The 144,179-nt window shown below is 36.3% G+C and overlaps 1 protein-coding gene across 1 annotated transcript; it reads right to left on the bottom strand.

The window, feature by feature from the left end:
• Positions 1–23,060: 23,060 nt before the first annotated feature.
• On the bottom strand, positions 23,061–137,761 carry LOC136150715 (uncharacterized). The gene is made up of 6 exons (XM_065911410.1): positions 137,595–137,761; positions 67,861–68,044; positions 62,466–62,858; positions 59,959–60,180; positions 59,053–59,115; positions 23,061–23,366 (listed from the first exon to the last, which is right to left on the bottom strand). Exons 1-6 carry the CDS (start codon positions 137,759–137,761, stop codon positions 23,061–23,063), a joined length of 1,335 nt encoding a protein of 444 aa, XP_065767482.1.
• Positions 137,762–144,179: the final 6,418 nt, after the last annotated feature.

The following is a 144,179-nucleotide window of genomic DNA, read 5'->3' as shown; positions in this document are numbered from 1 at the left end:
AACTGAAGCAACTTAGCATGTATGCATGCTTGCATGCGCACACGGATAGATTCAGAGATCAGAAAAGGTCAATAATGCTGAAAATAATTTTGTTTTTCTTGACAGAAGGTTTGCAGAGATGATAGAACATTGAATGATTAATAATGGAATAATTATATATACATGCCTGTTGGATTTTTTTTTTTTTTTTTCACATTTTGTAGACTAGAGTATGGAAAGCCTATCTGGAAACTCATTAATAAGATCTATTATATCATGGGATTAACTAAGCATGTAATGGAATAATATTTTAAGAGATATATAGGCATATAGGCTACTCTATTGGACAGCACAGATATAAACAATATGCTCAGTGCATTTAGACTAAAACATGACTTACATTTGTAGAAGGACTAGGAATCATCAATATATTCAAAGTTTTACCATTAGACTAGACATCAATAATTCTAGTGGCAAAAACATTCCTGGGTGCAGTTAAATCAAATGAACTATTTGAAGAAAAATATTGACTCATGAGACACTAGACACCGGGAAACCAGAGGCTTTATTTCGAATGTTGTAAAGTATAAGTTCTAAGAATCCTGAGCAACGTCTGACATCATTGTTTATCTGTACCCTTTCTCGTGAGTGCCAGAATTTGACAATCCATGCCCCAAATCCATTTTTATTATCAGTTCTAAAAGTTAGACCTGGGGCTCTCCAAAATGTTTTGATTTATTAGGTTTATGCTTTTGTGATGCAGTAAGAAGTTTATTGTAAGTTTAACATTTTATAGTGTCCTAGAAAGATTCTTCAGTGTTTGATTTCATATCCTGCTATATCAGCCTTGCCAAGGACTCATGTTTGTTTGCTTTTTCTTTCCCCACACTTTAGTGTATCATAGAAACTAACAGGATGAGACCCATATTCTGAATTTCATCCATTTGTGTAATCAAAATGAGGAAGGGTTTTCATTATTCTTGATTTCTTAAAATAATTATTCATAAGAGACAGTCTTATTATGCAGAATATTGCATATTATTGGTGAGGAAGTAATAGGCTAGTGCAAAATTTGGACAATAAATTATAATTTAACATAATATATCCCTGTTCTTACAGATTGGACACAACTGCTACTAGTAACTTGTTTCTGGCTAACTAGTTTGACCAGCGCTCTGATCTTACCATCAGTGAAAAAAAAAAAAAAAGAGCTTGTAGTACTTTTTTAAAGAAATGACAAGAAAATGAGAGTGTGGTAAACAATTAGGTAAGATATTTGAGTTTATTAGTGCCAGATATTTGGCAGTCTTATAAACCATGGAAAATGTATACATCCAAGCTCTCCAATACAGGAAGTGCAGGAGGTTTGAGAGGGCAACAAATGTGAGAGATAATGGATAAAGTAAGATTGGATACAGAATGAGATAGAATAAGAGGAATAAATGGTGATTTCTGAGATTTTTACAAAAAATCAACTGGATTAATGATGGTACCATTTGATGAAAGGAGGGAGATTGAAAGAGTGGTAGGTTTGGTAGGGAGAAAAAATAGTTTTGCCTGTAAAGAGTAAGGTGCCATTTAGATATCCATGTGGAAATACTGGGTAGACTATTCGGTATAGGAATTTGAATCCCAAAGAAGTGGTCTAAGCTGAATATACATTTTTGTAAGTTATAGCATATCATATTATCACATTTAAAGCCACAGGATTGTGCAGAATCAATCAAGGGATAAGTGTAGATGAAGAATTAACTCTTGGAATAATTTAATATTCAAAGTCTTGCACTAAGGTAAGAGGGAAACCGGTAGAGTTTGGTATTTAAGAAACCAAGTGTACTAGTTGGGGTTCTCCAGGAAAATAGAACCTTCAGCATATAGATATAGCATATATCAAGCACAAAATGCATTTTAAGAAGGAGGAGGTAATCAGTACTGACAAATTGCTGTGACAGGCTAATTGCTTTTGTGAGAAGACTCTGTTTCTTAAACTTACCCAAAAAATTTCTTTTAGGACTTTCTTCTAAACTGAATTATTTTCAAAGTTTCAGGAAATAAATTTAGATTTTCACCTTGGGCCCGCATTATTAAATACAGAAAAGCACATTAAGTTACTCTGAAAAATCTATATTTATTAAGTTATCAACTTTCAAAACCACAGGGAAAAGCCTTAGACTTTTACCATTTAATCCTCCCCTTTCTTTCCTCTAGACTTTGGATGTAGAAGGAGTTATATAAAATTTATCCCAGAAAAATTATACCACTCTATTCAGAAGATGGAAAGGGCCATAATAAAATGTTTTTGACTATTTAAAAACAAAACGAAGCAAAACAAAAACTTTTTTTCACTCTTAGTGCCTCATTCCATGACAAAAGATTTTAGACTGAATGCAAGACTGGGAACAAGCATGCCCCCTAGCTGTTCGGGGTTTTGTAGGTATCCAGTGTATACTGACTATACTTCCTTCCCTCGCAGTCACATATGTTGCTGCAGAGACTCAGGCGTGAAGGCTTTGAAACTGACTAGTGCCCAATTACCGGGACAACTTATTTCCACGTTTTTTTTTGTTGTTGCTGTTCTTCCTCTCCATTACGAATGAACGATGATAAATTCCTTTCTAGCTTCTTTAACCCTAAAATTGCTCCAAACCAAAGGATCTTAGCTTTTGTCATTAGCAAACATTTTGTGGCTTCTGATATTCCTCAGATAAATAATAATTTCTTCAGGACACTTATATGATGGGAGCCCTTCCAGATAGCATGGGAGAAAAACAGTCTTTTTCTCTCATCACTGTTATAGTTCTCTTTCCTCTGTACTGGTTTCCTTTCTCTTAACCCTTAGTGTTTCAGACACCCTTTATTTAGACAAACTCTGTTTGCTACTTTCTGTGTCAAACTTTATGTGAGTGACAAGGTATATAAATCACGTTTATTTAATAGCACTTTACTTTTAATGTAAAAATATGCATTAGTTCAGAAACAGCTTCATGAATGCAAGAGCATCTTGAATATTTTAGGAAAGCTATCTTTCCAAAATTTCAAGACACTTCATTTTGTCCCAGGAAGAAGTAGTGATTTTTACACATCAGTCACATAGATTAGAGCACTGTGACTATGTGTGTGTTACTAGCATTAATTTCCCATGGGGCCCTGAAATCCACAGAAATTCACAGAGTGCTCCAGTGGAGGAGAGCTGGGGTTGACTGTGAGACAGGGCTCCTTCCACTTATACCCTCCCTTCAACAAAACCGAGAGGCAGAATCTGTTTAAAAGTGTTTTATAATGCATTTCCAGTGGAAAAAAGAGAGCTTGTTTAATGGCTTATTTAACATGCAATAAGACTTCTCACATCCTGAGGTTTTAGAAATTTCTATAGTCTTCACTTAGTTCTTAAGATAAACTAAGTTTAACCATTGAACATAAAATATATTAAATGGTTTTAAAATATTACTGCAGAGTATCTTTTATACAGTTATAAGTATATACCCATCTCTGATAATGTTGCTCATCAGGGGCAGAGTGAGAAGTGCCTATAGCCAGTTAAAGAGGATGGAACATCAGGCTTCAGAGGATGTTCCACAGGGATATCGCAGAAAACTGGGAGGCAGAAAGTGCATCAAGGAGACTCTGAGAAACTCACACACTTACCCAGGGGAAGACAAGCATTGAAACTCTTAGCTGACAAAGAGCACCTCTGTTCTTTAGGGTTGTTTAGAGGAACTTTAAGAAAGTTACAACTACACTGTAAGAATTTTGCAGGGCTTAGCCAGTTTCCCTCTTTCTCCCCAGTTCAATACACAGGAGGAACTAGAACTTGAAGTTAAAAAAGTGGACAAATATCTCAGAGCCAGCCCATACCTCTCCTTTATTCCATACAGTCTAGAATTCCCCCCTCTCCTATGAGGGCAAAGGCAGCAATGAAGTTTAAATCTGTGTTGAAATGGAAACTTTAAATTTTATTTAAAAATACAAAGAACCTCAAAGCTTAAAGAATCTGCACATGATATAATTGGAGAGAAAAGAAAAAAGAAAATTTAAAACAGCACTTATTGATCCTTAATCAGTGAATATTTGTAGCAGAGTTTGCTCTCACTGTTGAGGATACACATATGAACAAAACAAACAAAAATGTCTGCCCTTGTGAAACTAAATTTTAAATTCTATTGAGAGCCCTTTTAAGACAGTAACTAGAGAAAAATTAAAGCAATTCCTGTTTTGACTTCACCAAGTTAAAATACATCACTAAAGTTGTTAAAACCAGTATGAGAGCCTCTTGAAATAAAAATGTAAGCTGTTTTCCCCCCAATATATATATGGTTGCAGTTTATTGTAATCTATGAGCTTGCCTGTGGTGCTACACTCTGTAAATTGCTCAGTCTTCCACATTGTCCTTGGCTGTATCTGAAGGGGCCGTCAGGGAATGGGTGGAGGATGGTATTTTCAGTTTCCTTCCTGCCCCTGGTCTATTACGGGTCTAAAGATAATTTTAAGTCTTAAATAGTAAACTTTCTCTCTCTCTCTCTTTTTTTTTTCCCCATATCAGTGAATCAATTAGCAGTACATCTCATATAAATACTTAGTGAACTCCATTGCTAATTAGCAAGCCCACAGATCTTTTGGGGACATAATTTCCAGCAGCAGTATATTTCTTGGTTTTTACATCCTTATCTTTGTTTCTACTTACACACTTGTGTTTGCATATCCTTTGAGCTTATCTGACTTTGGTGGGACTGTCAGTATTCCTGTTTTCCTTCCCTGAGTCATTTTGTCTGAAAGGATTTGATTGTTCCTAGATCCTCGGTTGATCTTTATCAGACTCTATTATAATTTCTGGGTTTTAACAAAATAAGTGATATCATGCCCCTAAATCAGTCCATTTTTTTCCCTCAAAAATGTCCATATCTTCTTTTCTTATTGTTCGGAGTTTAACATTGGTTGACTTTTCCCATACTGCAAAGCCGTGGATTTCTGACGTTTTTCAAAAATCTTGCTATCTTGCTTGCAAATGGACAAATTCTTTCTGAGCTCTTCTCTCTCTCATAAAAGAGAGGTGTTTATAAATAGGCAACCACTAATAGCATTGTGTCATATCTCCTCCCCTCATTCTACAAGTTTATTTCCTGTATCATCTGCCTCCAAATGTGGTTGGTGACGCATCACTCTTTGCCACTATGTGAAGCTGATTGCCATCTTTCAAGCAGACAAGATAGTGTTCCTACTATTCACTCTTTGGCCTTCAATCAAATGCTCACAGATCATTTTTTTCTTCCTTTCTTTCTTTTCTTTTTGAGACATATTTTTTTTTCTCTTACAATGAATGTCAGGAAGAGAATGGGAAGCACATTTAATCTGCATGTAAAAGAGCTATGAGGGCTTTTTTGGGGAAGAGACCTATTGGTTGGAAACTGAGAAAGAAAAATTTAAGATGGAGAAAATAGGCTCTACAAGAAAGCTGAGTGCTGTAGAATAGATGCTTTTGAACTGTGGCACTGGAGAAGACTCCTGAGGGTTCCTTGGACTGCAAGGAGATCCAACCAGTGAATCCTAAAGGAAATCAGTCTGGAAAATCACTGGAAGGACTGATGCTGAAGTTCCAATACTTTGGACACCTGATGTGAAGAACTGACTCATTTGAAAAGACTCTGGTGCTGGGAAAGATTGAAGGCAGGAGGAGAAGGGGATGACAGAGGATGAGATCACCTGATGGATGGCATCACCGACTCAATGGACATGAGTTTGTGTAAACTCTGGGAGTTGGTGATGGACAAGGAGGCCTGGCATGCTGCAGTCCATGGGGTCTCAAAGAATCGGACATGACTGAGCGAGTGAGCTGAACTGAACTATAGGCTGGATAAAATGAATCCAATCCTATAGAGGAATGTTGGGGTTTAGGTATTTCCCTGATGTATTTTGAGTGATAGATGTAAAGAACATTTTCCTTTATACTAAATGATTGGCTCTCAAACTTTGTTATAGATGCAAAATTCTTCAGGTCTTCAACACTGGATCATAATTTCAAAAAAGTTTACATGTAAATTACATCATTCTCTTTTTCTGCTTAAAAGGTCATTGTCATAATTTATGGATGTAACAATACTGATAAATCTAATACAGAGATGGTTTATTTTGTTTTACTATAATCTCTGATTATATGTGTATAAGATTTGCTATGCAGATTTTAAGGAACTATTTTCTCTTTTATTACAAAGTATCAATAGATTCCTATGTATTTTTAATGTCAAAGATAGTTTTGAAGTTTAACTGAGAAAATTCAATAAAGAAAATTTAGTTATTGTATTTTTTTCTTTCAACCCAAAGTCAGTACAAAGCCACAAAAATTATATTCTGTTTCTTTCATACCTATCATTTTGATTCACAGTTACCTTAATTTTCTCTACTTTTCTCCAAAGCAAAAATACAAATGGATGGCTCAGAATAGGCAAATAGGGAGCAGTTAAAAGTGATTATATGTTTTATGAGTTTTATGAGTTTCCTTCCTGCCCCTGGTCTATTACGGGTCTAAAGATAATTTTAAGTCTTAAATAGTAAACTTTCTCTCTCTCTCTTTTTTTTTTCCCCATATCAGTGAATCAATTAGCAGTACATCTCATATAAATTAAATTGAGAGATATATGCTAAATATTTGTTTTTGAACTTTTATCTTACTGAATTTTTTCACCACATTTACCTTTGGATGTGTAAAGCACAAGGAATAATGGAAACTAAAATTTGGAACTTGAATCTAATAGATTATTCTTAATGTGTTATGTATTAAGTGCATGTATACTAAGTACAAGGGATAAGAAATGACACAGTAATCAAAAAAGTTGAGTTTTACATTTTTTTATTTTTTATTTTTTGAATTTTATTTTATTTTTTCCCCATTTATTTTTATTAGTTGGAGGCTAATTACTTTACAATATTGTAGTGGTTTTTGCCATACATTGACATGAATCAGCCATGGAATTACATGTGTTCCCCATCCCGATCCCCACTCCCACCTCTCTCTCCACCCCATCCCTCTGGGTCTGCCCAGTGCACCAGCCCCGAGCACTTGTCTCATGCATCCAGCCTGGGCTGGTGATCTGTTTCACCCTTGATAGTATACATGTTTCGATGCTGTTCTCTCAAAACATCCCACCCTCGCCTTCTCCCAGAGTCCCAAAGTCTGTTCTGTACATCTGTGTCTCTTTTTTCTGTTTTGCATATAGGGTTATCGTTACCATCTTTCTAAATTCCATATATATGTGTTAGTATACTGTATTGGTCTTTATCTTTCTGGCTTACTTCACTCTGTATAATGGGCTCCAGTTTCATCCATCTCATTAGAACTGATTCAAATGCATTCTTTTTAACGGCTGAGTAATATTCCATGGTGTATATGTACCACAGCTTCCTTATCCATTCGTCTGCTGATGGGCATCTAGGTTACTTCCATGTCCTGGCTATTGTAAACAGTGCTGCGATGAACATTGGGGTGCACGTGTCTCTTTCAGATCTGGTTTCCTCGGTGTGTATGCCCAGAAGTGGGATTGCTGGGTCATATGGCAGTTCTATTTCCAGCTTTTTAAGGAATCTCCACACTGTTCTTCATAGCGGCTGTACTAGTTTGCATTCCCACCGACAGTGTAAGAGGGTTCCCTTTTCTCCACACCCTCTCCAGCATTTATTGCTTGTAGACTTTTGGATAGCAGCCATCCTGACTGGCGTGTAATGGTACCTCATTGTGGTTTTGATTTTCATTTCTCTGATAATGAGTGATGTTGAGCATCTTTTCATGTGTTTGTTAGCCATCTGTATGTCTTCTTTGGAGAAATGTCTGTTTAGTTCTTTGGCCCATTTTTTGATTGGGTCTTTTATTTTCCTGGAATTGAGCAGCAGGAGCTGCTTGTATATTTTTGAAATTAATCCTTTGTCTGTTGCTTCATTTGCTATTATTTTCTCCCATTCTGAAGGCTATCTTTTAAGATTTCACACTAACTATACTGCTTCTGATACTAACTATATGGAATTATAGCAAGTTGCTTAGCTATCCAGGCCTTAACTTTCATATCTTAATATGAAAATTGCTGATCTTACTAATTTCTGTCTTCTAAAATGGTGTTGCAAAATGAAATTTACATATAAAAAATATTTTTGTTTTGCAGTTAATGAAGTCCAAAACACATGAGCTCATTATTTTAATTTTCCCCAAGTAAAAGGAATATTTGAACCTGAGTGTTCATTCAAGCATGTATTCTCTTGGATGAGCTGACATCTCCAAGTTTTCTATCCCAATTTTATTATCAGCAAATAAGGATAATAATATTATGCATATAGTCATGAAGACAATATAATGAAATATAGACACAGAGACTATAAGGCAAAAGTTACTCACTTTTAAATAACATATGTAATGAAAATACTATGGCTGTTCAATATTTGCTTTTCCTAAAATAGGTAGAACTAGAATTACATGTTAAACAAAGAACTCACACTAGGAAAAAAAACAGAAACATCATCTGTAAGGTCATAATGTAGCTGATTTAAAAACCAAGGGGGAGTAGAAAATAATAATGACCCTAAAATGTTTACATTAGTTGGCGTTTTGAGGACGTGAGAGTACAATAATGGAAAGGGATGATAAAAAAGCTCTTCATAAAAAATTTCCTTTTCTTAATATTTCTACTAACACTAAGAGGGTATTTAAAAAGATTAAAAAACAATAATTTTCTGATAACTTTTATAATACAACAATGATTGGATATTTTAAGAATTCTAGACACCTTGACCAAATTTACAAACATACAACATAGATTCTTACAATACTTTTTTTAATGTAGTATATAGAATACACAGAAGAACTATACAAAAGAGATCTTAATGACCCAGGTGACCATGACGGTGTGATCACTCACCTAGAGTCAGACACCCTGGAGTCCAAAGTCAAGTGGGCCTTAGGAAACATCACTATGAACAAAGCTAGTGGAGGTGATGGAATTCCAGCTGAGCTATTTCAAAGATGATGCTGTCCAAGTGCTGCACTCAATATGCCAGCAAACTTGGAAAACTCAGCAGTGGCCACAGGTTGGATAAGGTCAGTTTTCATTCCAATCCCAAATAAAGGCAATGCCAAAGCATGTTCAAACTCTAATACAATTGTGCTCATTTCACACCCAAGCAAAGTAATGCTGAAATTTCTCCAAGTCAGGCTTCAACAGAACGTGAACAGAGAACTTCCAGATGTTCAAGCTGGATTTAGAAAAGGCAGAAGAACCAGAGATCAAATTGCCAACATCCGTTGGGTCATAGAAAAAGCAAGAAAATTCCAGAAAAAATAGCTATTTCTGTTTCATCAAAAATGCTAATGCCTTTTATTGTGTGTATCACAACAAACTTTGGAAAATTCTTCAAGAGATGGAAATATCAGATCACCTTACCTGCCTCTTGCAAAACCTGTATGCAGGTCAAGAAGCAACAGTTAGAACCAAACACTGAACAATGGACTGACTGGTTCCAAATTGGGAAATGAGTACGTCACGGCTGTATATGGTCATCCTGCTTATTTAACTTATATGCAGAGTACATCAAACAAAGTGCCAGCCTGTATGAAGCACAAGCCAGATTGCTGGGAGAAATATGAATAACCTCAAATATGCAGATGACAGCACACTTATGGCAGAAAGAAAAGAGAAACTAGAGAGCCTCTTAATCAAAATGAAAGAGGACAGCAAAAAAGCTGGCTGAAACCTCAACATTCAGAAAACTAAGACCATGGCATTCAGTCCCATCACTTCATGCCAAATAAAAGGGGAAGCAATGGAAACAGTGGGAGACTTTATTTTCTTGGGCTGCAAAACCACCGCAGATGGTGACTGTAGATTTGAAGTTAAAAGATGCTTTCCCTGTGGAAGAAAAGCTATGACAAACCTAGACAGCATATTAAAAAGCAGTCACCTTACTTTACCAACAAAGGTTTATCTAGTCAAAGCTGTGATTTTTCCAGTAGTTTTGTATGGATGTGAGTGTGGGGCCATAAAGAAGGCTGAGTGCTGTAGAGTGGATTCTTTTGAACTGTGGTGTTGGAGAAGACTCTTGAGAGTCCCTTGGACTGCAAGGAGATCAAACCAGTCAATCCTAAAGGAAATCAGTCCTCAATATTCATAGAAGGACTGAAGCTGAAGCTCCAATACATTGGCCACCTGATGCGAAGAGCCGACTTATTAGAAAAGGCTCTGATGCTTGGAAAGGTTGAAGGCAGGAGGAGAAGGGGACAGCAGAGGATGAGATGGGTGGATGGCATCACAGACTCAATGGACATGAGTTTGAGCAAGCTCTGGCAGATGGTGAAGGACAAGGAAGCCTGGCATGCTGCAGGTCATAAGGTCACAAAGAGTCGGACATGACTGATGGACTGAACAACAACATATTGTTTCAGTAAAATAGAGATAATTATTAAATTTTTTGATTGAAAGAATTTAAAAGTGCAATTGTTCTAAATTTTATGATTTGGAAAGAAATATTGAAATGGAAACATCATTCTGAATGTTCTATTTTTCACAAATATTGAGGTATTTTAAAGATTCTGAATCTTTTATAAGGCAAGCTAGGAATTTTTTTTCCTTTCTTTGTTGGCCAGTATGAATTTTATAGTGAAACATGACCCCACTTAAACAGAGCTTAAAAACTCTTTCCAATGCTCATTAAACTCTTAACAGCTCAAATCACCATTTCATGTATTTAGATGCTTTTTCTGTTTAATGCCTTTGCGTTTATTGTTCTGCCCATATGTCCTTTCAGGGTAATAGATAATTCTCTCACAATCTGACTTTTGTTTTCATTATGGTGCCTGAGACAAATAAAGTGAGATAGGATGAGATCTTCCTTTATTTGCCTCTTGACTTTGTATGCTGTACTTCATTTGGTTTCAAGTCCTAAAAATTTCATTATATATTCAATTCAGAGAATAAGTCAGAAATCTCTACAAGTTAATTCAGTGGGAATTGCTGTAATCAAATTTTACCAGATTCTTTAGACAATTATGGTTTTATGGAATATTTCTTAGAAGAAAAGACTATTGATAGATTCTGGAGGACAACTTTAAAGTAGTGATTTTTTAATTACAAAATTTGTAAAGCTAAGTATGTAAAAATAAATTGCAAGTATCTTCATGAAAATTCATTATCAGTGCTATTATTTTATTTAATCCTTTGGTTTTTAAATCAGTGCTAACATATATCATGATGATTCTTAATTTTAAAAACACTTATTGCACCAAACCAAAACATTCCAAATAATGTAAAAATTATATAGTTTAAATTTTGAAAACCAAAATGGCAGAGAGATTTTAAATTGTCTCATCTTTCTACTCCATTTAAATGTATCTCCAATAAAGCAAAATGATACTATCTTTACTGCCAATGAAAAGTTTAATATTTCTCCTTACTTTATTTTGTCTTGAATGAATGTTCTTTAAAGTGTTTCATATGTTTTTAACTAAATGGACTTATTAAATAGTTAAATATGTTAATTAATAAAAAGTAGCCACTTTTGAACTCTAAGATTATAAAAAGAATGTTTAATAAGGTATATCACACAGTATTATCAATTTATGAAAGACAATGAAATTGCAATAAGTAAGAAATTATTTATATTATGGCAATAACTGATTTGAAGTGAAGAGAAGGCCAAAGGGTATAAAATGGCTATTCAATGTTGGAGTTAAATCGTGGTCCATTTCATTTTATGCTCTGGAATTCCTAGTGTAATCTTTTTGAAAGTCTTCCTGAAATAGTTGAAGTAATTACCATCTCATGCTTCTTGGTTTATCTTCCCATAAATCCTTCTCTCAAGCTTTGAATATTGGTTGTAATCCCATTTGGTAATCAAATTTTTTTCAACAAATAATGTTAGACTGCTCAATTATCAGTTGTTAAATATCTAAAGAATATCCTTTGTCTGGCCAGCTGCTAAAATGTCCAGTTGCTGGGTTTATTTAGTCTCAAATGCATAGGCCGACTTCCAGTAGCATCCATCTCAGCACCCTTCATCCCGACTTGTTATCATCCTTTCAGTGGCCAGCTGTTGGATTTGTAGTTAAACTGTTGCCAAACCAAAGGTCACAAAAAACAATGCCTTGCCTTTGGTGTGTTTTTTTTTGGAACTTTTATCTTGCCCGAGCTTCATCATCAGTGTCATACTGCTGTGAGCTAGCGCCAGCATCCCACAGATCTCCAGAAACCTGTTAGGACATATTTTGTATTCATGATAGATGGCAAATAATTGAAGCAATCCACCTGCTCTGGGGCTTGTCTGTCAATTTTGATAAGGTTGTGGCATGAGTGACACTTATTTGTTGTTGTAAATTTAGAACTGTTTTTTCGGACAAATGAAAAATCTATGTTTTATGATAAATCGCTATAGGTCCTTCAGCTCCTGAAAAGTGCAATTAAAAGTTACAGTTTTTGGTATTCATAACTGCATTGCTATTTTACCTATGATCTCATTTTAAATATGAAAATAAATTGAATTCTGCCTGTAAAATAAGTAATGACTAAGTGTATAAAATAGTCATTACAGTGTATAAAGGAATAAATTATCTATATCCCTGACATTAAAATAACCACTTTTGATATTAGATTTTAATTCTAGTCTTCTGAAAATTGTATATAAATGTGTATGGATGCCTAGAGGAGTAGGATATGGCAACCTAGGCCAATATTCTTGCCTGGAAAATTCCATGGACAGAAGAACTTGTCAGCCTACAGTATGGGGTTGCAAAGAGTCAGACATGACTGAACACGCACACATACATTCCTGCCTGTATGAATTAAAATCATTAGGTTATCTGTTACCTCAAACACAAATTTGGAATGCTATTATTCTGACGAATCAATACGACTTTAAAAGTACTACATAATAATTGAGAAATTAGCAAAAAAAAAAAGTTGAAAAGAAAGAAAATTAATGATTAATGTTTTGTGACAAAATGCTCCATATTTTCCTATTCAAGCATATTTTTGCATATATTCATAGTAGTCTAAAATTTTGGATAACTATTTATTTTCTTGAATACATGCTTACAACAAGCAGTATACATTATGTATATAAAAGAAAAGTTAATCATTTTCTTTTTCTTCATTCAATGCAGTGTTTCACAAAATAAATGAACAATATTTATTGTTACCTTTCCAAACATATTTCTATGTTTTTACAAATCAAAATAAAAAGATAGATAAAATATTCAGTTCAGTTCATTTCTGTCACTTAGTCATTGTCAATTCTTTGTGAACCCATTGACTGAAGCACACCAGCTTCCCTGTCCATCACCAACTCAGGAGTTTTTTTTATTAAATATCATATTATATCCATTATTCTATAGCTTGCAGTTTTCATTTAACAAATGTACACACCATTTTGCTCAGTGATTTTTTCATGTATAAAGTTAATAGCAGTTTCCCACATTAGTATATACATTTTAAAACTTAATTCCAAAGGAAGATGAAGTTCCACCATCTTTCTGAACACTCTTTCTTTGATTGCTAAATTTATTCAAATTTATAACTTATAAACACAGTTGCAATTAGCAACATGATTTATGTGTGTTTTAATTGGGTTTTGATTATTTATTAGGATAGGTTTCTAGAACTGAAATTAATTGTTATTTTAATATAAAACTAAAATATCTATCTTGATTCATATTTTCTCTTGCTTACCAGGAAGAAAAATTGTCCTCCAACAGTTTCAAATAGAATAATATATTCATCTTGATAGAGATTATTTTGCTATTTTTATGTTTGTGTACAATCCTTGGGGCACATTTGATTTTGTCTAAAAATATCATAATGCATGGGGTCCATAAGACTTTTGGTCCACATCAAAAGAACCTTGGTATTTTGTTCTGGACAAAACCTTTTGGTACTGGTTTGAAAGCACTCATTTCCATCAAGTTGTCTTCCGTTAATTTCTCTGGCATGGTGTTTATTACCTCTGGGATTTCTCCACTATCTATGTCTTGAAACACGTCAGCCCTCACATTTAAAAATTTTTATTTTACATTGGAGTAGAGACGATTATCAATGCTGTGTTAGTTCCAGGTGTCCAGCAAAGTGACTCAGTTATACACGTGCATGCGTCTATGCTTTTTCAAGTTATTTTCCCATTTTTGATTCTTACAGACTATTGAGTACAGTTCCCTGTGCTATGCAGTAGATCCTTGTGGCTTATCTGTTTTAAATATAGCAGTAATTTCATGTCAACCCCAACTCCAAATCTATCTCTTTCCTTTTGCTGTAGTCAAAACCGCATGATTTTCTTGATTGGATCTGCTGTACCTGCTGTGAACTGATGCACATCTGGACAGTTTTCTCCAGCAGGAACTTACTATTTCAGGTTTGATGGTTTTCGTGGCTTATTCTGAAGCATCAGTGCTATATTCAGTGTTGTAATCCTTCTCAATTTCTATGATGCCCTATTGGAGCTCTCTTCTATACCATTGACAAATCTTTCCATAGAGTTACTGTGTGAAATGGGCCTTAAATTTCCTGTGACCCCCTTGTTCTAGAGGCTAAATTAGAGACATTGTGTTTAAGGGCAGGTAGACCACTCTTCAGTCCTTTTGATGTTGAACTCATTGGGCTCTGGGTGGGCCAGGAACATTGTCCAATATCAAAGATCTTTTAAAAGTCCCTTACTGGAAAGGTGCTTCAGGGACAAAGCATCAGTGGAACCAATTGAGGAAAACTTTTCTCAATGTCCAAGGCTTCTTGTTGCACAAGCGGAAGACAGTCAACTGGTGTTTATCTTTTCTATTCAAGGCTTGGAGGTTAACAGCTTTATAGAGAAGAACAATCTTTATCATAAACCTCACTACATTTGCACAAAACAGTAGAGTTAGTCTATTCTTTTGTGCTTTAAATCCTGGCACTTGCTTCTCTCCTTTACTTGTTAGTATGACTTTTTTTTTACCCAGAATAAGACACTTTCATCTGTATTAAATAACAATTCAGGCAGATAGCCTTTCTTCGCAATGATTTTCTTAAAGGCATCTGGGAACTTGGCTTCCTCTTCATCAGCAGAAGCTGCTTCTCCTGTTATCTTGACATTTTTAAAGACAAATCACTTTCTAAAATTATTGAACCATCCTTTACTGACATTAAATTCTCCAGCTTTAGATTCTTCACTCTCCTTGTTTTAAGTTGTCATATAATGGCTTCAATTTTCATTGGAATCACATGAAAAGTCTATGGGTGGTAGGATTTTCTTATAGCAATTCTACACACATAAAGGACAAAAATCTTGTAATTGTGTTTTCCATATGAGATAAAAAGATATTTTGCCAAAAGAGCAAGGTTCTAGCTTCTGCGGGCAGCAATGATTTCATGAATTTTCTTTTCTTTTTCTTTCTCACTCTCTTTTTTTAAAAAAGTGGTATTTAGATTCGTTTATCATAAAATGGCAGACAACCACCGCTGCAGACCTCAATCTAAAGTACTTATCAAGCAATTCAAGTTTTCTAGCAATATTCTGACTTTTCTCTGCTTCTTAGGAGCATTCTCAGCATCTCTAGTGGCATGTTGTAGGGGTCCTATGATGTTAATTTAGGGTTTAAAGTATTAAAGTAAACATGACGGTAATTAGCACCACTAAATGTTTGAAGCAGATACTCCCAACACTTGAACACACTGCAATAGAAACAGAAGATGGATGCAAAATTATTACAGAAGTACAATATATACTATAGCTAATTTTATGCACTTATAACTTGCCTCCTTTTTTAAGTTTCTCTCGACTGAAAATGTTTCCATATATGGTCAGCAAGTGTTTGTGTGCATAGCTTTAATAAATGTTAACTTTGTGTAATAGATGTATGTACATTTTATGGTAGCAAGTGATAAAATAGACTAGTATCTATGTATATTTAATATATTTATGATATCCCTGACTTTTTCTTATTTTTTAAGTATTTCTAGGTTATGCAGTTCATCTGAAAATTGGCACAGATCTCCAAATATTTTTCCAATATATTTATTAAATAAAATCTCCATTTAAGTGGATGTTAACTCGTGTTAGTCAAGGATTGACTATATACTTTAAAATCACTTCTATAATCAACTAGAAAACAGTAACCAGTAAAACAATTAATATAATAAATAAAGGGCATTAGGGAAATTCATTGATGTTTTGATATTTAAATACGTATGCTTCTTTATGAGCAGAATTTAATTACAATTAAATATTTAAATATAAATCAGTCAAAATCTGAAAGAATTAAAAGTAATTAATTTTATGATTTTTTTTGCAGAAAAGTGTATTTTCTTAAGCAAGATATACAAATAGTAAAGGGAAGTAGTGATATGTGCAACTACAGAAATGTTAAAAATTTAGATATAATGAAAAATTTCACTAAAAATAATAAAAGTATTAAAATGAGTTATTGGAAAGGTTATGGGAAAAGCATATTCATCGCTATGAGAGTACAAATTATTATAACTAGTTTGGAGTAGAATATGATAGTGTCTAGTACAAATTGCAAGGCATATACTCTAAGACCTAATTAAGATTTCTACTAATTCCAAGAATTCCACTTTAAATATCTGTTTTATAAAACCACCCACATGTGTACCTGTAGAGTTATAGAACATTAGACTAGCATTTTGTATAAACAAATGATAGGAATATGTATGATGAAAAGCATGAATCATGAGATAGTAAAGAAATTTTGTTTTCATCTCTCAGTGCTCCTTTATCTTTATTCAATGAAGTTAGTTATTTTACTTTGAATATTTTACAGGATTTATAATTATTTCCTGAATATTCTGAGTCATAAAATATGATCTTAATTTAAAAAATAAACAGCAAAAATAGAAAGCTCAGTCTTATAAAATGATAATTAAAAAAACAAAGAACCCTGGTTGCATTAATTTCCAAATCTGAATTCTACTCTGTGGTGAGTGAGGAGTCTCTACCCTGAGGACAAAAATCTTCTCAGATTATTGCTTCTTTCCTCTCCTCTATATTAACATTTTGTTAGAAAATGGCAACCTGCTCAGGTACTTTTGCCTGAAAAATTCCAAGGACAGAGGAGCCTGGTGGGCTACAGTCCACTGGGATGCAAAGAGTAGGACAGGACTGAGCAAATGAGCACACACACAGCACTTTATCCTGCTGACTTAGAAGGTGTTAAAAGCAGGCCCCTCTCCTGGAGTGATATTGCGTTTATCAGACCAGTTCTCCAACTCTTGTGTTCTTCCTGTGGATCATGCTCTTTTTCTCTCTGCCTCCAACAAGTAATCTGTTGGCCTCCCCAGTTTCAGCCTGCTGAAGTCCATTTTCTTTGCCAGGTGCATCATGGAAAGGAAAGTGCATGACACCCTCCTTGCACTCTCAGCCTCCAACTGGTCTATGGAAAACACTAATATATTCATCCTTTATCCCAGATAAAATTTAGTTCAAGCAGATCTCACTGAGGCAGAAAGATCTACTTTGACTTATCAGTTAGTAGCTAGCGAGCCCATCTCTAGACATGTAGATGGCCTAGAGTTGTCAAGCAGAAATTTGACATCTGTCCGTTGTATCCTAGAGGAAATGCATCTGAACCTTCCCACATGGGCCCTTTGAATCCCTGTCATTTGACTAGAGGTGATCATCAGACACATCCTATGAACTCAAAGAAAATCAATAGCTATCTCAAGCAATCCTCCTCTATGACTTACCCCCTATTAATCTCCAAATGATGTGTTTATTCTTAGTATGGGGTTATAACATATAAGAGCAGTTAGAAATAAATGTAGTGTATTCTTCCATTACGTGTGTGTAAGAAGTAAATTAAATTGCTTAATTTAAAACAATTGATAAAGATAGGTGCCAAAACCTAATTGTTTATGAAAATAATACCTTAAAATATTTTTGCAATGATATAATTTATAATTAAAATAAAAATAACAATAAATCTTCTCTACGGATAGATATAACTATATGAATTTATAAAATGAATTAGAGGAAAATGCAGTGATAGCTACATTTTAGTGACTATCACAGGGAATGAAAGAAAGTAAGGTGGTAATCAAGTGTATGCATATATATTTTTCTCATTTTTCTTTAATTGTAAAGTTAAAATTTTGTTACATATGTTAAGATTTTGTTTAAAATATGTTTGCAAAATTATACTTGTCTGTATTTAATTATATTCCTGTTTTATTGTTTTCTTTAAAGATATTTTTAAGAAAAAAAACCTGTAGAGATGGCGAAGAGAAATTAAACTGAAGGATGAGCCCTGAAAACAAGGAAGAGAATAAGATCCATGCCAAAATTGAGGAAGTCATTTTTTCCTTTGTCATGAGGAGGGACAACTTCATCTTTATGTGTGTCTAACCTAGGAGAGATGGATGGAAATATTATCTGTTGTAGGTATGCAATTAAGAAGAATGCTGATTCAGTAGTACCTTTTTCTCCTCTTCATGCATTTCTTTGGCAATTCTCAGTGCAATTTATCTGTTTCAGGTCACTAGGGAAGAGCAATTTAAGTAGTAGCAGAGAATATCTCTGTGAAAAACAATGAACATACTCTGCTGGTGAACTAAAGGTAAGTGGATGACTTCCAAATACTTGATGATATTACTCATATCTGGAATTGAAGAAATGCAACAAACTAGTGAATATTTAAAGAGAAATGTAGACTCACAGATAAAGAGAACATATTAGTGGTTACCAGCGGGGGAAGGGAAGTGTGGGGTATGAGTAAGATAGGGGTAGGGGACTAAGAGACATAAATTAATTTGTATTAAATTAAAAGGATATATTGTACAACATAGGGAATATAGCCAATATTTTATAATAACTATAAGTGATGTATAACTGTTAAAAATTGTGAATCACTATGGTAAACTTATAAGTTACATAGTACTGTACATCAACTACTTTAATTTTAAAAAAGACACTCTCCCCAAAAAAGTGAATGTCTTTTAGGGAAGTTTCATTACCCAGAATGAAATTAAAATTAAAATTAAAAGGTGAAATTAAAATTCACCTTTCTTGACACTTTGGAGAAGAAACGGTAATTATCATACTCTGTGGTCAGTGTTTTGCCAGGTTAGTGGGATAAAAATCGGTTGCCACAGTCTTGATAATGTGTGAGCTCAAATACTATGCAATAACATTTGCTCATTCATTTTGTTTATCTTGCACAAAAATCTGTGTGTTCCTGTCACCAAATTTCATGCTTTGTTTTTCCCTAAATTTTATAGCAGTGTCTTAAGTTTTATCCCAAAATCTGAGGAACCTTTTCCTTGTTCATTTCAGACAGTCAGAGAAACTTGTATGGAGAAATGTTTATATGCAAGCACTTTAATGTAACTTATTTACTACTCGTCATACATTAACACACTGTTTCATACAATTTTTACTTGCAATCTCATTGTATCCACATTATACTTGTTTGTTTTTTACTATTTCTTAGTGTACTTTGAAAATTTAATCTCTCTGTGGATTTAAGAAATCAATATTCCCAGTCCATTTAAATTAGCTTATTCTTTATTTATTCTTAAAGATCTCAAGTTTTATATATTTCTTAGGCATGTGGATGATTACATGAGAACTTTTTTAGTGTTATAAAAACCCTGATGGATTTCCTTTTCCATAAGCATTTTGAAGGCAATAAAATTTGAATTAGATATTGAATGTGAGGAGCTGACTTCATTAGTAGACCTTAGATAATCAACCTGTCTACTTTTATTTCCTCTGATCATAAAGTTAAAAAACATATGAATAAACTCAAAGAAATGTGGTAAATATTGATAGAACAGTGTTCAAAAGAATGTGAGATTTTTGTGTGTGTGTGTGTGTAAGCAGAAAATATTCTTATTCCTGAAAGGAGATGTAATTTATCAAACATAATTTGAATATTTCTTGATGGGACATATAAGGGAAATTATAATATTTGCTTTGTTATGACTGAGCAATTCAGTTACCAAGTCATGTCAGACTACATGTGACCCCATGAACTGCAGCCCACCAAGCTTCCCTGTCCTTCACTATCTCCCTAAGTTTGCTCAAACCCATGTCCACTGAGTCAGTGATGCCATCCAACCATCTTATCCTTCGTCAGCCTCTTCTCTTGCCCTCAATTTTTCCTAGCATCAGGGTCTTTTCCGGTGAATTGGCTCTTCACATCTGGTGGCCAAGGATTGGAGCTTCAGCTTCATTATCGGTCCTTGCAATGACTATTCAGGGTTGATATCCTTTAGGATTGACTGGCTTGATCTCCTTGCTGTCTAAGGAACTCTCAAGAGTCTTCTCCAGCACCACTGTTGGAAAGCATCAATTCTTTGGCACTCAGCCTTCTTTATGGTCCAACTCTTATATCCAGATGTGACTAATGGAAAAACCACAGCTTTGACTCTATGAACCTTAGTCAGCAAAGTGATGTCTCTGCTTTTTAATACCATGTCTAGCTTTGTCAGAGCTTTTCTTTCAAGGAGCAAGCGTCTTTTAATTTTATGGCTACAGTCACTGGCTGCAGTGATTTTGCAGACCAAGAAAATAAAATCTGTCACTGTTTCCACTTTTTCCCCTTCTATTTGCCATTGTGTGTTGGAACTGGATGCCATTATCTTAGTTTTTGGAATACTGATTAAAAAAAAAAAAAAAAAAAGGAATACTGAATTTTAAACCAGAATTTTTTGCTTTACTATTTTACCCTCATCAAGAGACTCTTGAGTTCCTCTTCACTGTCTGTCATTTAAATGGTATCATATGCATATGGAGGTTGTTGATATTTCTCCAAGCAATCTTGATACCAGCTTATGATTCATCCAGCCAGGTATTCCTCATGATGTACTCTGCATATAAGTTAAATAAGCAGGGTGACAATATACAGCACTGACATACTCTTTTCTCAATTTTGTTTGTTTGTTTGTTTTTTCTTTTCCCAATTTTGAAGCAGTCCATAGTTCCATGTCCACTACTAAATGTTGCTTCTTGTCCTGCATACAAGTTTTTCAAGAGGGAGGTAAGGTGGTTGGCTAGGCCTATCTCTTAAGAACTTTCCACAGTTTCTTGTGATCCACACAGTCAAAGGCTTTAGTATAGTCAATGAAGCAGAATTAGATGCTTTTTTGGAATTTCCTTGCTTTTTCTATGATCCAGCAGATGTTGGTAATTTAATCTCTGGTTTCTCTGTCTTGTCTAAATCCAGCTTGTAGATCTGGAAGTTCTTGGTTCATGCACTGCTGGAGTATAGTTTGAAGGATTTTGAACATAATTTTGCTAACGTGTGAAATTAGCACAGTTGTATTATAGTTTGAACATTCTTTGGCATTGTCTTTTCTTTGAGATTGGAAAGAAAACTGACCTTTACCAGACCTGTGTCCACTGCTGAGTTTTCCAATTTGTTGGCATATTGAGCGCAGAACTTTAACTACATCATCTTTTAGGATTTGAAATAGTTTGGCTGGAATCCTATCACATCTACTAGCTTTGTTCCTAGTAGTGCTTCCTAAGACCCACTTGACTTCATACTTCAGGATATCTCACTATAGGTGAGTGGTCACATTATCATGGTTATCCAAGTCATTAAAAACTTTTTTGTACAGTTCTTCTATGTATTCTTGCCACCTATTCTTAATCTCTTCTGCTTCTGTTAGGTCTTTGCCATTACTGCCATTACTGTCCTTTACTGTACTCATCTTTTTATGAAATGTTCCCTTGGAATCTCTAATTTCTTGGAGAGATCTCTACTCTTACCCATTCTATTGTTTTTCTCTGTTTCTTTGTCCCTTTCACGTAAAAACTCTTTCTTATTTCTTCTTGCTTTTCTCTGAAACTCTGCATTCAGTTGCATGTATCGCTCCCTTTCTCCTTTGCCTTTCACTTCTTTTCCCAGCTATTTGTAAGGCCTCCTCAGACAGTCACTTTGCCTTCTTGCATTTCTTTTTCTTTGGGATGTTTCTGGTCACCTTCTCCTGTACAGTATTACAAACCTCCATCCATAGTTCTGCGGGCATTCTATCTACCAGATCTAAGCCCTTGAATCTATTCATTATCTCCATTGTAAAATCATAAGGGATTTGATTTAGATCATACTTGAATGGTTTAGTGGTTTTCCCTGCTTTCTTCAGTTTGAACCTGAATTTTGCAATAAGGACCTGATGGTCTGAGCCACAGTCAGCTCCTGATCTTGTTTTCATTGACTGTACAGAGCTTCTCCATCATTGGCTGCAAAGAATATACTCAATCTGATTTTGATATTGACCATCTGGTGATGTCCATGTGTAGAGTCTTCTCTTGTGTTGTTGCAAGAGGGTTTTTGCTATGAACAGTGTGTTCTCTTGGCCAAACTCTGTTAGCTTTTGTCTTGCTTCATGTTGTACTCCAAGGCCAAACTTGCCTGTTACTCCAGGTATCTCTTGACTTCCTACTTTTGCATTCCAGTCCCCTATGATGAAAAAGACATTCCTTTTTGGTGTTAGTTCTAGAAGATCTTGCAAGTTTTCATAAAACCATTCAACTTTAGCTTTTTTAGCATTAGTGGTTGTGGTATAGACTTGGATTACTGTGATATTGAATGGTTTGCCTTGGAAATGAACCAAATCATTCTGTCATTTTGAGATTGCACCCAAGTATTGCATTTCAGACTCTTCTGTTGCCTATGAGGGCTACTTCATTTCTTCTAAGGGATTCTTGCCCACAGAAGTGGATATAATGGTCATCTGTGTTAAATGTGTCCATTCCAGTCCATTTTAGCTCACTGATTCCTAAAATGTATGGGTTCACCCTTGCCATCTCCCGTTTGACTACGTCCAGTTTACCCTGATTAATGGACCCAGCACTCTGGGGTCCTATGCAGTGCTGCTCTTTACAGCGCTGGAATTTATTTCACCACAAGGCATATCCACAACTGGGTGTCCTTTCTGCTTTGGCTCAACCACTTCATTCTTCATTCAACTATTTCTCTGCTCTTCCTCAGTAGCGTACTGGACACCTACAGACACGGGAGGCTCATCTTTCAGTGTCAGGTCTTTTTGCCTTTTCATACTGTTCCAACTTTCATGAGGTCTCAAGGCAAGAATACTGAAGTGGTTTGCCATTCCCTTCTCCAATCGGCCACATTATGTCAAGCCCTGACTAGCAGGGGCATGCCTTTCAGCGGCTTCATGTAGCCAGAGAACATCCTGGCACCCTGGTTTTCCTCTGATGGTCCCCTTGAGTGTGTAAACCTTCACGGGCTGCTGGGTGTTCGTCAGTGTGCCATCCAGGGGCCTGGGCAAAGGCCCTGCTGGAATTGTTGGCTGGAGCCGATTGATGTCAGAGGATGCCTCGTAGTGAAGGACTCCGTGACCTCTCTGCTGCCTCTGGCCACCCTGGGGCCAATCCACTGCCCAGGAGCCACTCCCCAGCCTCACCATCGCTGCTAGCTGTAAAACAATTTAAATATTAAAATATTTAAGTACTGAGTAATTTTTTAGGTTACATTTTATTTCATGGCTTTACTATGTCATTTTGTTACTGAATGGGTTGTTCTCTGAAGAAACATTTTTTAAAATTGGAAAAAAAAAAACCACCTTAAAAATAGAACCTTAGGATGCCCTGCCCAGCTATAACCACTAATTCATCGTGTTTATTGTTAAGCACTACCTGATTTCACCAAATTGACTGCCTTTAAATGTACCTCTTGAAAATAATTTTATTGCATTTATAAAAAAAATTAATAAAATGTATTGATGACACTAATTTCAGGTTAAGACCTTACAACCAGCTCTAAGGCAAAATTGAGAGAGTATGGTGGGTGATAGTGGAGGAAAGGAGGGAGAGAGACAGAGAGAATAAAAGAGCAACAGAAAAAGGGGAAGGGGAGAAGGAAGGCAGCCGGGAAGAAAGGCAGGAAGAAGGAAAGAGAAAGACAGAAACTTTTTAACACAGCCAGGAACTGACAATGCTATTTAGGAAAGGTATGTTCTATAGCATCACTGATTCAGTATGCAGCATTTGAAATTAGACAGTATCCTAAAGCCATTGAAAGCCTTAGTGATTCTTGAGTTTATAATAAAGAATACTAAACATTATCTGAGCCCACCTCTTAAAGCATCAAGTTTCAGTGCTCTGAAGTCATTTGGTGTGTTTTTATTGATTTATAGACCCTGGAAATAATGACAGGAAGAAAGAGATTCTGCAGAGATTTGAATACATTTATCGTGGCTCTTGACAGTCATCTGATAACTTGACTATCAAGTGGGGCCTGGGGGCCTGTTAGTGGCAAAACTGTGGAAAAAAGCAAAGTCTCTTTATTTTAAACGACTGGAAACTTTAATAGTGTCAGGCTGCTGATGCGTCAACTTGTCTGTACCACAAATTTTTACTCTATTAAACAAGAAGAAGATAGTGTGAATTCATGTAAGATCAAAATAATAAATCCAAGTGATTCTTTTTTCAGTGGCTCTGGGGAGTTATTTTGCACAGAAGAGAATTCCTAAGAAGCTGCAATCCAGGGAGACTTTTAATGAAAAACTGAGCTTTACAGCCAGTTCAAATTGAATATTAAGTTAATTTTGTCTTAAAATAACAAGAACAAATGCTCCATGTGAGCACTGTAATGATATAAATAGTAATTTTAGCAGATCTCATGTTTACAGGGTCATTGTAAATATACTATACAAAATGTTTTATGTATATTTTCTCACATTTTCCACACAACTCTACAAGGTAGGTTCAGCCATTATCTTCCTCCATAGATTATAAAACTCAGCCATCAAAAGATTAAGAACACATTAGATTCTATAAGCAGATCTAATAACCAGCAGATCTGGGATCTGAACCCAGAGAATTTAACTATATAGCCTATTTGAACAGTTTCTCCAAATTCTGGTTAATTTAAATTAAATGAGGCACAGATTAATGCAGAGACATTCCATTGGACATTATCAAGAGGAAGGATTACATTTTGGAAGCATTCTTTGCTTCCATTTCCTGGATCCTAATGTTCCCTCTTCTTCTTATCATGTATAACTTTTACTTTCAAGTCAGTAGTGGTTAACTGTTACTCTGCTACTTCTCAAACCAGTCCTGAACCAAGAAATATTTTACTTTGTCATCTTTAGGTTGTTAACAAAAATTTTAGAAACAAATACCTGATTGAAATAAAAAGGTGTCTGTTTGGAGTGCGTTAGGGCTAAATCCTGGGAGACACAGATTCAAGATACTCTTGATTTATGTTCCACTGGACTACAAAACGAGGGAGACTTATAAAGGCAAAAAGCTGCAAGGTTATATTTATTTACATGCGTTGCTTATCAAGAATTAAAACTGGAGCTGGCAAGAAGTAATGATGCTTTTTAAGAAAGGGCTGATTTGGATTCAAAATCGTTGCATAGTAGAAGGAGACACCTTGAGACCATAAGCTTGTAAGTGGCAGGCGGTGTCCTTGGGCCTGGTGCACTTCAGAGAAAATTCAAATTCTCAGTGAGGCAGAGACATGCCTGACTCTTTTTGATCCCATGGACTGTAGCCTGCCAAGCTCCTCTGTCCGTGGGATTTCCAAGACAAGAATACTGAGTGGGTTGTCATTTCCTCCTCCAGGAGATCTTTCCCACCCGGGTGTTGAACCCACATCTCCCATTTTAGGGGGTGGATTCTTTACCATTGAGCCACCTGGGAAGCCCCTGAAATATGATTACCCCATTATAATTTTAACTTTTCATCAAAATTAACTGGCTGACTGAAGCAATGGAATACAAAATGTTTGTATTATGTGATACAATATTCAATACAAATAGAATTTGTAATAGTCACAAAGAGATTAGTGTCTTGGAAAAATTAGGCTCAGCGGACAGGCATGATGGCACATATTATATATCTTCTTCATGGCATTGCAGGAAATTCAACAAGTAACACTGTGTTCATGATTAAAACTGAGATCCAATGGAAAGATAGAAAGGGAAGACAAAGGGACAGAGATGGGAATGAGTCCTATTGTTGTTGCTGTTGATTTGTTCAGTAGTGTCTGGCTTTTTTGTGACCGCATGGACTGAAGCCCACCAGGCTCCTCTGATCGTGGGATTTTCCAGGCAAGATTCCTGGAGTGGGTTTTCAGTTCCTCTTCAAGGGGATATTCCCGACCAAGGGCTCGAATCTGCATCTCCGTGTCTCCTGCATTGCAGGTGGGTCCTTTACCACTGAGCCACCGGGGAGCCCGTGAGTCCTATTACTGGTTGGTTAAACAGTTTGCTGAGACTTCTGGTGACTACAGTGACGTGTTCATGCTCCATCCATAGATACGGGTCCGTTCTTTGCACAGACTTTGGCAGAATTATAAGCCTACCGGCCTTGTGCCCAGCTCAGGGCTTGCTGATCCCTAGCACTCGCTGCATGGCTGTGGGGACGTGGGCGTCAGATTGGAAGGTAGGAAATACCAAATAGGAACAGGGAGGCAAGGGCCCGAGGGACACCTTCCCTGTGGCTTCTTTAGAAGAAGACTATGATATACTGTTTCCCTGGAGGAATATGGAGTGTGTGTGTGTGTGTGTGTGTGTGTGTGTATGTGTGTCTGTGTGTGATTCAGCAGAAGGTTCCAGTAGAGTAGGACAAAAGTCTACTACTGACATTCTCATCTGAAACAACAAGCATTAGGAAATTATATCCCCCATATCATTATTTGTTTCTTAGTGTGGACAGTAGTCTAATATAATCATGCAAAAATTCTCATTTTATAATATTTAAAATGTAAGCAGAAAGTTGAAAACAAAGTATGTCTATGATGTTTTATTTTACTCCTATAATATCTCTATATTTTTATTTTATCATCTTAACAGAAAAGTACTTTCCTTCATGTCATCTTAATTTTTTCTCATTTTAAAAAATCAAATTATGTATGCCCTGTTATTCAGATTATCTTCTCTCTCTCAATCTCTCATACATATACAAACACACATCATGACAATCTTTTAATGATATTATATCATCCTCTCCAGGGCTTCTTCACTGCTGCATTCACAAACAATCACACACGTTTTACTTAAACCCCTTTACAAGGACATTTGATTTCTTTCTTTTTTTTAATTTCTATCCTCACTCATTGGAACTATCTGTCTTGTTTAACTTTGAGCATATGGTTGATTAAGTAGCTTTCCATAAGTCATTGGATTTCCTTTTTAGGCAATACCTGTTCAAATTTCTCATTTGCCGGGTTGGGGGAGGAGGAGGCGGAGTTTCTGCCGTTTTTATGAAATTCTATTTCTTTATATAATTCCAATATGAATGTTTTGTCTTACTTTCTGTGAATCTAAAGCTTCCATTCTTTATCTCATGTCATTTATTAATAGACAACTTGAAAGGATTTTAATGTAGTCCAGTTGAGCAATCTTTAATCCCTTAATGATTGTTTTTAGGCAATGATTGTTTATTTCCATTGTTTACTTCCATTGTTTATTTCCATTAAGGTATTCTCTTATGTTTTCTTCCAGAAGTTTTACTGTTTTGCTACTCCTGAAAGTTGCCTAGAATTATTTTCTGTATACACTCTAAGAATTGTTTATTTATCATTATTATGACTATTTGTCCATATGTATATCCAATTGATCTAACACCGATTAATAAAAAGACGGCACTTTCTCACTGTCTTAAGGCACCTTGGTCACAAGCCAGTGCTAAATGCTATTTCTGAATTCCTCAGCTGATCTTTTTCTGCCCTTTCCCCCCAGTTAGTAGAGTTTTAGTATGAATCTTGATGTTAGATGATGAGTTCTTTCCACATTGCTCTAATTCTTCCAGTATATATGAGGTATAATTGACCCTTTGCACTGCTAATGAATTTTGGAATTTTTATTTCAACTGCCACCACAAAACATTTGAGATTTTTAGTGGAATTTAATTAAATATTTTGGGAGTACTAACATCATTAAAGCATTAAGATAACTATGTCATAATATAATATATTGCTGCATTTTCTTTATTAATGTTTTTGGCAATGTTTTAAATTTTATTTGAAGCTTTTTTGTACATTGTTTATTCATTGATTTCTCTTCATTTTTTAATTTTTAAAAAAATATTTGAGTACATCTGACTTACAATGTTGTATTATTTTCTGGTGTGCAGTAGTGTGAATCAGTTTTACATATACATATATCCACTCTTTTTTAGATTCTTTTCTCATTGCAGAGTGTTGGGTAGGGTTTCCTATGCTATACAGTAGGTCATTATTAGTTATCTATTTTATATATAGTTGTGTATATATACGTCAATCCCAGTGTCCCAATTTATTTCTCCCCTCTTTCTCTTGATTTTATATTTTCAAATTTTATGCTATTAAAAATTTCTTTTCTGTTTAGTTTCTAATTGCCTACTGCCTGTTTATAGAAATATAGTTTATTTTTGTATATTGACCCTGTATTCATCAATCTTTGCTGACATACTTATTTAATATCTTTGATAGGTTTGTATGTTTAATTTTTCACAATTAAAAAAACAGTAATAGTTTTATTTCTTCATTTTCAGCCACTCATTGTATTATTTTATTGTATTTTTTCACTAGCTATACCTTCTAATACATAAAAATGATGATAATCAGCATTCTTAAATCAATTCCAATCTAGAAAAAAATATTTTAACATTTTACTATTAAATGTGATGGCAGTTGTGTAATGCCATCTATTTATCTACCCACACACTTTCAGTTTGATAAATAAATGTTCTTCCTAGTCTGCTAAATTTATCACAACAAACTTAAAATAATCTTGATGTAATCATGTAAATTGTTTTCTTTATTCTGTTAATGTAGAAAGTTCATTGATTTAAAAATGTTAAATGAAAGTCATAATTCTGGAAAAAACAACTTTGATTATATTGCCTTATTCTCTTTATATACCATAATCAGTTTGCTAATATGTTTGACTGTGTTTTTAATATGGACTGTTCAAATTGTTGATATTCTTACTAAGCTTTGTTGTTCCATAAGTTTCTATAAGAGTGTTAACATTTTCCAGTTAGATTTTGAATTTTCTCTCTCTCATTTTTGCTTTATACCTTTGAGGGTACATTGCTATAATGGACAATGTTAGTACTGCTGTATTTCCCTGGTAAATTTCACTTTTTTATTATAAAAATTTTCTTTTTATCTCTAGTAACATTTTGTCATGACACTGCATTTCCAAATTCCAAATATTATTGGTTCAGTCATTTGCTAAGACCCTTCAACAAATGTGAATGATTAAGACTGCAAGATCTTTGTAAGATTAACATAAAAATCCTTTAAAGTTTCCATGCAATTAAGGATAAATTCGATCACATAGCATTCAAAGATCTTCCACGACTTTTCATAAAATTAGCTAACTTTCAGCTCAGCTCTTAACAAATATACTTCAACTTTTCATTTGCTTCCTCCTCTTGCAGTTAAAGTGACTAGAATGTACAACCCCTAAATTTTCCAGTCAACAAGGTTCATCTTTTAAGATTCATTTCAAATGCCAACTCACCTACAGAGATTTCACACATTCCCATTGACTACACTTTCATGTTAGCTTTAAGTGAAGTGAAATTTGCTCAGTCATGTCCAGCTGTTTGTGACCCCATGAACTGCAGAGTTCATGGAATTCTCCAGGCCAGAATACTGCAGTGGGTAGCCTTTCCCTTCTCTAGGCGATCTTCCCAACCCAGGGATCAAACCCAGGTCTCCCCCATTGCAGGCAGATTTCTTACCAACTGAGCTATCAGGGAAGCCATGTTAGCTTTATTAACTTATATTATGTATATAGTATATAATGTAATTATGAATGGTGTAGTATAATATATAAGATATATAGAGATTATATACTCTACTATAATATATTATAAAATTGTTGCTGTTCAGTCACTAACTCATGCCTGATTCTGTGACTCCATAAAGTGCAGCACACCAGGCTTCCCTGTCCTTCACTATCTTCTGAAGTTTGCTCAAATTCAAGTTCATTGAGTCAGTGATGCCATCCAACCATCTCATCCTCTGTCATCCCCTTCTCCTCCTGCCCTCAATCTTTCCCAGCATCAGGGTCTTTCCTAGTGAGTCAGCTCTTTGTATCAGGTAGCCAAAGGATTGCAGTTTCAGCTTCAGCATCAGTCCTTCCAATTAATTGGATTGATTTGTTTTAGGATTGACTGTTTTCATTTCCTTGCTGTCCATGGAACTCTCAAGTGTCTTCTCTGGCCCCACAATTTGAAAGCATTAATTCTTCGGCACTCAGCCTTCTTTATGGTCCAACTCTCACATCCATACATGACTACAGAATTGACTATATGGACATTTGTCGACAAAGGGATATCTCTGCTTTTTAATACACTGTCTAGGTTTGTCATAACTTTTTTCCCAAGGAGCAAGCATTTTTTAATTTCATGACTGCAGTCACTGTCCACAGTGATTTTGGAGCCAAAGATAATAAAATCTGTCACTGTTTTAATTTTTTCCCCATCTATCTGCCATGAAGTGATGGGACTGGATGCCTGATCTTAATTTTTTGAATGATAATTTCTAAGTGAGTTTTTTCACTATTCTCTTTCACCCTCATCAAGAGGCTCTTTAGTTCCTCTTCTATTTCTACCATTAAGGTAGTATCACCTGCATATCTGAGGTTGTTGACATTGCTCCTGGCATTCTTGGTTCCAGTTTGTGCTTCACCTAACCTGGCATTTCACATGATGTACTCTGCGTATAAGTTAAATAAGCAGGGTGACAATATACAGCCTTGATGTACTGCTTTCCCAACTTTGAACTAGTTCGTTGTTCCATGTCCAGTTCTAACTGTTGCTTCTTGTCCTGCATACAGGTTTCTCAAGAGGCAGGTCAGGTGGTCTGGCATTCCCATCTCTTTAAGAATTTTCCACAGTTTGTTGTGATCCACACAGTCAAAGGCTTTAGTGTAGTCAATGAAGCAGAAATAGATATTTTTGCAATTGTCTTGCTGTTTGTACGATCCAACAGATGTTGGCAATTTAATCTCTGGTTCCTCTGCCTTTTCTAAATCCAACTTGTACATCTGGAAGTTCTTGGTTCATGTATTGTTGAAGCCTAGTTTGAAGGATTTTGAATATTACCTTGCTAGCATGTGTAATGAGCACAACTGTTTTGTAGTTTGAACATTTGTGGGCATCTTCTTTGGGATTGGAATGAAAATGGACCTTTTCTAGTTCTGTGGCCACTGCTGAGTTTTCCAAATTTGCTGACATGTTGAGGATAGCACTTCACCAGCCTCAATTTTTAAGATGTGAAATAGTGTAGCTGGAATTCCATCACCTCACTAGCTTTGTTTGTAATAATGCTTCCTAAGACCCACTAGACTTCACACTTCAGGATGTCTTGCTATAGGTGAGTGATAACCACACTACCATGGTTATCTGGTTGATTAAGACCTTTTTTGTGTGTGTAATTCTTCTATGTATTCTTGCCACCTCTTCTTAATTGCTTCTGTGAAAGTGAAAGTCACTAAGTCATGTCCAACTCTTTGTGAACCCATAGACTATACAGTCCCTGGAATTCTCCAGGCCAGGATATGGAGTGGGCAGCCATTCCCTTCTCCAGGGGATCTTCCAAACCCAGGGACTGAACCCAGGTCTTCTGTATTGCAGATGGGTTCACCACCAGCTGAGCACCAGGGAAGCCCCTGCCCCTGTTAGGTTCCCGTCATTTCTGTCCTTTATTATGCCCATCTTTGTATGAAATGTTCCCTTGCTATCTGTAATTTTCTGGAAGAGGTAGCTAATCTTCACCCATTCTATTGTTTTCCTCTATTTCTTTGCATTGTTCCTTTAATGGCTTTCTTATTTTTCCTGGCTATTCTTTGGAACTCTGCATTCATTTGGTTATATGTCCCTTTTTCCTTTGCCTTTCGCTTCTCTTCTTTTCCCAGTTATTTGTAAGGCTTCCTCAGACAGCCACTTTGCCTTCTTGCATTTATTTTTCTTGGGAAAAGAAAATTCTTTTTCTGCCTCCTGTACAAGATTATAAACCTCCATCCACAGTTTTCAGGCATTCTGTCTATCAGATCCAATCCCTTGAATATATTTGTCACTTCAAGTGTATAATCATAAGGAATTTGATTTAGGTCATACCTGAGTGGTCTAGTGGTTTTCCCTACTTTCTTCAATTCAAGTCTGGATGTTGCAATAAGGAGCTCATGATCTGAGCCATGGTCAGCTCCTTCTTGTTTTGTCTGACTGTATAGAGCTTCTCCATCCTCGGCTGCAAAGAATATTATCAGTTTGATTTTGATATTGACCATCTGGTGCTGTGCATATGTTATTATACATCAGCTTCCACGATGGCTCAGGGGTAAAGAATTTGCCTGCAGTGGGGGAGACACAGAAGATGCAGATTTGATCCCTGGGTTGGGAAGACCCTCTAGAGATGAGAATGGCAACCCACTCTAATAGTCTTGCCTGGATAATTCCATGAACAGAGGAGTCTGTCAGGCTACAGTTCATGGGGTTGCAAAGAGTCAGACACAATTGAGCTACTAACACACACTTATTATAGAAGAAGTATATATAATTTACATATTTAGTAATATTTACATTGCAATAATAAAAAATAAGTAATATATTTAATTGCTATATTAATATTTTTTATAATAACTAGTATATATTTACAGTGTAACCTTCTAAGTTGCATATATGTGTAGTCCCATTACACAGTGGCAAATAGTGTCTGATGCAAAGCAAACAGTCTTCAAATGTTGAAAAATTGAATGAAAAATGCTCAAAATGAATTAAAAATAAATATCATAATCTAGGGCATTAAAATATGTTTTATGTTTTATTTAGTGTTAATTTAAGAGAAAAGGACTTTATTGTATAACTTTTATTTTGAGGTAACTAAAAATAAATGAGTAAAGATCCTCCTTTTTTAGTATATGTATATTTTAGCTAATTAGATTATTCTTTGACAGAGTAGTTTCAAGTGAAATTTGTAATATATGTGGAAGTAGCCATTTAAAATATAATATTACAATCATAGAAATGAATTTAAATGAAGATAAATTTTTAAACTTTTTTTCTCTAAACAAATTTATAAAAATTCCTTCCTAGGATGGATGATAACTAAATCTGGTAAATATTGATTACTGTGATGTTTAGCTTGCATCACAGAAGTTATGCGTGCATTCACTTATGTCGTACACACACACATGCACTCATATTTTTGTATTCTGACTTTACCCAACTGGAAACTTTGAGGAAAAAAAAATGAGAGAAATAGTTTTTTCTTTTCCAGAAAAGACTTCCAACAAAAGCAGATGTATTCTTGTTTCAGTGTTAATACATCCGATTGTGATTCCATTTTAAAACAATGATAGTACACATTTAAGGACTATACCATTGGCTGAAGACGGTGAAGAGAGTTCAAAGTCAAACCATAAATAATCCTTCTAGACTTCTCGTCATGTAAGATAAACATTTATATCATATAAATATTTGAAATTTCTGTAATTTACATCCAAAATCATCTTGTCAGGCAGATTATTCAGTAGTTTAAAAGAAAAGATCTCTGAATTTAGCAAAGAAGTGGTATTGGCTTTGCCATCATAAACCCTATACTTGCAAGGGTGTTGAGCAGGTGAATAAGAGAACTAACATAATCATTACTATGTAGGGCATTAGCTAATTACGCTGATTATGTATTTCTCCATCTTGCTTCTAATACATGTAGATTCCTGTCTTGAATCCTCAATCCGAAGAGTCTTTCTTAGAAAGAATGGCAAAGGAATCCCATTCCCACTACCATCTTCTCCAAAATGTCTGTTACCTATGACTTCCTATATTTTGGTGTATTCCTCAAGCTATCCCACTGTTATCTTCTAGAAATTCTTGTAAGTTTCTAGTCACTTATGTCTATACCTCCTATTCTCAGTGCCATTGTGAATCTCTCCTTTTTGATACCCTTTCATGCTCATTTTAATAAAATTAAGGGATTGAGGGAGGGAAGTATGTGAAAGCAGTTAACTTAGTTAACTCTTATCAGAAAAAGTTGCACTGGACTTGCTAGATAAGCAATATTTGGACTTAAGAGATGCAATAATGCTTAGACTCAACTCCTCTAAAACAAAAGGAGGGATGAGAACAAAAGGTGAGCTAGCAGAAAAATTACTAGAAGACATGAATGAGAAGTCGGTCATTGTGATTAGTCCATCTGTGCTTTCTAACTGATGCTTTATCTGAGTTAGGTTTCCACCATCCAACAGGGACTGGGATATAGGGACCCAACTTTCTTGATGATTGCATTCAAGGGAATGTCTCCCTGGTCCTTGAGAAGGACATATCTGAGTTATAAAAGATTCACATCACATGGGGAAAGAGAAATAATTTATAATTGTAAGTTTTCTAAAATAAATCCTCTTGGAAAAGGGAGGTGAAGTGCCCATAGTCAGGAAAAACACCTATCTAAACTTTCATCAAGCTGAGAAGAGGTTTAAGCCATCATAATCACCATTTTTATCAGATTCTCAGAAATAATCTAGAGGTAGATGAAGTGGAAGTGTTGTCCCTCAGCCATATCCGACTCTTTGTGACTTCATGGAACTGTAGCCTGCCAGTCTCCTCTGTCCATGAGATTCTCCAGGCAGGAATACTGGACTAGGTTGCCATTTCCTCCTCCAGGAGATCTTCCTGACCCAGGGATCGAACCTGGGTCTCCTGCATTGCAGGCAGATTCTTTACCGTCTGATCCACCAGAGAAGTCACTCAGAATTAATATTTCTTAAACCTTCCCAACTAATTGTTATGCAAGGCCAGTTTAGGTACAACAACATAACAGTAATTACAAATGTTTAATTCATTCAAACTCATTACTAAAGTAAAATTAAAGAGGACATTTTGCCCTCTTTGTATAAAATAAATTCATTTTGCTTTTACCCCACCCACAAATAGTTCCATTAATTATTTTTAACAATTATTTTATGCTTGTTATTTATGACATTGTGGATTTAGACCAGATAATTACATTTTAAAGTTACAAAAATCAATAATATAGTCATATCAAAAAGCTGCATATGTCACAGCAGTGGTAATGCTAATCTGGGCTTGGTTAATGTAAAATTAAAACATCTTGTCATGGTTGGGTCATTAATTTGGGGCTTAAACTTTAAGCAAATAAGGATATAGTAGAAGCTTCTAATACTTCTGAGGATTATAATAGTGAGCCCTAAGTGTCTCAATAGTGACAATATTAGTGTCTCAAGAGCCCTAATAGTGTCTAAGGCCCTTTCCATTTCTCCAAAGTAATGGCCTTCCCAGAGATTACTAGTCACTGCAGTCTAGTGAGACTGGGGTTTAGATGAAGCATGTGTTTCTCCCATTTAAGCAGAGGTAGAAGGCCACTGGCAGCTATTTTACAGCCACTACTGTTCTCCAAGGGATCTCCTGGTCACTGTCAGTTGAACATTCTGAAGACTCTCCTTTGTGGACACTTCAGCCCCGGCCTTTACTGCTGCATTGCAAACGCTGGCCATCACCACACTTCTCAGTTTAGGGACCCTTTCCCCTGCCCCTGGCCCTTCAGCTAAGTGAACTTCATCTGCTTCCGCAGTGCTCTGGAGGCTTCTCAAAAGGATTTGATCCAATTTCACAAGGAACCTTGAACCTCTATTACTAGTCAGATGGCTATTATCAAATATGGATGATTTGAGCATACTTCACTGAGATCAAATTTCCTAATGCAAGCATAAAAATGTAGCTGATGGCATTTGTTCACCAACTGTTAACAGATCTGGACTTTGGTTGTATCTCTACAGGACACAGTCAACTGGTGATAAAGTTTCATAGGTCAAAATTAAGCCAGTTGATATTGAAATGTGATTTTTTTCATGTTAAATGAGCTAATACTGTCTCTTCTCAGAATGTATTAAAAGAATTTTAAAATTTAGCAATTTTGATTTTATTAATGAAATCATTTTTATCATGATGCTTACACTGTCTCATATTTCTTGAATGGTACTAAATATTTTGCCTGTTTAAAATTCTGTTCTCAAATATATGTTGATTTTGTACAAAAAGTACAGAAACAATTTTATCCATAGTGTATTTCTTCTCTTCAAAATTAAAATATAATACTAGCATCACACTGATACTATTTTTAATATCTTGTGGAAATATATATTTTGTATGAGTTAATTTCTTATAAAAATTACTACTTTGGCTTAAAAGAGAGGTTAAAATTGATCAATATAATATAACATGCCAATGATAGGTTAAAAAATCCAGTACTGAATACTTAGTAGAGTATTAAGTAGCCATCTATGACTATTGAGCATTTGAAATATAGTTAGTCCAAACTGAAAGTTTGTAAGCATAAAATACATAGCAAATTTCAAAGACTTGGTTAAAAAAAATAAGTAAAATGGTTCATAATTTTGTATTGATTGCATTGTTTTGTGTTTTGTACATATTGCATTAAATGTAATTTATTATTCAAATCAATTACCTTTTTACTTTTTTAATACAGATACTAAAAATTTATATTTATGCATATGATTCATATACTTAATTAGATGATGTTGCTCTAATGCCTTGAAAAATTGAATTTTGCCTTTACTGTCAATGTACTGGTTTGTTGGACTCTGGATACCTAAACTGAAACCCAGGTTGCAAAGAGTAGAAAAACCAGTCTCAGAATCACTTCACATGATGAAAATCAACAGACATTTTACTAAATTTCCAATATACAACTACTTTTGTATTATAAAAACAGCTAGATCAATGTTTCCATCCTTCATATTTTCCTTTGATTTAGAAGTTTATTAGCGTTTTCTTGTGATATCAAATGACCATGATCATTTCTTTCTTAACTCATAGCTTCCAATCTAATTCTTCTTTATCAATGCCCAAAATTCTAATTTTCATAAGTAAATCTCTTATGACAATATGTTGGCTGGGTCAGAACCTATGTAAATTTATTTTGAGAAATTATGGGAAAATGCCTGTGTGATTTTCTGTGGGTTCTCTGAAACCTACTCTCATGAATAATAGAGAGTTTATGGCTTGTCTTAATAGTCTCAGAATATTAGGGGTATTGAAACATGCACAGTGATGCCCTTTATTTTAATGGGAAGAGGAGTTAATCTTAATTCACTATTAGAGTTCTAATTAGAATGAATTTGCTAAATAGGCTGGATGTCCAAGAAGATGGAAGTAGAGAGAGGTCACAAGAACTAAGAGGGAAAAGCCACAGGAGTGAGGTAGTGTGACTGCGAACGCAAAGGAAGACAGGGACTGGGTGTAAAGTTAAGTCGTATTTCTTACTATGCTGTGCATCTATGTCCAACTGCTCTTTGATCCGACTACCCTTCAAGCAGTGTTATAAATGAAGGACGTGTACCACTGCTGGCCAAAGTACTCTGCTATGGAAAACGTCTCTAAAAGAGTTGAGAATGGCAAGGAAGGAAGGAGTTTCCTTGCTGGAGGTGGGGAGAGAAAAGACCACAGATGTTGACAGATTGAACAACCCAAGTTGGGACAGAGCCATTGACAGTGAACAGAGTAGGATGCTAGGAAACCAAGTGAACATAAGAGCAGAGGATTTTTTTTTTTTAAGTTACAAACAACATGTCTGATTATAAATGACAATTCCCCAGTCTCAGAGGTGGCTAGAGAAACTCTTTAGGGAAAAGACGTAGAATTGCACAAACAGCCTGAATTTTGAAAGAATTGTAGAAACATCTTTTGTTTCAGCAAGTCAAGAGTAACAGAGCTTTGGGATATTATTGTAAATGTGGAAAAATCTTGCTGTCCGGTGCTTCAGATGAGAATGCAGACAGAAAATATATATATATTATATATAAAGTTTCCATCCTTATTCACCTCTTCCTGCACACATATTTACATTATCTCCTGAAAAATATATCTCATGATGTCTGTATTTTAAGGTTGAAATATCCTGGCCAAATTTAGGGCACATCAAAGACTCCTTTGATTATAATATGTATGGAAGATATCCATAGATTTTCAGTAATGGATATTTTCTTTTTTCCTGTAAACTTCAGGCTTTCTCAAGTCTATGATGTGTGTAAAGACAGTTTCTGTTATATACTTAGATTATAATATGATTCGTCTGTTATAGTCCAATGTCAGTGTTGGAAAATTCAACTTAGCTCAGTTGTTAATACCTGTTTCCTAAGGGTTTCAAGTGACTCACTCTAATTCCTTCAAGCAAGTCTGTGATAAAACAGCAAAGTAGGACCCCTCAGTGAAGAAATTGTATCAGGTAAGAAATTCTACAGAAATTATTCTTAAGCTTGATATCCTGGCTTGTTTGCCTTCCTACACACACATCCATACACATGTGCAGATCCTTTCCTCTCTTTGATGACCTGAATGAGCCCTTATTCTTTCCCACATTCTGCTATATGTTGTAGTGGAGTGACGAACCGAATTTTATGTGCGTTAAAATAATTGTCAGTTCCCATAGTAATTAGTAGTGAACCTTTGTTTGGTAATATGTAAATTATATGGAAAATTCAGCAGTGGGCACAGCACTGGAAAAGGTCAGTTTTCATTCCAATCCCAAAGAAAGGCAATGTCAAAGAATGTTCGATTGTACTATACAATTGTGCTAATTTCACATGCTGGCAAGGTCATGCTCAAAATCCTTCAAATTAGGTTTCAACAGTATGTGAACTGAGAACTTCCAGATATACAAGCTGCATTTAGAAAAGGCAGAGGAACCAGAAACTAAACTGCCAACATCTGTTGGATCATAGAAAAAGTAAGGGAATTCCAGAAAACATCTACTTTAGCTTCATTGACAAAGCCTTTGACTGTGTATATCACAATAAACTGTCAAAAAATTCTTAAAGAGATGGGATTACCACACCACCTTACTTGTCTCCTGAGAAACCTGTATGCAGGTCAAGAAGCAACAGTTAGAACCGGACATGGAGCAATGGATTGGTTCCAAATTGGGAAAGGAGTACTCCAAGCCTGCATATTGTCACCCTGCTTATTTAACTTCTGCAGAAAGTAGTATGCCAAAGCTGCATAGTGTCATCTGCTTATTTAACTTCTATGCAGAGTATATCTTTTGAAATTCTTGGCTGGATGAATCACAAGCTGGAATCAAGACTGCCAGGAGATTCCTGAGACATACAGCAAATTCCCATATGGCAATGTAAGTTTCTATGTTACTCTTTCCATACATCACACCCTCTCCTCCCCTCTCCCCATGTCCATAAATCTATTCACAAACAGGGGCAATGTATCAACCTAGAGGGGTGGGATGGGGAGGGAGCTGGGAGGGAGCTTCAAAAGGGAGGGGATATATATATATACCTATGACTGATTCATGTTGAGGTTTGACAGAAAACAGCAAAATTCTGTAAAGCAGTTATCCTTCAATAAAAATAAATCAACTTAAAAAAAGATTGCCAGGAGAAATATCAATAACCTCAGATATGCAGATAATACCACCCTTATGGCAGAAAGTGAAGAGGAACTAAAGAGCCTCTTGGTGAGGGTGAAAGAAGAGAGTGGAAAAAGCTAGCTTAAAACTCAACATACAAAAAACTAAGATCATAGCATCCAGTCCTGTCACTTCATGTCAAATAAATGGTGAAGCAGTAGAAGCACTGACAGATTTTATTTTCTTGGGCTCCAAAATCACTGTGGATGGTGAGTACAGCGATGAAATTAAAATACACTTTCTCCTTGGAAGAAAAGCTATGACACACCTAGGCAGCATATTAAAAAGCAGAGATATCACCTTGGCAACAAAGGTCCATCTAGTCAAAGCTGTGGTTTTTCCAGTAATCATGTATGGATGTGAGAGTTGGACCATAAAGAAGGCTGCATGCCAAAGAATTGATGCTTTCAAATTGTGGTGTGGGAGAAAACACCTGAGAGTTGCTTGGACAGCAAAGAGATGAAAACAGTCATTTCTAAAGGAAGTTAACCCTTAATATTCACTGGAAGGACCATGCTGAAGGTGAATTCCACTACCCTGGCCACCTGATGCGAAGAGCCTACTCACTGGAAAAGACCCTATGCTGGGAAAGATTAAAGGCATGAGGAGAAGATGGTGACAGAGGATGAGATGGTTGGCTAGCATCACCAACTCAAAGGACATGAATTTAAATAAACTCTGGGAGATACTGAAAGACAGGGAAGCCTGGCTCGATGAAGTCCATGGTGTGGCAAAGAATCAGACACAACTTAGCGACTGAACAACAACAAATGAAAATTAAAAATATAGCCACTTTTAGTGCCTCAATTTTCCTAGATCATGTGGCCAAATTCCAATTTCCAATGACTATAGGTCCAGATCATGTGACACCTTGATATTCATGTCTAGCTAAGAAATGCAAAGCTAGGAGTTGTTTCTCTTCAATTCTCTCCCTGTTTTTCATTGATAATGGCTAATTTGAAAATTCCTGTTAAAAAAACAAAACAAATATCTACTCATTCTTTCATTCAGTAAACAAAAACTGAGGAGCGTGATCTTGAATTTTATAGTCATTAACAGTAACTATGACATATCTGGGTTTTGCAGGTGGCTCAGCTGTAAAGAATCTGCCTTCCATTGTTAGGAACACAGGAGACGTGGGTTAGATCCCTGGGTTGGGAAGATCTCCTGGAGAAGGGCATGGCAACATACTCCAATATTCTTACCTGGGAAATTCCATGGACAGAGGAACCTGGAGGGCTATAGTTCATAGGGTTGCAAAGAGTCGAACATGACTAAAGTGATTTAGCAATCAAACAAACACGGCATATCTAGTTAAAAGGCCAACTTTACCCCTTTTTTCATTCAAAAAATAAATTATATTGTTATGAGTCTCTTAACATCTTTCACATTTATAATCCCCTATATTAATAATGCCAAGAATGCATCAGGTCAGTTCAGTCACTCAGTTGTTTCCCACTCTGCGACCCATGAACTGCAGCACGCCAGGCTTACCTGTCCATCACCATCTCCCAGAGCTTGCTCAAACTCATGTCCATCTACTTGGTGATGCCATCCAATCATCTCATCCTCTGTCATCCCCTTCTCCTCCTGCCTTCAATCTTTCCCAGCATCAGGGTCTTTTTGAGACAGTTCTTCACATTAGGTGACCAAAGTATTGGAGCTTCAGTTTCAACATCAGTCCTTTCAATGAATATTCAGGACTGATCTCCTTTAGGATTGACTGCTTTGTTCTCCTTCCTGTCCAAGGGACTCTCAAGAGTCTTCTCTAACACCACAGTTCAAAAGAATCAATTCTTCAATGCTCAGCTTTCTTTATGGTCCAACTATCATATCCATACATGACTACTGAAAAAAACATAGCTTTGACTAGAGGAACCTTTGTCAGCAAACTAATGTCTCTGCTTTTTAATACACTGTCTAGGTTGATCATAGGCATTCTTCCAAGGAGCAAGTGTCTTTTAATTTCATGACTGCAGTCACCATCAGCAGTGATTTTGGAGCCCAAGAAAATAAAGTCTGCCACTGTTTCCCCATCTATTTGCCATGAAGTGATGGGACCAGATGCCATGATCTTAGTTTTTTGAATGCTGAGTTTTAAGCTAGCTTTTTCACTCTCCTCTTTCACTTTCGCCAAGAGACTCTTTAGTTCTTCTTCGTTTTCTGACATAAGGGTGGTGTCATCTGGGTGCCTGAGGTTATTGATATTTCTCCTGGTAATCTAAACTAGAATGCATAGTCCTTGGCTAATTTGCTTTCTCCTGGGTACTGAAATCTTTACTTTAGAAATATCACTGCAACAGTGTGGTGAGAAGGAGATTAAACATCAAGAAAATCTAAATTAAGTGAGGAGGCAGTCAATTCATGGCAGTGATAGAGGAGGTGAGGAAGGGGGGGAAATATTTAGAACATAGGATTAGAAGGATTCTTTTTTTCAAAGAATATTTAGGATGAGAAGAAAGTCTAGGAATCTAGGATGGCTTGTTTAATATGTAAGCGCTTTGCAAATATTTTTCATTGCTTGTTTTTTTTTTTTTTTCTAAGTGTTTTCTTTTGTATGGGCATTTGTGAAATGCCACTGGATTGGCTGCAAGTATGTGAGATTTTTCAGAAGGATAGGAATCAAAAGAAACAGCACAAGTATTGATTGAAGGAATGAAATAGTTGGGGAAGAAATAACTAAATGTACAGATACATTAATTTTTGAAATTTGAACTAGTGGTGATTAATATTTATTATGCAATGCCAGATGTCTCTTTTAAATGTTTTTCTTGTAATACATAAACTGATGTTCGTAATAGCTCTGTAAATTAAGCACTGTTGTTTTTCAAATTTAACAAATGAAGAAACTAAAGTCTGAATTATTTAGTGTCTTCTCCAATTCTGTAGCTTGACAGGATGAGGATTAAAACAAATTTAAGTCTACATACTTATAGACTTGCCTAGTAATATCTATACTCTATTGTCCCCATAATTTAAACTTCTGAAGTGCTCTTTAAGGGAAAGTACTGTATCATCTTGTTTTTGAAGGCAAAAAAATAGTACACATTGAAATTCATTCTTTATATCTACTCAAAAATAGGGCTACTTATGACTTTGATAATCATCACATCATAATTTCATGTATAGGATTCTTACAGCTTAACCCTATCCATATCAACAGATTATTTTTCTATTTCTCTGTGTGGGAATTGCTCATAAATTGATATTCCTCACTAATAAAACATATTTAATGGAAGTTGATAATTCCTACTAGAACTTGCCTAAACTTTTGATTTTTTGATAACTTCATATCAAGCTGATTAGAAGAGTTTGAAGAATAATTACCTTAAAGCATTTATTTCCAGTTGTTTTTAAACTATATCATGATGTGATCAGCTTACAGATTCCAGAAAAGAGGCAATCTGGGGACAGAAAATGTAGTAGCATATAATTCTTCTCAAACAATTTTTTTAGTGATAGGAAACATAATAATATTATAATGAACATAACTAACCAACCATTTTCAAGTATTTCTTCATTAATACATTGAACTTCAGAAAACTTAAAATGAAGATTAATGTAGACCTCCGTAATATCTGGAGAAATTGCACATTTTACAAACATGTTATGGAAGCTCTTTTGATTTTAATATCAAATAAGTCTTCTGGAATAGGGCTTTTCAACTTTAACCTACATGAGAATCATCTGAAAGGCTTGTTAAAATTCCAATTACTGGACCCCAAGCCCAGGGATTCTTATTCAGTGTTTAGAAGTGGGCCCACGACTTTGTTTTAGTGACCAGCCTCCAGGTTATGCTGATGTTGCTGCTTCATGACTCATATTTCAAGGGCCATAGGCATAGTGCACACTTAAAAGACTATTGAGTTATTTTGAAAAAAAAAAAAATAAAGCAATCAAATGAAAAAAGAGATAGATCTGTTCTCAGCTTAAATTCTTCTTGTTTTGTATATTTGTTTATTTTTGAGATCTAATTTGTTTATTTTTGAAGCTGAATGTCTACCTATAAAATAAAAAGAAACAAAAAACCCCCAAACTTTCACTAGCATAGTTTCTATATGGCAGAAGACAAACTCCACATGTTTCTGTACTGATGAATACATCCTGTCAGCCTCTGGATATAAACCAATCTGACCTGTGTGATTTACCTGTTAATCTTCATCTGTTCTGGCCATCCCATTCTCATTAGATCCAAGACACACTAATCATGTATACTAAAATTAGAAGCTTCAATAGAAAATTAGCAAAGGAAGGCCATGAAAACCAGCAATCTTAGAATTGTAATTTACATTCCAGTGGGAGCCATCTATGAAAAGACTTATTTTAATTTAATCCTCAGTGAGGGGTCCTGTTTTAAGAGCAGAAAAGAAACTGAAATTGGCTCTCTATGAACAATGCATAGTTTTAATATAGTTAGATTATAAGGTAATAACATTTTGCAAGTTTCTCAAAACTGATGCTCCCACACAGGCTTAATTGCTACAAGCCATTAGTGGAGAACATTTTCCTGAGAAATATATACTCAACAAAAAAGGTGAATGGAAAGCAACTGTTTCAATATCTTAAACACTGAAACTTCATGTTAAATGTTTTTCTTCTTAAAAAAAAAAAAAGATTATGCTCTAATATAACTTTAGCAGTTCTCAAATTGCTCATTAAAAAAAATACATCATTGGGAAAAACTTGTCTTGTAAATAAAAAGAGATCTCCTTTATCCAAATTTCCTTTTTCTGTGTTATTTTAGGAGATTGAGTTAATCTAAATAGTACAGTAAAATTTCAAAACAAACCAGTCTGGTAAGTATGCTTTTTCTCAGTTTACCCTACCCCAGTTCCATTCTCCACCCTTTTCTATATTGCTCTCAGTCCAGGACGCTGACCCTTGGACATTGTATTTCTAAGATTCCTTTGAGGTGATACCTCATTGCAAATTTAATTTGCATTATTCTAATAATTAGTGATGTTCAACAACTTTTCATGTGCTTTTTGGCCATCTGTATGTCTTTGGAGTCAACCCAATTTTTGATTGGGTTGTTTGTTTTTTGAGCTGCATGAGCTGTTTGTTTATAGCTTATATGTGCAATCTAAAAAGTTGGTACAAAGTAACTTATTTACAGAACAGAAACAGAGTTAGAGATGTAGAAATAGTGATATGGTTACCAGGGGGAAATGGGAGCTTGGGGTTGACGTATACAGGCTACTACATATAAAACAGTGTATTAGTAGGTCCCAGGGCTGTTCAAGCATTTCCCTCCCTGCTTACTAACCGTAAGGTAAGGCTACATTTCTCTATCCCACTGAAGTTAGGTCTAGTCACAGGACTCTCTTTACTCAAACAAATATGTGCAGAAGCAGTTTCTTTCTGTTCTTTTTGGAACTGATGTTCTGTAACTGGCTCTCATATTTAAACACAAGGATAGTGAGTATCGGCCAGTCTCACATGTAATGATAAATAACATACATCATCACTTAGTCACAATGCCTACTGAGTTCATTAGTTTAGTAAAGTTTATCTTTTATGTCTGTCCTAAAATTTCAAGTTTTTAAAAACAAAGTTAGTCTCTTGTTAAATCATCATTCATGATGAAGGTGGAAATAAAACACTGCATACAATTATAAACAGATTAGATTTGATATTATATTAATTCACAGGGAAATATATTTAATCACTTAAATGAAAAGATAATATCAGTATCATGTAACTCTTAGTACTTTAAGAAGGGTAAACTATTTTGCAATTAATTCTCTCTAAAATCATAAAATAATTATTAGCTCATCTACTCTCAACTCTTGAGAATTATGGAAATTGAAAATCGGCTAACTGTAGCATATCTGAATTGAAACTCATCTTTTAAATCCTCATCTAGTGATTTTTCTACTGTACTCTTTTTTCCTTTCCTATGCCACTATTTTCTAGATCATATGGTGTGATAAACCAATGTGGAGCACCACATAATATAATCCATTAATTTTTAGATCTCAGTATTATCAGCAAATGTAGACCACAACATAATGTGTTCTGTGGCTGGTAGAATTAATAAAAGCAATACACTAATATTTAAGTGTGTGTACAAGGTGCTGGCAGCCGTGAAGGGGGGCATTCCAAATGCAAGTTCATTTGATCTTCACAGCTATGCTGGAAGTGTCTATTGACATTGTTTGTGCGATACTTACAAGACAGATGAACAACTCAATTATATTACTTTATTTTTCAAATTACAACTCTAGTATGTAAGCAGAAGCTGCTCTTAAAGTAGCTTTTCCTTCACTGAAAGACTATTGAAGTAGCAAAAACCAGTCTCTTGAAATAGTTATCAGAATTTAGGAAGCAGTTAGCTAGCAAAGGGGCTTCCCTCATGGTTCAGTGGTGAATAATTCACCTGCAGTGCAGAAGGCACAGCAGACACAGGTTCCACCGTGGGTCAGGAAGATCCCCTGGAGGAGGTCATAACTACTCACTCCAGTATTCTTGCCTGGACAATCCCCGAGGACAGAAGAGCCTGGCGGGCTGCAGTCCATAGGATTGCAGAGTCAGGCATGACTGAAATGACTTAGCATGCGTGCACTCAGAGACACATGGCTTACAAACGTGTAGACAACTCCTCCGCGGTGTCTCAGTGGTAAGGAATCTGCCTGCCATGGCAGAAGAAATGGGATCAATCCCTAATCCGGGAAGGTTTCCCGTCTTGGAGCAACTAAACCTGTGCACCACCATAACAACTTGGCTAGCAACAAAGAAAGGATTAGGTTGTCTCTTGGCCATAGCTTTTCAAGATCAAGGACATTTATGTATAATGCCAATCAGTCTGGCTCTAGTTTAGTGAGTCTTCATTGTGTTTGCCTATGATTGGAAGGGAGAATGATTGTATGCTTCTATTTACAGTAGAATATAAACTCTATGAAAGAAGTTTGCAGCTGTAGAATATGCTTGGATAAATTTGAATTTGTTTTGTTCAATGCTGCATCCCCAGAATATTGGCTACAGTTTAACATATAGTAGATATTTCACAAATTTTTGCATTTCTGAAGACATCAATAAATAATCAGAGCATCATTTGGATAATAAAATGAGGATTTGAAACATAAAATCAGAGGAAATATAGTGAAAGATAAAGTTTTTATTATTATGAACTTACTTGAATAGTAGCCTAGAGTTTTGTCTAGTAAACATTATTTTCATAGCATTCCCATAAAGATGATAGCCTAAGGACTTAATGTGCATTTAGTGAGAGAAATATGTACAGGTCTATTTTAGATTCTATTGTATCGTAATACTGCTGTCTTTGTATAAAATGTACATTTTAATAATAACTATGATGCCAATTTCCAAGCTAGCAGCAGTACAGAGGTCCTGTTGTGAATACAGTCTAGTTTTAGCACACCAAAGCTCAGAATATTAGGTTTCTAGAATGTGGTTTGTGAATCTCACTTCTTTCCTTATTTGTGTATTGTGTGTGTGTGTGTGTGTGTATAATTACACCAGACGCTAAAGTCTTTTTAAACTTCAAAATGGACATTTGGCTTATTATTATTGTTTCTCTTCTGAGCCTTACTATTTATACTCATCTGAATTGTTATATCATGTTAGCAAGTTTGAAAATTAGCCAGAATTGGGGAAGGATCTTGCTTATTTTTGAAAATTAATTAATATGTTTCACTTTCACTACTGTTTTTACTCTTCAACCTCCCTCACCCCTTTCCTCAAATGACTTCCGTCACAAACAAGTCTTTTAAAATACTCTGCAACACTATAGGAAAATAGCCTGGTGGGTGGAGAGCTAGGAGCAGTACCAGAAAGCATTAAACCTTGTACAAATTATGCCAGTAAGGTTTACCACAGCGGCCGTGGTGAACTCAATTACAAGTAATAGCACAGCTACAAGTGCATGCCCTGGGCTTTCAGCTGATTAAATATCATAACTACACAGGCCCTAGTATAGAGGGATAAAAGAAAGATTCCTAGTTTTACCTAGAAACTGAAACTCTATCACTTAAGTGTTAATTGGTGTTACATTGAATAACTGAAAAGGCAAGACAAGGGCTCCCTGCTGAAATGTTCAAATGGTATGCATCTATTCTCAGCTCCCTAAATTACCACGTGTGTGCACACCACCTCATCTAGTTGAAATAATGCAAGAGAACAGTAGGGGGTGAATGGGGCAAACCTGCAAATTGATAAATAGATTCAGTTCAGGGATATCTGAATTATATCTTACTCTCACACATCCTAAATCATATAAATGATTAAAAATGAAGCTACTAAATGAAATTTGGTCATGTATTTTAGAAGTAATACCATGTAGATGTATTTGTAATTAAAATGCATATGTGATATTTTATACTATGCACATAAATACACACATAAATGCAAACATTTAATGTTGTTAATGTTTATATTGAGTTGTGATGTCAGAACCCTGGGATCTGTTCTGAGCAAAGCTACAGAAAGCTTATAATCCTTGAAATATGTATGGTTTCTCTGCACTATCAACTGCACAAATATGTATGTGCCTCCAATTTACATGGAAGGTAAATGGCACTGAAAGCATTGATGCACAATCAGCCAAGATGGCCATTTCTAATTCCTAATTTTGATCTCCTTCTTCTGGACTATAAAGTTATTCATAGATCTGTCAAAATTGTGTGCTATGATTAAAAAAAAAAAAGTTTTTCTCTTTATTTCAAGTATCACATTTTGCTAATTCATATAACAGAAAAAGGTCCCTTAAAACCTTAGGGAGTCCTGGGATCTCTTAATACAGGAATAATAAACAAAAATATCTGGTTGTTGAACTTTTATATAATCCATATTTCTTAAGAAATATATTTAATTTTTTGGTAGTTGTTAGTGCTTTTAGATATAGACATGGAAGATTGTTGTACATGCTTGATAAATTCTTAGTTGTGAATTAACTCTTCACGTAATGGGTGACTAAGAACTTTATACTATTTTCTTTATATGTATCTCAGTGTATACTGGAGCAATTTGTGGTAAATTAGATTTTTTAAATTGAAAATAGGGAGTCTATGCTTAGATTTAATAAATTCTACAATTGTGCTAATATGGTAGTCACTAGCTTGATGTGGCTGCTCAAATTTAAGTAAAATTCAGTATAGTTTAAAATTCACTTCCTCAGTGACACTAGCCATATTTCACCTGCTTTCTTGGTATAAGTGGCTAGTAGCTACCAAACTAAGAACTTTCAATGTTGCAGAAATCTTATTTGACATGGCATTTAAAAACAGAGAGTTGTATACATTTGAGTTTAGTTTTTCATGTCAATTGCATAAGAAATACTGAATATAAAATAATATTCATTTAAAATATATACTATGTGTGACACAGATGTTGAAGGTATTACACAGGACCATTAAAACAAATATAGTTAACATGCTAAACAATTAAATGGTAAAAACAAAAAGCATTTAAGATGTACACGAGAAATTCCTTTGATAGGCTACTGGAAGTAAGAATGAAGCTGAGCAATGAAACAGTGAATTTACAGATAGGTCCTTAGGAGTTATTCAAACTGAAGTAAAGGAGGAAAAAAGAATGAAAATTATCATCAATCACTATCATACTCATCAATCACTAGCAATCTAATATATGTATTTGGAATTCTAGAAGGAGAAGAGAATGAATCAGCAGAAATATTTGAAGAAATGGCTGAGAATGTCCAAAAGTAATAAAACAACAATCCATAGTTTCAAAGATGTCTAGGAGGCAAGCAAAATGAATATACAAATAAATAGAGCAGGACACAGCTTTGCAAGAAAAAACTCTGGAGGTCTACAGAGGAAACTCCCTCAGTATTCAGAAGAATACTGAACAATGTATGCATTTGTTTCCCAAGGCTAGGGAAACAATCATCTGAAGATTTAAAGACTAAAGAGCACAATATTTGCAAAGGACTGGAAATGGTGCCTGTTCTCACTACTGAAAAAAATGTCCCAATTCATAGGTAATGAGCAGAGTATATAGAAAGCTTTTCTATCAGTAGCAGGACATATCTCATCTTAAACATTGCATCAATTCTGATGAACCTTTAAAACAAGACATGAAAGGAATAGGTTCTTCAAAATAAATTAACTACATTAGATAGAGAATATTCAGCATCCAAAAGCATAAAATTCACGATGTATGCTGACCAACAAAAAATTACCATGCACAGAAGGAAAGGAGTAAATAAGACCTATGAATAGGAGAGAAAAAAATCGACCAAATCTACCCATGACTGATATAGATGTCAGGAAAAAAGACATTAAAACTATATTCCATATGTTCAAAGAGCTACATAGAAATAGAAATGCGGACGGTGACTGCAGTCACTAAATTAAAAGATTCCTTGGAAGAATAGCTATGACAAACCTAGACTGCATATTAAAAGCAGAGACATCAATTTGCCAATAAAGGTCTGTATAGTCAAAGCTATGATTTTTCCAATAGTCATGTATGGATGTGAGAGTTGTAACAAAGATGGCTGAGTGCCGAAGAATTGATGCTTTTAAATTGTGTTGTTGAAGACTCTTGAGAGTCCCTTGGACTGCAAAGTGATCAAACCAGTCAATCCTAAAGGATATTTACCCTCACTATTCATTGGAAGGATTGATAATGAAGCTGAAGCTCCAATACTTTGGTCACCTGATCCAAAAAACTGATTCACTGGAAAAGACCCTGATAAATGGAGATAGTGATGGACAAAGAAGCCTGGCTTGCTGCAGTTCATGGGGTCACAGAGTTGAACACGACTTAGTGATTCAACAACAACAACAAACAACAGAAATGTGAAAAAGATACACACACACACACACACACACACACACACACACACATAGAAAACTTCTAGAAGTGACTGCAATATCTGAGATGAAACATAGACTAGTTTAGACATTGCAGGAAGAAAAATTAGAAAACCTGAATACTTAGTCATAGAAATTCTTCAAAATAAAACATATAAGTTATTAAGGTAAAGCACAGAATAAAAAGTAATGAAAAGTGAAACAGTGAGCTATGAGACAACTTGAAGTGTGCTAATTAATATATGTGTAACTGAACTTTGCAAAGTGGGGAAGCCAGAAAAATATCTGAAAAATAATGACTGAAAGTTTTCCAGTTATGAAGGTACCCAGATCCAAGATATTCAGTGATTTCCAAGTATAAGAATTGTGAAGAAAATGACATCAAAACATGCTATAATCCAACCATTCAAAACTGATAAAGGAAAAATCTCAAAAACTAGAAAACAGACTACATACACGGGGAAAACAAAAATGCAAGATTAGCAGTAGATTGGTGAAAGATACTGAGCAAAACACTACTCAGAATTCCATATCAAATGAAAACATCCATGAAAAATATGCAATGTAAAGACTTCTTCAGATATGTAAAGGCTGAAAAAAAGTTCTTCCCCAACAAAACAGTCTTACAAAAATTTGTTAAATAAAATCTTCAGGAAGAATCAAAATGATAGTGAACAGAAACTTGGACCTACAGAAAGAGCCAAAGTACACCACAAAAGGTAACAATATGCAAACATAAACCTTGCTCCATGCTTTACACCACATGAAAAAAAAAAAAAACAAACTTGATATGGGTCAGTGATTTGAGTGAAGAGTAAAATGATAAGGCCTCGTGGAAGAAAATATTTATATCAAGAACTTTAACAAGGTAGTACTGGATATGACACCAAATAAAACATAAACACTCGAGGTCTATTAAAATTTTTCTAAAGCTCTGAAAAGGAGCTAAGAGGAGAATAATGATAATAATGTCTAATAAAAATTTTCAAATACCATATCTAATAAGAAAAGTTTGTGTGTAATGAGAAAACCTCTTACAAATCAAAATAAGACAAACTCAGTGGTGGAGGAGAAGGCAATGGGGTAGGATTTCTAGTTTCAATTCCAACATATAAAGACCTTTGAAGTTAGCACTCCCATACTTATGATAAGAAAATGAATGAATTTTCTTAGATGTTTCAGATAGCTAATATTTCAGAAAAAACCACCAACCTGAAATCTGTAGAGACAACTGCAGCCTCAGAGTCACAGCTTAGAATCTGTTTCCCAGTAGAAGAAGTCTCTGGAGCCATAAACTGATAACACTTAAAAGGTAATTTCAATGAATAGCTGGACACTGTCTGTGGAATAGTGTAATAATGAGAAGCTCCTGAGGTTTAAATTCTCAGAGAGGCCACATACCTTTGGGACTTAAATGCCAGGAACCCCACCATGTTCTTAAATTGAAGAGCTAAGTAAGAAGACATCATGGTTCTAGCAGGGTGTGGGGAAGAGTAGTCATTATTTCCCATATATATTGCCAGAGACTTCACACACACACAAATAGACAACCTCCTACTCCCCTACTACTCTTTGCCTTAGACTTATCTCAGTTGGGTGAAGATCATTCCCCCCAAATCATTCCAACCCTTCTGATGTTTCGGTCTTACCTAAGAGGAACAGAGTAAATATAATTAACAGGAATCAGGGTTTCAATGAAATAGGTTGGGGGAATCCTCAGACAGGGAAGAGATGAAAAGGTAGAGGAAAAAGGCACACTTGTAAAGAACATGACCCAAAGACACAGATTCACTAAAAGCTAAGATGTTATCTTAAGATTATAGAACATTCTCCCTCTTCTCCATTTCACAAGCATGCCAATAGTGAAGTATAACAGTAGATTTCAGCTGAAAAAACCTATAAGAACATTCTCTTTCTCTAGAAATACTCATAGTAGATTAAAATCAAGAAGGATAACACAAATAAGAATATCAGAGGAACTTCAAACTTCTGAAACATACTACAAAGAATAATTTGCAACTACAACCAACATCAAACACATCCCCAAAATACATATAACCATATTATGTTCAAATTACAGAAAACCAAGGTAAGAAAAATCTTGAATCAAGAAGGAAGAAATACACCTTGCCTATAGATGAATATGGGCTTCCTATGTGGAGCTCGTGAAAAAGAACCTGCCTACATATGCAGGAGATGTAAGAGTTCAATTCAGTTCAGTTCAGTCTCTCAGTCATGTCGGACTTTGTGACCCCATGGACTCCAGTATGCCAGACCTCCCTGTTCATTGCTAACACCCAGAGTTTACTCAAACTCATGTCCATTGAGTCAGTGATGACATCCAACCATCTTATCCTCTGTGACCCCCTCCTCCTCCCACCTTCAATCTTTCCCAGCATCAGGTGGACAAAGTATTGGAGTTTCAGCTTCAACCTCAGTCCTTCCCATGAATATTCAGGACTGATTTCCTTTAGGATGAACTGGTTGGATCTCCTTGCAGTCCAAGGGACTCTCAAGAATCTTCTCCAAAAGCATCAATTCTGGGGCGCTCAGCTTTCTTTATAGTCCAACTCTGACATTCATACCTGACTACTGAAAAACCATAGCCTTGACTAGACGGACCTTTGTTGGCAAAGTAATGTCTCTGCTTTTTAATATGCTTTCTAGGTTGGCCATAAATTTTCTTCCAAGGAGTAAGCAACCTTTAATTTCACGGCTGCAGTCACCATCTGCAGTGAGTTTGGAGTCCAAAGAAATAAAGTCTCTCACTATTTCCTCAACTATTTGCCATGAAGTGATGGGACCAGATGCCATGATCTTACTTTTCTGAATGTTGAGCCTTAAACCAACTTTTTCACTCTCCTCTTTCACTTTCATCAAGAGGCTCTTTAGTTCTTCACTTTCTGTAATAAGGGTGGTGTGATCTGCCTACATGAAGTTATTGATATTTCTCCTGGCAATCTTGATTCCAGCTTGTGCTTCATCCAGCCCAACATTTTTCATGATATACTCTGCATATATGTTAAATAAGCAGGGTGACAATATACAACCTTGGCATACTCCTTTCTCTATTTGGAACAAGTCTGTTTTTCCATGTCTAGTTCTAAGCGTTGTTTCCTGACGTGCATACAGATTTCTCAAGAGGCAGGTCAGATGGTCTGGTATTCCCATCTTTTGAAGTATTTTCCACAGTTTATTGTGATCCACACAGGCAAAGGCTTTGGCATAGTCAATAAAGCAGAAATAGATGTTTTTCTCGAACTCTCTTGCTTTTTCAATACTCCAGTGGATGTTGGCAATTTGATATCTGGTTTCTCCGCCTTTTCTAAAATACTTCTGGAAATTCATGGTTCACGTACTGCTGAAGCTTGTAGATTTTGAGGATTACTTTGCTAGTGTGAGATGAGTGCAATTGTGCAGTAGTTTGAGCATCTTTGGTATTCCCTTTCTTTGGTATTGGAATGAAAACTGAACTTTTCCAGTTTTCCAGTCCTGTGGCCACTGCTGAGTTTTCCAAATGTGATGGCATATTGAGTACAGCACTTTCACAGCATCATCTTTTAGGATCTGAAATAGCTCAACTGGAATTACATAACCTCCACTGGCTTTGTTGATAGTGATGTTTCCTAAGGCCCACTTGACTTCTCACCCCAGGATGTCTGGCTCTAGATGAGTTGATCACACCATTGTGATTATCATGAAGATCTTTTTTGTATCGTTCTTCTGTGTATTCTTGCCACCTCTTCTTAACGTCTTCTGCTTCCATACCATTTCTGTCCTTATTGACTCTAGACATGTGTAGAGAAGACACATGGACATCACCAGATGGTCAATACTGAAATCAGATTGATTATATGATTGTAACCAAAGATGGAGAAGCTCTATATACAGTAAGCAAAAACAAGATCGAGAGCTGACTATGGCTCAGATCATGAACTCCTTATTGCCAATTTCAGTCCTACATCGAAGAAAGTAGAGAAAGCCACTAGACCATTCATGTATGACCTAAATAAAATCTCCTATGATTATACAGTGGAAATGAGAAATATATCCAAAGATTAGATCTGATAGACTGCCTGATGAACTATGTATGGAGATTTGTAACATTGTACAGGAGACAGGGATCAAGACTATCCCCAAGAAAAAGAAATGCAAAAAGGCAAAATGGCTGTCTGAGGAGGGCTTAGAAATAGCTGTGAAAAGAAGAGAAGTGAAAAGAAAAGGAGAAAAGGAAAGATACACCCATTTGAATGCAGATGTAAGAGATGTGGCTTCAATTCCTGGGTCAGAAAGATCCTCTGGAGAAGGAAACGACCACTCCCTCCAGTATTCTTAGCTGGAGAATCCCATGGACAGAGGAGTCTGGTGTGCTACTTTCTCTGGAGTCACAAAGAGTTGGACATAACTGAAGCAATTTAGCATGCATACATGTATGCATAGATGAATGCAGACAAGAATTGGAATGGATTGATCAGAATCCAGATGAGCAGGAATAGAGTAAAATGAAATATTTGAAAGGATGAAAGAGGAGTGCCAACCTAGAACTCCATTCCCAGCAATATCATACTTCAAAATTGAACAAATTGTTTCTCAAAGAGATAAAAACTGAGAAATTATCAACAGTATACCTACCTTGCAAAAAAATGTTAGAAGTCTAGGCAAAAGAAATTTGAGTTTAGGTCATAAACTTGGTTCTACATAAAAAAGAAATGAAGCATTTGAAAAAATACATATGAGTAAATTAAATTTTTTTTATTATTTTTCTTGTATTTGAGTAATCTAAATTATAATAATTTGTTTAAAATATTAATCTAATTACAGCATATGGATAAGTTAACTGAATAAGAACAATGACACAAGTGATATGAGAGAAAGTTGGAAATACACTTCATAGGTACTTATACTACCTGTGATATTATATGTATTATTTGATGGAAGATGGAAAATGTATATAGGAAACTTTAAGGCAACCACTAAAAACATTTTTAAGAGCCTTCATATATCTATGATTACAGTAAGATACAACTTAAAAAATGAAAAAGAATGCAAAGCATGCAAAGCATATTCTCAGAACCACAGTGAAATTAAACTAGAAATCAATAGCAAAAGTATATCTAGAAACCTCCCAAACATTTAGAAATTAAGCAACACACTTCTAAATAATTTGAGTCATATTAGGAGTCTCAAGAGAATTTAAGGAATATGTTGAACTTAATAAAAATGAAATACCTCTTTTGGAAACATGTGGGTATGGTGAAAGCAGCATTTAGAGGGAAATTTTTAGCATTAAAAACTTATGTTAGAGAGGAAGAATATCTAAAATATGTAACATAAGCTTACACATTTATAAACTACCTTTAAAACTAGAACAATTTAAGTCTCATGCAAGCGAAAGAAAATAAATAATTAAAAATTAGAGTGGAAATCAATGAAATTTAAATTAGGTCAGCAATAAGAGGAATAATCAATGAAATCAAAAGGGAGTTTCTTCTAGAAATTAATAAAATTGATAAATCTTTAGGTCCACAAAGTGATATCATAAGTGAAACAGACAAAGTCATTGAAAGACATAAGCATTATTATATAGAAAATGCAGGCTATCTACATAGCAAGTACTAGAACTAATAGACAAATATACCAAAGTGGCAAGGATACAAGGTCAATATGTAAAAGTCAAATGCATTCCTATATCCCAGTAATGAATGATTAAATTTGAAATTTAAAACTATATCAGTTATAGTTATATACCCTACCCCCAAAAAAGTTTTAGGTGTAAACCTAAAAATAATATGTATTTGGTCTATATGCAGATAACTACAAAAGCTGATGAAGACAATAGAAGATAATATAAATAGAGAAATATTTCATGAGCATGGATTGGAAGATTTAATATGTTTAAGCTGTTAGTTCTTCCTGACTTGATCTATAGATTCAATGAAATCCCAATCAAAATCTCAGGAAGCTACTTACCCAGTTATTTTGAACAATTCTGTAAACATGGAACCTATATATAAATATATAAAAGTTTTAAAAATTCACAAGTGCCCAAAACTGGAGGTAATCAAGAAACCTTTCTATTAATTAGTTATTCAGTTCAGGTGCTCATTTGTGTCTGACTCTTTGTGACCCTGTGGACTACAGCACACCAGGCCTCACTGTCCATCGCCAACTCCCGGAGTTTACTCAAACTCATGTCCATTGAGTCGGTGATGACATCCAACCATCTCATCTTCTGTTGTCCCCTTTTCCTCCCACCTTCAATCTTTCCCAGCATCAAGGCCTTTTCCAATGAGTCAGTTCTTCGCATCAGGTGACCAAAGTATTGGAGTTTCAGCTTCACCCTCAGTCTTTCCAATGAATATTCAGGACTGATCTCCTTTAGGATGGACTGGTTGGATCTCCTTGCAGTCCAAGGGACTCTCAAGAGTCTTCTCCAACACCACAGTTCAAAAACATCAATTTTGGGGTGCTCAGCTTTCTTTATAGTCCAACTCTCACATCCATACATGACTATTGGAAAAAAAACATAGCCTTGACTAGACGGACCTTTGTTGGCAGAGTAATGTCTGCACTTTTTAATATGTTGTCTAGGTTGGTCATAGATGAATGATTAAACAAACTTAGGTCCATCTATATAATAGAACATTCATTGATCAGCAACAATTAAGCCATGCAAAGGCATGTAAGAATTTTAAATGCTTATTGCAAAATGAAAAAAGTCAGAAAGGGCTGTGTTCCATTTTTTTGGAAAAGGCAAACCTAGAGACTGAATGGATTTGAGGATATATGTAAGAGTTGAATAGCTGATGCACAAGAAATATTTTAGGGCAAACCAAGGTTTTCTTAAGATATATGAAGCATTTGTCAAAACATAGACATTTATAACAGAATGACATTAGCACAGACAAATTTTAAAATAAGTCAGTTAGATTTGGAAAACTCAGCAGTGGTCACAGGATTGGAAAAGGTCAGCTTTCATTCCAATCCTAAAGAGTAATGCCAAAGAATGTCCAAACTACCATAAAATTGTGCTCATTTCTCATGCTAGTAAGGTTGCTTTAAGCTAGGCTTCAGTAGTATGTAAAGGGAGAATTTCCAGATGTACAGGTTAGGTTTAGAAAAGGCAGAGGAAGGAGATATAAAATTGTCAACATTTGTTGAATCATAGAGAAAGCAAGGGAATTCCAGAAAAAAAAATATTCTTTTGTTTGATTGACTATACTTTAAAGCTTTTGACTGTGTGGATCACAACAAAATGTGGAAAATTCTTAAAGAGATGGAAATTTAGAAACGTGTATGTGGATCAAGAAGCAACAATTGGAACATGGAACAATGGACTGGTTTACAATTGAGAAAGAAGTATATTGCCACCTTGCCTATTTAACTTCTGTGCATAGTATATCATGCAAAATGCCAGAATGGGTGAATCACAAGCTGGAATCAAGATTGCTGGGAGAAATATCAACAAGCATGATACCTCTCTAATGACAGAAAGTGAAGAAGAAGAAAAGAGTCTCTTGAAGGTGAAAGAGGAGAGTGAAAAATCTGGCTTAAGGCTCAACATTCAACAGCTAAGGTCATGGCATCCGGTCCCATCACTTCATGACAAATAGAAGGGGAAAAAGTGGAACAAGTATCAGATTTTTTGGGGGGGGGGGGCTCCAAAATCACTGTGGATGGTGACTGTAGCCATGAAATTAAAAGATGCTTTCCCCTGGAACAAAAGCTATGACAAAACTAAACTGCATATTAAAAAGCAAAGATATCATTCTGCCAACAAAGGTCCATATAGTCCATAAGGTCCATATAGTCAAAGCTGATTTTTCCAGTAGTCATATATGGGTGTGAGAGTTGGATCATAAAGAAGGTTGAGCACCAAAGAGTTCTAGTCCAGCAATTCTCCTTAGTATTTAGTCAATAGAAATAATAATATGTGATCACACGAAAAACTTTATATAAATATATCCCCAAAGTCCATAATAGATTAATTCATAACTGCAAAATACTGGAAGTAAATAAACCATTCATCTCATAATTAGATATGTAATATTTGTTGCATCTATACATATAATGGAATACTATTCAGAGATAAAAGGGAATGAATTAATGGTGCATTTAACAACATGGATGAAATACAATTGCATTGTATTATGTGAAATATTGATAAATAAGACAGCTACATATTGAATGTTGTTTATATAGCTTTCCGTAGAATTATAATTATGGCAGAAAACAGATCAGTGATTACCTTCATTTAGCAATTTTTATGATGGTTCTATGATGTGAGCATGATTAAATGAGTAAATCATTTGCCATTTGTGACTGAACTCAATTTCAGCCCCTGTCTCCTCCTTGAAGGTCTGGGGTGGGGTGGGGTGGAGGTCTGAGGGTTCTCTAATCACATGGCTGGTTCCTTGAGTCGTCAGCTCCCATGCTGAAACCATCTAAGGAACCACCAAGAGTCATTTCTCTAGCATAAGTTCAGATATGGTCTTGAATGGTTCATATATTCCGTTTCCACTTCCATGTTACATAACTTTGTGCAACAATCAAAAGAGATGATGCTTAAATGGAGAGGGTAGCATAGAAACATATACACTACCATATGTAAAATAAATAGCCAATACAAATTTGCTCTATGACTCAGGGTACTGAAACTGGGGCTCTATGCCCACCTTGAGGGATGGGGTGGAGTGGGAGGTGGGAGGGAAGTTCAAGAGGGAGACGACATATGTATACCTATGCTGATTCATCTTGATGTATGGCAGAAAGCAACACAATATTGTATAGGAATTATCCTTCAATTAGAAATAATTACATTAAAAAAAAAGAGAACGATGACGTTTGTATACAGTCAGGATGTACCTGGGACACAGTGCTCCAATGTATAACACATACTGTAGCTTTCTTGACCGCTACCACCAGTATTTCTGCTGCTGCAGTTAAGTCTGCCACAAACATCTGTAAAACAGTATACATGATTAAACTTCATAGCAGCCTCAAGGCTTAAAGACTTTTTAAATATAAAGAGTGAAAATATTAATATGTAAAATGTAAGGTAGTTTGAAGAATTTGGGAAGAAGCAGGTCAGGACGAGATTATGGATTTGAACAAGACAAATGTCTTCGCTAATTTCCATGAGAGTCTTTAATATGTGCTTCTATGCCATTTTATATTTAACTCCTTTAAACCATTTAATACTCATTGGGGATTTTCACATCTGAGTCTGTGTTTAGACTATCAATGATTTATAGAAAGAAAAAGTGTTTGGTTTTCTTTATTGTTTACATTCATAGAGTAAACCCAAATTCTACTACTTAGTTGGTTCTCAAGAAAAACAAGTTGAGCAAATAAAAATCCATTTCTAAGTTTTTTTTTTTAAGCTATGTGGCTGTTTAAATAAATTTTGACAATGTTACTAAGACACAACAATACTCTGTGTAGGTATTGTTAGAAAACGCCGCGGGAAGAAAGAGCCACCTCTAAGGACCGGTGGTGAAGGCCTTTATTGGGCGGTCGCTCTCGGGCAGAACTCCCGGGGAGGGGCGGGTGAGTGAGGAGACAAAGGGAGTCTGCGAGGAAGGAGAGGTGGGGAGAGGTTTTATATCAAGGCCAGGCGTCCAGGTCAGGTCCTTCTATATAAGGAAGAAAGCGCGGGCTACAGCGGCGGTGGGTGTCCAAGGGCTCTGTGTCCGTTCCTGGTAGTACCAGGCTGAAGGGGAGGGGGGGTCGGTTGGTCCCCGGAAGTTTAGCCAGCCTCCGGAACCTGTCTGCGGCACTTTTTCAGGGCAGGACTCAACACACCCGACCTTTCATCCCGGCCTTTTTGCTATAGGACAAGGGGCGCCGGTTCTCTCTGGCTTCTTCCTGCTGAACGGGGGCGTCGAGGGGTAGGGTGTGGCCGGGATGGCAGGGAGCGTCTGCCGCTAATTTTGTCACGGAATGTTTGTTGGAAGCCCTTGGTACTGCTGTCGCAACACCATCAGCTGGACCGTGTTGAGCCGTTGTTTGATAAAGGCCAAGAGCCTATTTAAGAGACAGGGCCCGAAAGTTAAGAGCAACAAGAGGATTATAAGTGGTCCCATTAAGGTCGAGAGCAGGGTGGACAGCCAGGGGGAGTTTTGGAACCATGATCCGAACCAACCTTGCTGGGCTTCCCGTTCCCTCTTTCTGCGCTCTAGTCCTTCTCTTACCTTGGCCATGGATTCTCTTACTACCCCTGTATGGTCTGCGTAAAAGCAACATTCTTCCTTGAGGGCTGCACAGAGGCCCCCTTGTTGTAAAAAGATCAGGTCTAGGCCTCGTCTGTTTTGTAACACCACTTCTGACAAAGAGGTTAGGGATTTTTCTAAGGCCATCATAGACTTTTCTATTCGTGCAATGTCTTCATCAATGGCGACTCTCAGGGTGATCAGGCCCTGATGTTGCGTGGTGAGGGAAGCAATGCCCGTACCCGTTCCGGCTGCCCCCAGGGCGAAAAGCGTTGCTAGGGTAATAGCCGTAACGGGCTCCCTCTTATGCCTAGGAGCTGGGGTGTCTCGGTCCCAAAAGTTGTAGAGGACCTCTTCTGGGTGGTATGTAATTTTGGGTACTGCCACTACCATGACACAGAATTCCCTGCTCTGGTCAAAGACAGCCAAATGGAGACAGGGCGTCAGCCCAGTCTGTGAGCATACCCACCACCCCCCGATTTCGGGTATGACGTATGTCTTATTGATGAAACTGGTGTCATTGTCAGTCTGGGTGCATAGGGTTTGTTTATCCGTAGGAATCGTGCCCAAGCAGGTCCCCGAACCCCATACTTCTTTTATGGTAAGGCCCACCTTGCGATCTCCCCAAGAACACTGCGGTGGGTTGGAGAGAGAGGATAAGTTGTAGGTGGCATTTAAGCCCATGGCCTCGTAGTAAGGTGGGTGTGAGGTGTAACAAAGCCAGGAGGATTGGGTTGCATTAGGATTGGAGTGGTTGAGGGCCCCGTAGGTTTCTTTGATCAAGTCCCACAGGGGTTCTTGGGTTTCCAGTGGGTCTGTCCGGGTTAGCTGAAGAGAGGGGGTAGGGGCAGGCGAGGTCACAGCCTTCGTGGCATCTGTCTCTTGTGGTGAGGGGCTGGGGGGTGAAATAACTTGGTTGGGCCCCACAGCAGGGGTCTGGGCGGGTTGCAGGACTTGCTGGATATACAACGTTGCGTTATTGCTTCCCGTGCCATAGGTATCATATATCATTACCCCCCAGGACAGCCCGGAAATCCATCTATTTTCAGTCCGTCCCTGCTGTGTAAATGATAGTCGGACCTGGTCGCTACATTGCCCTTGGTTGGAGGGTTGCCCCTGCCAACCTGATTTCAGGAGAGGGCCCGTGAAGGACATATTGATCAGATCTGGCTTGGTCACCGACCACTTCCAGTACCCATCGTTGGAAGTGACACAGCCCCAGGATTTACAGTAGCGGCTCACCATTCCCCCACAGGTCTTTATGTCTCCCCGCTGGTGTCCCGGGCAGGCATAAAACCCGAGGGACCTGACCCCACACTTGGAGTATCCTGATTGTTCGATTAACTTTGTAAGGTTAAAGTATAGGTCCGGCCACCACTTATCTTTTGGTTGGGTGGCTGTGGTCTGGTTTAGCTCTTCGTAGGTCTCTCCATTTTTTAAGATCCAGGTGACTTGAAAAGGCTGGTGGGGGTTTTGGTTGGTGTGCCCCCCTTTTTGTAGGACCCCCAATACCCCCAGAGTAACCCAGAGCAGAGAGCCCCGCATTGTTTTGAGGTAGGGGTGAAGGGGTATGGCGGACACTCAACCTTGTGAGTCTTGTATGGATGGAGTTGGTAACCAGGTCAGGGTGTCCCAAGGGAATAGCACCCCAGGAGTAGGAAGCAGATGGCTAGATATGTGAGGGCCAGGGACAGTCGAAGAGTGGAGGACCAATCGCGGGGGGCCGCGGCCGCTAATCCAATGGCAAAAATTATGGCCAGAGTTGTGACTGTTAGCAGCCACAGGGGGTGATGCCAGGTCAGCATCGGATATCGGGAGGTGGTCTCTCAATTATTTTGGGATCGATGACAGAGGGGTTTGGGTGATAGTCAGTTTGGTCGGCCCCGTGAGGGTGGAGCGGTAGGAGTAATTGGGAGGAGGGGCCTGGGCTGCGGCCACCCCTGTCTCCGGGAGACCCGGGGGAGCTCGTTTGAGCCGGGTTAGGTGATACCAGGGCTCGTGTCCCAGAAGTTTGGCTGCCGTGGGGGTGGTGAGGATTACAGTATGGGGCCCCGTCCAGCGAGGTTGTAGCAGGCGGGGATTTAAGGCTTTTAGCAGTACCTGATCTCCCGGGGCCAGAGGCTGAGCCGACCCTTCGTCGTCCGTCGGTTGTGGCAGGACCCGGTCTGCGTGTTCTCTCAGCAAGGATCGTAAGAGGTAGAAGAGGGGGAGGTACCCCGCGAGTGGGGGAGCCTCTCCCTCTGGGAGGTGAGTCAGGAGGTAGGGCCTGCCGTAGAGCAGTTCAAAAGGGGTCAAACCTGTTTTGGAGTGTGGTGTGGTGCGAATGCGAGTGAGCGCCAGAGGGAGGAGGTCGACCCAAGACAGCCGCAGTTCTGAGGCGAGCTTGGTCAGGTGCGTCTTGATGATGCCGTTTACCCGCTCTACCTTGCCTGACGATTGGGGCCGATAGGGAATGTGGAGATGCCAGTCGATGCCCAGGGCCGTAGCCACATGCTGGGAGATTTGTGAGATGAATGCAGGCCCATTGTCTGACTGGAGAGAGTTTGGCAACCCAAATCTGGGAATGAGATGGGTCGTCAAGACCTCTGCCACCGCCGCTGCCGTCTCTCGGGCCGTGGGGAAGGCCTCGACCCATCCTGAAAAGGTGTCTACTAAGACCAGCAGATAGCGGTAGGTTCGATGTCTGGGCATGTGGGTGAAGTCTATCTGCCAATCTTGCCCGGGCATATGTCCCCTTAGCTGGTGAGTCTCTTGTGGGGGTCGGAGTCCTCCTTGAGGAGAAGTGGAAGCACATGTTAGGCAGGAGCGGTGGACAGCATATATGGTCTGTCTGAGATGTAGGGGAGAAAAGACAGGGCTGAGAAAGGAAAAGAGAGCCCTTGGTCCGATGTGGAGGGTATTATGGATTTGGGATATTATGGCCTTAGCCTGGCGCTCGGGAAGCACCGGTTTATTATGGAGTAATATCCATCCCAACGGGTGCCTCTGAGACCCTTCCTGTGCCAGCAAGGCTCTGGCTTCTTTGCTGGAATAATCTGGGTTGAGGGTGGATCTCAAAGTCAGCAAGGGCTCGGGGGCTTGTTGTAAGGTGATTTGTCGAGCCACTTGGTCTGCCATATTATTACCCAGAGCGACAGCATCTTGAGTATTTCGGTGTCCCTTGCAGTGTATGATAGCGACCTCTTTGGGCAGGGATAAGGCATCTAACAGTCGAGTAATGTGGGGGGCATTACAGATGGGGGATCCTTTAGTGGTCAGGAAGCCCCGCTCTTTCCAGATTGCCGCGTGAGAATGGGCAATCAAGAAGGCATATTTGGAGTCTGTGTAAATATTGACCCTTTTTCCTTTTGCTAGATGTAAGGCTCTAGTTAGGGCTGTTAGTTCAGCCTTCTGAGAGGTCGTCCCGGCTGGCAGGGGCTGAGCCTCCAGGACTTCTCGGGTGGTTACCACAGCATAAGCCGCCCTTCGGTTCCCGTCGGGATCTCTCTTTGAGCTCCCATCGACGAACAAAGTTAGCTCTGGATCTGGTAGAGGTTCGGAAAACAGGTTGTGAGGTGGTTGCATAAGGGACTCAAGGACCTCTGGGCATGAGTGGGCTGGGGGTTTTGAGGAAAGGGGGAGGGAGGGCAATGAGGAAAGCGGGTTTAATTGTGGAGAGCGACCCACGGAAACTTGCGGATTGTCCAAAAATACCAGGTGAAACTGCTGGAGCCTGGATTCGCTGAGGTCAGATAGAAATCTAGAGGCTAGAAGATCACCAAGGCGATGAGGTGAGAAGATGGTCAGGGGCTGACCATGAATCAGCTTTTTAGCATCAGCGTACAATGTTGTCGCTGCTGCTAGTGCCCGCAGGCAGGGGAACCATCCCCTGGCTGTGGGGTCAAGTTGTTTGGATATGTAAGCAATAGGCAGCAGTTCAGGGCCAATTGGCTACACCAAGGCTCCAAAGGCTATCCTTCCCTTTTCATCAGTGTATAAATGGTGGGGATAGTTGGGATTGGGAAAAAAGAGAGGGGGTGCAGCCAATAGGGTTGAGCGTAAAGCGTGGAAGGCCTGAGCCACTTCGGTGGGGGAAGACAGCGGTCCCGTGGGAGTCTCTTTAGCGGCGGCATATAGGGGTTTGGCCAGAGTGGCGTAATTTGGGACCCAGTGTCGGAAGAATCCCGTCAGTCCCAAGAAGGACAATATCTGGTCTCCGTTGGCCGGAGGGCAGAGGGACCTGAGGAGGCTACACCGATCTGCTGTCAGGGCCTTAGTGGTAGGGGTGATTTGGAGGCCTAGATAGACAACAGAAGTCTGAGTCAGTTGAGCTTTGGATTGTGAGGCTCTGTAGCCCTGAGAACCGAGGAAATTAAGAAGAGTTGCAGAATGTCGTCGGGAGGTCTCTTCTGAGGGGCTGCAGAGGAGCAAGTCGTCTACGTATTGGAGAAGGGTGCTAGGACGGAGCGAGCATTTGGCCAGGTCCCAGGACAGAGCCTGCCCGAAGTAATGGGGACTGTCTCTGAACCCCTGAGGGAGTACGGTCCATGTGAGTTGTGTGGTTAACTGGGTGTCGGGGTCAGTCCAGGTGAAAGCAAAGAGGAATTGACAGTCGGGGTGGAGTGGGATGGTAAAAAAGGCATCTTTGAGGTAAATAACGGTGAAGTGAGAGGTTTCGGGAGGTATGGAAGAAAGGAGGGTGTAGGGGTTAGGAACAAGTGGATGGGCAGGGACCACCGCCGCATTGATCAGGCGGAGATCCTGCACTAGCCGGTAGTCTCCTGAAGCCTTTCGAACAGGGAGGATGGGCGTGTTACAGGGGGAGGTCGTGGGGATCAGGAGACCCTGTCCCATGAGGCGGTCGATGATGGGCTTTAGCCCCCTGAGGTTATGGGTAGACAGAGGAAACTGGGGCCGGGCTGGGAAACAGGTGGGGTCCCTTAGCCGGATGAGGACTGGAGGGTGGTGCCGGGCCACCACCGGGACTCGGGTGTCCCAGACCTCAGGATTAACAGAAGAGGTTGGAGGGTCAACAAGTAGCATCAGGAAGGCCCCTGACGTGGGAGCCGATTCTGGAGTTAGGTGAAGAGTGGCCTTTAGCTTAGCGAGAATATCTCTCCCCAAGAGAGGAGTAGGGCAGGAGGGGATGACCAGAAAGGAATGGGTAAATAGGCAGGAATCTAATTGACAGGATAGTGGTTGGGTCTGGAGCGGACACGAGGGTTGGCCGTCAATGCCCATAACTGAAACCTGGGAAGGACGTAAAGTGCCCCCGAAAGAGGGAAGGACCGAATAGGTAGCCCCCGTATCAACTAGAAAGTTGATAGACTTACCCGCTCCCTGGAGCGTTACCCTGGGCTCGGCTTGGGTTATCGGGGTTCCCGAGTCTGGGCGGCGTCAGTCATCGTCGAAGCTCAGCAGCTCTAAGGCCGGAGGAGGGCAGGAAGTCTCCCTGGGGCGCTCTGGTCTCCGGCCCCTAGAGGTCGGGGCCCGAGAGGCCTGGGGACAGTCGCTAGCCCAGTGTCCTCGCTGTTTGCACAAAGGGCACGGCTTGGAAGGAGGCCGCGGATTGGGGCACATCTTGGCCCAGTGTCCTTCTTGGCTGCACTTGAAGCAGGCCCCCGGAGGGGGGTTTCGGGGCCCCGAGCCCGCCGCCGGCCGCAGGGCTGCTACCAAGGCCTGGGTTTGCTGGTTTAGGAGGCTCGCCTGAAATTCGGCCTTTTGCTTGAGCCTTGCTTTTCGACTGGCCTCAGCAGTTTCTTCACGAGCATTGTAAACCTTAAAGGCCATTTTTACCAGGTCTCGAATAGGGGTCTGAGGGCCGTCCTCAGCCTTGGCCAGCTTTTTTCGGATGTCAGGTGCGGATTGGGAGATAAAACGATTGGCCAAGGTAGCTGCCCCAATGGGGGACTCAGGGGACAGTCTAGTGTATTGAACAAGGGCCTCAGTCAGCCGATTAAGAAACATGGCTGGGTTTTCGTCGGGCCCCTGAGTCACCTCATCTAGTCTGAGGAGGTTTACAACCTTATGAGAGGACGTTTCCATCCCATCGAGAATGCACTCTATCATATAGCATACCCGCAGCTGGCCGCCACCCCCTTCCTGGTAGTTCCAATTAGGGTAGGTGTCAGGAACTGCCTGAGCTCCCGGGGGACACTCGGGGGAGGGGCTGGCGCAGTGACGCTGATCAGCCTGCGCCCTGGCTGCCGTCCAAATGGCCTGCCTCTCTTCGGGGGTGGTGGTAGACCCCAGGATGACATATACGTCCTGCCATGTTAAGGCGTAGGCGCGGGTCAGACTAGTAAACTGCTTAATGTACTGAGTGGGGTTGGAGGAAAAGGATCGCAGCTTGGCCTCAATCTGGGCTAAGTCTTGGAGAGAGAAGGGGACGTGAACCTGGGCCAGGCCGTCGGCTCCCGCTACTTGCCACAGAGGGAGTAGCGGGGCTGGGGGAGGGGGAGGGGAGGCTCTTGGAGGGTTGCTATGGGAACCATCGTCTGCTACCAGATAGCCCTTGGAGCGAGTGTGGGAGCTAACCGGAGAAGCGGAGGGAGTGACGGGGGAAAGGGGAGGGTACAAGATAGGGTAAGGGGCCGGAGGGTCTGGGGCTGGCAGTGGAATCTCGCGGGCGGGAGCAGGGACAAAAGGGGCCGGAGCGGAGGGGGAGGGGGCGGGAACTGGAGAGGAAGGGGTGGGGACAGCCGGAGAGGAAGGGGTGGGGACAGCCGGAGAGGAAGGGGTGGGGACAGCCGGAGAGGCATAGGGAGGAGGGGCCACCAGATCTTCCGGGGGAACGGAGAAAGCAGAGGACTCAGAGGCGGGGGTAGTTGGGTTGGCGGGGGCCATGGTGAGTAGGATCTGGCTAGGAGCGCAGGTGGTGCACAGGGTGGGGCGAGAGCGCAACGTCCAAAAGGCCTGGACATAGGGGACCTCAGACCATTTTCCCGTTCTCCGGCAGTAATTATCTAAATCACGGAGGACGTCAAAGTCTAATGTCTCTGCGGCTGGCCATTGTGAGCCATTATCTAGGGAATACTGAGGCCAGGCCTGTGAACACAGAAAGGTGAGCTGCTTGGGGCGGATATATCCTTTTAGTCTTAGGGTCCGCAGGTTAGCCAGCAGGCACTCTAAGGGGGTGGAGTATTGGGGATCGGGTTTGGAGGCTGTCAATCCCATGGCGACCACGGGGCGTGGAGGCAACCCCCGCCGTCCGAACGTCTTCGGACGAGTCAAGGGGAGCCGGAGGTCCGTGTAGTCGTGGAGAACGTCTTCTTCACGACTGCAGGGGCCCGGGAAGGCCGAAGCCGGAGGTCTACTCAGTTGTTTAGGACGTCTCCCTCACGAACTGGTGACCGGAGAAGGCAGAAGCCGGAGGCCGAAGCCGGAGGTCTACTCAGCCGCTGAGGACGTCTCCCCACCAGCTGGTGACCGGGAGGGCCCAGTAAGTGCGCACCCATTACGGGGCCCTAGGAGGTGGTCGCCAGGGAGGGCAGGCCCCAAAGCCGAAGGGACTTACCCCGTATCCTGCCGTCCGGGGGGTTGGTCTGTCGCCTGGGTCCGGGGCTACCGCGGCGGTGGAGCTCGAGGGGGCCTCAACGGCGAGTGCCGGAGGGCTCTCACCTCGAGCCCCACGTTGGGCGCCAGATGTTAGAAAACGCCGCGGGAAGAAAGAGCCACCTCTAAGGACCGGTGGTGAAGGCCTTTATTGGGCGGTCGCTCTCGGGCAGAACTCCCGGGGAGGGGCGGGTGAGTGAGGAGACAAAGGGAGTCTGCGAGGAAGGAGAGGTGGGGAGAGGTTTTATATCAAGGCCAGGCGTCCAGGTCAGGTCCTTCTATATAAGGAAGAAAGCGCGGGCTACAGCGGCGGTGGGTGTCCAAGGGCTCTGTGTCCGTTCCTGGTAGTACCAGGCTGAAGGGGAGGGGGGGTAGGTCGGTCCCCGGAAGTTTAGCCAGCCTCCGGAACCTGTCTGCGGCACTTTTTCAGGGCAGGACTCAACACACCCGACCTTTCAGGTATCTAAAAGTGTATTTAATCTTGCTAAGATATAATAACACAAACCACAACAGAAATTCAATGCACAAATGTATGGGCTAGAAAATCCGTATTTCTTTTATTCTTCATATTTATATTTTATATAAATATTCCTCTCCAATATTGTTGATTTGTGAATGTTAATGTTTTTAAAATTTATTTTGCTATATACAAAATATTTATTAAGTTGTTTTAATATCTGATATAATTTTTAAATGTAGTATATTTCTTATTTGTTATTTTCCAATTAACCTTTTTCCAGAAAGTTAATTTTCTTGGCAACTGATTATAACAGACAGTCATTATATGTATAATGGCAGTCATAATCAATAAGTCATAACCTAAAATAATACTCTCACATTAGTAAAGTATGTATTAGTTGATAAATCAAAATTAATTACATGTTGATGTTGAAAACAATTTAGAAAATAAAATGAATTACATATTGTAACAAAAGAAAGATACTTCAAAAATATTTAAGCTATACAGCCTATACATATTCCTGTTACCCTTAGAGTACGTCCTAAGTGTCTCTGTTTAAAAGCTATATTTCTATTAATCCACTTTAAAGATTACAAATGAAGTATGTTTAGTGAAGAGATAATATTTATAAATAAAAATATGGGAGGGGAGATAGGCTGTAATTCCATGTCCCTCCTTTAACCACTGCTAACATATTATACTGCTTTCCAGTATAATATATATATTTGTAAAAAGAAAAGTGGACTCTCCAAAAATGCAATAAGCAAAATGCTGTCATTAAATGAGGAAAATCAAACCTTTGTGCCTATTCACATAGAGAACTTCCCAAGCACCTGAGTACTTTACCTTTAGTTCACTAGGCATCAGCTTGTTGCCGTATCTTAGCCGCTATTTTACATTATAATGGCATGGTAAAGAAGAGACAAAACTGTTGTTTCCCTGCTGACGATGTAATCAATACACACCTGTTTTCTGCTGGGAAAACTGCAGCAGTAGATGTGGTGGCATTTTAACCTGTAAGACGGTGACAAAATGGCATGCTGGAAACACATGAATTTGACAAACTTTCACATACTGTTTGCAAATTGAACACAAGCAGTGGGATGCTGGCATATGTTACAATTTCCATGATGACAGATTATGAGGCTTCAGGTAAAAGAATCATTCATGGAAAAAAAGAGGAAACCCAGTCATGAGACAAAGCTATAAGATGTATATATACTTCATGTTTTCTATATCTTCCAAATATGTTTATTTTAATATGAAGTTTCTTCTAAAAGCAAAAAAGTTGTCTTTTATTGTATCTTTTATAATATCTATAAAAATATCCATTAAAGTCTTTTATAATATCTATAAAAGTGGGGGATGAAAAATGCATTATACTTTTTCTTGAATTCTTGGTAAAATATATTACAAAATTAAAAGGTCTAAATATGATATTTTGAATAATTGTTTTAATTTTTTAAAAAAAATAGTTATTTAAGCAATGCATATGTAAAGAGATGCTGTATCTGAATGTAGTTACACCATCAGTTACTCTTCCTGCAAATTAGGGTTATTATCTACATTGTTAGTCTATTTCACACAAAATTGAACAAATTGGCCACATATTCAAATAGTTTCTTATTTAGAATAAAAAGAGATTATTATTGAGTTTTTGCTCAATTATTCTTTGTCATTTGCTGAGTATATGTTTAAAGAATGTTATCATTTTAATTTTATGATGAAGGGAAGTCCAATAGCATTTTAGAAGCTATTAAAAATTATTATTTGTATTGCCAATTTTTGTAAATATTCTTCTTCTTTAATAATAACAAATAAAGTTTCAATTTTTGTATATTTGTAATACATTTATTGATTTATTAGTCAGTAACTTTTCTTCATATATTATCATACAAAAATAATGTCTCTTTGTTTTCTAGCTCTAATTAAGTTGATCTGAAGACAATCTCCAACCAAAACTATGGTATTTTAAAAGAATTACCTTGGTACTGGGAATCATATAAAATTATGACTTTAACCTTATTTTTTTTCTGGAAAAAGAGCACAGATTTTATAGTTACTTTTTGTTATCTTGTAGGTTATATTACAATATTTAATTTAGTTTTTATTTATACAGTTTGTATAATGCCATTTTCTCCAGTATTAAATAATAAAGTGGTTTAGAATGTGAAGCTAAAACTTCTAATTGCACATGATTCTGTTTACAGCAGGGAGTCATCAGTGCTTCTGTAAGAAAAAAGAGAAGGAAAACCTGAGATAACAAAAAACATTTTTAGCTTTCCCTTTTGAAAGTTTGTTTTGTGTATAATAAAAACAACCAATCACCCAAGTGGAGATGACAGAAGATAGAGCCCCAAACATTTCTCTCATTCCAATTAGCCAACTGACCTGTCCATCATTTACAATTTATATTCTGCTATTTATTGAGAGGCTAGATAATAATGCTGTTGAGTTTTCACATATGTCTCATAAATCTAGCTCCTTGGATGATGCCTTCCCTGACTCATTCCTATTTTTCAAGTATTTTGCTCACATGAAATTGTTCCTGTTCATTATTTGCCCTTGGTTTTGTCGCACTTGTCTGACTTCCTAAAATAGAATGTAAAAATTCTTAAAGCAAGTACCCTTTTCTGTCTGTGCATGAGTGCCACAGTCCATGGGGTCACAAAGACTTGGACACGACTGAGCTGGTCCAAAGAGTTGGTACTGGACTGAACTGAATGTTAAAAATTTAAAACGTATTTTAGAACTTGACCCACATTGTCTGTACTATGTAACTTTATTTTGACCAACCTGTGGCCATTTAATGTAACACTCTGTCAATAAGAATACTATCAAAATCCAGGCTAAATCTATAGGACCACTAAGAGTTCTAGTCAATTTTGTTGACAAGACTAATATCTATCTTCTCTATCAGTTTTCCCCACTGTGCTTATATAGAGATGAAGAATAAAGCCATAATTTGAGACTTGGATATTTATCTATTTGTGTTTATGCTTACTTTCCTTGAATACCCTGTAGTAAAAGAATTTAGAGTAGAAATTCTAGATTCTTAATACTGTATGGAAGGAAAATATCATCTAAAGAAAATTATTCTTGAAAAAACTTTATGAATCCATAAGATTGCACTCTTACATATCATCCTACAAATCCAAACCATCTAGTTTTCCTTCCAGTTTGAAAAAGACTACTGTTTCTTCAGTTAAGAGTTAGAAGATACAGTTGGTTTGTGTTTAAGGGCGATTTTGGTTAAAATATGAATATTAAACACGAGAATTGCACTTACTATTTTATCATACACTACCAGAGGGCATATCCGTATTCATGACAGCCTCAAGTCTTACTTCTAGGTGCGTACGTCAATTGAGTGGAAAAGTGGAAATAAATGCTTAAACACTAAACTGATTGTCTCTCAGGAGTAGAATTCAGCTTCACTCTAATATATCAGGGTCCTTTAAGACTTGACCAAAAAAGAAGAGATAATATACTTTTCTTGCCTTGAATCAGGTAATTACGAGATTGAACAAAGCAGTAATAGCAGCTTACACAGAACTACCCTTAGTGGCCCTCGTCTGTGTTCATTTTGATGCGTTCAGCTGGCCAGCTTATATCTGACTTGTGTTCAGTCCATCTCTGCATTCTTAAATCCAACTGTCTTGGGATCTAACTCTGCCAAGCCTTGGTCTACACCATCTGCTCTGACTGACTGCCAGGATTCCCGGCTGCCCCAACAAGCCTGCAGAGACATTCTGGTCTTTATGTCTTCTGAGAATATTTGAGGTTTCCAAGTAGATGACTCTCAGATAAGTGAAGTATTGCAGTGTCCCAATTATAGAACATAATACTTCTCTTCCATTGATTATGATGTGATCTCTAACTATAAAAATCTGTCACCTAAAGTATGTCACTTTGTTTTATGTGACAAAATTGACAATAAACATTGACAAACCGCAGCATATATAGAGTAGACCAGCAGAGCAATGCTAATTCTTGTAACTATAAGAAAAGGTGTCTAAGGAAACTGACATGCGGGGCCTGGAAAACAGAATATCAGTGAATAATAGACCATAATAATAACAATAGAAAGTGACTCCATCTTCAAATGAAAAACACAGTTCAAAGAATGAGGGAATTCTTTTCAAGAGTCTACACCCTTACTGAGTGTCCATCGATGAAAAACTGTAACTGTTGTCAGTTCAGTTTAACAAGTGCTTTCAAATCTTCAAACACTTCACGGTTTTATGTACTGGAGTTTCTTCTTGCTAAAACAAGGTTGGGAGAGGGGAAGTGAGAGATCCAAAGACAAAACTACAAAAAGGAATCTCAAACATATTAAGAATATTACAAGAAGACAATCAAAATACAATATTTATTAGAGCACATACAGCAAACTAGGTTTCATACTCTGCAGTGATTATGTAAGGGAAAAGAATTATGGTTAAAAAAAGAGAAATATGATAGTTGGAATTCATAATATACTAATCATTAATAACTAGTGAATTTCTGAGTATTTTTCTGCACCAAATAAAGGATGGTTTAATGCTTTTCATGTAAATATATTTAAAACAAATTGTAACTCTCTAAATAAAAGATTATTATTAATAACAATAATAAAGAACACTACATACCTTAAACATAACACAATTGATTTCAGTCTTTTGTCTCCTAACTTCTTTCATGAAAGATTTTATCTACATCATCAGAGAGATATTCTGTCGCTAAAAGTTTAAATCTAATTTATCCAGTTTCTAAAAGTGCTATAAATTATCACTTAAAAATAAATATTTAATTAGAGAAGCCTGCTATTTATTTTTAAAAACCTGATTCTTAGCCAGTATACACTCCAAAGATGGTATAAAATTTTTCCTCCTGTCCCAACAAAACCAAAAATCCTCAGTATATTTTTCTACTTAGATACTTTATTTATTCTCCAAATATATATTAATTAAGCATGAATTTTGAGACAGACTCAATCATCTGTAAGTATGATATGCTATGAATGCTTGCTTAATGGAAATCAAGTGAGGATCAGTTGTCTCCATTTCTGTAGAAAGAAGATTGATTATTGCTCAGAATTAGTGAATGTGAGGCACTTTCATTTTCCACTTTAATTACTCAGAGTTTTTTGAGGTTATTCTCATCTCCTATTATGGAATGTGTGTGTTATGAGGAGATAAATGGGACTTTAGATTCTGGATTGCAAATATGAGGAGGCACATTTATATCTGATATCACAGTCTACCAAGCACCAGATGTAAAAGACAATGTGCATTATTGAGTAACAAGATATGACCTTGTACTTGTCCCACTTTGGGAGGAGTGAATGCAACTAATATGGCATTGATTTAAGCAGTTAATAAATGATATTTTACATCTTCCTTTGCAGGGAAGATGAGTAAATGAATGAAAGGAAGACTGAGTGAACTAGTTATTTAAGAGGGATTATCAAAGTTGAGAGATTATTTTTGCCTTTTACATACAATGCTTATTATTTTTCTTTTATAGACAATCCTTATTTTCCCTTAAAACATGTGATCTGATGCTGAAAATGGAAACTAAGGAAGGCAGATAAGAGGTTGAAAAACAAACTAACAGCAAATAACAGGAAGATGTTGGATCTTGATATCACTGGAGCTTCCATTAACATCCTCAGTTTTCAACCTCCAGAATCCTTTTAGACAAGAGAAACTAAATCTGTATCTTGAAATTTTCACTATTATTTTGTATTTTAAAAAGCATATATTCTAAATGATTGAGTATCAGAAGGACAGCAAGACTAAAGAAACAGTTTGTGTTAACATTTTTAAAGGAAAAATTAAGAATTTTTCCCTTAAAAATTTTAAGGGAATTTTTAAACAAGGACAGATATTAATTAATAGTGGTATACTTTTGGGGGAGTTAATTTTTATAGAAAAATGATAAATAATTGGTGGATACACATTTTCTATCATTTTAGATTCTTTAAGAAAAGCAATTTTTTCTGTTATTTTGATAAAATTTAGCACAAAGGTAATTTAGAAAAAAGTGACTGAATCACCACAGATACAAAGTAGTACCAAATAATAGTCTTAGTAAGACCCTGGTTCTTTTACTATAGAAGAAGAATGTAACATGTCAAGTTGGTTGACATAAATTGTTGTACTGAAAACACAGTCTATCTGAGTCTGAATGCAGAGTTCCAAAGAATAACAGGAATTAAGAAATAGAGGAAAACAATAGAATGAGAAAGACTAGAGATCTCTTCAAGAAAATTAGAGATACCAAGGGAATATTTCCTGCAAAGATGGCCACAATAAAGGACAGAAACATTAAGAACCTAACAGAAGTAGAAGAGATTAAGAAGAGGTGGCAAGTATATACAGAAGAACTGTACAAAAAAAGGTTTTAATGACCCAGATAACCACAATGGTGTGATCACTCACCTAGAGCCAGACATCTGGAGTGTGAAGTCAAGTGGGCCTTAGCATCTTCGGAAGCATTATTACAATCAAAGCCAGTGTAGGTGATATAATTAGAGTTGAACTATTCCAAATATAATAATAATAATGATAAACCTATGCTGTTAAAATGCTGTACTCAATATGCCAGCAAATTTGGAAACTCAGCAATGGCCACAGATCTGGAAAAGATGTGCTTTCATTCCAATTGCCAAGAAGGGCAATGCCAAAGGATGTTCAAACTACCAGACAATTGTGGTCATTTCACAAACTAGTAAGGTAATGCTCAAAATCCTTCAAGCTAGACTTCAGCAGCCTGTGAACCAAGAACTTCCAGATATTCAAGCTGGATTTAGAAAAGGCAGAGGAACCAGAGGCCAACTGGTCAACATCCATTGGATCACAGAAAAAGCAAGGGAATTAAAGTAAATAAAAACATCTAATTCTGCTTCACTGACTATACTAAAGCTTTTGACTGTGGGCTGCAACAAACTGTGAAAACTTCTTCAAGAGATGGGAATACTGGACCACCTTACCAGCCTCCTGAGAAACCTGTATCCAGGTCAAGAAGCAACAGTTAAAACCAGAAACAACAGACTGGTTGTTAGTTAGAACATGAAACTGGTTAGTTAGTTAGAACATGAAACAACAGATTGGTTCAAAATTGTGAAAGCAATGTGTCAAATTTCTGTTACCCTGCTTATTTAATTTATATGAAGAGTACATCATGTGAATTGCTGGGATGGATGAATCATAAACTGAAATCAGGAATACCAAGAGAAATATCAACAATCTCTGATATGCAGATGAAACTACCCTAATGGCAGAAAGTGAGCAGGAAGTAAAGAGCCTCTTGATGAAGGTGAGAGAGTAAAAAAGCTGACTTAAAACTTAGCATTCAAAAAGCTAAGATCATGACATCTGATTCCATCATTTCATGGCAAATAGATGGGGGAAAAAATGGAAATGGTGACAGACTTTATTTTCTTGGGCTCCAAAATCACTGTGGATGGTGACTGCAGCCATGAAATTAAAAGATACTTGCTCATTGGAAGAAAAGCTATGACAAAATTAGACAGAGTATTAACAATCAGAGACATCACTTTGCTGACAAAGGTCCATGTACTCAAGGGGGGCTATGGTTTTCCCAGTAGTCATGTACAGATGTGAGAGCTGGACAAAAAAGGCTGAGCACTGAGGAATTAATGCTTTTGAACTGTGGTGTGGACAAGATTCTTGGGGAGTCCCTTGGACAGCAAGAGGATCAAACCAGTCAATCCTAATGGAAATCAACCTTGAATATTCATTGGAAGGACTGTTGCTGAGGTTGAAGCTCCTATAATTTAGCTACTTAATGGGAAGAGCCAACTTATTGGAAAAGACCATGATGCTGGAAAAGATTGATGACAGAAGGAGAAGGGGACAACAGAGGATGAGATGGTTGGATAGCATCATCAACTTAATGGACATGAGTTTGAGCAAGCTCTGGGATGTGGTGAAGGACAGGAAATCCTGTCTTACTGCAGTCCATGGAGTTGCAAAGAGTTGGATATGACTTAGTGACTGAACAACAATCCAAGTCTACGTGAGTATTTGAATACCACAAATACTGGATATAACATGCATTATATTAAAAAAAAAAAAGAGAGGTTGTATTTCCCCCCTACATTAAGAAGATTCTTATAGCTTGCAGTTTAAAATACTAATAACCACAAATTTTCTTTTGGGATGATTTCTCATTCCTTATAGAAAATGAAGCTTCACTGTGGCTCACATTAGTCTATTCATTTTGGCATTCAATTTAAAATAATAGTTGCATAGTTATTATTGCTACTAACATGAGTAATTAAAATCATTAGAATAATTACAAACTAAGTATTTTAAAATTTCCTGCTAGTTTCCCGGCATAAAAATTATTTCAATCTTTTAAAAATTTGATGATAGGCATTGAACACTGAAAGTTACTTAAGTCGTGTCCTGAGTCTTTGCGATCCCATGTACTGATGGCCTTCCAGGCTCCTCTGTCCATGGGATTCTCCAAGCAAGAATACTGGCATGGGTAGCCATTTCCTCCTCCAGGTATCTTCCCAACCCAGAGATCAAACCCAGGTCTCTTGCATTGCAGGCAGATTTTTTGCCATCTGAGCCACCAGGGAAACCCCACAAATTTTAGTGACCTTTAAGAAATACACAGAGGTGTGTGTCTCTTCCACCACAGTCAAGATAAGCAACAGTTCTACTACCCCTGGGAAATTTAGTTGTGTTGCCATTTTATAATCAATCCCTCTCACATTCCCAATCACAAGCAACCACTGTATGTATATAAATGGAATAATTCAATATTTAGCCTTTTGAATATGGCCACTTTCATTAAAATACCATGTAGATTCATCTATCCAATTAAATGTATTAACAGTTTATTCCTTTTAACAGTTAAATAGTATTCTATTATATAGCTATACCACTGTTTTTTATCCAAGCACCAGTTAAACTAAAACAAAAATTATAAAGAAAGCTACTATAAATATTTGTATAGAAGTTTTTGAATGAGCAAAAGCTGTTTTTAATCATACAATAGACATCAGTTTAACTTTATAAGAAATTGCCAAATTGTTTTCAAAAGTGGCCAATTGTTTTGTAATCCCACAATGAATGAGAGCTCTTAGAGCTAGGCATCTATGTCAGAACATTTTTTTTTTTAAACTTTCATTTTAACTCTGCTTTCTGTCATAAACCATTTTGTAGTGCAAATAACACAATCAGGCATAGAGTTTTAATTTCCTCATTCAAAGACTATCTCAGCCACAAACTATGTGATCAGGTGCATGAAATTGATATTTTTTCTTATAAAATGTAATATTTACCCTTCATATCATTGACAGTATCTTCAAGCAAGGCAAACTTATTTTCTCAAAGAGTCTGTTATATACTCACATGATTTTTGAGGCTTTGAGATTTTTTTTTTTTTTTTTAATTTCAGTTATCATAAGATCTCTAAAGAACTCCACTCTGTTTATAATCAGTATAAACAGAATACCAACTGTTATAGATGCAAAATTGCAATTGATATTCACATGTAGTGATTCAAAGACAAGTCTAAAGAACATAGGTTAAAATAAATGATTAAACACATTACTAGATCAATCCTGTTTATCCAAATATATATACACATCCATGATTTAAGTTTGCATGCATATATATATACATATATCTGTAATACATGAAATAAACACAGATTTATCCATACATTTAAAGTTTTTTATTTCTATTTTAATGTCAATGATAAAAATTTTAATGTTTTCTTTTTATATTTAAATGCATTACTCATTAATTTCTATCTAATAATAGTGAAAGAGTACATTAAGTTGAAAAATAATAAAAATGGCTGTAAACTATATTATTAAATTGAATACTATGTGTATAAGCATCATAGATCATCATTTAATTACAGATATTGTCCTATTTGTATATGTTGTAACTGGATTATATTCTAAAACAGTTCTGTAATATGGGTATTTGAGGTACATGCAAATTATGGGTTGAAAGACTGCATGTCAAAAGCTAATGACAATTACCCATTAAGTGGTGATTTTTTAAAAAAATTCATCACATTAATCCTATCAATTAAAAATTAAATATAATAAAACCTATTTACTCTTAAATATTTAAAATCATTAATAATTTTATAGCAGTTAATTGCATATACACACAGTGTGAAAATAAACAGTTGTAAGTAAGCATAAAATTAAACATAAAACTATGAGTATTGTTTAAAATGTGTATTGTGCCTCAGCTGGTAAGAATCTGCCTGCAGTGTGGGAGACCTGGATTCGATCCCTGGGTTGGGAAGATCCCCTGGAGAAGGCAAAGGTTAACCACTCGAGTATTCTGGCCGGGAGAATTCCATGGACTCTATAGCACGTGTATAGTAGAGTACTGTAGTGGTCTATAGTACTCCACAGACATCACAGTACGTGAATCGTGAACTTCAAGTTGTTCACGCTGGTTTTAAAAAAGGCAGAAGAATCAGAGATCAAATTGCCAACATCTGTTGGATTATTGAAAAGGCAAGAGAGTTCCAGAAAAACATCTATTTCTGCTTTATTAACTATGCCAAAGCCTTTGACTGTGTGGATCACCACAAACTGTGGAAAATTCTTCGGGATAGGAATACCAGAACACCTGACCTGCTGCTTGAATAAATCTGTGTGCAGGTCAGGAAGCAACAGTTAGAGCTGGACATGGACCAACAGACTGGTTCCAAATAGGGAAAGGAGTACATCAAGGCTGTATATTGTCACCCTGCTTATTTAACTTATATGCAGAGTGCATCATGAGAAAGGCTGGGCTGGATGAACACAAGATGGAATTAAGATTGCTGGGAGAAATATCAATAACCTCAGATATGCAGATGACACCACCCTTATGGCAGAAAGTGAAGAAGAACTAAAGAGCCTCTTGATGAAAGTGAAAGAGGACAGTGAAAAAGCTGGCTTAAAGCTCAACATTCAGAAAACTTAAGATCATGGCATCTGGTCCCATCACTTCATGGCAAATAGATGGGGAAACAGTGATAGACTTTTTTGGGGCTCCAAAATCGCTGCAGATGGTGACTGCAGCCATGAAATTAAAAGACACTTACTCCTTGGAAGAAAAGTTATGACCAACCTAGACAGTGTATTAAAAAGCAGAGACATTACTTTGCCAACAAAGGTCTGTCTAGTCAACGCAATGGTTTTTCCAGTGGTCATGTATGGGTGTGAGAGTTGGACCATAAAGAAAGTTGAGTGCCAAATAATTGATGCTTTTGACTGTGGTGTTTGGAGAGGGCCTTTAAGAGTCCCTTGGACTGCAAGGAGATCCAACCAGTCCATCCTAAAGGAAATCAGTCCTGAATATTCATTGGAAGGACTGAGGCTGAAGCTGAAACTCCAATACTTTGGCCACCTAATGGGAAGAACAGACTCCTGGAAAAAACCCTGATGCTGGGAAAGATTGAAGGCAGGAGGAGAAGGGGACGACAGAGGATGAGATGGCTGGATGGCATCACTGACTCAATGGACATGAGTTTGAGTGAATCCCAGGAGTTGGTGATGGACAGGGATGCGTGGTGTGCTACAGTCCATGGGGTCACAAGTGGGTCACAACTGAGTGACTTTCACTTATTGTTTAAAAGGGTATGCCAAACTGTTGATTTTATAATTCACTTACATGTTTATAATTATGCAAACTAGTAGAAGAGAATTCATATCTCAAGCTTCAGCACTCAAAAGTTATTGATGTAAGGTAAAATAATTACTTATTTTACAGAATTATGTCCTATAGATATAAAAAAAAAAACATTTAGTTTTAATTATCAAACAAGTAAACAAGTCTTGTAAAATTAGTTTAAAATATTTGTTTCAAGATATTGTTTCACAAAAGTAAATATATATCCATAAGTAAAGAGAAATTACTTTGCATAACACTGTTTTCACCATAGATTTCTTATAAATAAGCCCCAAAGCACTGCTTAACCATATTATTTTACTGAATAAATTAGTTTAATTTAGTCAGCTAATTATTAAGCCTGTCTCTGAACTTTCAAATGAGGTTTACTTCTCTCTCTATTTCTTCCTGAATTCATGTATAATATCCCACGGAACACAGCAGTCCTGCATTGATTCTCAAAGTCGCTCTCATTCCTACTTTCATATTCATCCACAAGTCATTCTCCTCTAAGTCGCTTTACCTGGAAGAGTCTCTGTGCCACTGTTTTATTTTGATTGGCATAGTACTTTGTTAATGTTTATAAAATCTTTTTAAATGTCATTTTTCAAATTCTACTTTTGTTCTTTTAGTGTTTTATAATAGATAAGTAAAAAATAAATGATTACTTACTTTTTAATGACACCTTCACAGTAATTCGCATATTTCTGTCTGTTGAAATTTTTTTAAACTTATCATTCTCTTTCAGTGCTATAGGATAATGTTGATTCTTGCTTATTTGAGTCTCTTGTCCAATAAAACATTACTTCAATACACATAAGATTTAAAATGAGTACAGTATTTTATAGATTCTGTTTTTGACCCCATTACTTAAGGTAGACTTCTATTAGATGTCAAACATATTGCTTATCAAATTTTTGCCTATCATGATTTGTACTATATCTGTGTATTATAAAAATCTTATTTTTATATATAATACAAAAGAACACAGCTGTGTTATAGATATTCAGACACATAAATGTAATGGAGGTCCCCTCTTGTTTCTGCTAGCCAGGTATTAATAGCTGAATACTAAAGATTAAGTTGTTGCATTTTTTGAAGTTGACATAGATACACCTAAGTATCGGGCCTGTTATGCAGGCAGTCAGAACATGCTTGAATACTAAAATACTTTCCACAAAAGCTTCCTTCTAAGCAAAAAATACTCCTAAGATCATAGCTTTTATTTTATGTTTTAAGTTATATGTTTCTAATGTTTACATTTCAGTAAGTATATAAAACAAAAAAAATTTTTTTCATCATTTTTGATGTAAAACTACCTCACATATCACCACTGGTCGTTTGGAAAACACTAGCCAAGAAGACTTAATTGGAAAGAATTTATGAAACTTCAATCAAAGCCTAACATCCTTTCTTCTTGTTGAATTACATGAAAACCAAATGCAGCTTAGGCATACATGTTTTGTTAAAACATCCATAGAAGTTTAAATACTATAACTTTACTATTTTATGAATCATGTTTATTTTTTGACAAAAAGAATCAGATTTATTTCTCTATTATATTACTCTTGGCATTACAGGAATATAGCATATTACTTGGGTCATAATAGATATGCAAGATATACTTGAACTGAATCCTGAAATTAATTCAAATTTTAAAAAGCATATCAAAAATATTTATAATAGTATAATATGATACTTTGTTTAATATATATGTATGTATATGTCAGGCGAGTGTATGTTCCTCAGTTCTTTGTCTCGTCTCAACAAGGATTTGGAGTGATGGACATTAAAGCCCCCTTGGCGGGTCACAGCTCTCGGGTCTTGGACAGACCGTGTTTTAGCTCTTAGGTCTAGAACAAGCCGTGTTATAGCTCTTAGAGAAACCAGTGTCATAGCTCAGTGTTAGGGCTCTGTCTTATTTAGAAGATAACAGGAAAATCCATCTTCAAGGCGCGAGGGCACGTCAATCCAACGATGTGAAGAGAAGAGCACCCCATGGTGCGGGAGAGAGAGAGAGAGAGCCCTTCATCTCCTCTTTTTATATGTTTTATTCTCCCCCTGGGCCTGTCCTATGCAAACTGGGCTTAGTCTGGAGTACTGTTCTACCTGAAGTCCTCACTCAGTCCTAGGACCTTCCTTTGACCTTCCTCTGTTCTATTTTTGTGGCTTTTCCCTTCCTTGTCTTTCAGCCACTGCCATTTTCGATTCCTTTTCCCTATTCTAACTACCTAACACGTATATTAACATACACATATGTATTCATTATGTATATTTACTATTGTAGTACTATCACTAACGATGCAAATTTCCCATCTCATATATTTTATCTTTCTCATTTTCACATCTATATTACACATGTTTTCTTTTCTTTCTTTTTATCTATCTATCTATCTTTCTTTCTTTCCTCAAACATCAGGCCAGGGAGTTCTACAAATTTCTGAGTTGTATCTGAGATTCTGAAAGAGATTCTGATATAGGGCCTATGGAGAGGTGCTCAAGGAAATGAGTTTTTAGCAAAGACTGCTGGTAATTCTAATGCAGATGGTCTTTTGATAACACTTTGTGATTCCCAATAGTTATAAAAGGAAGATAATTTGGTTAATTTGTGAAAACAAAGCAATATGTTAATGAACCATTTTGGCAAATTGTAATGTTTCATAAATAAAATGACACATCATTAACACAAGAGATTAAGAAATAGAGAAATCAACATAGACTAGACATACAGTAGTCTCTTCCCAATTAGATGTTTAGTTTATACTGTATAGTCAGTAGAAAACTTTTGATTGAGAAATGTAACACCTATAATAAAAGCATGAGTGAATTAATGAACTCACTTAAAAATTTACCATGAATAACAATACCAACCTTAATAGCAGGAATGTAAATAAGAATATCAATAATATTTTACATATGTTAAATATGTAACAGTGGATTATATTTTTCCTCTCTGTTAGACACAATTCATAGTCTATCTGAATGTGAATCTTGGATTTACTAAAACCCACTGTTCAAGATAATATATGACTTAAGAGATCTAGAGAATGGGTTCAAACATTTTAAACCCACCCTACTTCATGTGCCTTTGTGGAACCACAATTACAAAGCTATTTTTATAACCCTATATTTATATATTCTCTTATAGTTACTGAAATGTAAAAAAACTAATAAAGAAATATATTATGATAAAGAGAGACTTCAGGTTGACCACATTTTAGACAGCTCCCCGCCCCCACCTCCACCCCCACCCCCATCTACCTCAGACCTCCTTTTTCTCAGAGCATTTACTTTAAAAAACTTGCAATTGTAAAAATTTTCTTCACCCTTTGAGATGTACATTTTCTCCCAGCCTCTATTCAGTTTCACAACACAAGGGTGCCTTTCTTAAGGGAGTCATCCTTTGAAATAGAGTGAAAAAGGAAGAAAGATTCCCAATTCCCAGTCTCCCTTAAGCAGGAAGGAGCTTAACTTCGATAAGCTTCAGTTGGCAAACAGACGACCTTATCATACCCTTCAACTTCTGCCCTAATGTTCTCTAGAACTTTGCCACTAGCTCACCCACCCTGCCTTGAGTTTTAGGGGATAGGGCTCAGTCTCTCTCCATTACTGCAACAGTCTTGAGTAAAGACTTACTTTGCTGTCTAACAACATCCAGTGCAATTTTTTTACATCGTTTCTTACTTCTTTTACTTTATATTACATTAAAAGCTCTTAAATTACCAAGAAAACCTTAAAAATTCAGAAACTTTTAACATGTAATATCAGAAATTTCTTCAGCTCCAGGATATATAGACAATCAATTGCGGCTTAATTAGATTTATAATTGCTAATGACTCTCTCATTTTATATAGCACTCAATATTGATTTGTCATTTTAACTTATCTCTGTAGTCCCAGGTTGCCGTTAGTATCCCCACCAATAATCTGTTTCTACAAGCTCCATATTTGTATCAGCCTCACTTCCTAATTCAAATTAAAACATGTAAGATGAAAATAATGGGACTTTGTTTGAAAAAGTGAACAGTTATTAATATTATTCTCTCCAAGTATTAGTTTTCTGATCTGTAAATGCTGTCTCAAAATTTGCTAGATTGAAACAATTTCCTAGTAAATTCTTCATGTTATCTTAAAAATATAATATGAATATCCAATTAAAAATCCTGATTATTCAAAAACAAAATTGATTCATTTTACCAAAGAGATATATATTCACCATGTCCTTATTTTCAGGTAACATCAATTAAATCATTTTTAATTTTCTCTAGACTTGATCATAATTTTCTTAAAAGAAAAAAAATGGCCAGAATGAAAATTACTTAAATTAAAATAATTTCTTTCCCAAGTATAAATCCTAATTGTATTGTTAATGAATTTGAATAACTTTCACATCACTACAAGGCAAAGGCAACCATAAGTTGACATTAAATCATAATACAATGACATTAACAATTTTATGGGAGGAGCAATTAAATTTCAATATGTAAGGGAATGCTTTGAGAAATTGAAATATCTTTTATAACCTCATTGTATTAAAATTTAGCTATCAAGTTGAAGCACTTGATAGCCAGGGCTATCATAGCCAGGGCTTCCTTAAACTACACTAGAAAATTGTTTAATTTTGAAAATGGATTATATAGCCACACTTTTACAAATTTTTCTCATGAGACTTTTTTTTCTAGCTTGAAAATAATTTATCTCAAATATGTAATAATGACTAAAACATTTACTAATTGCATGCTAACACACACACAAAAATAAAACAAGTACCTTATATCCTGCCTCTCATAATGCATACCACTTCTATCAGGCTTCCCAGGTGGTACAGGGGTAAATAATACATCTGCCAATGCAGGAGACACGGGTTTGATCCCTGGGTTGGGACGGTCCTCTGGACGAGGAAATGGTAACATACTACAGTATTCTTGGCTGGAAAATTCCAGGGATAGAGGAATCTGGTAGGCTACAGTCCATGGGGGTCTCAAAGAGTCAGACAAGACTGAGCAACTGAGCACGCATGCACCATTTCTACCAGTTGGTCTTAACTTCCTCTCATTTCTCACAATTTAGGCACAATATGTTCAACCAGTTTTTCTTAATATTCCTCATATCTTGGCTTTAGCTACTGGCAGATATGACTGAAAGTCACAGCTATCAGACCCTATGATTTGAATTTTCTGAGTTTGGAAATACTAAATATCTGCCAATAGGTGTTTTGTTCAAGTCCATTTAAGCAAAATCCTTAGCCACTAAATCTTGATATATTAAAATTAGCTTTCAACTAAAACAGGTCTATCGGATTGTTCCTGGAACCTATAATTCTCTAACATTGAGGTATTGTCCAGAAAAGAATGTAAGAGCCAAATAAAAATGTCAGTCTCTCTAGTAGGAAAAACAAAAGAGTGAACATGTCTATTGATTTTTTTTAACAAAGCAAACATTTGTTCTAGTAAAATTGTAGTCTTTTCCCCCCTCAAACTATAACTTGCATTTTCAAAACAATTTAGATGCAATGTTGGGGCTGTTTAGTTGCTAAGTCATGTCTGACTCTTTGTAACCCTGAAATATTAATGAATACAATGACATCAACTGTTAATAATGTCACACTTATTAATATTAAAAATTCACATTAAATTAAAATTTCATTCAAACTTATTATGCATCCTTAATATTTGCATTAAGGAATGCTTTTTCACATTCAGCTCACTTAAATAGTAATAGTTTATTTCTCAGAAATTTGCTTTCTATAAAAGTACATGGATGCTTGAAAAACATTCTCCTTTCCAAAATATTTATATTGAAATTGCTACTTTATTGTTTTCTATAACTAAAATAGTACAAAATATTGCAAAATATAAAGGCAAAATTTCTGCTTACTAAATTCATTCCCACAGCTCTTCAGTATCAAATAAGTTTTAAAATTCAAATTTTAATATAAAATATTTGATTCTGTAGCTGTGCTACCAATAATTTATTGGCTGCATAAATCATGTACAGAGATGAAATTGTAAATTAATGAAAAGAATCCAGGTCATTAGTAGGGGACAAGAAGAATGTAGGATGAATAAAGAGTGTGGTGATGATGAGGCATAGACATATCTACAGGTTCAATGATTATTTCCTTTTAAATAAAATTACAAATGATTTAAGAGTAATACAAATTTAGCAAGCTTCTTGTCCCATTGCTAATTCGATGCACAAATTGAGAAATGAAGTGGCCATATTACTAAAACTCGTGGTCATCCTTTAATTACATTGGACAAGCATTTTGATTTTCCTCCATCTAATATGGAAAATTGCTTTGGCTAAAACTGTCCTTTTTTTTTCCTGTTTTAAAAATATAGCTCCTGTATTTTAATCTATAATCTCCTAAAGTATTGAATTACGTGGTTTGACTTTACACTGCTTGAAGATTGAGTATTTCTTTTTGTTCCTTTTAAATTAACCTTCCATTAGTTTTGAGTGGTCTCTCCTTCTTGTATTATGGAATAGTGTATAAAAGAGAATCTTATCAATTTTTACTACACCCTTAAAAATCTTAAATAACTCAATTATATTCACTCCATCTCTTCACATTTCCAGGCTAAATAATCTTAGCTTCCATACTTTCCTTTTGTATATGCATAAGTTTCATTCTCCTTTAACCATTTTATGTGTCCTTTTAAGAACTCTTTCATCCTTATCTTCCCCCAGGGAACATATTCTAACTTAAGACATTGCTTCACTTTGGAAGATTCTATATATAATTATAACATACATTAGTGCTATTAATTTGCATTTATATACCATTTCATTTATGCAAAGTGCTTTTCAGTTTATCTTTATAATATTTCTGGGAACTTATTAGCATATGTTTTTGGAAAGAGAAAGTACAAAGAGGTTGAAACTAACCCCAAATCACTAGAAGTGCATCTAAATCATCTTTTTAAAACAACAAAAACTGATCCTTTTTATTCAAATAATCTATTTAACATGCTAATTTGATTAATAGGAACATACAAAAAGTCCTTGCTAATTCTCTAGCAATAGAAAGACCAGTGAACAAAATGATAATTTTGATATATTCTTTTCAAACTAGTAAAGCACTTTTATAATGTGCATGAGTGACTTAAAAAAGTATAACTTTGCCACTTACTTTGAGTTTAAAATAATTTTGTTCAAAGAATAATTAATTTTTGATATTTTGAAAACTAAAAGTAATTGCAATCAAAATTAATTGAGGTGACTTAAATCTGGGAAATACCCATTAGGGCTACAGATGTCAGTTTGATATCAACAAACGCCTCCTTTCCATTTTTATCTATGTTAAAGCTAACTGTTCTAATATTTTTGAGTTATGCAACCCTGTTTTGGAGTCATAGGTTGGTGGAAATTTATCATCTTAATTCCTGGACTTTCTTTTCCTCACATAAGGTGTAATGTCTGACTTTGTTTCAGTGCTATGTGCAGCCTTGATTGGTGAAATGAAGAAAGTCCCAAATGGCCTAACCAAAAGCTTAATGTTTTCTCTCTGTTCCTGCACATAAGGTCCCCTTAGCCAAACAAACCTCCTTATCAAATGGACCAAGTGAAATTACTACATATCATTAAGTAGCAAATTTCAGCTTCAGGCCAGCCCAAAAGTGATTCAAACAAGCCCATCACATCCTCTGGGAAATCAGTGCGTGCCTTAGTTACCTTGTATGCGTTTGCCTTCCACAGTGCCTGGTTTTTCATTCTGTCCCAGATTGCAGACCTTGTGTGGCCTTGTGTCAAGCAGTGTCCTCCCCTGAACTGTGAGTATTCATGACTCGTGAATTACTGTCTATCTTATCTGTCCAGTCCCCAGGATCATACGTCTAAATAATGAAGGTGTCAGTCACTTACTCGTGCACCACTCTTTGCGACCCCATGGACTGTAGCCTGCCAGCCTCCTCTGTCAGCAGCCTGTAATTACAGGGTGAGCATCACTGTGAAAGCAATGACAATTCTTACATAACTGGACACATTGCCCACCAATGAGGGCAACCACAGAGAGCATTTCAGTTGTTAAAATGCTCATGTTCCACATTGATTATTTTAAAAATTATAAAGATATGGGCATTTACAAATACATATGAAGGTTTTTAAAGAGAAGGTTTTCCACTCCTATGTTCCCTAGCCAGTAGTGTTTGAAAATCATTTTTTAAAATGCTAAAGCCAATTTCTTGAGGTATCAACTGGTTTTTCTAGGGCAAGCACAATTCTGCATTTTTAAGAACCTAGTTAAATATAGTTAATTTCAGTTCATCATGCAGAAGCATCACAAGGAGTTAGCAAAAAATATATCAGAGTAGAAAAAAGAAAGGCCTATTAATAAATACTAAATTTATTGACAAGAATCTCTGTTACAATAGAAATGCTAAGACGTTATCTCACTTAATCTTCATGATATGTCTAAGTGATAGATGGTATCTTGTCATTTAAAATATAAAGAGTATGTTTCTGAGAAATAGAATGCAACCTTTTCAAAATTTATACAGCTGGTTAATATCAGTATCCTTTTTGGTAAGTTAAAAAAAATCCACATTTATTTTTAATTATGATAGAAAGCAAAAACAACACAAGAAAAGAAAGAAAGAGAGAGAGAGAGAGAAGAAGGAAAGAAGGAAAAACACAAACTAGGGGAAATAAATTTCTTTAATTTTTAGAAATCATAAGTAATTAAAACTGTGGAAGTAGAGTAACTCTGTTACTCACTTTAAAAATCAGTTCTTAGTTTCCTTTTCAATAAAATTACTGTGGAAACTAGTGGTCCTCCTTACCTCTTACTGTTGAAAAGTATATAAAAATTGCTACAGAAAGAAGGTAGATTTAAAACTCAAAATGAGATTAACCTCAATAAAGTACCAGAACCATCATCTGTAGTGTCTACATTGAAAGGGTCTAGAAGTCTCTTTTAAAACTCTTCATCATGTTTCTCTTCCTCTTTTAGTTGTAATTGCTTTTCCTTAAATATGAGCATCCAAAATAAAAGTAAAATTCTAGTTTATATTCAGATTTTCAGTTTTATTTGTTTCTTATTTAAAAATAGGTTGTTCTTCTCTTTTAATGTTCAGTATTTTCCTGATGATATGAAATCTGTTACCTTTTATGGAGTAGCCTAGAAAGGTTTAGAAACATTAATCTATGTAAAATTATTTACATGGAAAATGCATTCCTAATTCTAAATAATGGACTGACAATATTATTATTACAAGAAAAGGGAGAGAGTGGTGCTTTATTTAGAAAAAAAAAATTTCAAGTTTAACATTTTTGTTTCTTTTCATAAGAGAAAAGCACAATGTTCTTTTCAAATTCTTCACAATCCTTGACTACTTTTTAGGTAATAATTCTGTGTGTTGAAATGTTCAGTGGAGATAATATTACATATATCACTGGTCTTGAGTCATATTTACATATCATGTATAATTACTAGTGAATAAGTACATTGTGACTTAAGCAAGATTGATCAATCTCTTCACCCGCCAACCTGCAAATTCTTCATTCACTTCACTTGGCTATAGAGGGAATAAATATAACTTTGTCGTCAAAGTGGAGAATAAAAGTAATTATTAATGTTTCCTGCTATTATTTACCTTAAAAATCTGAAGTTTAGAAAATCCCATGTATCTCAAAATTTATGACTTTTAAGGAAAGTTTTCTTTATTTTCTTTGAGATAGAAACTACCTACCTAACAAGTATAGGGCAGCGATGGGTCTTTTTGTAATTGTTACTATTGTCTGGTTTCTCCAATTTCTCTGATAATAAAACCTTACCTGGGAACTTGTTAAATGGACGAATCAGCCTCAGAAAGGGGTCCTGCTGTGTGGGACCCAACCTTCTCTAGTCACATCACTGCGTCATAGTGGATCAAATTCTTAACTGCTAAGCTAATACATCACCTGTGTTACAGTTCCAGGCGTCTACACATATAGTTCCTTCAGTTTGAAATCACTTCCTCATATTCTCTGTCCAGTAAAGTTTCTCTTATCAGTTAAATTTTTACAGGTATATGATCCTCATTCATGAAGTTATATTAATTCCATTTATAGAATTGTTCTTTTCTCTTTTGTTTCTCAGTTGGCACCTCTCTATAAATGACCTCATAGTCAGTCATAAAATTATATTATTTTTATACTAACTATGATATCACAGCATCTTTAAGTACCAGATCTATACTATGTGCTTTGTTTTCAGTGCTTCACTTAATCCTCATACAATATATCTTCATGTTATTAATATAAAAACTGAGATTAAGAATAAGTTAAAAATTTTTTCTTAATACCATACAATAAATTATTACAGAAAGAATAATCAACACTTCTTAGTCTTTTGCCTTAAGTCACCTCAGGTTAAAAGAAAAAATTATGCAAAATAGCTTAAATAAGAGAAATGGAGGTATTATTTTAAGGGCATATGTCTTACAGAATTCATGGAAAATTTTGTACCTATGTCATAGAGAGACTGGGACAATTCTAGAGATTTTAGAGATAGGTGACTACAGACCTGTACCTTGATGCTCTACTCTTGATATAATTCCGTGATCAATGGACAATTTCTGTACTTCTATGGAATACTAGTCAAGAATAATACCAATAATTCTAAACCTTCTTAAAAAGTTGAGCAAGAGTATATGAAGATGTCTTTTAATTAACTGTTCATTACCTTATTATTTAATTAAAAGGTTTAATATTTATTCAGCATAAATTTTCTTGCAAGTAATCACTCACGTGTTTTAAGTAAAAAGAGAAGTGAGTTGAAAGTTGAGAAAGTCATCTCATGGAAGTCAGGCAGAAAGAGAATCTAAAACTCAAGGAACACGTATTCACCTGGGATATCAGAATGGTTCACTTTACTTACAGCATGCTTTTGTTACCATTTGCTTCAGATTCTCTATTTGGGTTTACTTTTTGTAACTCTCTACTGATGGATTTTCTTTGTACCTCAAGCACAGTTTTGCATAACTTTCAGTTAAAATTTCTATCAGAGATGTCATTGCTTGAATATTTACTTTATGATTGAAAGAAATTGATACATCCAATTTGGATTAGTTGTTCACTTCCTGTCTAATCAGCTAGTGATGATGGCTTGATGACTCTGATTTCATAGAGAAGGCATTGTATGCCAGAAGTCTTCCCCAAAGTCATATTCCTATTTTCCTCCTAAGGGATATACCAATAACATTCATACACACTCTGATTTATAATTATATTTATGATAAGCATATTAGGTAATTTGGCTCTAATAGTTTAACTGGTAGGACTGTACAACAAGAAATAAGAATTTTATAGCTTATAAAAAGAAAATAAGCATTCCTATCTTTGATACGATTGTCCTAGTCTATTTTAAAATATGGCAAACCAATGATTTGCGTCAGAATTATACTGAAGGAAAATGATTCAAACCTCAATAATGCTATTCTTATGTGCCTATGTAAGCCTGAAAAATCATTCCAGCATCATGATTGATGAATTTGCTGCTGTCTCAGGTTTTAAAATTAATTGGAGAGAAATGAAAATTGTAATACAACTAGCTTTGACTGCACAGCATGCCTCCTATGTAAATCACTAAAAACACCAGAGAGAATTAAATATTTTTGAATGGCATAAAAAGAAATTTGAAACAAATGCAAAACTTTGGAATAAAATATATAGATGATTTTTTTAAAGCTACTATGATATAATTATAAAATTTTAAAATAACTAGATATATTGTCCATAAAGATAATAGGGTTGGAATATACATGTTTAATTAGGTCAGTGTTTGCTATCTTTGTCTTATATTTAAGAATAATGGTTTTTATTTTAATTATAATATGATAGCCTACATTTTCTCAAGTCATATCTTGTCAACATTTCCAGAAGCAGAAAATCATTCTATGTTATTTTTCAGAGTGAATAGCTCCCTTTACAAAAGCAGGGTTCTAAACACCAGTAGAGAACTGGTCTCCACTTTCTGGGCACAGACAACTCAACTAGATGATGATCTGCTTAACTGAATTTCTGAAGATGGCACAGAGACTTCTCTTTTGAAAGGATTATCTGTTTTGTTTTAGATCACCGATGTCAGTATTTTATCTGGATTATGCTAGGGATGCCTTGACTTTAAATATTGGACTCCAGGTTTGTTATTTCCCCAACCTTGACCTGTCCTACAATATTTGTAATATTCCAATGACCAACATATTATTATTGATTTTACCTTGGGTACTTTCTCTCTCTCTCTCTCTCTCTTTTTTTTTGCTAAAAAAGCAGTTAACCATGAAAGACAGAATATTTTAAAAATTCAGGGATATATATTTCCAAAGCACAGTAGAATTCCTGGTTCATATTTAATCATTTAATACAAAATAGTTCATGATGCTTCAGGAGGATTACCTGATAGTCCATGTACTTGACATATTCCTGATAATAAAGAAATTAACATTTCAATGAATGTTTCTCTGTATGGCCAAAATCCATTATGAAACATGAGATTAATTTCCAGTCTAATCATGAGGAACACATCAAACAAATCCCAACTGATAGACATTTTACAAAATACCTGACCAGTATTTCTAAAATCATCAAAGTCATGAAAAACAAGCGAAGTCTAAGAAAATGCTTCAACTGAAAGGAGTATTAAGAGACATGGAAACTAAGTGTAATGTATTCTGAAAAACATTTTGGAACAGAAGGAGGATATTAGGTAAAAAATAGGGGAATCTGTATCAAGTATGTATTTCAGTTAATAATAATGTATCTATATTGATTCATTAATCATGAAAAGTGTAAGATTTTAATAATGGGAAACTTTGTGCTGGCTATATGTGAACTCTTGGTACTATCTTTGCAAGCTTCTATAAATCTAAAAATACTCAAACATAAAAAGTTTATTAGAGTTATTCACCTGCATTATTTGAATTCATCTTGAATTATAGCTAAAAATGTATTTCTATATTATAGAATAAAACTTAATATTGTTTCCTTAAAATTTATGTAAGTTTTCCAAAGTATATTGATATGTAAACTAATATAAAACTCTACTTTTATACTATTAAGGAGTTCAGTTCAGTTCAGTTCAGTCACTCAGTCGTGTCCAACTCTTTGTGACCCCATGAACCGCAGCACGCCAGGCCTCCCTGTCCATCACCAACTCCTGGAGTGTACTCAAACTCATGTCCATCGAGTCAGTGATGCCATCCAGCCATCTCATCCTCTTCTGTCCTCTTCTCCTCCTGCCCCCAATCCCTCCCAGCATCAGGGTCTTTTCCAATGAGTCAACTCTTCGCATGAGGTGGCCGAAGTATTGGAGTTTCAGCTTCAGCATCAGTCCTTCCAATGAACACCCAGGACTGATCTCCTTTAGGATGGACTGGTTGGATCTCCTTGCAGTCCAAGGGACTCTCAAGAGTCTTCTTGTTAAGGAGTAGTATATAGTAAATTATAGTGTATATAATATATATAAATATTATAATAGTTTTATGTAATATATATGGATAAAAGAGAATATATTTAATATATTAGTAATATGTTAATATACAGATATTATTAATATGTTAACATTATTTATTACTTGAAACATCATTCACTTGAAACAAATATGTATATAATGTTTCTTTAAGGAAAGGAGAAAAGAAAGAAGAATAGTAAAGAGTCATCCTAAGCTCCATAGTTCACATACATTCATTATTAAGATTCTGTTGTAGATCTTTCTGGAGAGCCTATTATATATATACATAAATTTAAATTAATATAATCATAATCACATGATAGAGAGGAATTAGGACACTAAAAATAATAATAAATCAAGTATATAAAAAGCCTACTTTCTCAAATCATAATAATAGAAATATTATTTAGATAAAAAATTTTCACTGTGATTAGTTATAATAGGGACATAATTTTTCATTGAGAAAATTATTCCTTGTTTACTTAAATATTCAAATAATGTAGGACATTTACTCAGTCAGTCAGTCATTTCAGTCTCTCAGCCATATCCAACTCACTGCGATCCCATGGACTGCAGAACACCAAGCTTCCCTATCCATCACCAATGCCCGGAGCCTACTCAAACTCATGTCCATTGAGTCGGTGATGCCATCCAACCATCTTATCCTCTGTGGCCCCGTTCTCCTCCCACCTTCAATCTTTCCCAGCATCAGGGTGTTTTCAGATGAGTCAGTTCTTCATTTCAGGTGACCAAAGTACTGGAGTTTCAGCTTCAGCATCAGTCCTCCTAATGAATATTAGGACTGATCTCCTTTAGGATTGACTGGTTGGATCTCCTTGCAGTCCAAGGGACTCTCAAGAGTCTTCTCCAACACCACAGTTCAATAGCATCAATTCTTCAGTACTAAGCTTTCTTTAGAGTCTAACTCTCACATCCATACAGAGAGAAATAGCAACCCACTCCAATATTCTTGACTGGAGAATCCCAGTGACGGATGAGCCTGGTGGGCTGCCATCAGTAGGGTAACACAGAATCGGACACAACTGAAGCGACTTAGCAGCAGCAACAGCACATCCATACAGGACCACTGGAAAAACCATAGCCTTGACTAGACGGACCCTTGTGGGAAAAGTAATGACTCTGCTTTTTAATATGCTGTCCAGGTTGGTCATAAATTTCCTTCCAAGGAGCAAGTGTCTTTTAATTTCATGGCTACAGCCACCATCTGCAGTGATTTTGGAGCCCAAGAAAATAAATTCTCTCACTGTTTCCCCATCTATTTGCCATGGAGTGATGGGACCAGATGCCATGATCTTAGTTTTCTGAATGTTGAGCTTTAGGCCAACTTTTTCACTGTCCTCTTTCACTTTCATCAAGAGGCTCTTTCATCAAGTGTGGTGTCATCTGTATATCCGAGGTTATTGATGTTTCTCCCAGCAATCTTGATTCCAGCTTGTGCTTCCTCCAGCCCAGCGTTTCTCATGATGTACTCTGCATATAAGTTAAATAAACAGGGTGACAATATACAGCCTTGACATACTCCTTTCCTGTTTTGGAAACTGTTTGTTGTTCCATGTGCTGTTCTATGCTTATCTATGCAGGTGTATGCTTCTTGACCTGCATACAGATTTCTCAGGAGGCAAGTCAGGAGGTCTGGTATTCCCATTGCTTTAAAGAACTTTCTGCAGTTTGTTGTGATCCACACAGTCAAAAGCTTAAGGCATAGTCAATAAAGCAGAGGTAGACGTTTTTCTGGCACTCTCTTGCTTTTTTGATGATCCAATGGATGTTGGAAATTTGATCTGTGGTTCCTCTGCCTTTTTAAAATCCAGTTTAAATACCTGGAAGTTCATGGTTCACATACTGTTGAAGCCTGACTTGGAGAATTTTAAGCATTACTTTGCTAGTGTGTGAGATGAGTGCAATTATGCACTAGTTTGAAGATTCTTTGGTGTTGCCTTTCTTTGGGATTGGAATGAAAATGGACTTTTTCCAGTCTTGTGGCTACTGCTGAGTTTCCAAATTTGCTGGTATATTGAGTGCAGCACTTTCACAGCATCATTGTTTAGGATTTGAAATAGCTCAACAGGAATTCTATCATCTCCACTAGCTTTGTTTGTAGTGATGCTTCCTAAGGCCCACTTGACTTCGCATTCCAGGATATCTGGTTCTAGGTGAGTGATCACACCATCGTGATTATCTGATTACGAAGATCTTTTTTGTATAGTTCTTCTGTATATTCTTGCCACCTCTTCTTAATATCTTCTGCTTTTGTTATGTCCTTAATATTTCTGCCTTTTCTTTTGCCCATCTCTCTATGAAATATTCACTTGGTATCTCCAATTTTCTTGAAGAGATCTCTATCTAGTCTTTCCCATTCTACTGTTTCCCTCTATTTCTTTGCATTGATCACTGAGGAAGGCTTTCTTATCTCACCTGGCTATTCTTTGGAACTCTGCATTCAAGTGGGTATATCTTTCCTTTTCTCTTTTGCCTTTTGCTTCTCTTCTTTTCAAAACTGTTTGTAAGGCCTTGTCAGACAACCATTTTGCCTTTTTGCATTGCTTTTTCTTGGGGATGGTCTTGATCACTGCCTCCTGTACATGTTATGAACCTCCATCCATATTTCTTCAGGCACTCTATCAGATCTAATCCCTTGAATCTATTTGTCACTTCCAATGTATAATCATAAGGAATTTGATTTAGGTCATACCTGAATGGTCTAGTGGTTTTCCCTATTTTCTTCAATTTAAGTCTGAATTTGGCAATAGGGAGTTCATGATCTGAGCCACAGTCAGCTCCTGGTCTTGTTTTTGCTGACTGTATAGAGCTTCTCCATCTTTATCTGCAAAGAAAATAATCAATCTGATTTCAGTATTGACCATCTAGTGATGTCCATGTGTAGAGTCTTCTCTTCTGTTGTTGGAAGAGGGTGTTTGCTATGACCAGTGCGTTCTTTTGGCAAAACTCTATTAACCTTTGCCCTGCTTCATTCTGTACTCCAAGACCAAATTTGCCTTTACTCCAGGTGTTTCACGACTTCCTACTTTTGCATTTCAGTCCCCTATAATGAAAAGGATATCTTTTTGAGGTGTTAGTTCTAGAAGGTCTTGTAGGTCTTCATAGAACAGTTCAACTTCAGCATTTCTGGTTGGGGCATAGACTTGGATTACTATGATATTGAATGGTTGTTTTGGAAATAGAGATCATTCTGTCATTTTCGAGGTTGCATCCAAGTACTGTATTTCAAACTCTTTTGTTGACTATGATGGTTACTCCATTTCTTCCAAGGGATTTTTGCCCACAGTAGTATAATGGTCATCTGAGTTAAACTCACCCATTCCAGTCCATTTTAATTCACTGATTCCTAAAATATTGATGTCCACTATCCTCTTGCCATCTCCTGTTTAACCACTTCCAAACAGTAGGACATTTAGGTTATTTCTAAATCATTCATTTAAAATATATTATTTATTTTGTACTTGTAAGCAGTTGGATGTTCAGGTTTATAAAGAAGAGATACACTTGAAGAGGAAAAGAGATGAAAGACAGATTGAGAAACAGAGAAAGAGAGAGAGAATTTGAGTGACTTTTCTCTTGTGCATTTGGCATTTGTATTTTTCTTAAGGAATTAAGATAACTGCACTTGTCTAGGGATTAGCTATAATGGACTATCTCCTATTAAAAAACTCAGTGAGGTGAATGGCCCTCAGAAATGTATCAAAGACAATAAAATTTGATTCTGTTATAGTCACATAAATATTTTTATATTTCTGTTTTAAGTCAGAGGCATAGGTATATATTATTTTTATTTCATATTTTATAAATATTTCCAAATGTTTGACAATTAGCAATTTAATAGTTGTTTAACACTCACAAGTGATGGTTGAGCTTCTAAGAATTCATTTAAGGACAAGCTACAATTCGATTTATCCTAGTTCCAAAATCGAAGCAAGCAGCAGAGCACAAGTAAAACACAGGACATTTTATTTCTTGCATTTAACTCATTTTGGGCTTTCACTGTTTAACGGACCAGCATATAGTCATTAAAGAATAATTTCAATGTATCAACCAAGGAAGTTGCCATTTAGAGCTATATGGCCAAATTCTCCTAAATTTTACTTCTATACGTATTAGTTTAAGACCAGCAGTGTACTCACTTACGTTGTGATATATTTGCAGTATGCATCATTTGAGTTTGATTAACTGACAAGACTAATGCTTATTTTGGCTTCTAAACAATCTCAGAGATCTTAACAGCTTTGTGTACTACACATCTTAACTGCTTTCATGCTGCTGAAGGTAGCAGTTATCCTAGTTACGTATCAGAAGTGAAATGCCCGTTCTTCATTGCCAAATCCAGTAAGATCTGAAGACACATCTTCTGTTCTGCCAGTCTTATCAGCAATAAAATAAACTTTCTGAAATGTACTCATAAATTATTGTGTTGCCATAGCATATTAAAAGTGAGTTTTTAATTTAACTAACCAAACATTATTCAAGTTCCACAAAAAAAGCAATTCTCTACCAAAGAAGTACTAGTAAGAAAGAGGTGTTTATGTTTCAGGATATCTCCTCTCCACGAGTTCTAACTCATGGAATTTCTGAGTTAACATGAAGAAAATAGAGGTTAAATCTTAATATAGATTCTTTTTTCTTAATAGATTCTTAGCATTCTGTTTTATATGAACAATTTGGGACTGAAATAGACAATGCAAAAATTCATTTTCAACAGATTTAGCAATATTTTATATATAGATCATGTTATTTTCTGTATTGCCCCACTTTTGCTGTCTCTTTTAGGTTGATTCTCTTACCATCAACACAACAGAAACCAATATCCCATAATAGTTAGAAAGTATTATGAAGATAGATGGGTGAGTGTAATCCTCTTCATGGGATGAATTCCTCCAATTTGCAGTTGTCCCCACCAATATTAAATAAATCCACATTCCCTATTACTTTCCTTAAAACCAAGCATTTTGTGAAAGTGGAAGTTGCTCAGTCTTGCCCAACTCTTTGTGACCCCATGGACTATACAGTCCATGGAATTCTCCAGGCCAGAATACTGGAGTGGGTAGCCTTTCCCTTCTCCAGGGGATCTTCCCAACCCAGGGATCAAACCCAGGTCTCTCACATGACAGATGGATTCTTTACCAGCTGAGCCACCAGGGAAACTCTGAATATTTTACTTCTTATAAATTTTATAGTGTCTTTTGTTATATCAAATCTATCTTTCACTTGATAGAAGAGTACTGAGTTTCAGCTATGTGCCTGACTGTATTAAGTGCTGAACAGGTAATAATAGTCACATACACATATGCAATGGATGATTCTATCAGCACTGCCACTTTCCCAGACGCACTGGCTGCTCCCAGGATCTCAGTGCCAAGGATATTGATCAAATATGCATACACTTGTAGTAGATGAGACCATTCCTATTCTTACATTAATTGTACATATGAAAGGTGGGAAAGAGAAGATTGTCAGTCCTGTTATCTTCTTTATGCAAATGTACCCTAGTAAACAACAATACCAAACAAGTAACAAAAAAACCCCACCAAACACCTGTAAAGAAGTTCTAAGGAAAATAATAGGGAATGTAGGTTTATCTAATATTTAGGTCAGGTACTGCCTTAGGCCCTGCTGGTTATGATGTTAACTGTCCTGGGAAGAAAAAGAGAAATAAAAGAACAGCACTTAAGATCATTTTTGGCACTGCTGTGTCCACCAACTGAAATAATATCAAGTGAATGAGAATCTCAAGTATGCGCATGGGAGCATGCAGAGCTGCTCCAGCCTGGATGGTAATGCCTAACCTGGGTACTGTATCAGCCACACGGTTATCATGGGCTCTTTCTGTCTATTGAAGAAGAAATGCAGGATAGAGAATGTGAAAACTAAACTAACAGGGGAAAGAAAACACAGGTCAAGAATGCTTAAGGTTCACTTTGACTTCTGAACAATTAAGACAGGGGTCCAACTATTTCAGCTTTGTGTATGTGTGTCCTTGACTGAAACAGTAACAGCAACTTATTTTCTTTAATTTCATAAGCTAATCCTAACTTTGGACTTTGACAGTTTGGCTCTAAGGACATCGATAAACTGCTTAACCTCTTTGTGTCTCAGTTAACTCAACTCTAAACTAGAGCTATAAATGTACCTAACAAGTTCTGAGAAAAAGATGAGTTGATTTATGAAAGTATATATAAACATATATAAAATCATATAGTCAATACTAACGCACATAATGTAAAAAATTACACTCACATATAAATTACCATCTAAAATTTTGTATGTGTGCTCAGCCGTGTCTGACTCGTTGAGACCCCACAGACTGTAGCACGCCAGGCCCCACTGTCCATGGAATTTTCCAGGCAAGAATACTGGAGTGTGTTGTCATTTCCTTCTCTCAGGGCATCTCCTGCATTGGCGGGCGGATTCTTTACCATTGCACCACCTAGAAATTGTTTATGTATGTCTAAAGGATACTTGAGCTTTCCTGGTGGCTCAGTGGCAAAGAATCTGCCTGCCACGCAGGAGATTCGTGTTCAGTCCCTGGGTTGGGAAGATCCCTGGAGAAGAAATGGCAACCCACTCCAGTATTCTTGCCTGGAAAATCCCATGGACAGAGGAGTCTGGCAGCCTACAGTCCATGGGGTTGCAAAGAGTCAGACATGGCTTAATGACTAAACAACAATAAGAATGCTATTAGGCACAATGTAAAAAATACTTATCTATCTTATGGGTTTAAAGTATCTTATTGTAATGAAATATGGCCAATTATACTCATTTCCTTGGGATGCCTTAAACTGAGTGATTGAAAGAGTAGAAAGTTATTCTCTTAGACTTCTGGAAACTAGATATCCAAAATTAAGGGGTCAACACATTATGTTCTCTTCAAAAGCTCTAAGGGAAGATCTTTGCTTGTCTCTTCCTTGCTTCTGGTTGTAGCTGGCAATCCTTGTCCTTCCTTTGTTTGCAAACTCGTCAGTCCAACATCTGCCTCTGTCTCTGCGCCACATTCTCCCCCTGCATCTCTTTACATAGTATTCTCCATCTGTATGGTGTTCTCCTATGTCTTCTGTCCTCTCTTTTTCACAAGGACACCAGTCATATTGGGTTTAGGGCTCACTGTAACCTGATTGGATCTCATATTACCGTGATTACATCTGCAAAACTTATTTCTAAACTCTGTCACAGTCACAGGCACCAGCTGGTAAGGCTTGAATATGTCTTTTTTTGTGCATGGGAGACACAGTTCAATCTATACCAGTTCTTTTCAAAAATTCATTTGGTCATTGCAATAATATTTATCGTATACTTTTTAATAGTCTGCTCACTTCACCAGGTACTGTTTTGAAAATAATTTTGAAGCCTGTAGGTTACAAGCTAAAAGAGACGCTAATATCAGTGGGCGCTCTCTTGTGTTCTTAACAAACGTTGGGAACTACTAGGTAGCGAGCCTAATGACATCATACTTTTATTGAAAATGAAACTTCAGTATTCAAAGTTAAGTCCCTGTTTAAGACTGCACAGTAGGTATATCAGAACTGATTCTAAAACAGTTCTTTCTGCTGGCAAATGCTTTGTGTGGTTATCATTAACTGCATCTGTTAAATAAAATTTATAGTCAAAGAGACAGATAGATTGAGTTATAAATAGGCTTGGGTCAGTAAGACACCACACTTCACTTCATTGTATACTTGAGTTTGTGTGCATATGTGTATGTGTGTGAAAACCATATGCTCAACATTGCACGCAGTAAACAAATATGCAAGAGATTTAATTTTCTTGATGTTTTCAATAGCCTTTGAAACTGAACAAAAAATAATATGGTACAAGCCAACCATAGAATTATTTCTCCATAGCTACCACTGAGAATTGTATACTCAGGAAATGCTTATCATTCAGAGCTTTATATAACTAGAAAATTTTAAGATAATAGACAGCAAAAAGATTATTTCTGTCAGGCAACATGTCAATAAAGAGTCAATAATCTCTTTTGGAAAGATAAATGTCAAACAATTTCTTATCAAAAGAAGATGGCATTTAATTTGGTATTCTGTATCTCTATAAATAATATGAACCATTATTTGAAATAATCTTAATTATACTGATTATGTATAAAATATTTAATAGAATAAAAATATGAAAATATAATCCTTATTTCCATGATTGCCTATCAGTGGAAATATATGGGAAAAATATGTGAAGATGAAGTTTGTGACTATTTTTTAAATAAATGATTCTTGGAGGCAGTTCAAGATGGCAATATAGGAAATTCCTGAACTTACCTCCCCCCACAAACACAATGCATTTTTGACTACATAATCCTAAAATTTGCATGGAACTAAAAAAGACCCCAAATAGCTAAAGCAATATTTTAAAATAAGAATAAAACAAATTATCATAATCTCTGATTTCAAACTGAAGTACAAAGCTACAGTCATAAAATACAAAAACAAAAATGTGTTTTATTGCAATAAAAACAGGTATACATATCAATGGAACAGATTAGAGAGAGTTCATAAACTCACATATATATAGATAGTTAATTTGTGATAATTGGTTAATATCCTATTTATATATATATGTATATATATACACACACACACATATGTATATGAAAGTGAAAGTCACTTAGTAACCCTATAGGCATGGAATTCTCCAGGCCAGGCCAGAATGCTGGAGTGGGTAGCCTTTCCCTTTCTCCAGGGGATCTTCCCAACCCAGGGATCAAGCCAGGTCTTCCACATTGCAGGCAGATTCTTTACCGGCTGGGCCACAAGGGAAGCCCAAGAATACTGGAGTGGGTAGCCTATCCCTTCTCCAGGGGATCTTCCTGACCCAGGAATTGAACCGGGGTCTCCTGAATTGCAGGCAGATTCTTTACCAACTGAGCTCTCAGGGTATAAAAACTCACACAGCTCAACAACAAAAAACACAACCTGATTAAAAACAAGCACAATATCTAAATAGACATTTTTCCAAAGAAGACATACTGGCACATGAAAAGATGTTCAACATCAGTAATTATAAGGGAAATACAAATTTAAAAAAATAATGAGGTATCACCACACAACTTTTAGAATAGCTTTGTCTAAAAGACAACAAATAGTCAAGTGTTAGCAAGGATGTGGAGGACAGGGAACCCTTGGACATTGTAGTTGGAAATGTAAATTTTCATAACCACTACAGAAACTAGCATGGAGATGCTTCATAAAATGAAGAATACAATTGCTACATGATTTAGCTTCCTTTTCTGTTTTTTTTTCAAAGAATATGAAAACACTAATTAGAAAAGATATATGCAACCCTTTGTTCAATGCAGCATTACTTAGAATGACTAAGATATGGAAACAATCTTGATGCCTTTCAATGGATGACTGGATAAAGAAGATATGGTTGTCATTTGTGACAACATTAATGAAACTTGAGGATTTATGTCTGTGATATAAGATGGATAAAGAAACATATTATATGATTTCACTTGTATGTGAAATCCTAACAGAACAAAACAAATACAAACTCATTGATACAGAGAACAGATTGGTGGTTACCACAGTGGAAAGCAGCGGAGGGTGGGTTAAATGGATAAAGGGAGTCAATTGTATGGTGATGTGTGATAATAGACTTATGGTAGTTATCACTTTGTAGTATACAGAAATTGAGTTATAATGTTCTATACCCAAAACTTATGTTACATACCAAGTTTACCTCATAAATAAAAAAATTTTCTGATAGATTGAGGAAATCTTACAAAAACAAAAATTCACAAAATTTAACTGTTAAAAATCCAACCAAGAACATGTTCTTTTCCTTTAAAGCTATGGCCGTTGGAGAAATGAGGCAAATTTTAAATAACTAATTATAGATTTCTCACAGTGTTTCATTTACTTGGAGGAGAACAAAAGGGTAGGAGACTCATTTCTGTGTGATGCAATAATTTAAAAGTGCCAAAGATTTCACCAAAACCCTGCCTAGATGAGAATAATGGCCCATTCCAAAAAGTTCTGACTTGTTAGATGAACCAGTTTCATTCTTCCTTGGTATAGCTTGTGTATTCTAACTAAAACCATCTATCTGACTCTAAGAACAACTGGAAAATGTTTCCTTTCTGTATCTTATGAGCATCATTTCTCTTCCTCAGCTTTGGAAACAGGTGGAAAAGGAATATAGTTGCTTTGGTAGAAAGAATCAGGGCTGAATTTATGAACGGTTAATCACATTTTTTTTGTCTGTTTGTTTCAAGGAATGAGTTGTTTATAGAAACATTTGAACACTGGTTTTAAAAGGAAACTAATATAATCAACATTTCAAAAAGGTACAGCATGAAGTGTCTTTCCCTGAGATGTCCATGGTATATTGAGAAAGAAAATATTTCAATAAAAAAAGAAGGCAAGGCAAGCTTCTTTTCATTTGCTAATACTATTTTTACAGTTTATATGTGCCTGGAGATTCTATAATCACATACCATTTATAAATCACAAAAAATGAAAATAAATATACAGGGACTGCTTATATTGTAAGAGAAAAAAATAAGTAACTGTTTACTTTCATGAATGTCCCAATCTTCTAATCATAATGTACCTTTCTTTTTATATGCCAATGAAAAGAACACCCCCTACAAGAAAAAAGTCTAAATATGTCTAAAAACTATCCACACGAGAGGGTTTTATAATATAGCTTTTAAAATATACGAAAATATACCCATACATGAGAACAAGTCCATTACATTAAATTGTATATCATTCAAAATGATAAGGAAAAAACCTTTTACTGCGGCTTGCACTTAGGGGTATAATTTGAATACCTAGGAAATCAATATCTGCTTTACTATGTGATTACAGCCAAATAATTGAAGTATCAGACAAGCAGTGAACCACAGGATTTTTCTGTTCAAACAGCAAGGAGTTCTAACTATAAAGCTCCTCTCTGCTAGTGGACCTCAGGTTGTAATTACATAAAACTTTTAAATGTACTATTTTTTTTTTTTTCCAAAAGGGCCTGTTGGGGTAACCATTCAAGGGAAGAAAAATTTCTAAAAATATGAGAATTGACACTTCATACTGAGGCAAGAAAGAAGGAAGTGTTTAAAGGGAAATTGATAAGGAAGATTCTGGAGGGCTCTCATTCACAACACCTTAACAATACTGGCCTCCTGATCACTTGAAGCTCTTCATGCACAGCTTGGAGTACCTTAGAAGCATTCAGCTTCATTCTTCACCAGATCATCAGGGATTTTATATTTCTTTACTTACTTCTAAAAGCTTAAACCTCTTTTTCTGGCCAGCTCCATCTTCTCCTGAAAATACCTTCTATCTGGTAAGAATAAATTCTCAACCAGAGCCAGCGCACCACTGAAGCCTCTGAGGACACAGTTCTTGCCGTCCCCTCATCCAGTCGTGCATGGATCAAAGCCACTCATGCCTACAGGCCAGGCAGGTGGGTTTGAAGTAAGGTTCCTGGGAGCAAACAGCTAATAAACGCAATTGACATCTACTTTCAGAGTAGGGATGAAATGGGTGTGGCTTGGAGTGTAATCCAGAGAATTTATTGCATTTCTTACTATACATTATTGGAACTTTATTATGTAAGTATGATTACTGACCATATTGTTGATACTCCTAGAGCAATGCTGCAAAATTAAAATATTTGACTATGCTTTCTACTGATTATTCTAACTTCCTTTTTAAATTAAACAATCCATTTACCTTAAGAAAAACTGAGTTATAGACTCTTTGACAGATCAGTCTGTTAAAATTACTGTGTGATAGAATGCATCCAGTAACTTTCAAATTTCAAGAAAATTTCTAATCTTGATGATGTTATTAATTTCAAATCTATACTTATTAGAAAGAGGACATGATTTTTTTCTATTGCTCATTTAAAGAAAAAAAACAGATACATTATGTGCCACATAGAATGTCAGTTCAGTTCTGTTCAGTCACTCAGTCGTGTCCAACTCTTTGCGACCTCATGGACTGCAGCACGCCAGGCTTCCCTGTCCATCACCAACTCTTGGAAATTGCTCAAACTCATGTCCGTCGAGTCAATGATGCCATCCAATCATCTCATCCTGTCATGCCCTTCTCCTTCTGCCTTCAACCTTTCCCAGCATCAGGGTCTTTTCCAATGAGTCAGTTCTTCCTATCAGGTGCCAAAGTATTGGTGCTTCAGCTTCAGTATCAGTTCTTCCAATGAATATTCAGGACTGATTTCCTTTAAGATTGACTGATTTGATCTCCTTGCTGTCCAAGGGACTCTCAAGAGTTTCTCACGATGCACTCTGCATATAAGTTAAATAAGCAGGGTGACAATATACAGCCTTGACGTACTCCTTTTCCTATTTGGAAGCAGTCTGTGTGGCAATATATACTCAACGTAAATATGGAGAACATCTAAAGCATTCTATCAGATGTCTCAAAAGTGCCTTTTACTCATGTTCCTAAATTGTTAGCTTTCTCTTCACCTTCTCTTCTAAAAATACCTTTTTTTTCCCCTACCACCATCTTTAAACACTTTACTTACTTTTAGTAGACATTTTTTTTTTTTTTTTGGTTCAACATCAAAAACTTCTTCAAGCAACTGATAAATCTTGTGGATGGCATAAATTGCCCCATATTACTAAAGTAAAATAGATGTGATGTTCACATCTCAAGACTCCCATGCATCAAAAACACAGGAGTGACCTAAATTTGGGGAGTCAGATATACCTACTTTAGATTTTGAGTTGGAAGCTAAAGCCAAAAAGCAAGACTGATGAAGTCATGTTTGTGCTGACAGAGTGTAACATTGATATTTATTATATACAAACAGAAATGACAATGATAGCAGAAGTGGTGCCCATTGGTATTTTTATGGTAAGATTATATAAGTAGTTATCTTTTTATAGGAAACTGTTGCATCTGATGTTTACTGATTGATGTAATAGTACTCTAGACAAACTGACCCCATGGTCTTGGTGGGATTGTGAGAATGACTCTGGATACCTAGCCTTCTTTGTTACTGTTTGCTTCTATAGCCTGGTTCTTCAGTTATCCCAGTATTTCTGTGAGCAGTAAATTTACTTTCTATTTAACTAAGCATCAGTTTTTGTATGTTTCAACTAAGAAAACTCAAAGTACAAATTAGTACTAAGCTGTGTGGTAAAGACAACTGGGATACAGATGTTGATGAAGAAAGTCCTTTATATTCTCAATCTCATTAAATAAAAATTATATATAAATTGTTTTTTTGTCTATTAGGGACACTAGAACATCTTTTCCATCTTTTTCCTTCAGATTAAGTGAATTTTCATTTCTGCACCATAATTTGAATTATAAATTTTAATCATATCAATTTCATAAACCCATGATTAAACAGGAAATAAGAAATTAATAGAAAACCTATACTCTGTTGAGAGTAAGAGATACATCCCATAGCATCAGAGGTTTGGCCTCTGAGTAAATCATCTGATGAAAAGGAAGGCCCGGCATGTTGTGATAGCTCTCACAAAACGGAGGGAGTTTTGTGTACCTTTGTCTATTGACTCAATATGGGGAATTTATTGGTAGACTTTTGTGTCTGAAAGGTACCATATGATGTTTAGTTGTACTGACAAGTTAACCTGGTGACCCAAAAGGCTCACAAATTTGAATAAAACCCATTGCAACAGAATCCCTTCAGCTGGTCCAAGCTTCTGTACAAGAAACTTGGTTGAAAGAATTTTGGGATCTGGAGTATGGCTTGGCAAACATGTCTTATAAAAGTGAAATAAAGTGTATTTGTCGTTCAGTCATATCCAACTCTGCGTGACCCCGTGGACTGTAGCCCACCAGATTCCTCTATCCATGGAATGATCCAGGCGAGAATACTGGAGTGGGTAGCTTTCTCTTTTCCAGGGGATCTTCCCATTGCAGGCAGCTTCTTTACCACTGAGCAACTAGAGGAGCCACGTCTTATAAAGCCAGATACTAAATGTTTTAGCCTGTGTTATAGCAGCTCATATTGACATCATTTTAGCATGAAAAGAGCCATAGACAATTCTTAAACAAATAGATGCAGCTGTGTTCTAATAAAAATGTATTTACAAAAAAGGCAACAGGACTGTGGGCTATAGTTTGCTGATTTTGACCAGAGAATTCAAGTAGCAGGAATATGTCTGAGGAGATTTTAGTTTTCAATTCAAAATGTTATTCTGACAATTTTCTATGATAAATAAGAAGTCAATTAAACAAAATTAATCTCACCATCTAAGTAAAATGAAGATAGCTTATTTTCATTGTATGTATGTCCAATTTCTAGAAATATAAGATTTCTGCTGAAATATTTAGAAATAAACTGGCATGAAACTTGCAACTTACTTTCCAGTAGTGTGGCAAAACCATTGATCTAAATAAAGTATGGCAATTGTTTTCTTTAAGTTGAATTTAATTATATAAGAATATGTTTTCTCTAGGGTCAAAAATGTTTATAAGAGATAGGAAAATCATACTAAAATAAGAAAATCACAATATTGTCATTTATATTATTTCAGATGTCATTTAAATTATTATGAATTGTAAATGCTTAGCTTGGAGAAGGAAATGGCAACCCACTCCAGTGTTCTTGCCTGGAGAATCCCAGGGATGGCGGAGCCTGGTGGGATCCCAGGTGGTGACCCCTTTCTATGGGGTCGCACAGAGTCGGACACGACTGAAGTGACTTAGCAGCAGCAGCAGCAAATCCTTAGCTATAATACTCATTAGCTTAAATTGGTATTTATAAGGGAAGTAAACTTTAATATGTAATTTACTGTCTGTATTAATCATTGAAATTCTGTAGTCTCCAGCTGGCTTGCTTCATAGGCTAATTTTATTTTATTTTTTAATTCTAATAAAGCATGTTAACATATATTAATTGTTTGAATGTTATAGAAAAAGCTAGAATTAAGAATTGGGACATGTTTAACACTTAATACTTTGCAGAAAAAAATAAACATAAACAATTGTTATTACACTTTAAGGTCATCTGACCCCTTCAAGTTCACAAGATATGAGGAAGAAAATTAAACGGGTCTACTGTAGACATGCTAATTAATTTGAAATTCTTCTTAGATAATATTAATGGTATTGTTAGCTCACTAATTCCTTTTTCTGAGTTGATCACAGCTTCGTTTTTGTAGCCACACTAAGAAACAGATAAATGATTCATGGGTTAGTCAGACTTGATTATAATTAACTAAAGATCATTCCATTCCATTCTAAAACAATCATTCTCTATGAGTTATGTCTAAACAGTCTGACTCAAGTGAAATAAGTGGATCATTTCCACTCTAATATATAGTAAAATAAAATGGAGTGTTTTGAATTCGGGTGAGAAGTTGTTTAGATTTAATAGCAAAGTAAAAAATAATTTTAAAAAACCAAGGACATTAAGAGATAGTAATTATGATACTAAAAACTAAACATATCATATCATAATTTAATCTAATTTAAAAAGTAAACAATACATTTTTATGATTTCTTTTGAGGCTAATTTCACAAATAGAATGTATATAAAGAATCTGCCTGAGGAGGCCTGACTTTGATCTCTGGTTCAGGAAGACACCCAGAGAAGGGAATGGCAACCCACTCCAGTATTCTTGCCTAGAGAATTCCATGCACAGAAAAGGCTGGTGGGCTATAGTCCATGGGGTCGCAAAGAATCGTATACAACTGAGTAACTAACATGCACACACTGAGGCTAATTTCACAAATAGAATGTGTATGTATATATATACAATAAGTTTCAATAGATCTGCACAGAAAATAGTAAATTTTCTACTAACTATGCAATTTGATGTAATTTTAAGTCTGTGTAACTATAAGAATATAGAGGAAGTAAAGTCTGGGAATAGATGAACAAATTACAAATATACTATATTCGCTAGGCAAATATAGTTGATAGAAGAAGTAAATAAGAGAAATTCAAGAAAAAGTACTAGAATGAATAGATAAGCAGTTTTGATTAATGACTTAACTTTTGCAGTATACATTTTTCATAATTTACTTATTCTAATGTTTGGAGAGTTAACACATGTATTTTTTACATTGACGATATCCCAAGGATATGATTTCATTCCTTCAATAAACCTTGTCTTTTTTGTCAACTCTGATGTTTTCCAAATTTGTTCAGTACTCATATTTTTATTTAGCCCAAAACTTTTCTCTTCATAATTTCTCTTTTGGGTCTTCATTGTATTTTAAAATTAAAGTACGTATATCAATCACAAGTATAGATAAAAGGCAAAAAGTTTGTGGGAGCAAAAAGATATACCACTTCTATTGAATAATATTTTTGTATCTGTGTCATGCATAGCATGGAGTGTCATACCTCCAAATTGAACATTTTCAAAATAAGAATGAGAATTTTGTTCTGAAGGAAAATCAGAAAGTGGTGGATCCAGCATTTGTTGAACACAATATGTGCCAGATTTTCTATTGGACATTTCCTATTGTATTCTCACTTTTAGTCCTCACCAAATCCTAGAATATGGGAGTTTATGTCAGCAAATACCTAAAAGATAAATCTCTTTCCATTTCCTCAAATGCTGAGATAAATAAATATGGTGCTGGTTGTATTATGTGCCCTTCAGTCTGGGCAAAAGTTATCCATTTCTTCTTTACTTATTTTTTTCTGAAGAATAAAAAGCTGTTCAAAGATGCAAAGACTCCACCAAAAGGCCCCACAGCAATGTAGTAATTTAAAATACAAGGGAAAATATCACATATGAGAAACAAAAGATTAGCACTCATAAAGATGGGAGAGATACATATCAACTATTCAATATAGTACTCTGTACAAAGGACATTACAATGTGCTTGGAGAAAGAAGAAATAAGCATAGAATGCAAAATCATTGCAAGTGGTACCAAACAATTCATAGTGACATACTAGAGGCACCAACTTGTAAAGTGTGATTAAAATCAATAGGTCATAAAATAAGAAAACAGGATTTCAGTGGGAAGAGAAGCTTCTGAGTTGAAGTAATCGAGTGATCTTTATTGAGAAGAATGTATGGCAAAAACCACCACAATGTTGCAAAGTAATTCGCCTCCAATTAAAATAAAATATTAAAACATTTGGAATGTGGATAGTTACAGAGAGAGGGCAAAACAGCAAGAAAAACTGTAGAGTGTGGTGGAGGGGGAGAAATAGTTTGCCAGTTACAAAGTTCTCTTGTGAAGGAAATGGGACTAAATGTGAAGGATATTGAATTTGAGGCCACATAAACCCTAAGTGGAGTGAAAAGTTGCATTTACTCTCTAGATTTTCATGGGAAAAGAAGCCCTGTCATTATCAAAGGAAATAACATTTGTTTCATTGTCAAAGGGAAGAATTAGCTTTGTTAATGGAATTCTTTAGGGGAATTCTTTAATGTTAGTGGAATTCTTTTCCATTCACTTGGTGGTGGAAGAAAAGTGAAAAAAAAAGACAAGATAGTAAATATTTTCAGCTTTGTAAATAAAGTGTCTGTTCACTCAACTCTGCTTTTATAGGCAAGAAAGTTTTGTAGGCAATGGAAATAAATTATATTTGTTCCAATAAAACTTTTTTATAAAAACAGTCAGTGAATTAGATATGGTTCAAAGGCTATGAATTGTCAGCCCACATTTTAGAACACACATTTATTTAAATGACTATTCCCAGGTGGCGCTAATGGTAAAGAATCCAACTGCCAATGCATAAAACACAAGAGCCACAGGTTCAAGCCCTAGCTTGGAAAAATCCCCTGGAGTAGGAAATGGCAACCTGCTCCAGTATTCTTGCCTGGAAGATTCTATGGACCAAGGAGCCTAGCGGGCTTCAGTTTATGGAGCAGCAACGAGTCAGACACAACTGAGCACCTGAGCACTTATGGCTTTGCTAAGATAAAGGGACACAGTCTCCTTCAAGGAATAGAAGAATGATCAGTGAATATATTCTTACAAAATCATGTGAAGATTGCAGTTATTAAAGTCTCCTATCTATGAGGACCCTAGAAAAGATGTTATTCTTGTCCTGAAACTCATACCCAAATGGTCTTTCATGTATACTATGCTTTAACTATATTATTCTCTGAACACAGTGAACAATTTCATTGCTCAAACCACACTGTTTCATCTTTACCTATGGCTTAAATATCATCACTACAATTGCTCTATTCTAAATACCATCCACACATTATCCAAAAAAGAAACTTGCTGATCACTAATACTCAAACTAAACATTACTATCTCTCTATAATTTCCCATGAGTACTTTCTGAACATGCTCTGATATGTATTTCTAGAGAAATTCAAAGCAAAAATATTAGCTAAAATTTATTTTAAAATCCGAGCTGCATAATTAACATATAATTTTTCAATTTTAAAAGACTTGGCAATATATGTCTTTTTATATACATTTAAAAATAAGGGCATAGTAGTTAATTTAATCTTGAGTAGTTTATTTTCTCACATTTAGTAAAAACTGACACAAATATTTGTTTGAAAATAAGCACAACTTCTCTCCTCTATGTCAGCCTGTCTCAATTATAGCTCTTTCCAGTTGTCTTTATTCTTTATCCTACTATCTGTAGCCCTGATTAAACAGTTCCTTGAAGGTATTTTTGTACTTCTGACCTTTTACACAGTTCTTCAGACATAATGCCAAAAAAAGTTTCATTGAAAAAAATACATTGAAAAAGTTGTCAGATATGCTTTCGTCCATTACCAATCTTTTCTTCTTAAAATAGAAATATTTATCTATTCTTGTGGACCATTATATATGTATGAGAAAAAAAGACAACAAAAATGTACTTCCCAATTCAGAGGCATGCTGGTGTTTTTCAAAGTGACCAGTAGAAATTCCACATGCCCTTGAAGATATAATGAATTAGACTACAGTAGGCTGGGAAAGGTTTCAGTTTTACTTACGTTCTTGGAACTATATCTTATATTGCCAATAATGAGGCTAAAGGAGGAATTATAAGATGGATAGACAGCAGAATACCATCACCAACACTAGTCTGCTTTTGAGTTTTACCCTTTTAACTCCAGGGCAATAGGTAATTTTGGATTTATAGGCTAGACTTTCCTAAATCTCACTTACCAGTGACCATAAGTGATGGCTCCTGGCCACTGCTGCTGGTATGAAGAAAAGAGAGTGGCTGCTATATATAAAATGGATAACCAGCAAGGACCTAAAATATAACACATGGAACTCTGCTTAATGCTATGTGGAGCTGGATGGGAGGGGAGTTTGGGGGAGAATGGATACATGTGTATGTCTTGCTGAGCCCCTTCGCTGCTCACCTAAAACTGTCAGAACATTGTTAATCGACTATGCCCCAATACAAAATAATTTTTAAAATAAAAGAAAAAATAAAAGATAGTGGACACTGAGGTAACTCAGACCCTGGTAATAACTTTGAGATTTAATAACATGGACTTGAGTAATTCTTCCTGCTTTTGATTACTATAATTTACATTTCTGTCAATTAATATATATTTAATATTTCAGGTGGTTAATGCAACACACACATACACAGACACTGCAAAATCTATTACTCTGTATTTACCTGTATATAACAAGATGTCAAACACCATGACCCCAGTAGATTTTTGAGTATTTTACTAATACTCTTCAGAAATAGCTTTGTTGCCACATCTCTTTTGCTTTATTTCCATGAAAGATTTCCATTAGATATTCTTATTTTGCCTAATTTTATGTGGAAATTTGGCTTCCCCAGTGGCTTAGCAGTAAAGAATCCACCTGCAATGCAGGAGATGCAAAGGATGCTGGTTCAATCCCTGGACTAGGAAGATACCCTGGAAAAGGGCATGGCAACCCAACCCATAATCTTCCCTGGAGAAATCCATGGTCAGAGAAGTCTGGCAGGCTACAGTCCATAGCGTCACAAAGAGTTGGATATAGCTGAAGCTACTGAGCACTGCACTGCACTGCATGTGGAAATTATATGATGCTTGAAATAATCTTTATACCTATTTCAAATATGACATCTTAATATTTAATTGATTCATTCAAAATGCTACTCAGTTTGACACAATGTATTGTTCATCATGCCCTTTGACAAAGCTACTCTATTGTAAAGAATAAATCATCTTATTATAAATTATTCAGTATTCTGTGCTTACAGCTACAGAATCCTTAAGTTTGTTCTTGCTAAGCACTTCATATTTTAATTAAAATAAATTTTATATTATTGCAATGAAATTCTGATTGCTGACTATCAGAAGTTTGGACAAATTTCATAGGCTAAGAGTGCAGTCTTCTACACCACTTGTCTCAAATCAGACAACTGCAAATTTGGAAACTCCCAGGCCATACACACACACTCTTGACCAGCTTGCTAAGTTTGGGGTTCCAGCTACCTCCCAGGTTTGATAATTAACTAGAATGACTCACAGTAGTCAGTAAAAGACTATACTATGATTATAGTTTTATTAGAAAGCACAAAAGCCAGAACACACCAATATAAGAGACACATGGTGCTGGGTCTGAGAGGGTTCCAGATCCAGAGCCTTTATGTCATTTCCCCATGGAGTCAGGATGAGTTACCCTCTGGCATATCAATACGTATCACCCACCAGGAAGCATACCTGAGCCTTGGATGTTCTTAGTTTTTATTGGATTTTGTTATGTGGGCACGATTGATTGAATCATTGGTCATGTGTTTAAACTGGATTTCAGCCCTCATTTCTTCTTTGGAGGTTGAACTGATACCAAGTGACTCAAAACTCTATCTAATCCCACATGACTGGCCTCTCTAGTATGCTCATTTCCTTCCTAAAACAATCTATAAATCCATATGAGTCACGTCATTAGCATAGACTCAAGTGTGATCTGAGAACCTCACCATGGATAAAAACCCTCTCCACAAATGAGGAAATATCCCGAATTTGGAGGTTTCATTCCAGGAACTTGATACAAAGATCAGCCAAATTCTTTATTACATAAAAATTACACTAAGATTGTGCTTTAATATTTTAAGAGGAATCACTGAAATAAGTCATGTACTGAAAACAAGTCAGCAGATCTTAACTGTAATCTCAATTTCAATCAGACTAAATGAAAGTTCACTGGATGTTTTAGAATATCTTATTATTGCTATCATGTTAATGGGGAGACACCACACTAAGTCATAAGAATGTCAGTAACTTCTAACATTGAACATATTCATGTGTGTGTATTCATATTCATAATTGAGCATGGTCAAAAGATTAAATCATTCTGATTAACTATGGCCCATTTTTATAACCCTTTGACCATGAGGGAAACACAAATACCAATATCATTATTCATAGAACTGTTTTAGGAAGAAGAGAAACTCAGTTAAATTTATGACCTGTCTAGCTCTTGGATTTAGTTATCCAAACATTATTTAGAAAAATTTTAAAGTTCACCTTTTTGCCCACAAGTTTATCAAAATTATTTGAACAGAAGCAAATCACTGAAGCTCTAACTTGATTTTTTTCTTTCTAAAACTAAGGTCAAGACAGAAATTAGCTTAAATAATCTAAAAAAGTTCTTCCATGGTAACTATTATTAAATTTTCAAACATGAAAATGTATTTGTTGAAGATCTATTGGGTTGGCCAAAATGTTCTGTAACATTTTATAGAAAAAAACAAACTCTTTGGCCAACCCAATATATAAGGGAATATGCATGTCTTTTTGTTTTCCATGCAGTTTATCTGCTTATTATTTATGGAAGTATTTTTTGAAATATATTAATCTTCTTAGGTAACAAATCAAATTAGCCTTAAAAATAGCAATGGTGTATTGACGATCGTTTACTGGAAATAATTTTACAATTTTCCACATTTCTTTTAAAAGTTATATGTGCTATGGCCTACACAGCACTGTCTCATTTGCAAACTATCTCTGCATGTCCGTTTTGCTGTGAGAGGACGGAAAGTCCATCATACCCTCTCAACACATAGAGAGGCAAATGAGCCAATTTGACCAAGAAGATACCATCTCTTGGTGTTTTTTCATGATGATGGGAAGAAAGAAACATCTTGATTTCCCTCCTTGAATTGAAAAACAGACATTCTCTATTCTCTTGGTTCATTTTTAAATAGACAATGTAATATGTGACTAGGAAGTGTCATATCCTACACCATTTTAGAAGAGCCTACCTGCAGAAAAAAGAATGAGACCAGGATGCAAAGAGAAAGGAAAGACTGGACTTGGAAACAGAGAAAGAAAACTAAGGACTCAGATGACATTTTTTTTTAGTGTTAACATGCAGCTTGTCTTAAGACAGTTCTACAAATAAATTTCACAGTTATGTGACCCAATGATTTTTATGTATTACTTAATGATGCCCTTCTGGATTTGGGTTCAGTAATAAATACTAGATTTATGAATAGCATACCATTGTGGAAGTAAAAAAAAAAAAGAACACCTAAAGCAAATGCTCAGAGACTTCTTAGGTTATATACTTGGTATATAGCTACATGATATAAAGATTTCATATGATGAATTTTCTATGTAAAGGAATATATTAAAATAAGTTTTATAGTATATTTCAGATTGTTTACTATGTGTCAGGCAATACTCAAAGCACAGTACATACTGATATCACTAATTCTCATGAAGCACTATTATGTAATACTTTTATAGATGAAGAAACTGAGGAACAGAGAGGCTAAAAACTTGCTCAATGAATATAGCTATAAATGTACAGAGTGAAAGGTGAATTCTATCTTCTAAGTCCAGACTCTCAGCTGTCCATATCTCATACTATCCCTGCTAGGGACACTGGGAAGTTTCTCTTACACACGATAAAATTTTATTGCCATAAACTGACATCAGATACTAGAAATTTACCTCACTATAATCTGAGCACCAAATAAAATTTTGCCTACTCAAATGATATGTTCATGCAGGGGAGTAGCTGATTATTGGGGGTGCAATTGCATAAACATGTCATATAATTTTTACAAAAAATCTATGAACATAAGAAATGAAATAGTGTAAAAATTTATGATATAATAACGATATTTTTCTCAAGGTATTGGTAAAACAAATACAATATTATTGATGATAATTTTTAAATTTGGGTTTGTTTTTATACATCATTATATACCATACAGGTTTACTGCAAATTTATGGTCATTTTAGTGTATCATTTTTCATACAAACCATGCACTTTAGTACCATTTTTAAAATTAACTGTTGCATAGCAAGGGACTATATAGGATTCTATTAGTTCAGTCTTAATAACAAAATGTGACAATACAATCTGATGCAAAATTTGGAAAGAAAATTGAGTTAAATAATATTTTTGAAAAAGAATATAAATTGAAACATTGCACTTCCAGTTTCCTTCTAAGCATGAAAGGAACTTGGAAGTCATCACTCTTCACTGCAGTACATGTAAAATATTGAACAAACTGAAAATTAAAAATTATTAGAGAACTGAGACCTGAGATCACAAGGCACACCTCTGCTCTCCAAATTTGAGAGATAATTGGACCCATAAAGCTAATAGCTTATTTGGCATAAGCACTGGCGCAGAAACCTCTGCTGGGGACAACTTATCCTGCAACTGATGAATTGCTGGAGGCTCAGTGTGGGCAAATTTGAGAGTTAAAAATGCCAGAAGGACAGGTCATATCATGGCCCCCAAACTTTCATGAGTTTTTCTATTAGGAGCCCTGCCAGGTTCTTCTTATACTAAAGTCTGAAGAAAAATCTTCATATTCCAGCAAGAGAAGGGGAAAAGTACCCATTAAAAACAAACAAACAAACAAACAAAAAAAAAACCTCTCAGAGCAATTGTTTTTTTTTCTTTAACTGTAGTTGCTTTAAACTGCCATGTCAGTTTCTGCTGTACTGGAAAGTGAATCAGCCATATGTGTGTGTGTGTGTGTGTATATATATCTCTCCTCTCTTTTCAGATATCTTTCCCATTTAGGTCACCACGAAGTACCAAGTAGAGTTCCCTGAGCTACACAGCAGGTTCTCACTGTTTATCTATTTCATACACAGTAGTGTATATATGTCAATCCCAATTTCACAATTCATCCCACCTCTATTTCTTCCTTGGTGTTCATAGTTTTTGTTCTCTGCATTTGTGTCTCTCTTTCTGTTCTGCAAATAAGATCTTTACCATTTTTTCAGATTCCACATATATGCATTAATATATAATACAATATTTGTTCTTCTCTTTGTGACTTACTTCACTCTGTAAGACAGTCTCTAGGTCTGTCCATGTCTCTACAAATGACAAAATTTTCATCTTTTATGGCTGAGTAATATTCCATTGTTTATGTGTACCATATCTTCTCTATCCATTCCTGTGTTAATGGATATTTAGGTTGCTTTCATATCCTGGCTCTTGTAAATAGTGCTGTAATGACCATTGAGATGCATATATCTTTTTGAATTATAATTTTCTCTGTGTATATGGCCAGTAGTGGCATTGCTGGGTCATGGCTTCCCAGTGGCAGAGAATCTGATTGTCAATATAGGTGGATTCAGTGGTAAAGAATCTGACTGTCAGTACAGGCAATACAGGAGATGTGGGTTTGATTCCTGGTTGGAGAAGATCCCCTGCAGAAGGAAATGACAACCCACTCTAGTACTCTAGCCTGGGAAATCCTATGGACAGAGGAGCCTGGTGGACTTCAGTCCATGGGGTTGGAAAAGAGGCAGACACGGCTTAGCAATAAACACACACATGGTAGTTTACTTTAGCTTTTTATGGAAGCTTTTTCCTTAATAGGATTTGCCATCAATGGAAACTATTTTGCCAGAGCCTAATAGACTGAGGTTTTGCCAGAGCCTAACTGACCTGGGGAAAGAAAATATCTGAGTTAAATTATGACATGTTAATAGAAAGTTTGAGTTATATTAAGGCCAGCAGAAGAGGAGATGATTGCCTTAATAATAGATAGTTCGTTCCTTACTATTTCCAAGTAGAGTGAGCACACCTTGACCCATGGATTCACAGGGAGAAGCACCAAGTCAAACGTGCGGCTAAGGGGAAAGAGAGCAACTTTGTACAGGAGCCAGTAATGCGGCTTTCAAGGGAAGGAGGGGCCAGGCAGGGTAAGCAGGCTAGCTTGAACAATTTCAGTGGGCTCTGGGAAATAAAGCTTCTTCCTAGTTGTCTGTGGAGTACCTGTCCTTGGGGTAATTAGCGTAGGTGCTTAAGTGGCCTGGAGTGCAGCAGCCTGAAAAAGAAGGTGGTTGGAGGGCGGCTCTTGGCTGATTGTCTTGAATTTGAAAAGCATGATCTTATGCAAGGTGTTTACTATCACTAGGTATTGGTTCAAATCCTGGGACGTGAAGTCTCTGGAGGGTCAACAAGACAGCAGTTGTCAAAGCATCAGCATACAGAAAATAAGACATTGTTAAAACAACACCCAACAGTAGCCTCCTCTCATTTCTTAATAGCCCAAAGGTGAAAACAACCCAAATTGCCATCACCCAATGAATGGATAAACAAAAGTCCATATATTATACAATGAAGCATTATTCAGCAATAAAAATAATGAAGCAACGATCCTGAAACATAGAGGAATCTTGGAAATATTTGCTAAGTGAAAGAAATCATGCACATGTAGTTAGACAGTGGCGATATTTGTGTAACATGTGAATATACTAGAAAAACAACTTAGGTTGATGAACTTATGATAAGTGACATATAGTTCTTTAATGTTTTTACAATGTGACATACAAACAGTAAATTAATATTGCAAGGAAAATAAGAACATCACTAGCTATCCTATATTTCAGTGGAATGGTAGTGAAAAATATTGCTGCATTTATAATACGTTTAAATAATCTAAAATGTTCTGATATACTAATACCATAACGAGAAATACTGTGTGAAGAAAATTATGAAGCTAATTAAAGATCATGAAAGAAGTTATTTTAAAAAGGGAAAGTCCATTGTCATAGTCATAGTGTCAATATTACAAAGAAACCAATTTTCTTAAAATAAAGCACAAATATGATTTTATCAGAATAGAATACTGATAAGTTTGGGAAGTTTGGGCTTTACATTTTTTCTAAAGCTATGTCAATTTATATAATTTCGAGACCAGCAAGAGTTTTTAAAAAATTAAAATAGCTCTGGGATCAAATTAGACAGACCAGTGAAGCATAACCATTATCATTTTAAAGTTATTTATTGTAATAATAAAATAGCCATTATATTTAGTGGAAAATAAACTTTCTTGGGACAAGATACTAACAATTTGGAAAATAATTAGGCTATATTTATTGTCTTATGCCTTATTTCTATATGAATTAAAATTTACATAAAACACTGCAAATTTTAGAAGTACTTTAGAAATGACTTAGGTCATTACTTTACAGAATGAATATAGAAAAGAATATTTTTAATATCAAATGAAATTATGAACACAAAAATAGTTTGTAATTTTTGTGTGTATACATATATATATGTATGTATATATATATATCATAATATAGCATGACATGTGTGTTCCTCATTCAGTCATGTTCAACTCTTTGTGACCTCATGGACTGTAGCCCACCAGGCTCCTCTGTGCATGGAATTCTTCAGGCAATATTTCTGGAGTGGGTAGCCATTCTCTTCTCCAGGGGACCTACCCAACCAGAGGGATCAAATTCACATCTCCTGCATGTCTCTGCAGGCAGACTCTTTACCATTTGAGCCACCAGGGTAATATAATGTGATATACAATAATACAATTCAAAAATAATTCACTGACTTTATATATACAGATCTATTAATATGATTGTGTAGTATATTAGTATTAGTTATATATATTAGTGTGTATATGTATATATACACACACTATATCTATGTCCATCTATCGATTCATATAGCCTTATAATTTAAAAAATGTTCTGGAGTGGCATTTTGACCAGTTGCAGTCTCTGTTACCAAACTTTTCTCATCTGAAAATGATTATAAAAATAGCATTTACCTCTTGAAACATTTACCACAATTAAATGAAATTATGCATGCAACATAAGTAACATTGTATGCTGCCCTCTGCTAAGTCGCTTCAGTCGTGTCCGACTCTGTGCGACCCCGTAGACGGCAGCCCACCAGGCTCCCCCGTCCCTGGGACTCTCCAGGCGAGAACACTGGAGTGGGGTGCCGTTTCCTTCTCCAATGCGTGAAAGTGAAAAGTGAAAGTGAAGTCGCTAAGTTGTTTCTAACTCTTAGCGACTCCATGGACAGCAGCCCACCAGGCTCATCTGTCCATGGGATTTTCCAGGCAAGAGTACTGGAGTGGGGTGCCATGGCCTTCTCCGTAACATTGTATAAAATGTAGTAAAACTTTAATAAATGTAACCTGTTAACTGTATAAAAGATTGAGGCATTCTCCAGTGGCTCAACAGTAAAGAAACCTCCAGCAGTGCAGAAGAGGCCTGAGTCACCGGTTCAATCCCTGAGTCGGGAAGATGCCCTGGAGGTGGGCATGGCAACCTACTGCAGTATTCTTGTCTGGAAAATCCCAAGGACATAGGGGCCTGTCAGGCTGAGGCCCATTGAGTCACAAGGAGTCAAATGCAACTGAGGCAACTGAGCAAGGACATAATGGATTGTACTTTCAGAAATGTATGAAGTAATAAAACGGATCTCATTCTGATCCCAGCCCTTCTCCATAGGTGAGGAATCCCGACAGTTGGTGTACTATTAAATACTTTTTATATCTGTTTTCATACATGAATATTTTAAGATAATCTTATTTTTAACTTTTTATGGAAAGATATATAATTTATATCATTCTGTGAATCATATTGTTCTTACCTAACAGTTTAGTTCATTTCGGTATATCATTGGGCTTCCATCACCCATTCTTCCTATCCTTTTAACATAGCCATATTTTGAGCCATCACCTCAGTCCAAGTGGATTGGATATGCCAACTCCATCCCTGACTGCAGATGTGGTCACCTGACTTGAGCCTGGCTAAATAGGTTATGGAATCTTCCTGGCACAATGTCTTATTTAGGGATGAACAAATGATATGATTTGCATAGTGTAACACTGTACAAAAGTACAACGAAAAATAAAATCATTATATTTCTGCTGGATGCAAAAACTGAGCCTCAAGTAAGTGACAGCAATGCTGCCACTAACTAGTGGGAATCACCGTAGAACCAACACAAATAATGAAGTATTAGAAAGACAGTGATGGTATGGTTTGAAGACATTGCTGGAACCCCTGACTAAGGCTAGAACTATCTCTGAATATTTCCATTGCATGTAGAATGTATTTCTTTTTCCTTGATTTTGTTTGAGTTAGGTTCTGTCATTTGCAACCAAAATTAATAAATATGTCAAACTCTCTCCCTCTTTTTCTGTCTTTCTTTCTCTTTTTCTGTCTAGTTTTAATTATCACAGTAGTGCTAAAACAAATATAAATGTCCCTCTGTATCTGAGGGGGATTAGCCCCACACCCCTTCAGATACCAAAATTCTTAGATACTCAGATCCTCTATACAAAATGCTGAGGTATTTACATATAATCTGTGCACATTCTCCTGTATACTTTAAATCATGTCTAGATTACTTATAATACCTAACACAATGGAAATGTAAATAGTTGTAAATGCCATATAAATGTCGTCTAAAAAGTTACTGGAACATGGTAAATTCCACTTTTGCTTTTTAGCACTTGAATTTTTTAATCTGTATTTTTGACCTGCTGTTGGTTGACTTCATAGAAGCAGATCCCAGGAATAAGGAGTACTGACTGTGCATTCATCTATTATTTTTATTATTGTTTAGTCGCTCAGTTGTGTTAACTCTTTGTGACCCATGGACTATAGCCTGCCAGGTCCCTCTGTCCATGGGATTTCCCAGGCAAGAATATTGGAGCAGATTATCATTTCATTCTCCAGGGGATCTTCCCAACCCCGGGATCAAATCTGTATCTCCTGCGTTGACAAGCAGGTTCTTTACCACTGAGTCACCTGGGAAGTCCCAGAATCAGCTATAGGTGATATATATATATATATCTCACATCATTTTTGGATTTTCTTCCCATTTAGGCCAACACAGAGTGTTGAGTAGAGTTCCCTGTGCCATTCAGTAAGTTCTCATTAGTTATCCATTTTATACATAGCATCAGTAGTGTGTATGTGCCAATCTCAATATCCCAATTCACCCCATGCCATCTTTTCCTTCTTTGTGTCCACACATTTGCTCATACTTCTGTTTCACAAATTATATCATCTATACCATTTTTCTAGATTCCACATAAATGCACTAATATATGATTTTTGCTCTTCTCTGACTTACTTAACTCTGTATGACTGTCTTCAGGTCTATGCACATCTCTACAAATGACCCAGTTTCATCCTTTTTTATGGCTGAGTAATACTGCACTCTATATCTGTACCACATCTTCTTTATCCATTCCTCTGTTGATAGACATTTAGGTTGCTTCCCTGTCCTGGCTTTTATAAATAGTGATGCAATGAACATTGGAGTGCATGTATCCTTTCAGACCATGATTTTCTCTGAGTATATGCCCAGGAGTGAGGATTATAGGGTCATATGGTAGTTCTATTTTTCATAGTTTGTTTTTTTAAGAAATTTGATCCTGCTCTTCATAGTGACTCAGTTTACATCCCCACCAACAATGCAAAAGCATTCTTTTCTCCACACCCTCTCCCGCATTTATTGTTTGTAGATATTTTTAATGATGGCCATTCTGACAGGTGTGAAGTAATACTTCATTGAGGTTTTGATTTGCACATCTCTAACAATTAGTGATGTTGAGCATCTTTTTATGTGTTGATTACCCATCAATGTGTTTTCTTGGAGAAATGTCTATTTAGGTCTTCTGCCCTTGTTTAAAAAAAAAATTGTGCTTTGTTTTATTGATACTGAGGTGCATGAGCTGTTTCTGTATTTTGGAGATTAATTCTTTGTCAATTGTGTCATTTGTGAATTCTTTCTCCCATTCTGAAGGTTGTCTTTTTGCCTTGTTTATGGTTTCCTTTACTGTGCAAAAGTTTTCAATTTAAACTTTAATGAAATAAGGCACACATTTATTATCAAGGGCTTCTTTGCCATCACTGTTACCAATATTTTATATTCTGAGTAATCTGATGGATGAATAATGACATATTAGTTAACAGCACAATCTATAAAGTATATATAAATATATATGTGTGTGCATATGTGTGTGTATCTGAAGTAGGGCATGGCAACCCACTCCAGTATTCTTGCCTGGAGAATGCCATGGACAGAGATGCTTGGCAGGTTACAGCCCATGAAGGGTCAAAGGGTCAGACATAACTGAGTGACTAACACACCCACACACATATATACATATACCATTTGTTTTTGTGCAATTTATCCAGCAATAACATTAGAATGTTTAGAATAAATTTGTATTACCTTTCTCAAACATTTTAGAGGTTATTAGAGTTAATAATTTGTCATACATATGGCTAAAGATTTCTACTTCTCTAACAACATTTTTTTTCCTGGTATCTTCTTTTATATAAATGATTATTTTGTTTAATGTCAATCTTTATGGTTTCTGATTGTGTGTCTAAATTAGGAATGCAGGAAAGACATCCTAACCATAATACCAAAGCAATTATCAAAGAAGAATTGCTTGGGGCTTCCCAAGTGGCGCTACTGGTAAAAAAGAGTTGCTTGATAATTTAATAATGTAAAAATTAAAGAGCTTCTCAACAGGATAAAGAATTCAAATAAAATAGAGGACAAATTTAAAAAATGAAGGAAAAATATTCATAATATATATGGTAGAGGGTTCATCTCCATCATATACAAAATTCTTTTACAAAACTGCAAAATATTATGAAAGATAAGAAATTTTAAATATAAATATGAAAACTTCTATTTTTCAGGAAGTTAGAAAATAGATTATCTAACAGACTGTAAGAAAGGAATCTGGTATAAAATTTCTGGAAAGAAATTAGTAAATATGTGTAAAGTTATGGAAAATATATATAACTATTGACCCAGAAATTCTATTTCTGGGAATCAATTCCAAAAGAAGAATTTAATAACTATATGATATATTCATATATTAATTACAGTATTGTTAATATTGGCAGAAAATTTTAATACAGCTGTTGGGGGAGTGTGTAATTTCCTGGGCTCTGTCTTGTCACAACAAAAATTTGAAGTGACATATCAGAGTTACAGCCCTCGGATGGACCAGTGTTACAGCTCTGTGTTACAGCTCAGTTTTATTTAGAAAATAAAGGAACATACATCCTTAAGCCATGAGGGCATGCAGATCCAAAGACTCGGAGAAAGAGAGAGACCCCTGGCCCTTTGGCTCCTTTTTTTATATGTGTTTTGTTTTTTTTTCCTCCTCTCCCCAGGCCTATCCTATGTAAATTGGACTAGCCAGGAGTGCTGTTTGTTTCACTTAGGTCCTCGGATCTTCCTTTGTTCTATTTTTGCCAGCTCTTCCCTTCCTTGACTTTTAGCCACCACCATTCTGGCCTCCTTTTTCCTATTCTAACTACCTAACACAACCCAAAACGGATTACATATGTATATATCCATAAAATGGAAAATTGCCACAGATTAATTCAATTTAAGTAAAAATAGATAAGGCAAATTTCACATGAAAATATATTATCAAACATGTATTACCTCTATTTTAAATGTATAGATTTAAAATATTTTTATAGAAAAATACATATCTAAGCAGTTTAAAAATAATTAGAAAAATTAGTAGATATAGTCAGAATGCTAAAGTCAATTTTCTCTGTATGGTATCATAAAATAAATTTTTATTTTTGTCTTTATATATTTTGGATATTTTTAATCAAAGCAAACAATTGTTTGATAGCAAACAATTGCAAAAAATCATTTTTTTTATGATAAAGATATTATTAGAGAGACTATGACTAATTTAGGGAAATGCAAGGAAAGAAGAAAGTTCTGAAACAGTAATCATCAGTTTAGAGTTTTAAGTAATCAAAATATTTAAATTAAAAAGTAAAATTCTTTCTTCACTTTTATGACAATTTTTTTCATGTCATTTTCTCCTTTTCAGTATATCTTGGTGTGTAATTGCTTTGTCATTTTGTGATTGCCACCACCATATACTATTCTCTGTGTTTTTTTTTTTTTTCTTCCTAGTACAATATGCTGATTCTCAGCCTTTCCTATCACTTCCTGTTTGCCTTTCAAACTAATTTGCATTTCAAGTTCTTACCAAAACTACCCTTTTGTCTTTTCTTTTCTGTTAAAGACATTGCATAAATTTTCCTTTAGTTCTCATTCTTTTCTCTCATTTTAACCGAAACCCAATTTTATTTAGCCAGGAAATTTAGAAAAGTGTTTAAATGGTCATTCATTTTGTTAAAACTCAAGAGTATGTGTTTAAAGTTCGTGCTCCCATGGGTCTATTTTCACCAATATATCTGATGAATTTTGACAACTCTGTATTTATACTGAACTTAAACTTCAGAACTGAAGTATTGGAAGATCAATATTCTGAAATAGTTGTATTTGTTCTATCTACTTTGCTTTGGGCTGGATGCTTCACCCTTGGCCCATTCTCAGATGCAGATCTGCCCAAGGCCTCACTTCCTCCTGGGCAGGGGTGTCTTATATTATAAAAATATTATAAAAATAATTTTATAAAATAATTATAATATGATTTTTATAAAATCATTTATAAAATGATTTAGGGGGCTACTGAAGGCTGTCCATTTTGCTGTCCACAGTGCACTATCCTGATTTCAGGGGCCTGTCTCAGATAACACTCCACGTGGCTGGGCATCCTGAGCTGTGTTAGCCACATCACAGCACATGCTGTCCACTTTTAGCCATCCCCCAGCTATAAGCCCCTGGAGAAGGAAATGACTCCACTCCAGTATTCTTGCTTGGGAAAATCCCATGGGCTTAGGAACCTGGTGGGCTATAGTCTATGGGGTCGCAAAAAGTCGGAAACGACTGAGCGACTAAGCACACTTCTCTTTAGAGAAAAAGAGATTTTCTATCCTTTTGACCTTGCCATTCAGAAAAGTTCATAACAAAATACTTTTAAAAAAGATGTCCAGAATTAAAATATATTAAAAAAATGAAGCATGTATGAATTTTAATTTCTTGACACATGATAATAAGATTACATCAATCTAAAACTGTGTAGAGCTGAGTTTTAAATATTTTAAATATCAATATCAGTTCAATATTCTATCTGTCTAGCCCACGATGCATGAATATGTCAGATGACACCACCCTTCTGGCAGAAAGTGAAGGAGAACTAAAGAGCCTCTTTATGAAAATTGAAGAGGAGAGTGAAAAAGTTGGCTTAAATCTCAACATTCAGAAAACTAAGATCATGGCATCTGGTCCCATCATTTCATGGCAAATAGAAGGAAACAGAGGAAACAGTGGCTGACATTGTTTTTTTGGGCTTCAAAATCACTGTAGATGGTGATTGCAGCCATGAAATTAAAAGATGCTTGCTCCTTGGAAGGAAGGTTATGACCAATTTAAACAGCATATCAAAAAGCAGAGACATTAATTTGTCAACAAAAGTCCATCTGGTCAAGGCTATGGTTTTTTTCCAGTAGTCATGTATGGATGTGAAAGTTGGACTCTAAGGAAAGCTGAGCACCAAAGAATTGATGCTTTTGAACTGTGGTGTTGGAGAAGTCTCTTGAGAGTCCCCTGGACTGCAATGGGATCCAACCAGTCCATCCTAAAGGAGATCAGTCCTGGGTATTCATTGGAAGGACTGATGTTGAAGCTGAAATGCCAATACTTTGGCAACCTGATGTGAAGAGCTGACTCATTGGAAAAGACCCTGATGCTGGGAAAGATTGAGGGCAGGAGGAGAAGGGGACGACAGAGAATTAGATGGTTGGATGGCATCACCAACTCAATGGACATGAGTTTGGGTGAACTCCAGGAGTTGGTGATGGACAGGGAGGCCTGGTGTTCGTGGGGTTGCAAAGAGTCTGACATGACTGAGTGAGTGACTGAAATGAACTGAACTGATGGCATCAAATTACAGATACAGGTTTCTCTCCTAGATTTTCAATGATAGAAATATCCTGTAGTACGCTAGAGGTCTAGGTGAAAGATCTACAAGCTGAGCAATGGTTCCATTATTTTTAAAGTTATAGAGAAGGTTATTATACTAGGACTATTCATGATTATATTCATTTTGCAGAATATCATGTCATATGTTCTTTCTTATGGTACATTGATCTTCCCTAAACCACCGAACTGCTAAGAGACCTCATCCAAAATTCAAAGTCCTAGATCTAGGGTCATTCTCTAATTTCAACCACTTTTACATTTGATTACTGATCACATTTTCACTACCCCTTATAATCAAAAGCTGTAAATATAACTTAAAAAAAAATCATGTATAATGACCATATAGTCGTGTAAACTGAATTTAAAAAAATCAAAATATGAGAGCTGTGAATTTTAGCTTTATTTGAGGACCTTATTGAGGATTATAGCCTGGGAAACAGTCTCTCAGTAGCTCTGAGGGCACTGATCTGAAGAGGTAGGAGGAAAGACCAGTAATATATATGTATGATTTGGGCTAAGAAATATGTGCAATCAGAATTTATCTTGGTAGAGAGTTACTTGCTAGTTATGAGGAACAGGTATCTCAGTGATTTTAAAGCTTCTCTATGTTTGGGAAAATGAAGATGCAAGCATCTGTATTCATATTTTTTTGTGCAGAGATATTTTTATGTAACTAAGGGGCTAATTTTGCCAAAGCACAGGATGCTTCATTCTAGTTTTTGTCATGAATCCCTTTTAAGGCACTGTTGGTCAATAACTTTAGTGGCAAATGACTTAATCTTTGTAGAACTGAGAGGTGAGCAACATTTTTTGCTTTATAGCTAAAAGAACTAATGATCTTAGAACAGACCTCCAGAGTTTAGCATCTCAAATATATTTAGTATGCACTTAAAAATATCCTGTATTTACTTCTTTGAAAGAAATTATATATGCTTTTACATCTTCATGATCCATTTTTCTTCCTCTAGATTTGTTTGGACAATTCTTTCACATTATATCAACAATGAAGCAATGGAAAATAAAAGAAAGAAAGGATAATCAAACAAAACACAGTTTGAAAACTAAAAATATGATGCTATAATTAATTAGAAAATGTAAAATAATAAGAGATGTTGAATAACCAGAACTATCAGGATAATATGAAAATAGAGTCAGTTGAAACAGATCATATGTTTACTTAGAGCTTGCTTCAACTATTCATCCTGTTTGTTTTTATAAATCCAAAATCATTAAAGATTAGCACAAATATACGACCATTTTATAGTCACTAAAAGTGACTTGGGGAGATTTTATAAGAGAACAGCTATGAAACTCATCCTTTTTTTTGGTAGTTTTGTTCTATTGATTGCTAACCTTTATTAATAAAATTCTTCCTTTCATAGGTGAGAAGAACTAAAACAGTACATTAAACTCTGTTAATGGTTTAGAATCTGATTTCAAAGATGAGTGTTAAACTTGGATATACTTGTTAAGATCTATATACAGCAGCAAAGCATGCCTGCTCTCCACTGGACTACATATTGATAAAGTTTGCCTTAAAACTTTGGGAATCTTAAACATGCAGCAAACAAATTAAAATCAATTCTATAAAATATGTCAAGCTTGAGTCTTTATTAGAATTACTAATTATCTGTATCATATGATTGAGAAGACATATGACTCTGAGCACAGCGAGGGGTATGTAAAACCATTAACTGTCACTCCCGCTAGATATTACAAGTGATGTGTAGTCCTAAACTCAGCAGGGACTATCTTTATAACCATGCCCTGAGGAGAAGTGGAACATGCTTGAATGAAATACTGTTAAATGAGCTTAATATGACCCTTCTTTCTCTCTTCCTCCATGTTCTTATTCTCTGTAGGCCTTGAATTTTGAAATATAGGCATTAACTTCCATTTCATACATGTAAGTTGTAACATGCTATATTACTATTTTTAGACTAGTCTAATAAAGTTAAACATTGAACCACAAAGAATGTCAATAATGAAGCCCATATTTTGAGTTTTATAAAGAACACTGGTATTCTGAAAAGTTATTTCATAGCACAAACTATGATTTTAGCAGGACCGTAGGTTTGAGCTACCCAAGAGAGCAATACAATATTTGCTCAATGCCTGCTCTCAGAATGTGCCCTATGTCAACTGTCTCAGAGTAAAGAAGGAAGTTAAACTGGCCTTCACCCCTGGGAACTCTGTTTCTATTCACATGACATTATGAGAAGTTTCCTGGACTGTTCACCTTTGTAATAAAATAAACTCTATTCTTACTCTGTAGCTCTACTGCCCCTCAAAAGAAAACTTTGGTTAGAAAAAAAGAAAATCTTCCAAATTGAAATAACTCTCAGTACCATTTTTAACTAATTTAATAGGTCTATAGAGGGAAAAAACAGAAAGAAGGCAGGGAATGATAAATAGTCACACCTTGGAGGTATTTCCTCTTTTACACACAGTGTATAGGGGAAGCGTCACATGAATTCTGAAAGAAATGAATTAAACAAGAGTGTGGACCAGATAATCATCTGGAATAAAATCATTTCAAACATATGTGGTCAAGAAGCCCAATGTGGTTGAAGTAGAAGAATAGGGTATTGCAGAAGGGAAAGATAGGCCAGATTATGTAGCTCATTTTAGGCCATATTAAAGGTGGTGGATTTCATGATTTTACCCTGGTGGTTCAGATGGTAAGGAATCTGCCTGTAATGCAGGACACCTGGGTTAGATCTGTGGGTCAGGAAGATCCCCTGGGGAGGGGTATGGCAACCCACTCCAGTATTCTTGCCTGGAGAATTCCATGGACACTGGAGCCTGGCGGGCTACAGTCCATGGGGTCGCAATGAGTCAGACACAGCTGAGCAACTAACACCTTCACTTTCACTTTTGAATAAGATGGAAGGCAATTATTGGATATGCAATGGAGGAGTGACTTAATCTGACATATTTGTATATTATTGCTTTCAATGTCAACTAAAGATGTATAGGTTAAATGTGGAAGCAGAAATACCAGTGTAAGGCTTTTGCAATTATTCAAGAAAGATATAACTGCAGTTAGTATTTGGATGATATTGATGGCAAATAAATGGGGAAACAATGGAAACAGTGACAGACTTTTGGGGGGGGGGGCTTCAAAATCACTGCAGATGGTGACTGCAGCCATGAAATTAAAAGACGCTTGCTCCTTGGAAGAAAAATTATGACCAACCTAGACAGCATATTAAAAAGCAGAGACATTATTTTGCCAACAAAGATCAGTCTAGTCAAAGCTATGATTTTTCCAGTAGTCATGTATGGATGTGAGAGTTGGACTATAAAGAAAACTAAGTGCTGAAGAATTGATGCTTTTGAACTGTGGTGTTGGAGAAGACTCTTGAGAGTTCCTTGGACTACAAGGAGATCCAACCAGTCCATCAAGGAAAGCAGTCCTGGATATTCATTGGAGGACTGATGTTGAAGTTGAAACTCCAATACCTTGGCCACCTGATGCAAAGAACTGATTCATTGGAAAAGGCCCTGATGCTGGGAAAGAGTGAAGGTGGGAAGAGAAGGGGATGCCAGAGGATGAGATGGCCAGATGCCATCACTGATTCAATGGACATAACTTTGAGCAAGCTTCGGGAGTTGGTGATGGACAGAGAAGCCTGGCATGCTGCAGTCCATGAGGATGCAAAGAGTTGAACACAACTGAGTGAGCGAACTGAACTGAACTGATGGAGCTGTAAATAGTGGTTGATTTCAAGTGTGTAATGAATGAAGCTATGCTAGCTTTTGCAGATGGATTAAGTGTGGTTTATGAAAGAATGATGGTTTTGGTCACTGCCTCCTGTACACTGTTATGAACCTCTGTCCATAGTTCCTTATGCACTCTATCTACCATATCTAATCCCTAAAATCTATTCACCACCTCTACCTTAAAATCATAAGGGATTTGATTTAGGTCATACCAGAATAACATAGTGGTTTTTTCTACTTTCTCCGATTTAAGCTTGAAATTTGCAGGTCATGATCTGAGCCACAGTCAGCTCCAGGTCTTGTTTCTACTGACTCTATTTTATTTCTGTATTGACCATTAGGTCATATCCACATGTAGAATCGTCTCTTTGGTTGTTGGAAAAGGGTGTTTACTATAATGAGTGTGTTCTCTTGACAAAAATCTATTAGCCTTCGCCCTGCTTCATTTTGTACTCCAAGGCCAAAGTTGCCTGTTACTCCAGATATCTCTCAACTTCCTACTTTTGCATTCTGGTCTCCTATGATGAAAAGGACATCTTTTTTTTTTTTTGATATTAGTTCTAGGAGGTCTTCTAGGTCTTCACAGAATTGTTCAACTTCAGCTTCTTCTACACTAGTGAGTGGTTGGGGCATAGACTTGGGTTACTGGTGATATTGAATGGTTTGCCTTGACAATTAACCAAGATCATTCTGTCATTTTTGAAATTGTACCCAAGTATTGCATTTCTGACTTTTGCTGACTCTGAGGGCTAGTCCATTCCTTCTAAGGGATTCTTGTCCACAGTAGATTTAAATCATCAGGATTAAATTTGCCTATCCCCATACATTTTAGCTTATTGATTTCTAAGATGTGGATGTTCAGTCTTGCCATTTCCTGCTTGACCACATCTGATTTACCCTGACCTAACCCTAACCTGGACCTAGCATTCCAGGTTGCTAGGCACTATTGTTCTTTATAGCACTGGACTTTACTTTTATCACTAGATATATCCTCAAATGAGTGTCATTTCCTCTTTGACCCAGCGACGTCATTTTTTCTGGCACTGCTGGTAATTGCCTTCCACTCTTCTCCAGGAGTACAGTGAATACCTTCACACCTGGGGAGCTCATCTTCTGGCGTGATATCTTTTTGCCTTTTCATAGTGTATCTGGGGTTATACAGGCAAGAATACTGGACTAGGTTGCCATTTCCAACTGCAGTGGAGCATGTTTTGTCAGAACTCTTCATTATGACCTGTCTTTCTTGGGTGGTCCTGCATGGCATGATTCATTGAGTTATGCAAAGCCCTTCACCCCCACAAGTCAGTGGACATGAATTTGAGCAAACTCTGGGAAACAGTGGAGGACAGAGGAGTCTGACCTACTGCAGTCCATGAGGTCACAAAAAGTCAGACATTACTTAGTGACTGAACAACAACAAATGAAATATGGTAGGTAATGATGTGTTCTTGGGTTTTTGTCCTGAGCAAGTGGTAGAATATTATTGTAATTTACTAATATGAGAAAAAATCAGTAGAAGCAGGTATGATGAGGGTGAATAAATGTTTGATCTTGGACATATTAAATTTGAAATGCTTTTTAGATGTAATAAGATAAATGAGGTAGGCAGTTGGCTATATAAATTGCATGTTTAAACAAACCACCAGATTCGCAATTAAATGCTGGAGACATCAGTGAAGAAACATTATTTAAAAGCAAGGGACTTGGTGACATCCTTTAAGAAGCTAGAGCATGTAGAGAAGAAAAAAAATGTCAGAGATAGAGACCTCAGTTGTGCTAACCGAGTGATTGGGAAGATGAAGAGAAAGCAACAGAACTGACTGAGGAGCTGAAATAGCTGGAATGTGGGGTTTAGGTGGTTGGTTTTTGAAAAAAGAGAATAAACATCTGGATTAAATGTTGGTGACTAATAAGAATTAAGAATTGTTAGTGGATAAGGCTACATGAATCTTCTATTAATAAGATTTTAAGAACTGAAATATCTTTCTAATTGTGGGGATAAAAGTCAAGTGAAAGAACATTTATAGAAAATCAAAGGATAATTATTATTATGTTTTTTTAATTTGGAAGCCTCACAAAGAGTTCTACAAAAAGAACTCAAATAACATTTTGTACTTATAGGTCACAGAATGATTTTTTTTTTTTAAACGATAGAAGAGCAGATAATAAACATAAGATGTTCTATATGATGCAATTGTCTACTGGAAATTGAAAGCAACCAACAAATTAATAAAATCAGTTCAGTTCAGTCACTCAGTAGTGTCCAACTCTTTGCGACCCCATGAACTGAAGCACACCAGGCCTCCTGTCCATCACCAACTCCCAGAGTCCACCCAAACCCATGTCCATTGAGTCAGTGATGTCATCCAACAATCTCATCCTCTGTCATCCCCTTCTCCTCCTGCCCTCAATCCCTCCCAGCATCAGGGTCTTTTCCAATGAATCAGCTCTCCACATTAGGTGGCCAAAGTATTGGCATTTCAGCTTCAACATCAGTCCTTCCAATGAACACCCAGGACTGATCTCTTTTAGGATGGACTGGTTGGATCTACTTGCAGTCCAAGCAACTCTCAAGAGTCTTCTCCAACACCACAGTTCAAAAGCATCAATTCTTCGGCCTCAGCTTTCTTTATAGTCCAACCCTCACATCCTTACATGACCACTGGAAAAACCATAGCCTTGACTAGACAGACCTTTGTTGACAAAGTAATGTCTCTGCTTTTTAATATTCTGTCTAGGTTAGTCATAACTTTTCTTCCAAGGAGCAAGCGTCTTTTAATTTCATGGCTGCAATCACTATCTGCAGTGATTTTGAAGCTCCCCAAAATAAAGTCAGCCACTGTTTCCTCCCCATCTATTTGTCATGAAGTGATAGGACCAGATGCCATGATCTTCGTTTTCTGAATGTTGAGCTTTAAGCCAACTTTTTCACTCTCCTCTTTCACTTTCATCAGGAGGCTTTTTAGTTCTTCTTCACTTTCTGCCATTAGGGTGGCGTCATCTGCATATCTGAGGTTATTGATATTTCTTCCAGCAATCTTGATTCCAGCTTGTGGTTCCTCCAGCCCAGCGTTTCTCATGATGTACTCTGCATATAAGTTAAATAAGCAGGGTGACAATATACAGCCTTGACGTACTCCTTTTCCTATTTGGAACCAGTCTGTTGTTCCATGTCCAGTTCTAACTGTTGCTTCCTGACCTGCATACAGGTTTCTCAAGAGGTAGGTCAGGTGGTCTGGTATTCCCATCTCTTTCAGAATTTTCCACAGTTTATGTGATCCACACAGTCAAAGGCTTTGTCATAGTCAATAAAGCAAAAATAGATGTTTTTCTGGAACTCTCTTGCTTTTATGATGATCCAGTGGATGTTGGCAATTTGATCTCTGTTTCCTCTGCCTTTTCTAAAACCAGCTTGAACATCTGGAAGTTCTCGGTTCACGTATTGCTGAAGCCTGGCTTGGAGAACTTTGAGCATTACTTTACTAGCATGTGAGATGCGTGCAATTGTGCGGTAGTTTGAGCATTCTTTGGCATTGCCTTTAATTGGGATTGGAATGAAAACTGACCTTTTCCAGTCCTGTGGCCACTGCTGAGTTTTCCAAATTTGCTGACGTATTGAGTGCAGCAGTTTCACAGTATCATAATTCAGGATCTGAAATATCTCAACTGGAATTCCATTATCTCCACTAGCTTTGTTTGTAGTGATGTTTCCTAAGGCCCACTTGACTTCCTATTCCAGGATGTCTGGCTCTAGGTGAGTGTGAGTGATCATACCATCATGGAAGAATTAATAAAATAACTTGGAGTAAATTGATTTAATATTTTTAGAACCTGAATATGATTTGATCATGATCCATATTGATTGTTGAGCCTGAACATATAGAAAGCTGAGAGACCATATATTCAGAGATGCAATTTTTCTTGTCTGACATAAAATGATAACTAAAAACCTAAATATTAGAAATTTTCATTAGACCCATGCCATGTGCCCCCAGAGGCAAAATTATGTCCTACTACACAATTTGGCTACTCAGTTTAAAATGTCAATATGATAGCCATTTAAGATAGAATTGTCCAAATTGAGAGGACAGGAAATATAATACAGAAGGGGTATGATAATGAGAGAGAGAAAACACCAAACATCAATAAATAATATCCAATATCACAATCTCAAAAAAGAATTCAATTAATTAATATTATTATAATTCAGATAAGACATAGTAAAATATTATATAATTAATATGATTATTTTAAGATTTTGCATTGTCAAAGACAATCATTCTCTCAATCCAAAACTAGCTGTTTGAGAAGCAGAAGTCATACGAGAAATCAAGTTGAATCATTACTGACATAACTAAATTTGACAAAGGGAAAACTAGTTCTGTTTTTAGGGCATATTCCATTAAGAGGCTTGAACACATTTCTAAGTCCTGAATTAAAACATGGCACAAGGCATTAAAGTAAACTCTAAAAGGAGATAAATTCAATTACTCAAAATCTCGAAAGATATGTCACTCTTGCTAATTTTAATATTTTTTGACCAGTGAGTATGGATAGCAATATTTTTTCACTACTGGTAAATTTTTTAAAAACTTTAAAACAAAATCAGAAATTTTATTTTAAAATGCTAGTATAGGTAATATTTTCATTGTATTTATGAAAGATTTATTTCTGTGAGGTCTGTTATCACAGAGATAAAACTGTATTCCATGTAATCAATAAAATATTATTAAAAATATAATCAGAAAAAAATGAACTGCCACCATATAATCTCTCACAACATTTTTTAGTGAACAGGATTTAGTAACAATGTGCTATTAAAATGATGGTGTAAAGCTGACATATATAACCATGTGTTTAATATATCACACTAAAAAGTAATGCAAATTCAAGTCTGTGAAGAATTTCTGATTTTTTTTTTTAAGATTTCATAGAAATGCTTTTATATATTGAAAGTTTAAATAGAAAAGACATTCCATTTTCTGGACTCAAATATAAAGGTGCTTCAAAGTGATTAGCTGATCTATCATTTCTTTTTAAAAAGACAGGAGACTTATATAATGACCAAAAACTAAAACCTCAATTGATACCATTTTGGAATTTATCATGGAAAATATAAACATATTTTTATAAGAAAAGAAGGCAAAGCAAATATTTAAATGGCACAAGAGAGGTACAGTTCAGTTCAGTTCTGTCACTCAGTCATGTCGACTCTTTGCGACCCCATGGACTGTGGCATGCCAGGCCTTTCTGTTCATCACCATCTCCCAGAGTTTATCCAAACTCATGTCCATTGAATTGGTGATTCCATTCAACCATCTCATCCTCTGTCATCCCTTTCTCCTCCCACCTTCAATCTTTCCCAGGATCAGGGTCTTTTCTAATGAGTCAGCTATTCACATAACGTGGCCAAAATATTGGAGTTTCAGCTTCAACATGAGTCCTTCCAATGAACATTCAGGACTGGTTTTCTTTGGATGGACTGGTTGGATCTCCCTGCAGTCCAAGGGACTCTCAAGAGTCTTCTCCAACACCACAGTTCAAAAGCATCAGTTCTTTGGCGCTCAGCTTTCTTTATAGTCCAACTCTCACATCTGTACATGACTACTGGAAAAACGATAGCCTTAACTACTGCTGCTGTTGCTAAGTCACTTCAGTTGTGTCTGACTCTGTGTGACACCATAGACAGCAGCCCACCAGGCTCCCCCGTCCCTGGGAGAGGGAACTTTGTTGGTAAAGTAATTTCTTGGCTTTTTAATATGCTGTCTAGGTTGGTCATAACTTTTCTTCCAAGGAGCAAGTGTCTTTTAATTTCATGGCTGGAGTCACCATCTGCAGTGATTTTGGAGCACCCCCAAAATAAAATCTGCCACTGTTTCCACTGTTTCTCCATGTATCTGCCATGAAGTGATGGGACCAGATGCCATGATCTCTGTTTTCTGAATGTTGAGCTTTAAGCCAACATTTTCAGTCACTTCTTTCACTTTCATCAAGAGGCTCTTTAGTTCTTCTTCACTTTCTGCCATAAGGGTGGTGTCATCTGCATATCTGAGGTTACTGATATTTCTCCCGGCAATCTTGATTCCAGCTTGTGATTCATTCAGCCCAGCATTTCTCATGATGTACTCTGCGTATAAGTTAAATAAGCACGGTGACAATATACAGCTCTAGAGTGGCAAGCAGCTGAGACGAGATACCCCACATCCAAGGTCAGGCGCAGTCGCTGCGCTTTGCTGGAGCAGCCATGAAGCAACACTTTATGTCCAAGGTCAGAGAAACCCCAGTAAGATGTTAGGTGCTAGAGCAGCTGTGAAGAGATACCCCACATCCAAGGGCCAAGGGGAAGCCCCAGCAAGATGGTAGGAGGGGCGAACTCGCATTTAGAATCAAACCCCAGTCCTGCCGGAGACGCTCAGAGGACTCAAACAAACCTTGTACACACCAGGGCCCAGGGACCCCGCAGAGCCTGAGACAGAGCTGTGTGTGAGCATCTCCCGTGGAGACACGGGTTGGCAGTGGTCTGCCGCAGGGACAGGGCTCTCTGGGTGCAGCAGACTTGTCTATGGCTGGCATAAGCTCTCTTGGAGGAGGTCGCCATTAACCCCACCATCAATTCAGTTCAGTCGCTCAGTCATGTCCAACTCTTTGCGACCCCATGGACTGCAGCACGCCAGGCCTACCTGTCCATCACCAACTCCCAGAGTTTACTCAAACTCCATTGAGTCGGTGATGCCATCCAACCATCTCATCCTCTGTCGTCCCCTTCTTCTCTTGCCTTCAATCTTTCCCAGCATCAGGGTCTTTTCAAATGAGTCAGCTCTTCGCATCAGGTGGCCCAAGTATTGGAGTTTCAGCCTCAGCATCTGTCCTTCCCACCAACATTCGGTGAATGTTCATGCTCCAATGAGCATTCAGTGAACATAACTCCACCATAGAGCTGCCAGAACCTACACCGCACTGGGAAATAGACTCTTGGAGGGCACAACAGAACCTTGTGCACCAGGACCCAGGAGAAAGGAGCAGCGACCCCACCAGAGACTGTCCCAGATTTGCCTGTGGGTGTCCAGGAGTCTCCAGCAGAGGCGTGGGTGGGTGGTGGCCTGATGCAGGGTCAGGGGTACTGAGAGTAGCAGTACATGAAGGTGATCTTTTGAGGGAGGTCACCACTGTCTTCATTACCTTCACCATAGTTTGGCCCCAGGTGAATAGCAGGGAGGGAACACAGCTCCACCCACCAACAGAAAATTGGATTAAAGATTTACTGAGCATGGCTCCACCCATCAGAAGGAGACCCAGGTTCCCCCTCAGTCAGTCTATCCCATCAGGAAGCTTCCATAGACCTCTTATCCTTCTGCATCAGAGGGCAGACAGTCTTAAAACCACAGTCACAGAAAACTAACCAATCTAATCACATGGATCACAGCCTTGTCTAAGTCAATGAAACTATGAGCCATGCCGTGTAGGGACACCCAAGATGGACAGGTCATGGTGGAGAGTTCCAGCAAAATGTAGTCCACTGAAGAAGGGAATGGCAAACCACTTCAGTATTCTTACTTTGAGAACTCCATGAAGAGTATGAAAAGGCAAAAAGATAGGACACTGAAAGATGAACTCCCCAGGTCAGTAGGTGACCAATATGCTACTGGAGATAAGCTAAAAGAATAAAAAGAATAATGTAACTAGAAAATCCCTTCTTACCAGATTGATGATTTGGTAAATGATCACTAGTGAATGCAAAAAATTTGAGTGAAGGATTATTGCAGATAAGATATTTTTAGTGTCAAAAGTATCTCACAGATTTATCTCTAATTAAAAAAGAAAACATCTTTACAATAGAGAAATATGATCTATTATGTTCTGAAAAAATAAGATGAAAATTGGCATCATGTATTTTAGGACTACCTGACACTGTGTGCTAACCAATGGGGTACAACTTATAGTGCATGGCATTACTAGAACCATATTGTTAACGATAAAATAGTTCATCTGAATCATATTAAGTCTTTGGATTTAATTTCTGGTTTAGAGGTAATATGGAGTTTGAGGTAAAGGTTAAATTCTAAAAAAAAAAAAAAAAGATTATCTTTAAAAAGTATATTATTAGAGAATAAAAAGTGTGGGTTTAAAATAGATTTTAAAACAAATAAAAGACATAACCACAAATGTAATGTGTGGAACATTTTGGATCATGGTTGAAAGTAAAATAGCTATAAAAGATACACTGGCAGGCACTTGGGAAATTTTGAATATGGACTGTATGTTAAAGCATTAAAAAAAATACTACTCTCTTTAGGTAAGGTACAGGTATTGTGGTTGTATTAGAGTATCTCCTGTTTAAGCAATGCATGCTGATTTTTATATATATATATATATATGCACATATTTATAGGCATAATTACTGTGCAATAATCAAGTTCAGAAAATTACATATAAACAAATTTTGATAGATAAAGCAATAAGACAAAGTGTAAGATAATTTTTAATCTAAGTAACGAATATGATACACTAGTGTTTGGTAAAGATTCTTTCATTTTTCTACATATTTCATATTTTTCACAATAATAAGATGAAATTGAACTGTACCAGAATATTTTTAGAATAAGCAAAGTAAGATTTTTGATACTAAGTAATTTTCTACCTTAATATGCATATTGTCCTTGGGCTACTAAATCAGAATTTACAACATTGTTTAAATGATGCCTTCGATTTGAAACACAAAAAGTCTAAATCTCAAAGAAGATCTAAAATTATCAAAAGAATATTAATTACATATTTACTAGATTGGTCTCCATTCTCCTTTGAGCACTTCTAAATTTGTTATACTTTTCTCTAATTTATAAAACTGCCAAGACCATTTTAATGTTGAGATTTTACACATAAACTTTGTTTCATCAAGTTGAAGCAAAGGTTTTTTTTCCTGGGGCTTAAAGAGAGTTACTTCTGTTTTGCATTTAGTTCACTCTTGCCTAATAAAGCTCATTGAAAATCATCCTGTGGGCTATTGATACAAACTTTGTTAGATAATAAATAAGTAAAAGATTTAAAAAATTAAACAAAAGGAAATCATGAATTATGGATAGTACTTTTGTGAGCAGTTATAATCAACTTACTGCTTCTTTGAAACCCAAGTCTAACTCTTTGCAGTAATCACATTCCATTTGAATTTGGTTTTCTGTAGTATAGATCTTCTTGAAAACAAAATATTTTTCATGAAAAAATATCAACAGAGTGTCCTAAGAGTATTTGGGGCTATTTTAACCATCCACTGTACTGCTTTTGAAAAATGAATGGACAAATGTTTGTTGTCATTTCTAATTATTTGTTACTCTATTGGGAGATGATAGTGTAATGTATATAAAATGGATATAGGAAGAAATATGCCAAGTGCCAGGATTCTAAATAGCCTCAAATAGCTGATTACACAATAGCTCAGATTCAGGTGGATAAATCCTTGTTGTTTGGAAGAAGTTTAAATGAAGACTGTTAGAAATGTTTTAAAATGCAATTAATGAAAGTATAACATAGCAAGAATAAAATGTAGAGAAAAGTGACAAAACTTACTTATATTGGTGTCTACTAATCATTAGAGCAAACCTCTAATTTTATCTGGATAAAGCAATGCACAATTATTTTAATAATCTCAATTTTTTCTGTATTTTGATTTTCCTTGCAAATCTTAAAGCAATTAAAATTAAAACACCTAACTCTGCATGGTACCTTACCTATTTCCCTTGTAAATTATTGGATTTAAGGTATTTCTGAGATATAGTTGAAGATTGTGATACCTATTTAATGTTTAATCACATATTTAGAAGAATGGAGTGAGCACAGTTGACATGTTGACATATATCCAAAATTATAGGTTTGGATATCAAATATTTCTAATAAAAAATACCTAATATATGTTTTACTGGGTTTTGTATTAGTGATATCAATTTTCTTAAAAGTGTACCTAATTGAAGACACAAAATCTGTTTATGTAAGTATGTTTGAGAAGGCCTGAGGATTTTACCAGTTCTCACAGACAGAAGTCCACACTTCTGCAGTGAGGTTTTAACGCCCTTAATGTATTTTATTTAAATGACTGATTTTCACATATGACTATCCATGAAGAATATAATCTCTTTAGGTGATGGATCATGCCTTTTTTATCTTTGACTGACTGGATCCAACCACAGGACCCAACACATACTGATTCTTGATATATTTATGTTAAATAAAGTTGCAGACTTGATGCTAGGACAGACCTGGCTTGTGTGCCAGCTCACTTGGTCTCTGAGTAAACTTGAGAAAATATTATAACTTGGCATTAAAGATTCATAATATGTCACATTCAAATTGTCAACAAGATCATCTACACACAGGATTGTCACAAAGGTCAATTGCAGTGATACTAGTAATAGGTAATCATTACTGAGTAATTTTGTTAAGTGCCTACTATGTAGCAAGATTGGTCCTTGGTAGGGTATGCCCAATTCTCTCAGAAAAAATTTTAGATGAATTGTTTTATTTAATCCTCACCAACTCCATAAATTAAGTATCATTACCTCAATTTTACAGATTGAGAAAAAGACAAATGGAGTTTAAATAACTTGCTCATGATCAAACAGAAACTGAATTGAGAACCCAGGTGATTTGATTCCAGGACTCTGTGCTATGTAAAGGATTTGCAAATCATCAGTTCAGTTCAGTTCAATCACTCAGTCATGTCTGACTCTGCAACCCCATGGACCGCAGCATGCCAGGCTTCCATGTCCATCGCCAACTCAAGGATCTTGTTCAAACTCATGCCCATTGAGTCAGTGATGCCGTCCAACTATCTCATCCTCTGTTGTCTCCTTCTCCTCCTGCCCTCAATCCCTCCCAGCATCAGGGTCTTTTCCAATGAGTCAGTTCTTCACATCAGGCGACCAAAATATTGGAGATTCAGCTTCAGCATCAGTCCTTCCAAAGAATATTCAGGACTGATTTCCTTTAGGATTGACTGGTTGGATCTCCTTGCTGTCCAAGGGACTCTCAAGAGTCTTCTCCAACACTACAGTTCAAAAGCATAAATTCTTTGGTGCTCAGCATATAATACATAATCAGTAAAGATTAGATTTAAAAATGAAACAAAACAAACACTTCAGTTGCTATTCATGAGGTTCTTTTTTTCTTTTTAATTCAGAGTTTCCTTTGGTTCAATAACTGCTAATGAGTATGTCATTTTTATGAATGTATGAATATACTTAAGCCTTCAAAGACCCTCATTTCTGCAAGTGGTTGAACACTAAATGGATGTGAATAGCTGCAGGGAAATACTCTCTACATAATAGGAAGGTCCTTTCTTTTAAAGAAAACCACATGTGACTTGGGTAGGATGTGGCACTTCTGCCATATGATTTACAGTACTATATCTGTTCCTTTAACTCCTCCTAGCAACTTCAAGCCAACTTATGCTTTTTTTTTTTTTTACTTCAATTGCCCTTGGCTTTTTGCGGCGATTTGACATTTGAAAATAGGAAATAACAAGTGTTATTTCCATTTAATTCTAAAAAAAATTGGCTTCCAACTAGACAAGCACCTGATTTGGACAAAGTAGAGGCTCCAGCCAGCTGGAAAGAAGGAAAAAGTAAAAAAGAGTCAAGGTTTTCAAGAATGTGGATCTCTCCCCATTTAAATTGTTCCAAACTACACTCATTTAAAATCATAGCCCAAAAAAGTCTTGACTCTTTTGCCACAGAACCTTTTTAATCATCTATGGCAGGCCAAGGGCTATAGCTCGAGGCAGCCACATGTCCAGAATCTCTGTTCTCATGTCTTTGGCTATAAGAAAAGTCTGTAAACCAATTTCCAGACTATGTTAAAAGTAGTTTAACTGTCAGAAGAAAAAGAAAATGCTTTGATGTTCAGTGTTTGGAATTAAACATTTGGTTTATATATGTGGCCTTTTTAGATCATTAAACCTGTAGCCAGTCACTTATACTTGCGACTCACATTGCTATACCTAACAATTATACCACTTTTCAGCTGCCTCCAGTATTAAGTTCACAAGGCCTGTTATAATTAAAAATAATATTTAAAGAAAATTCACTCCACAGTTTATTCACAATACTATAGGTGTTTATTTTGTTGAGTTCCATATAGGTAAGCTAAGCTAAACAGGGAGAGTTCATCTAAAAACTGCCATCCAATTTTTTTCTCAAATATTGATAACTTCAAAAAAAATAAAAGATATTTTCCATAATAACTGTTATGACATAAGAAAAACAGTTCCTATGAGGAGTAACTCAGTTCTAGGAGGATGCATATTTATTTTCCCCAGTATAGGAATATTTTTTTTACCATTATGATTATTTCCTCCATTAATACTAGAGTCAGGATACAAATTCCAAGACATAGAAATAAAACTTTAATATCTGAATAAAACTGAGACTAGTTAACTTGGTACATCCCAGCATAGCAGATGAGTTCTTAATGAAAACAGTTTGTTCTCTGCATTGCAAACCAGCTCCTAGAGAACATTCATGGGTCTCTAAAGAGAAGTTCTATTTCCACAGGACTATTTATACAGAATACTATTAACTGGCAGTGATAAGATATTTGGTACATTGATAGCTTTTTCCATCTTCATCAGCTCTTCTAGGTCTTCCCGCATAAATACAATATTGAAATACACTGTGTTTGCTATTCAAAGGTTACCTTCAATAGTAGTACCTCCACCATCCCCTTCCGGCCAAATTTCTCTCCTAAGCCCCACTCAAATACACATTCTGAAGCTGCTTCTGGTGTTATTCCTTCTATTTTGAAACAGCTTAATCAAAATAAATTTTGAATACAGTAGTTATCCTTTTCTCATGTTATAAAGGTTTGCCAGCTTCACAGAGTCCTTTTTGTGCTGCCTGTGTGAGAACAGTTAACTTTCTTTTTTTCTTCTATGCAAAGGTTCTATGAAAAGGGCTCTAATCTTATGTAATTCTTATAAACTTTGGATATACAATAAAAACTTACTTTCAGTATTCATCTTGACAGGATCA

The sequence above is a fragment of the Muntiacus reevesi genome, chromosome 19 (genome assembly GCF_963930625.1).
Source record: "Muntiacus reevesi chromosome 19, mMunRee1.1, whole genome shotgun sequence".
NCBI classification, from domain to species: domain Eukaryota; kingdom Metazoa; phylum Chordata; class Mammalia; order Artiodactyla; family Cervidae; genus Muntiacus; species Muntiacus reevesi.
Note: the sequence above shows the minus strand (reverse complement) of the source record. Positions and strands in the feature narration are given on the sequence as shown.

Bases quoted from the DNA above. Each gene is read 5' to 3' on its own strand.
- LOC136150715 (XM_065911410.1), bottom strand. From the start codon at position 137,761: ATGGCGACCTCCTCCAAGAGAGCTTATGCCAGCCATAGACAAGTCTGC. The intron at 62,859-67,860 runs GTAAGTCCCTTC...CAAATCTCCCAG, and splicing joins CCCGGACGGCAGGATACGGG to CATGTGGCTACGGCCCTGGG. The intron at 23,367-59,052 runs GTATGTGTTATA...ATTGTTTTACAG, and splicing joins TAGCGGTCAAGAAAGCTACA to CTAGCAGCGATGGTGAGGCT.